Source organism: Haliotis cracherodii, unplaced genomic scaffold (genome assembly GCF_022045235.1).
Source record: "Haliotis cracherodii isolate W230 unplaced genomic scaffold, xgHalCrac1.p SCAF_2, whole genome shotgun sequence".
NCBI lineage: Eukaryota > Metazoa > Mollusca > Gastropoda > Lepetellida > Haliotidae > Haliotis > Haliotis cracherodii.
In genome coordinates, this window is record NW_027266275.1 from 10,966,690 (window position 1) to 11,099,662 (window position 132,973).

The 132,973-nt window shown below is 40.1% G+C and overlaps 3 protein-coding genes and 5 pseudogenes across 3 annotated transcripts; all 8 read left to right on the forward strand.

The window, feature by feature from the left end:
* Positions 1 to 15,989: 15,989 nt before the first annotated feature.
* Positions 15,990 to 21,049, forward strand: LOC139468678 (tripartite motif-containing protein 2-like). Its single transcript, XM_071250804.1, has 3 exons — positions 15,990 to 16,059; positions 16,834 to 17,131; positions 17,999 to 21,049. The coding sequence occupies exons 2-3, from the start codon at positions 16,834 to 16,836 to the stop codon at positions 19,624 to 19,626; spliced, it is 1,926 nt and encodes a 641-aa protein (XP_071106905.1). The 5' UTR covers positions 15,990 to 16,059; the 3' UTR covers positions 19,627 to 21,049.
* Positions 21,050 to 33,957: 12,908 nt separating this feature from the next.
* On the forward strand, positions 33,958 to 49,004 carry LOC139467430 (E3 ubiquitin-protein ligase TRIM45-like; annotated as a pseudogene).
* A 2,895-nt stretch (positions 49,005 to 51,899) lies between these two features.
* LOC139469765 (tripartite motif-containing protein 2-like) lies at positions 51,900 to 56,206 on the forward strand. Its single transcript, XM_071252047.1, has 3 exons — positions 51,900 to 52,041; positions 53,420 to 53,717; positions 54,485 to 56,206. The coding sequence occupies exons 2-3, from the start codon at positions 53,420 to 53,422 to the stop codon at positions 56,110 to 56,112; spliced, it is 1,926 nt and encodes a 641-aa protein (XP_071108148.1). The 5' UTR covers positions 51,900 to 52,041; the 3' UTR covers positions 56,113 to 56,206.
* A 15,729-nt stretch (positions 56,207 to 71,935) lies between these two features.
* On the forward strand, positions 71,936 to 77,300 carry LOC139469766 (E3 ubiquitin-protein ligase TRIM56-like). Its single transcript, XM_071252048.1, has 3 exons — positions 71,936 to 72,085; positions 73,110 to 73,407; positions 74,295 to 77,300. Exons 2-3 carry the CDS (start codon positions 73,110 to 73,112, stop codon positions 75,908 to 75,910), a joined length of 1,914 nt encoding a protein of 637 aa, XP_071108149.1. The 5' UTR covers positions 71,936 to 72,085; the 3' UTR covers positions 75,911 to 77,300.
* Positions 77,301 to 89,092: 11,792 nt separating this feature from the next.
* Positions 89,093 to 91,823, forward strand: LOC139468679 (uncharacterized; annotated as a pseudogene).
* A 7,042-nt stretch (positions 91,824 to 98,865) lies between these two features.
* On the forward strand, positions 98,866 to 102,810 carry LOC139468680 (uncharacterized; annotated as a pseudogene).
* Positions 102,811 to 115,727: 12,917 nt separating this feature from the next.
* LOC139467431 (uncharacterized) lies at positions 115,728 to 116,661 on the forward strand (annotated as a pseudogene).
* Positions 116,662 to 121,989: 5,328 nt separating this feature from the next.
* On the forward strand, positions 121,990 to 127,383 carry LOC139467432 (E3 ubiquitin-protein ligase TRIM56-like; annotated as a pseudogene).
* The last annotated feature ends 5,590 nt before the right edge of the window (positions 127,384 to 132,973 follow it).

Sequence of the window (132,973 nt, forward strand, 5' to 3'; positions counted from 1 at the left end):
AGTATTGTTGCCCTTTTAAAGTCAGAAAGTCCCATGCCTCAAGCTTCATTTATAACAAAGTAATGATCACTTCCAGGGTCTATAACATATCTTATAAGAGTGTGTTTGAGAAAGCAAATTGTGACAGTGTATTAATCCTGCACAAGAGACTCACTGTATATGTTGACGAAAACGAACTCATGATAATCAAGACGGGGTAAGGAATTGACAACTTGTAAAAATAAGAGCCAAAATAGTTCGAATGACTAATTTACGTGTTTACTATGTTTACAAACAAATTTGAAACCTCACATCATGGTCAACCTTCGACAGTCTTTGTCTATCAGGAAACAGGCCTTGCTGATGTTTCAGGATATAAACACATTTTCCCATGCTAAAGTAAACAGTGAAAATATCTATTGGAACTCCTCGTTCCTCATAATTTGCAAATTATGGTTGTTTCAGTCACAATTCCCGGATTGTTATTTCTCTTTCGTGGCGTGATTCTTGACACTTCGCGATACGCAGATTGCTGATGATTAGCATTGCAGGCACATCTCAGAGATGTCCATACTGATATTAAAGTGTAGCGAATGTAGTTGTGCTGTGCACGTGAACTTGGCAGCGTTGTGGACAAGGTCAAGGTTATTCAGTTAGGGATATAGCCCGTATGACAAGTATTTCTCTGTTTGCTTTGATATCTTTAAATATTATCTGAAACATTACTGAAATGGGATCAATTGAATTTTAATACGATCTTAATTCGACGAAGACCAGTAACATATCAGCGAAAGGTATCTCTGCATGAGACGCGAAGAAGCACAATGAAAGTGAACAGCATATATTCTGTCACCGCTCATGTACCTACCCAAGAAACCTACCCGACGCATTTGCGTTTTTAAATCTACGAAAGGACGTTTAACTTTACTGCAACATTTTATACAATTTGTCCTAAAAACCCATAAGTATTGATCCAATGTACCAGGTTAACGCTACCATAAAACTCAGTTGAAAGATATAGATCATGCAAGGAGGAGCATAAACACGTTGGGTTTACGATGGAAATTCGGCTCAGAAAGTTCACTACTTCTACCAAAAATGCTTCAGAGACACTCAAAGCTTCTTGAAAAGGAGTCTGCACTATTTGTTTGCTTTCTGGTTTTTTTCTAAAGTGAAGGCCTATCTCATAGATAACATTAGTACTCACTCACTACACAAGTAGATCACATGGTTTGGCGTATACTGATCTTGTGACTGGAAAGACGTCATATCAACACAGGACAAGGGACAACTGAGAGGTAGGTTTGGTGTTGGCACTGGACATAACACGGAATAACCCCATAATATACAAATCATTACCTGACACATTATTAATAAACATTGGTTAAAAATTAACATTGGTCGATGTTTCGGTGGCACCGCCAAAGTATATGTGTTTTGAGGTAAATGATATGAAGAGATAAGACATAAAATATATATTTTATGATTTAATTTATAGCCAACCGGAGATCAAGAAGTGTAAATCATTTTCTAACTGGCCAACCGGCAGCCCTCAGTGGAGACATATAGACCAATTATCACTATAGAGTGATATAGTCACTATCTCTCAAGATATAAACTGGTGACACAGGACACAGCTGGCAACCACATGCACAATACTGTTAAAGGACACAGCGTCACCATCTCTCCAGATATAAACTGCGGACACTAGACACAGTTGGCAGCCACATGCACAATACTGTTATAGGCCACTGTTTCTTCTGATGATCACAATAAGCCAACCTGTCTACACAGCCTCTGCCCACACTGGATAGTGTAACAATAGAAAACACGTGTGCATTTCAAATAATGACGACAATGTCACACATGTGTGAGTTTTATTGGCATTAATTAAGCCTCACCTCACATTGTCACAATAAGTCATGTATTTAGTATTAGTTCATCTCTACAAGGCAAATCCTTAATTGTGTGGAAACAACAACCTTGTTTTAACAGCAGAGCCAGTAAGTTATTAGATAATGAGTTCAACTATTGAGTGAGTGAGTGAGTGAGTATGGGTTTACGCCACTTTTAGCAAAATTCTAGCAATATCACACCACACCAGGGACACCAGAAATGGGCTTCACACATTATAGCCATGTCGGGAATCGAACCCGGGTCTTCGGCGTGACGAGCAAACGCTTTAACCACTAGGCTACCCGACCGCCCCTCAACTATTATGAGGGAAAGTTTAGTTAAAAGACAAGTATGAACAAATACTTAGACCCACTTTTCTAAAAAGCCTTCGTTTGGCGTGATATCAATATATGTAGAATAATGTATTCCTATAGCACTATGTATAGTCATTTTGGGAACACATTTTTATCAGTCTTTGGTTAAATCGTCCAGTTGATTTTAACAGAATATTAAAGTCTAATTAACTGAGAGACTACCCCACTTGTGGCTGAATATATATGGCAAGTCTTATCACAAGAGCGACTCAATTTGAACCGTTTGTTACAATGTGAGACCTGGCTGACTGTCTAATCGTACCCTGACGTCTTGACTGCATGCTCGTCACATCAGCAGCTGTGGGTTTGCCTGCTTTAAACAAAAACGACATCAAATTTGGAACAAGAATTCACAAGAGCGATAATTTAATATATGAACCGTTTGTTACAAAGTGAGACCTTGCTGACTGTGTCTCATCGTACCCTGGTGAGGTGATTCGATGCTCATGATTTCAGCAGTTGGTTTGCCTGGTCGACACTCAACATATAATACATGTTGTTTCGGAATAGAAACAACATTGACTTCTCAGAGACACATTACACGTTTGACATCATATAATAGACGTTTCAACATATTAAATGATGCACTCAACACGTGAATGAGTTTGGTGTTATCCCTCTTTGAACAGTATTTCAGTAATATCATGTCAGCTTGATGCGGAAGGTAAGTCCGAAGTGGCTCTTAACAACATATTTTCAGTATGTGCCAACCAAAATTGCCTCATTCCAGGGCCGGACGAAGTTATATTTTTTGAAAAATTGAAAAATGATTTATGTGACCTTAATTCTTGTTTTCCAGAGAGCGACATGCCGCTTAATGCAGTATTTCAGTTATATCATCGAGTGTCAGCTTGATATGGAAGGTAAGCCCGAAGTTGCACTCAAGAAATGTTATTGTCTCAAACAAAACACATGTAACCCATTACAAAGACGGAACAAATTCAGCTGAAATTATTTCTAAAAAAAGTGAACAGTTATTTATGTTTTACAGATGGCGACGTCACGAGCTGACAAAGTAATGGAATTCCTCACCTGTGGTATCTGCACAGACCTGTACACAGACCCCTGTACACTGAGGTGTGATCACACATTTTGCAGGAAATGTGTCACTGCATACATCCAAACCAGACCAGATGCTGTAGAGTCCAAGACGATCCCCTGTCCCTTCTGTCGACAAGATACCAAAGTCCCCCACCCCAGCCGGCCATTGGAGGAGTGGGCGGGGCAGATTAAACCCAGCATCATTATACAGGGGCTGATTGACACACAAGCTGGTGTTGTCAAAACGGGTATTGATAACATGTTCATTTAATGGATGGTATTTGATGTCTTTTTTGAATATATAGTATATTTACACTATTGCAGTAAGACACTGTTCCAAAGATAACAGTTGACGCAAATTAACACTCGAAAATACACATTTACCCATAAGACGAGTTTGTCAAAAGCATGCTTCCTACTATATCCAAAGCACTGGAAGAAAGGTGTACTATATATTTTAGCTATGATGCTACTTATTAACATGTTCATTATTAACACTGAATATGATGCGGACATGATGAAATTAATACTAGTATATGTACCAGTTATTGTGACCAAAATGATCCATAATCGATAATGCTCTTGCAAACAAAAGGGCTAAAAATGTCTACAAATTTCACTATATGTAAAGGTATTTGTAAGGGCGCAGTCATGTGATATTCTTAGGGGTTGGGTTTCGGCGACGATATTATCGAAAAAAATATCTCCTCCCAAAATATTCTACAAAAACATAAGTATACTTCAAATTGTTGGAACAAGAAATTGCCAGAACTTGCAAGGCTCAAAGACATATATTAAAAATCTTAAACTATTTTTAAAATATCTTGTACTGTAGCTGATGCTGAAACATATCTAATCTTGTTCTCTGTGTCAGACAATGCTAAATCTGTCATGGTTGAAAGAAAACAGTATCCATGAACCTTAGCATTGGCCCTCACAATCCACAAGTCTAAAGGTAGCACCTATGAGCAGATGATTGGGAACATGACAATTGCACAAGGAAGTAAATTTAAAGCCCAGCCTGGTCAAGTGTATACGATGCTCAGAGTCAAATCAAGGAAATGCCTAAAGCTTGTAGGTTTTGATGAACACAAAATTGTAGTAAACAGAAAAGCATTGGATGAGATGACTAGATTGCGGAATGAAAGACTGTTCATCTGGACACACCCTGTAGTTTCTATGATTACAGCGAAAGAGACCTGCCAGGATATAAAGTCTATCCAGGAGACACTACACATGGTATTGCTGTGTATGTTTCAACAAGTTTCAGGAACAGTGTTCAGCTATGTGATGTAATGTCATCTCGCAGTATTGAATACATTTCCTTTCTTGTTGGCAAGTTCTGCATTGCTTGTGTGTATGTTCCTCCAAAAGTGGTATGGACACGGTTGTTGCATTCACTTTCTCATTTCATGCAGAAACTTCAGGATCTCTCCAAGCAGCATGAATGTGAACATGTCCTGTCTCAAACATACACAATAGTAGATTCGTAATCTTAGTGCAAGAGTGTGAGTTGATGGTTTCAATTCAGAATCATACTTGCATAATGATCCGAAACAATTATTTGTTTTAAACATATTCTATTCACAATACATTGTAGTAAAATGGATATGGTACAGGTTGTCCAAATTAGAACATCATAATATTTACAAAATCCAATTACAATATGTACAGAAGGCAGAAAGAAGGAAGGAGAAGCAGAATAGAATATTGCGACGTATGTAAGTTATTACCGTTCTCGATATCTTCGGCTGCACGTCACTGTATATTCAGTCACGGGGCAACGGGAATATGTTGACTCCAGACCCATCGCAAACACACAAGGAACAATTCTTCACTTCACGTATACCCCGTAAATCGTCAACCTCAACTTGTGATGTGATCACATGACTGACAAACTTCCCCGCCTCCGTCAGTTGGATCCCCTTGTTTCGGCGCCTGTCTGCTAGCAGGATATCCCCTGTACTGGTAGTTGTGATGCCTGAAGGCCAGGACAGAGACCTGTCTCGTACAGGAACGTACTCCCACAGGATATTCCACTCTGACGTTACGCAGGTCAAAGACTTCTTCCAGTCTGACACTAGAATCCTGTCCTTGCCCTTCATACTAAGACAGAAAGGGAAAATGAAACAGGTCTTTCTTGCCATGTGTTGCAATTGATCTCAACACTTTTCCTGACATATTCAGGATATCAACCCATGTCCGACAGCCCGCTATCAGTTGTGATGGATCTCAAACGGCGAAGATGGAGTATCTTTCACTCTTTCGTTCTCAGCATCACCAGGTCAGGAGATACTTCTACTGTTACAATCTGCCGGGCGTCTGGAACCTCAGCCATCACCTGGTTCTCATTCAACAGTGTTATACACCTAGGTTCGTTGTTCAAGGGAGGTTTGCTGTGGCATGACTGGTTGTTACTTGTATAAAAAGACTTCAGGCACATGTAACGAAACGTTAATCCGTAACGGCTGTTTTTGGTATAGCATCTATGACAAAAACAATGACATCAGATAGACCAGCCTCCTTGACGTCAAAAAAATTCCTGAAAAATATGTAAAACTTTGTTATAATTCACGTAACATTAAAAACATAACCATCATAAATCTGTTAGTTCATGGAAGTATATGAATACGAAAGATATAACAGTGTAACGTCAGTCACGCATGACGTAGTCTTGATTAGGATACCCATATTACTATGTGTGTTGTGTTTAACACCTATACTCAGGTTCAAAGGGAGTGGGTAGACTAAATTAAATCATAAATAAACCTAACTCCGATTAATTGAATACAACTGATAAAACATGCGCAAAATAGTTTCACAATTTGAAGTCTTAGCCTCCAGAGTTCATATACTGAACATTTTCCAACAACACATGCCTTTATGAACTCACAAAGCCATTATTATCGTACACATGCGTGGTGTAGTGGTTGAGTGTCTCCCCGATATGTCCATTATGACGACTTCCAACATGTCTATTTAGTAATTTTTCCAACAACCGCGATAAATACGTGATAAATAATTGGCCCATCGTTAATTAAGTAACGAACACATCTAGTGTCAGTGCTGAGAAGTGATCAACAATGTTATGATCACCTTAACAAATACCACCTCAACAAAGTGATTTAAAAATATTATGAATAGCAAATTGGTCGCACAGCTATATAGGCTGTGCATATCAGAAGACCCTATCTCCGATCGTGTACTGACTTCAGGCACGTCATGTGTGCAGAACGTTCTGTCTGTTGAGGAGGGGCTTGGTGAGGATTATATCAAAATAACAGGTATAATAGACACGGATCTGACAATGTAGCTGAATACCGGAAATACTCTGACAACATTTCAACATCCAACATTGTCATTTTAGCCGTACTAGTGCACACACAGTAAAATATGTAGGTGTGCGCAAGACGAGTCAAAGCCGATGGCAAAGACCTATGACCTATAACATTGTTATCCATAAATTATATCCTTTTTTTCATCCGTCAATCTATCAAACAGTTGTGTGAATTGATTTCGCCTGGCAAAAAAGTGCCATATGCAAACATGGACGAACGTTTTCTATTCTAGAAACTGACTGACTGGATTAGTTTTTCAGAAAATTAGTCCATCTACTATCCCACCTCAAACAAAATTGATTGTTCCACACATGTATGTTCCCTCCATTGTCTGCCAATTACCACTAGACTGTCCCATCGACCTTTGCAACTGGGGCTATTAAAATTGTACATTATTTAAGAAATATTGTTTATCGTACAATAACATACTGCAGGGAGAATAAACCATGAGGGACGCAGTCGTTTATTTCTTAAATGAGATATTAATTGATGGAACCATTTCTCAAATGTCATTATATGTGTCTGAAATATTGGGTACACAATATTACAACATTAAAATTCAGAGCATGTATTTAAAGAGGCGTCTTTGTATTGATATATTTGCGCATAATAGGGCAGTACAAGGACGAACTGGACGTGATTGTATGCAGCGTTTAGTCAATGTAGCGTTGTAATTGGAATATATAGTGGAGGACGGATTGTAATCGATTCCGCATCAATTTTACTTCATGCTCAAACGTTCAGACAATAATGGCCAACAAACTTGGGTATCAGAGTTTAAGGATTTACTATTTGTATGATTGTATTTACCTTGGATATAGATTTCATGTTATATTGGTAACGAGAATGTTTGTGTGTGAAATTTAAAGCAAAGACAGGATGATATGTTCTCGCAGTCTTGTCATGATTCAAAGTCAACATCTTAATTTATTTCCAGGTATGCTTACTTAAATCACATTTACATCCATGAATGTACATATTACATTTGTAGGTTTAGAATGTCGTTGCACAATCTGAAAATACATGTATACTTGTTTAGAAGAGGCTCTGTTGTTCAATAAGCTGATCGTGTTGTGTGACAGCTGACAAGGAACACACTGTCATTGGTGAAATTGAGCAAAAGAACCATTTACTGTTTAGATCATGACAGGTGTAAACGGGATATTGTTATCAATTTACAGCCAAAGCAACTCTGCACGATTTTAAAAGATGAAAAGATATACATTTAACATTCACAAGAAGTTATTCTATGAATGCTTCATTCACTATTCACAAAGAATGTGTGGAGTGCTTGTCTCAATCCCTGACAACGCTGGACTGAGCTGACACGGAAGTGATTTATCTGTCACGTGATATTGTTTCCTGACCTACATAGATGCAGTAGAACAGGTATTACCTGTATGATATTTACGACACAAAGTGCACAATGACCCCGTCTCTGCACAATGTATGCTGATTGGATATAAATAAGCCTGGTGTCAAGGGTTATGAATGTGCAGTGGTATATAGCGTGGGAATAAATAGTGAATATTTGTATTTTCAAGTGACCTGACATAGTTGATATTTCAACAATGAGAAACACGTTATGACAATAAAAGACAAATGTGTTGTTTGTCATGTAATTTCTTAGTTATCTCAATGCTCCGACTCTGTAAAACACAATGTAAATGAGACAGATTGAAAATCGTTCAGCCATAGAGTGTAAATTCACTGGAGTGAGATATCAGTTTTATATTTTCAGAGAAATACGGAATTTCATCACTTAATACATACAAACCTCTATGTTAACACATTGGTCAGCGCACTTGTTATTATGTATACATAATGCATATCTACCGGTTGGTGTGTCTATTGTCCGCAGGCCTGTCGTCAACTTGATTAACATGCTACACGGATACACGGTAATGAGATACCGGTGATATGATGAGGTAAATGCTGCACTCATTAAACTGAAACCAACAACAAACGTCAGCTACAAACTTGAAGTATGACAGATCACAAAAGACGAAATACATTTAGCCCGTCAAAAGATCGACTCTTGACATGTCTGCCCTTTCGTACTCAAAGAGACGAGGCAATCTTAACTGTATGTGTGCAGTGCAATTGATTCTGTTATCCGATTTTGTTGGTACTTTGTTTGTTATTGACAGTTATTTTCATGCGTCTCGTACAAGGCTGAACCCAGTGATACAGCACACATGCTTGAGTAGACTCGCCTGGCCGGGTAACGCAACCAATATCAGGACGTTGGCGTGTGTATGAAGTATAATCTCCAGAGACACGACATTCAACCGAGACGGGATACACGAGCGCATTGAGAATGTGTTTTGAAAAGGAAATGCTGATATACATGTACCTGTGCCATTGATCGAGACGGGGTGATTGCTCTGTCTAAGTTATTCTTCCAGGTTGGTCAATGTATTTCTGGTATACATGGATCCTTGATACAACAGGATATTGATCATGTATGAAGACAGTGATGTGTAATTTATGTACAGTTTCATATTAACATGGCTTTAGTATGGATATTTTGTCTTAAGGATGACTGGTGATTCGGTTAGACAACGTCACCCTACTCATACTCTTCAATACCGCAAGACCATTTGCTATACACAATGATATATTTTTCACTTGACATGTGCAGTGTGATTGTAAAAGATGCGTTGTGAAAAAATGTGTCCTCAAGCTTTGGTATTTTGACACCATGATATTGAGATATTGTTGTATGTTTCAGATAAAATCTCTCTTTCGGTGTTGGTTTGGACTTGTTACACAGCGGGTGATGGTATGTTGGTTACTATTTCTTTACCTAACACATTGAGGCTGTAATGTGGCTAATAATTATCTTTTAAATATTTTCACTGATATCATAGATGTAAATAATAATGTCCAATGCACTTCCATAATTTGACTTGTCCCTTATGTTCTCGTGTATTTCAAGTGAACAGCTGACGTGCCTTTGCATGTGTTTGTACCGGGTGCCACCGATGGGGCAGGATACGCTCACCTTTCCGCGAGCACCTGGTGTCATCACACATGATCATCATATAGTCGGAATTGTACATGTTTACATGTTGATCTAAATGTGACATCTCATGGTTACAAAGTCATCTAAATGTGACATCTCATGGTTACATAGTCATCTAAATGTGACATCTCATGGTTACAGATTCATTTAAATGTGACATCTCATGGTTACATATTCATCTAAATGTGACATCTCATGGTTACATATTCATCTAAAGGTGACATCTCATGGTTACATATTCATCTAAAGGTGACATCTCATGGTTACATATTCATCTAAAGGTGACATCTCATGGTTACATATTCATCTAGAGGTGGGATCTCATGGTTACATATTCATCTAAATGTGACATCTCATTGTTTCAGATTCATCTAAATGTGACATCTCATGGTTACATAGTCATCTAAAAGTGACATCTCATGTTTACACGTTGATCTAAATGTGACATCTCATGGTTGCATATTGATCTAAATGTGACATCGCATGGTTACATATTCATCTGAAAGTGGGATCTGATTCTTATTCTAAAAGGGTGTTGGACTTTTGTGCAGTTACTGTCGAGGGATCGGGTGGTCAGGCTAGCTGCTTGATGCATATCATAGTATCCCAGTTGCGTGGGTCGACGCTCATGATGTCAATAACTGGATTGTCTAGTACAAACTCGATTGTTTACAGGCCGCCGTCATTTTGTTGGAATATTGCTGAATGCAGTGAATGCGGGATTAATGAAGACAAATGTTTGAATGCTTTTGCAATCCTTATTTAGTTGATATAAGAATTCATGTTGCCAACTTAAAGCCCCACCCTTAGTATAAATAGTCCGCACGGTGGCGGTGTTTCAGTTTCGAACAATGACTGACAATGTAAACACAACCGAGTGTTGGGAGAAGCTTTTTTAAAACCATACGGGAACAAGATCACCATTGACCGTCAAACTTCGTATCAACTGGAATGACAAACCATGGATACAACAAATGGCTCGATATCTAGATATAAGTCAATAAATTTTCTGTAGTTTTATCATAAAAAATCGAATCGATCGTGTTTGGCGTCTGCATCAATCACAGTGGGCAGAGCTTATTTACGGTTGCGCTATAAATAGCAAAGCACATGGTCATGTGTACATGTGACCTATTCAATGTATTTATGGTCAAAGTGCCTTGTGTTGTATATTTTTACGTCAGAACTTCAGCGGAACATCGGTTTCGGTTAATGTAACAGTAACGATACTTAAATACGAAACTGACGACACGATTCTTTCAGTTCAATCCAAAAATTACAGATATTTTTTTAGTTTTGGTCATTTGCCTTCAACAGTTAGATCTGCGCCACACAATAATCAGATTATATTTAGAAAACTTAAATTATTACAGAGATTTTTCAAATAGTGTTTAGGAAGGGGCCTTATTTGAAGCGCCAGAATTTGCGCCAATATTTCTCAGCTTGACTACTATAGATGAATATGTCACGTGTATCAACATAACAATGCACATAAGCAACTGGTAAATAAGTAAAGAAATATACTTGACGTTTTGACCTACATAAGGCGTATCCAGATAATATTGTAGATCTACTTACGATAAACGAAAACTCCAATACACATATTCCAAGACAACTTTAATTATGAATTTCCTTTTCCTTCACAGAATTTTCGCACACAAAATTGAATTTGAACATTAGATCCACACTTGTCCCATGTATTATTTGTTCGGGGTATTTGGGAAGTTTTGAAATACAATCTGGGTTTCATTTCCCCTTTTGTACATACCAATCCTTCATCTGCTGCAACGTATAATATCCGTTTCTTCAAGTCCAAGTATCTGCGATCACTCCAAATACTTCGTTTATCTAGCTCACTCCAGAAGCAATGTGTTCAAATCGACGAATTTCTGCAACATAGTGGCCACACCATTTCCTATCTGCGATTGCCTGTGCCATGTCATGCATGGTTGACAAAAGAAGTGTGAACTTACATATTCGGCTTCATCTGGTTCTACAATGAAATCTCGCTGTGACACTGATTCACTAGTCCCAAGAATCGGCACTGAATTTGTCAAAGTTTCTCTTGCACTTGCAAGGGCGGGAAGAGAGGCGCCATCTTGTCGATTCAAGTTGTGAATCGGAATGATGTCATCTTGAATTGGAACTTTCTCCACGATAAAGTCACCAATGTCATAATCGAAATAACCAAAGGCTCCCTGATTATCTCGAACAACTCTTCGCCAAATTAGGATTTACATGAAAATGTTTTGTTGCTCATATTGAAGACAAGCGAAATTGCAAAGTTTTTGTCAGTTGTAAGCAGCAACTCGATGCACTCATGGGGCGTGGTTGCTAGGAGATCGCGAGGTCAGAAAGGGGAAATCAAAAAGTACCATGTACAGGATATTTTTTAATAATAATATACACGAAAAAAAATCTTTTCTAAAAGTGCAAATTTATTTATTAATTTATCCCAAGGTCGTAACCCTGATCACGTGGTGGGTATTTGGAAGGAATCTTGTGATGAAGCCGTGAATGAGGCCGTGTGTATAACATTGTTGAATTCAACTGACCAGGAAGGTTGTTGAGGCACATTATGACAGATGCTCGTCATCGATGGAGAAAAAAATGTATCTGAGAGAAACATTGTTGCTTTGAGCTTCGCGACAAAAACATGTGTTCATGCCGAAGTAGTTTAGAAGAGAGGATGATCTGTGCAGCCAGCGACCTGAATAAGCTTGATGAAATAATGTTGAAATCAATTTTCTCGCACATGACAGAATAACATCACAAATATTTATTTGCACATCGTTTCGAAGTCTGTGAGGCTGTCCGTATTCTAATATTCTTATTTCAACTGCGGCGTGAAATAATATAATGTTTTCGTGTCTTAAATTTGCTGCCGCTGTTGAAAATTGCGCACCGATCTATTAAAAGAAATACTACTAGCTCAACTTTATAAAAGAACCAGATCAACTTTATCTTTGTTCCGTTGTTTATTAAAAATTCGCTTCCGAAGCAAAGCGAATCGATCTACATAATAAACAAATTCACAGACTAGATTCTAGTACCAAGTGTTGAAACTTTTTTTTTAAATGTCATAAAATAACTTACACAATTATTGAAAGACATTTTTTTATAAGTAATATATATTTTATCTCGTCCGCCCCCTCTCCGGTTAGTTTAGGCTTGAGGGGAGAAACACATACAAAAAATATGTATGGCCTTATGCAAATGACACTTGGCATGCCAATCAAGAGGGATCTGGGTCACTGGGACCCGCTAAGTTTCACGGATCGAATTACTTCGGCACGAAGAGCTTCATCGGACAAGTGTGATTTTGCCAAAATACATTGCTACTGGGAAATGAAAAAAATGTCACGGAAACGACAAAAAAACTACTTTGACCATTACCAGGTTTTTTTTACATGATCGTTGTCAAGATTCCAGATGAAGGCAAGACGAACACAACGAAGAAAAACACTGCTGAAATCACCGATTACCGTGTATATGTGAGAAATGCTATTTATAAACTGCAGATATACCGTACACCATAGGATAACGATTGGAGCCGTGACACATATTATGTTTTTTTTGCACAATTACACTGTTCATATTCATCACGACAAACGTTTTAATTCGTTGTCGTCGGAAGATCTAGCTATAGCTCAGAACAAGAACGTCTATAATTTCTGTGTTGGACTGCGTTGGATATATAGTGGACATTCCGCGGTATCATTTTATGAAGATGTGAAGACGACATGACAGGTAGGTTTTGAAACCAAAGGCCTACGTGTTTGTTGAAAAGTCTTGGAATCGTTTGATAGATATTTAGTACCATTAAAACTTACGTCCTTGTTGTCAAACGGTCCACGTGGGTGGGTGTTTACATGACGTCACCCGTTTACGCAATAACCAATGAAATGTGTGTGTTATCATGACGTCATATTGACCTGTCAGATCACTCGTATAAGCTCCTACCTCAGATGGGTCTTTAAACAAACACTTAATTTAAGCTAGCTTCTCAGCTGTTTCGTTTCATGTTTCTTCCAGTCCCACACATATATAAATGAGCGTTCAGTTGTTTTTCTGTATGGTCATAGGAGATATTGAAGTAGGATATCAGTATTCAATACATACGGCATAAATCCATAGTTATATTTATCAACACGTTTTGAAACACAGCTGTCCATCGAAGGGTGACCCTTCAGCATGATAATACAACTCAACATCTGTTTTGATCAATGAGATGTCAATAGTAACGTTCCCACTGGGTTACATTCTTCACACACAGACTCAAGTGTAAATTTGTATTTTTAAACGCAACCTACCGTGAGATAAATACTCATTCAGCCAGCATATACCTACTCATGGAGATGACACTATCTCAATAGATATATGGAAAGGAACACCGTCCTGTAGAAGTAAATAGGGATATTCCTTCATCGCACAGATCCAAACTCGATCAGGGCCATGTATCATTACATCAATAAATCATGAAGGAATAGTAAAACACGTAAATGCATACGTTAAATCTCGTGTATTGAAATCAGTAAATGCTATCATGCTATCAGAGGCTAAACATCAGTCACCATAACTACTGAGGGAAACTAGCTGCTTGTCCAAACGCTCCCTCACGCATGCAACCTTTTATTTCTTGTGCTGATATAAACGTCAAACGAGTGTGTAGGATATCTTAGGATATTACAAAAATAGTGTTTAGAGTGGGTACTGTCAGTTTATATTGACATTTGTCGATCTCTCAAGTTGTTATAGGAATCATCCTGGATTCGACCCAGGAACCTACGTTGTCATCAGTTTTGATCGCTTATGAACCACCACTAGTCGAGATTTCGCAGTTACCTCCCTTGTATGTCATGCGGAAGGGTACAGGTAGGCACAGGTGTGTACCTCGGCTGGATTTGGTTATTTCAAGGCATCAAGGACGTACAATTTAATCTCACACAGTTCATATGAAGAACTAGTATATCTGTTCATTCAGGACAGCTTCAACTTCTATAAGGTATGCGCTTCTTTAATTTAGTTTTGTAAACACAAGACACATCAAAGGAAGGGAAACAGAAAGTAGAAATTGTTGGCCCCAAGGTAATAAAAAAATGTAAAGCATATTGATGTAAATTTCTTTTATTGTTATGGGTTTTACAAATGTTTGACATTCAGGTAAACAAAGTCATTCGTCGACGTGTAAAAATGACACAATGAAGATATGTTGACTTGGTCCGGAATACTATCCTTCACAGTTACCTCCCATGTATTGTGACTGTCAGGGGGCGTGTCCATTATCAGTAGATCAAAGCTTGGTTGGTGTTGACGGAGGTGGATTACAGGTCATAAATACAGGACCCTATTGGTAGTTGTCTTAGAGTTAGCTTTCATTATATAAAAACAAATGCACATTTGAATCAATGGCGACAGTTTACTGCCTCATCTACATGAGAGAAGTTGACATCAAATGTCATCTCACACGATCACAATACATTCGTATATTCAGTTTCGGTTCATCTATTCAAGGTAAATCCTTTATTGTGTGGAAACAATTATCAAGCCTGTTCTTATGACAGAATTCATAAAAAACTGTGATGTAGGAACATGTTTTATTGAAACAATAGTATAAACAAATAAACAAAAACTGCAGATATACCGTACACCATAGGATAACGATTGGTGCCGTGACACATATTATGTTTTTTTTGCACAATTACACTGTTCATATTCATCACGACAAACGTTTTAATTCGTTGTCGTCGGAAGATCTAGCTATAGCTCAGAACAAGAACGTCTATAATTTCTGTGTTGGACTGCGTTGGATATATAGTGGACATTCCGCGGTATCATTTTATGAAGATGTGAAGACGACATGACAGGTAGGTTTTGAAACCAAAGGCCTACGTGTTTGTTGAAAAGTCTTGGAATCGTTTGATAGATATTTAGTACCATTAAAACTTACGTCCTTGTTGTCAAACGGTCCACGTGGGTGGGTGTTTACATGACGTCACCCGTTTACGCAATAACCAATGAAATGTGTGTGTTATCATGACGTCATATTGACCTGTCAGATCACTCGTATAAGCTCCTACCTCAGATGGGTCTTTAAACAAACACTTAATTTAAGCTAGCTTCTCAGCTGTTTCGTTTCATGTTTCTTCCAGTCCCACACATATATAAATGAGCGTTCAGTTGTTTTTCTGTATGGTCATAGGAGATATTGAAGTAGGATATCAGTATTCAATACATACGGCATAAATCCATAGTTATATTTATCAACACGTTTTGAAACACAGCTGTCCATCGAAGGGTGACCCTTCAGCATGATAATACAAGGACGTACAATTTAATCTCACACAGTTCACATGAAGAACTAGTATATCTGTTCATTCAGGACAGCTTCAACTTCTATAAGGTATGCGCTTCTTTAATTTAGTTTTGTAAACACAAGACACATCAAAGGAAGGGAAACAGAAAGTAGAAATTGTTGGCCCCAAGGTAATAAAAAAATGTAAAGCATATTGATGTAAATTTCTTTTATTGTTATGGGTTTTACAAATGTTTGACATTCAGGTAAACAAAGTCATTCGTCGACGTGTAAAAATGACACAATGAAGATATGTTGACTTGGTCCGGAATACTATCCTTCACAGTTACCTCCCATGTATTGTGACTGTCAGGGGGCGTGTCCATTATCAGTAAATCAAAGCTTGGTTGGTGTTGACAATTATCAAGCCTGTTCTTATGACAGAATTCATAAAAAACTGTGATGTAGGAACATGTTTTATTGAAACAATAGTATAAACAAATACATAGACACACGCTTCTGAAACACCTTGTTTGACATGAAGTCACGATATGTAAAATCTGTTATTCCTGTAGCACTATGGATTGGTCGATATGGACATTTTTGTGACAAGAAATGAGATGTTAACGATTCATTCGACATGGATTTACAGCATACTTAGTGGTACACACAAGTTACTGACGGGTTGAGTGTGTTTGGTGTTATGCCGCGTTATGCAGTATTTCAGTTATATCATCGTGTGTCAGCTTGATATGGAAGGTAAGCCCGAAGTCGCACTCAATAAATTTTATTGTCTCAAACAAAACATATGTAACGCTACAACGGAACAACTTCAGCTGAAATTATTTCTACGAAAAGTGAACACTTATTTATGTTTTACAGATGGCGACGTCACGAGCTGACAAATTAATGGAATTCCTCACATGTGTGATCTGCCAGGAACTGTACACAGACCCCTGTACACTGAGGTGTGATCACACATTCTGCAGGAAATGTGTCACTGCATACATCCAAACCAGACCAGATGCTGAACAGTCCAGGACGATCCCTTGCGCCTTCTGTCGACAAGATACCAAGGTCCCCAACCCAAGCAGGCCATTGGAGGAGTGGGCGGGGCAGATCAAACCCAGCATCATTATACAGGGGCTGATTGACACACAAGCTGACGTTGTCAAAACAGGTAATGGTTTATTACATTATGAATTACACATTCATTTCACAAACTGATATCTCGTAATAAGAATCATGTTTGAAATAAAAACATGTTAAAGGGTAATCATTATTTGTTTAAACATGCAGTATAATTACAGTACTGCTGTTCACAATTTCTTCAATGATACCAATTGACTCCACTAAACGACCCCAGAAAATATACATTTGTTACAAACATGACTTAACTGTAATAACGGCATAGGAATATTTACAAAAAAATTTGACGTGGGGACAATGTGCACTGGCAATGCCATTTGACCTGCTGATTATTATCGTTCTACATGATGCAAATATATTCAGATCATCCATAAAGCACTTGAAAATATTATTATCTGAAAACATCTACAAATGACAGTTTAAGAGAAAGGGGTATTTGTAACGACAGAATGTTTCAGGTTAATAATAGTGAGTGAGTGAGTGAGTGAGTATGTATTTTTGCCGCCTTCAGCAATACTCCAGCGATAGCACTTTAGAGGACACCAGAAATGGGCTTCAAACATTTTACTCATGTAGGGAATCAAACCTGGCTAACACTTAAACAACAAGGCTTCCCTACCGCCCGTGAAAATCGTGATCGAAACTGTACGCTTGTAAGAGTAATTTTACCTGTTAAAACTACAAGTACATAACTAGGTGAATGAGTTCAGTTTTACGCTACTGCCAATCATGCCAATATGGGGCTTCACACATCAAACCCATGGGCGTGACGAGCCAACACTTGAACTCCAAGTCTACACCCACAAACCAACCGTGATTTTACCTGGATTATCAATCTTCTAATTTATATAAATATTGTCCTGATATGTCAAATAACTATAGACATGTCCACTTACAGGTTCCGCTTCATGTTGCTCAGTGTGTGAGAAGTTAGGGGAGACAACTCCGGGAGCCTCATGGTGTTCTGAGTGTCAAGTGTCCCTCTGCGAGAGATGTGTCAAGATGCATGTTGCATCTCCAGCATCACATGACCATGAAATCTGTGACCTTTCAGGAGAGGTCAAGGTGAAGAGGAGACGCAAGGTCGTGTGCAGGGAGCACAAGGATGAGGTTATGAAGCTTGTATGTAAAGACTGCCACAAAGCTGTGTGTCAGACATGTTGTGTTATTTACCACAGGAAATGTGAGTCAGTCGTTACCATTCAGTCAGTGATGCCAACAATGAAATACCACTTGAGAAAAAACGCTGAACATTTGTCAAAGAAAATTCATAGAAAGCACACAATTGTTCAGAAAACAAACAAGAAGATTAGCGGAAGTGAGAAAAACAAAGTAGCAGTAGAAAGTCACATCAAATCTGCTGTTGAGAGAGCCATCGCTAACATCAAGCAGAAAGAAAAACAACTGATGAATGAAGTCAAGGATGTTACAGACAAACAAACTAAGCAACTTAAAGCAGATGTTAAACTTGAAGAAATTGAGATGCAGATGTACAGACAACATTGTGAGTTCATTGACCAGGCCTTGGTATCGGACTGTGAGATGGACCTGTATGACGCGTATCAGGCCTGGGAGTCGGGGGCTGACGAGTTGGGGGATGTCAGGGACACAGACACAGCAGACACACGGAGAATAGATGACATCAGGTTTACACCTGACACTGACAACGTCCAGCACATCCTAGATGACCTACAGTTGGGGAAGATTGACGTCACATACCAGGATGAGGGCACATGTCTGCCGTCTCCAGTGCTGGTTGACACGATAGACGGGAGGATGGCGGATGATGAAGATAAGCCTTATCTACGTGACATCACAGTCCTGATTGTAGATGGTATACAGACAGTTGTAGTCACTGACAGAAGGAACAAGTGTGTGAAATCCTTCTATACTAGAAACAATCAACTATGTCAAAGTAGACTTCCTCTGGATAACTCTCCACGTGGTGTAACACAGTCGAAGGAGAACCAGGTGATAGCTGCTGTCCCTGACTCCAGTCAGATTGTAACGGTGGAAGTGACCCCTGACCTGGTGCTGCTCTCAACCATCACAACAAGCAAGGTGTACTTCAGTCTAGCTGTTCTGAGACCTTCATCTCTAGCAGCAGGTGCTGTCGCCTGTGTTGATATCCTGGACATGGCGGGACACGTGCTGAGGTCAGTCACTACACACAACAATGAGACACTGTTTGCCTGCCCCGACTACATGTGTGTCAACAACAAGGGCAACATACTCGTGTCTGACAGGGGGGAGAAGTCTGTGACATGTGTGACATCAGAGGGAGATGTTGTGTGGAGATACGCCCCTACTGGAGACGGATCACTCGACCCTTTTGGTATTTCAACTTCTCCAACAGGAGACATCCTGCTTGCAGACATCAGTAAGGTTACAAGGCTGACAGAGACAGGGGATTATGTCACGGATCATAAGGACATTGGCTGTGATCCATGGGGATTGTATGTCGATAGACATGACACACTGTTTGTGTGTGATGAAGGTCAGATACACGAAGTAAACTTCATGTAGTCATATCAATAATAGCATGATTTCAGTCATCACTATCACTGGCGTTAAATTCACTATAACAACTCAAAATGGACTCTTCTGATTGTGGTGTGAATGATTATACAAAGGTGTATCCACAGACATTATTTCCACATCCTTACACATCACATTATGTGTTTAGCAGCCTGGTTCTCTTTATTAAATTTCCTCCGTGTTCTAGTAAGTACGGTGACGGCCGGGAAGGCGAAAAGCCCGTGGTTTGATCCCCATCTGCTCAAGAGATACCAATACTTCATTCTATTCTTAGTAGATATGATATGGTTTACTTGTTATTGAAGTGTTAACATGACTACTTGGACCTGTGGATGGTCACTTGATATATTGTTTAATGACACTTATGAGTTCCAATCTCTTGAGACCATCAGCGGGTTCCCGGGTCGTGTTGGTTACCCGGGCTGAAGATTTGGACTCTTCCCAGGTCCATTCAGTAGCATGTTAGTGTACGTGGTCCACAGCACCGTGGTCATATAATGTTTGTACTTTACTAGATAGAAGATAGGGTGTTCCATGTAGGATGTTTGTGATGTCATGAAGTTTGCTTTGTGGAACGTTATGGTGAGCCACTTAATAACAAATAGCTCCTGAATTATACTTGTACGGAGGAAACACTTCTTCAATTGTGTCCATATCTATAATGATTATAATAGTGTTGTAGGCATAGTACATTTCATTATTCAGTTGTCAAAAAATAAACTGTAAGTGATTCCATGTTATTGCTTGTTTAAAAATGAAATTATTTTTGTGCTTCTGCTCCATAATCAGAGACCATAAAATAGATTTAGTTTACTCTGCATAAACTGAACAAACACTAGGCCACGCACACCCTCGGATTTGTTTTATGACTGGCTGATAATAGAGTTGGCAGATCTTGTGTTGCACTATTGCGCTGTACAGTGTGATATTTTGAATCGTCTGCTCTTTGTTTGTGTTAATGACTTAATAGACAGCCTTTGAAGTTGTTTTTGTTGACTTGTAAAATGTATTTTTGTGCTTAGAGGGGTATGCACACTCTGCGTTTTATACACAGATTAACGCATGGTATGCGCACAAGTTTTTTAGGTTTATACCTCCAAACACAATAAATATTGTTAAGTTAATTCTTAAATAAATAAATTGCAAGTGAGTCCGTTGCAATAGATTGGTTAACCTGAAATAACATTAGCCCACGCCCACTAGCGAACTACTTGCGTGACGTCGTAGGAATTCGCGGTGGCTCGCCCGTGATATGCATAGCCCTCAGATTAAATAAAATCATTGAAATCATTGAAAGAAAACTTCAATCGATTTCTTTTACTTATTTGTACCGCACACATAATCATTGTATCGTTTTAAATAGCATTTACACTCAGCAAGAGCAGAATGTATTTTTCACAAATAAAAAACATGACCCTATACCATTGTCTGTCATGTACTTACACGTCCATACACGCAAAAACATATTGAAGAAAATTCTTTATCCATAACTGGATTCCACAGGAGGTACCGCTACATTAAAGTTGCGTCACAATGTTTTGCAGGCCGGTGTGACATCATCGGTTACCATGACGCCACGATCAACTGGCATACCTTTTCTCTCTGCCACTAAAGCTGGTCAGCTGTACTTTTTTACGCCGGAGACACTTGATATTACTCTTTACAGCTGAAAAGGTTGGAAATAGAATCTCACCTCGTACACTTATTTTGTTAGCCATTAGGGCTGGGTTAGGTGGGTCCTGGGTTGGATCTTGGCACCCACAAGATTACCCGGACCCGTAGTTAGTCACTTGATATAATGTTCAATAACACTAAAACTCCATTGCTACACCACAAATCACTTATGTTTCCCATTTCTTTCTGACGATCCACGTATTCCTTCTGAAATTTATATATCTGAGTAAAGGTGAAGCTTCAGTCAATTTCAGTGTATGCATGATCAGTTCGTATATACATGTATCGAAAGGGGTTTTGCAAGGGCTCCGGTAAAACATTTCTAATCAGGCATTTTCTACCTACTCGAATCCTAAAGCAGGTTCCCTGGTCGGGTCAGGTCAGGGTGTAGGGTACCTGGGTAGGGTCAGGTAATAGGGGGTCGGGTACCTGGGTAGGGTGAGGTAATAGGGAGTCGGGTACCTGGGTAGGGTGAGGTAATAGGGGGTCGGGTACCTGGGTAGGGTCAGGTAATAGGGAGTCGGGTACCTGGGTAGGGTCAGGTAATAGGGGGTCGGGTACCTAGGTAGGGTCAGGTAATAGGGAGTCTGGTACCTGGGTAGTAAATTTGGACTCATCTCAGCCCTAGTAGCCATCTACCTGTCTGTTCAGGTTCGAATTATGTTTTGAACCTGCTTAATGTAAAAGATTAGTATTATGAGCATGTCATGACAACTAAAACCAAAGTGTTATGTTTGCAAAATTGTTGAATATTCTAACAAAGCACACGGTCAAGGAATGTGGAACAATTATATGACGTCTATCAACACAATTAGATTTGTGCATGCAATTATAATAACTTTTGTTCACGGAAGGTTTTACTTGATCTTACGTAATTCTCCCTATAGCACATGAAATGTATCCCAATACTGCACGTCTGGGACAGGTTAAGTCACTGTGCCGTCACACACAACTACAACAAAACAACTAAACAGGTGTTTGCATTACTTGACAAAATGCAAGCAGACCCACCCCAACCTTATCTTAAATGTCCTGAACCCTTTTGCCATCAGCAACAATATATCCAGAACCATTTGGACTTCACAAAATTAGGTGACAGCTGACCTCACCAATATCTGTGTTCATCTTTCAGCCCTAACGTTGTCTAGTGCAGAACAACACTCCAATATTGAAAGTATTGAAAAGTGGATGGCTCTTTCTTCGCAGATTCAGAGTTTCCATATAATGGACTATAATCTTGACTTGTTTGACTTGCTTATTGGAATCTGCTGAGTAAGTGAGTTAAAAGTTTATGTCGCATCAGAAAGATGGAATATTGTTGCCCTTTTAAAGTCAGAAAGTCAACTGCCTCTAGTTTCATTTATAACAAGGTTATGATCACTTCCATGGTCTATAGGGGGGCACGGGTGGCCCAGTCGTCTAAGGCGCCGCGATTCGCTGTGCAGAGTTGCGTCCCTTGGGCACGCCAGAAACCTATGATTGTTGGTTCGAATTCCGGTTCGGCCCGATTATGTTTCTAGGTTTGTCAGCACCATACCTGTGCTCGTGGGTTTCACCGTGAAGTGGTAAAAGTCTGAGACCTGCATCACTTCGAGCTATCCTCCCACATTAAGCTGACACGCTGTGATATGACTGAAATACTGTTAAAAGCGGCGTTAAACCCAACTCACTCACTCACTCACTCCATGGTCTATAACATGTTTCATAAGAGTGTGTTTGAGAAAGCAAATTGGGACAGTGTATTAATCCTGCACAAGTGACTCACTGTATATGTTGATGAAAACGAACTCATGATAATCAAGACGGGTTAAGAAATTGACGACTTGTAAAAATAAGAGCCAAAATAGTTCGATTTACGTGTTTACTATGTTTAAAAATAAATTTTAAAGCTCACATCATGGTCAGCCTTTCTCTTTCGTGGCGTGATTCTTGAACGCAGACACTTCGCGATACGCCGATTGCTGATGATTAACATTGCAGGCACATCTCAGAGATGCCCATACTGAAATTAAAGTGTAGCGAATGTAGTTCGCTGTGCACGTAAACTTGGCAGCGCTGTGGACAAGGTCAAAGTCAGTTCGGGATATAGCCCGTATGACAAGTATTTCTCGGTTTGCTTAAATATCGTTAAATATTATGTGAAGATGACTGAAATAAGATCAATTGAAGTTTAATACGATTTTAATCCGACGAATGCCAGTTACATATCAGCTAAAGGTATCTCTGCATGAGACGCGAAGTAACACAGTGAAAGTGAACAGCATATATCCTTGTCTACCCTAGAAACGCACCCGACGCATTTTCGTCTGTAAATCTACAAAAGGACGTTTAACTTTACTGCAACATTTTATACAATTTGTCCTAAAAACCCATAAGTATCTCCCTCACCTACCCACAGTGATGATCCAACGTACCAGGTTAACGATACCATAAGACTCAGTTGAAAGATATATGTCGTGCAAGGAGGAGCATAAGGACGGTGAAATTCGGCTTGGGAAGATCACTACTTTCACCAAAATTGTTTCAGAGACATTCCACGTTTCTTGAAAAGGAGTCTGCACTATTTTTCTGCTTTCTGTTTATCTTCTAAAGTGAAGGCCTATCTCATAGATAACATTAGTAGTCTGAGTTACACAAGTAGATCACATGGTAGGGCGTACACTGATCTTGTGACTGGAAAGATATCATATCAACCCAGGATAGGTGACAACTGAGAGGTTGGTTTGGTGTTGGCACTGGACATAACACGGAATAATTCCGTAATATAAAAATCATTGCCTAACACATTATTAATAAACATTCGTTGATAATTAATATTGGTCGATGTTTCGCTAGAACCGCCAAAGTATATGTGTTTGGAGGTAAATGATTTAGGAAGAGACAAGACATCAAATATATATTTTATGATTTATAGCCAACCGGAGATCAAGAAGTGTAAGTCATTTTCTAACTGGTCGACCCGCAGCCCTCAGTAGAGACATATAGACAAACTGTTTCTATACTATGAAGGGATGACCGCTGCTGCTAGATAGTTGTAGAGAGTGAACTCTGGTCCTACTGTGTACACAGAGCTGGTGCTGTACTTTCGCTGTTGATAGGCTCTTGACGTAAAAGTACCTATAGAAAAACTGGCAAGGTGATTGCAAGTGTCTTCCGCAAACATTCGTTATCGTAGCTCTTGCCGTTGGAAACAACCATTTCACGACCAGACCCTGACACTCGTATCTTGTGTTGTCGTATTTCATATATGAACAGTTTTTATCAATATCGCATTAAGCTGCAGGAATGGTGCATTATCCTTTTTTCCACATCTATACACCAGTGTATGTACTGCCTTCATACAACAACCTGTCAGTTCAACGCAATCTATCATGCCAGCATTGGATGCTGTAACATTTATGCAAAATATTTTCACAATAATTACCTTGCATTAAATATCCCTGAATAAGAAGTTGAATTGTACCAGTATATAATGTATAGCTAACACATGCATACATGTGTTCCCCAGGAAGATCCGGTAAGAATGGGTCTTCGGCAATCAATGCTTGTCGTATTGTGTCATGTCATCGTGTCATAATTACCTAGATCGATGCTCCTGATGTCACAACCTTGTTTGGTCCAGACGCGATAATTTACAAATCGCCGTCATATAACTGGAATAGTTCTGAGTTCCCAGGAAGATCCGGTAAGAATGGGTCTTCGGCAATCAATGCTTGTCGTATTGTGTCATGTCATCGTGTCATAATTACCTAGATCGATGCTCCTGATGTCACAACCTTGTTTGGTCCAGACGCGATAATTTACAAATCGCCGTCATATAACTGGAATAGTTCTGAGTGTGGCGTTAAACAATAAACACAACAAAACACATGTAGAGAATAATACATGATTGTGTTTCCGTATCATAAATATCAAAATTTATAGAATAAAATTTGAATTGTTCGACCCTGTCACGAGCATACAACACACCGTGTATTCCTCATATTTGATATTTACGATTCGGAATCACATGAGGGTAATCTTCATTCTTCTAATAAGCTCGATCAGTGATGTTCAACCTGATCTCACTCAACTTCAGAAACCGCGTATGATTATAGTGTTTGAGTGAAGTGTCCCATTTATCATGTAGTGTTTTACAGCCATGTTTGTCGACATGATTATCCACATATCGGGAAGAAACTTTTTTTTAAACCTATATCGAACATTCGTCTATAGGTTACAGATGAAGCAAATATTGAATCGATTAATGGAGATTAAAAGTTGTACCTGCTCGCTGACCATTTGCACGTTAATGGGATCATGATACCAAATATATCGGTTTGGTTTATTGCATCGATAACACTAAGTATCCGTGTTATCAAAAATGCGTGTCGCGCAAGGCCGATCTTAATCTTTGTGACAGGTGGTGCATGCAGGGCAGAGCTGACAGCCACATGCACGATACTGTTATAGGCCACATCGTCACTATCTCTCCAGATATAAACTGGTGACACAGAGCAGAGCTGACAACCACATGCACGATACTGTTATAGGCCACAGCGTCACTATCTCTCCAGATATAAACTGGTGACACAGAGCAGAGCTGACAACCACATGCACGATACTGTTATAGGCCACAGCGTCACTATCTCTCCAGATATAAACTGGTGACACAGAGCAGAGCTGACAACCACATGCACGATACTGTTATAGGCCACAGCGTCACTATCTCTCAAGATATAAACTGGTGACACAGGACACAGTTGGCAGCCACATGCACAATACTGTTATAGGCCACAGCGTCACGATCTCTCAAGATATAAACTGATAAAAGTGATCTTAGTGTTACACCATAATATGTAATATGTCTCTTGGCATTTGCAAACATTGAATCAACAGACATTTTAATACACAGAGAATATTAGGAAAAAGACTCTTTGTTGATGTTTTGCTCAGCGGCTATGTGGCCTCCTCCGTGTTCTAGCGGTGGAGCGTCTGGGGTTCGATTCCCGGCCGCGTCATACCGAAAGACGTTAATAGATGATACGTGTTATTACCCTGTCCGGCGCTCTGCATTAAGAGGCTAACAGGGACTGGTCGGCTCGGAGTCAGTGTGCCTGCACTATAAATCGGCATCAGTCCGGACTAGTACAGTCTCACACACACACACACACACGCACGCACGCACGCACGCACGCACGCACGCACGCACGCACGCACGCACGCACACACACACACAGACACGTCGCGGCATGTGTGCAATAATCTTGGACGCGACGTCAAACCCCATGTCACCTCACCTCAGCGGCTATGAATCAAAGTTTAGATACAGAAGCCCATGTTTGGATAGTAAGTGGTTGCAAGTCTGTTGATCATTGCTGATCCCCTCCCTGCCCCCGCAGATGGTGACACCTGGATTAACGGGTTTCACTCTCGCTGTCTTACTCCAGTCCGCTTCAACCTGTCTCGTCCTTGTTATAATTGTTCATTGTAATATTTATCATTGAAACATTCTTTGTATTATCAGTCATTGACATAAAGTATTCATTGTTTTGAGGACTCTGAGGACGTTCTCAAATTGATACATTCATATCATGATATTGTTGACACAAGCTTTCTTCGACGTCATTTTCACATTGACCTTCAATCGTTACCATCCGCTTGCGAAAACATTTCTATTTATAGACTGATGAGGTGTTATGAACATGTCTCATCACCGTTCTGACAATACTTTCTGAATTTCAAGTTTACAAGTCACTCGGGAGTGAATGAAGCTGGCATTAATAATGTCTTAGTAAGCCTTTAACTGAAACTGATTGCAATGCTGAAGTTGTCTCAAGGGGCGAGGTAAGATAAAGGTTCTTGTTTGCCCATTACAAACATCAAATATTAATTACAAGTTGTCATTTTTCTTTCATGCATATTTCCAACTTCTAAAATCTAACTATGAGCAAGACAAAGTAGAACCCAATTCCCTCTTACAGAAAAGAACTCTAATTTGAATATAAATATTTATTTGGAAACTTACAGTAAGTTCAATGTACATCCTTCCAACACCGATATTACATATGTCGAGAAAGGGAGAAGACTTGTGTTCATAATTATAAATCCACAGGACAATCCAAATAGCAAAGTGATACACAAATTGATATGTGATGATCTATTCGAAATCCAATTACTTATTCGATATGAGGAAAATGCATACAGTTATATTTGTTGTTACATACGATTAAACCGTGCGCAAATAAGTCTAGTGTGATGGTTTTCGTGTGACCGATTTGTTTTCAAAAACAATACTTACAAAAATAAGAACTTTGTTTGACCAAGTATTTTTTTATGGTGAGAGGTTGATTGTTCCAAAGTGAAGCAAATGTGGAGGAACGGCGTCTGTGGTCGCATGTTGGTGGTATGGTGAGCATTGAGACGCTGGTCGATCTGGGGTATCTAGATGGTACATATTCTCTCACCAAACTTGATAGGTATGATGGAGCTGAGCCTTTAATACGTCGGTAGGCGATACTAAGGATCTTATGTTCGATCCTTACTGAGGCCGGTATCCAGTGGAGGCGAATCAAGACTTGTGAGATTTAGGAGTGTTTGTTGCTTCATGTGATAATTCAGGTTAAGTTGTACAGAACATTCTTTAGTGATAGTACAAGGACACCAACTAACCTCAACTTGAATCAACTCGATAATTCGAAAATGACGAATGCAGAATTAACTGAATATTCCCAACGTAAACGCTGTCGATTATCTTACAACCCTTCTCCCAGAAAAAAACACACATTCACAAGGCTTGGTGTTAACATAATTTATTCACTTATACTGACTGTTGGTAGATTTTCAAAGTTCAATAGGAAACACGTGTGCATTTCAACTAATGACGACAATGTCACACCTGTGTGAATTTTATTGGCATTAATTAAGCCTCATCTCACATTGTCACACTAGTTCATGTATTTAGTATTAGTTAATCTCTACAAGGTAAATCCTTAATTGTGTGGAAACAACAACCTTGTTTTTAACAGCAGAGCCAGTAAGTTATCAGATAATGAGTTCAATGAGCCTTGCTTGGCGTGATATCAATATATGTAGAATAATGTATTCCTATAGCACTATGTATAGTCATTTTGGGAGCACAGTTTTATCAGTTTTTGGTTAAATCGTCCAGTTGATTTTAAAAGAATATTAAAGTATGATTTACTGAGAGACTACCCCACTTGTGGCTGAATATATATGTCAAGTCTTATAACAAAAGCGACTTAATTTGAACCGTTTGTTACAATGTGAGACCTGGCTGACTGTCTAATCGTACCCTGACTTCTTGACTCCATGCTCGTCACATCAGCAGCTGTGGGTTTGCCCGTTTGACACAAAAACGGAACAAGAATTCACAAGAGCGACAATTTCATATTTGAACCGTTTGTTACAATGTGAGACCTGGCTGACTGTGTCTCATCATACCCTGGTGAGGTGATTCGATGCTCATGATGTCAGCAGTTGGTTTGCTTGGTCGACACTCTACATATAATACTGATCGCTATTGTTTAGTTGACATGTGATGTTGTTTCGGCATAGAAACAACATTGACTTCTCAGAGACAAACTACACGTTTGACATCGAATAATAGACGTTTGGTGCACTCAACACGTGAATGAGTTTGGTGTTTGGTACACAGACCCCTGTACACTGAGGTGTGATCACACATTCTGCAGGAAATGTGTCACTGCATACATCCAAACCAGACCAGATGCTAGTACAGTTCAAGACGATCCCTTGTGCCTTCTGTCGACAAGATACCAAGGTCCCCCACCCCAGACGGCCAGTGGAGGTTCGGGCGGGGCAGGTCAAACCCAGCATCATTATACAGGGGCTGATTGACACACAAGCTGGCGTTGTCAAAACAGGTATTCATAACATGTGCCTTTTAATGGTATTTGATGTCTTTTTTAAATACATAGTATATTTACACTATTGCAGTAAGACACTGTTCCAACGATAACAATTGACTCAAATTAACACTCGAAAATACACATTTATCCATAAGACGAGTTTGTCAAAAGCATGCCTTCTACTGTATCATCAGCACTGGAAGAAAGGTGTAATATGTATTTTAAGCTATGACGCTACTTATTAACATGTTCATTATTAACGTTGAATATGATGCGGACATAATGTATATTGATACTAGTATATGTAACAGTTATTGTGACCAGGTGATCGAAAATGCTCTTGCAAACAAAATGTCTAAAAATGTCTACAAATTTCACTATATGTAAAGGAATTTGTAAGGGCGCAGTCATGTGATATTGTTAGGGGCTGGGTTTAGGCGGGGATATTATCGAAAAAAATATCTTCTCCCCAAATATTCTACAAAAACATAATTATTCTTCAAATTGTTGAAAAAAGAAATTGCCAGAACTTGTTTCTTAAAACAAATTCAGGCTTAAAGATATATATGAAAAATCTTAAACTATTTTTAAAATATCTGGTACTGTAGCTGATGCTAAAACATATCTAATCTCGATACAAAATCCAATATAAATGGTCAGTTTCATTTTGATTAGAACTATGAGCCTATATAAAATTATTATCAGTGTAATCTTATGGCAGCCAAGCATAATAACTTTATACAAGCATCCTTTCATACATTTTTGTTTTGTTTTCGATCAAACCCTAGGCTCCTAAAATCCACCCCTATTCCCCACACACAAGAATATCAAATAACCCTGACAAGCCATAACAATACCGCAAGCCCTGTTAATAACTTAAAAATGGATAAAGGAATATATTTTCCTGAATTTTCTATATCGTAATTTATATAAATATAGTTATTATATCTCAAAAAAACACAGAAATGTCCATTTACAGATTCCGTTTCATATTGCTCAGTGTGTGAGAAGTTAGGGGAGACAACTCCGAGAGCTGGCGGGTGATGAAAAGAAGCCTGCTTTACGTGACGTCACAGTCCTGGTTGTAGATGGTATACAGGCAGTTGTAGTCACTGATTCGGAGAGCGAGTGTGTGACATCCTTCTACACCAGAAAGAACTGCACATGCCACAGTAAACTTCCTCTGGATGACCCTCCATGGGCTGTAACACAGTTGAAGGAGAATCAGGTCATGGTTGCTATCCCTGAATCAAAGCAGATTGTAACAGTAGAAGTGACCCCTGAGCTCGTGCTTCTGTCAACCATCACAACAAGCAAGGGCTACAGCAGTCTCGCTGTTCTGAGTCCTTCATCTCTAGCAGCAGGTACTGCCAGGGGTTGATATCATTGACATGGCGGGACACTTGCTGAGGTCACTCTCTACACACGACAATGAGACACTGTTTACGTACCCCGCCTACATATGTGTCAACAACAAGGGCAACATACTCGTGTCTGACTGGGGGAAGGAGTCTGTGACATGTGTGACGTCAGATGGGGATGTTGTGTGGAGATGTTCCACCCTACCGGAGACAGAGCACTCAGCTTCCCTTATGGTATCTCAACTGTCAGCACAGGTGACATCCTGCTTGCAGAGAGTGTCACCAACAATGTGGTACGGCTGTCAGAGACAGGGGACTTTATCACAGACCACCAGGACGTTGGTATTGCACGTGGAATGTATGTAAATAGACATGACACACTTTATGTGTGTGGTGGAGGTCAGATACAGGAAATCAACTTCATGTAGTCGTTTCAATAATTGCATACGTGGAAGCATCGGTAAAACATGTGTCAAATGCACAATAGGAACTCCGAATGGACTCTTTCGATTCGAAAACTGATCATTAAAACAATATTTACAGAAACACATCATTTCCAAATCATATCTTATGGTTCAAAAACCTCTTTCTCTCTATTAGATCGCCTCCGTGGTCTAGGGGCCGAGAGTCTACTCGGAGAGAGAAAGGTCAGTGGTTGAATGCCCTGGACGCGTCATACCAAAGATACGTTTAGAGATGGTACTCTGCCTGACGCTCGGCGTTATGGGTATAAGGCAAGGACTGGTCCACTTGGAGACTTATTAGTGGGGTATTCATGTTAAACTGCAGCACACACACAGAAAACACACGCACACGCGTACGCGTACGCGCAAACACACAACAAATCGATTTCTTTAAATACGACACTTCAAAGACGACAGGAACTTGGAATAATATCAAGACAGTAATTGGCTTCATCATAAAATACAGAAATATACCATTTCAAATTTATACATAATTAAAAATGAAATCTGGCCGAGAAAGGAGAAGCAGATTCTACTAGACAGTTAAACAAAATACTTACATTAAATTTTATCCACACAATTTATCTAATAAATGTAAAACTAGTTTAGTTCATGATCATGTCAGACTTTCTTGTCAATGCCGACCTGATGAAACGTGAAGATGACAGAACATTTCTTTTGGAAAGACATGTTTATTATGTCTATCAAATGATACTGCATAGTTAATATACTTAGGTATTTACTTGTGTGTATTTAAATTAAACAAGGAGAAGGTTATTATCTCCTTATTACATTTATCGACCATAATTTTCAAAATGACCACGTTATTTAAATGTAGAAACATATCTACTCGGCAAACTAATGTTAAATATTTACTTGACATTTATGGATTTGGTTATGTGTAGCACGAACAGAATATTGGTGATTTTAATTGATTCTTGCAGCTGTTTAGACAGCGTTTGTTGGATTGTAAAAAACAGAGCATACTTATGAAAATTTATGAACCTTGTAAATTAAGGTATTATTCACACGTCAAGATATTATTGGATATGGAATATTATGTTACAGCTTTCAGAAATAGAGACCATAGACGTATGCTGTGCCTTTTGAGATTAAGTGAATTGCCTTTACGGAGTAATCTGGGCAGAAGAGAGCACATTGTTTATTCACAACGCTTTTGTCGGCTATTTAACAATGGTTGTATTGAGGACGAAGCCAATTTTGTGTTTGTCTGCCCGTTGTACGCATCATAAAGACAAAAGTATATTCCTGTAAGATTCTTTAACAATCAATGTATTAATACTTTTAGCAATCTCTAAAATACCCAAAATGGCTGTACATTCAGAAATGTAGTTACGTATGTGAAGGAAGCTCTATTATTACGTACAAAGACCTAACATTGTATCCTTTGTATTATTCTCAATGTAATTTGCCTCAGTTGTGTGTTACTATATATAACTGAAATGTACATGAGCCTATGGTCTCCCATACATGAATAAACATATATATATATAATGTCTCATTTCTGTTGCCTGCTTCTTTGAACATTTAAAAACAATTTTTGTATATATTGCCGCCATGAAAACTACTCCTATGCTCTGTTCATAGCCTTGAGTGAATAAAGTTCTGTTCTGTTATGTTCTGTATCTGTAGAATACTGCAGAGAATCCACATCTGGTGTTAATGTTCAGGTGGGGGGGGGAGCGCTCTGTTCGCCAGTAGTTGGCCTGGAGGAGGGATGTAAACTATTCCAATCCACGATTATTCTCACAAACAATCAGTGATTATATAGGACAACGTAGATAGACTTTAATAACTCAATAACTCTGGAAGAAGTGAGACACGTCACGCACAAGTTGGATTTGGCCTGGATGTGATAATATATCATTTGATGTTTTAAACATAACGGTTGTATTGGATACCTTCACAGGTTATTCTGACTGGAGACTGGTGTGTACCCTCTAGTTGGTCCAACTCCTGTCCAGTTCTCACGACAGAGAAACGTTTTCTTACTGTGGGGTTAGTTTTGCAAGTGTGTATATAAACTCTACTGTGGTATTTTTAACAATAGACTATCTGTATATGATGACGAAAACTCATTCATGATAATCAATATGGGTTAAGAAAGTGACGACATGTTAAAACAAGAGCCAAAACAGTACGAATGACAAATGAACTGGTCTACAACTTTGAAACTCACGTCAAGGTCAACCTTCAACAGATTTCGTCGATCAGGAAACAAGCCTCGCCGATGTTACACTATATTACAACATATATTTTGTCCCGTGCTAAAGTAACAGTGATAATATACATGTAGCCATCGGAACCCCGAATTCAATTTCCAATTCACGCGTGTTCCAGTCACTATTCCAAGATGGTTGTTTGCCGCGTGATTGGTGAACGGAGAATCTTCGTGATGCACCGATTGTAGATGGTTAGTATTGCAAGCACATCTCAGAGATATCCATACTGATATTAAAGCGAATGTAGTGTGCACTTCACGTGAGCTTGGCAGTGTAGTGGACAAGGAGGCATGTTCGCTTTTTAATCTACGAAAGGACGATTAAGTTTGCTTCACGATTTTATACAATTTGTCCTCAAAATCCTTAAATATCACCCAACTATTCCACGGTGTTGATCCCACATACCAGGTTAACCCTACCAGAAGACTCAGTGGAAAGATTTGCATCGTGCATCGTGTATGGAGGAGCATAAACACGGTGTCTTTACTATGACAATTTGGCTCCAAACGTTCACTTCTTCCACCAAATATGCTTCAGAGACACACAACTCTTCTTACAAACGAGTCTGCACTGTCTATCTGATTTGTTTATCTTTTGAAGACCAGTGTCAAAGATAACATTACTAATCTGATATACACACGCAGATCACATGGTGTGGGCGTATACTGATCTTGTGACTAGAAAGATATCACACCAACACAGGACAGGGGACAACTCAGAGGTAGGTCTAGTGTTTGCACTGGACATAACATGGTATAAATATATACATATGTACACGATTACTTTACACTTTCAACATCAGTTAATATTACGAATATTACAAGATTACATTTTATGGTACGTCATTTGATATGGATAATATCTGAAATTGAATAGTTTTTGTCTCAAACAAATGTGTACACTTGCGTCCAGCTGCAATATTCCACTGTATTCAAGATCTGTCTATTATAAACCTTGTATTATTTATCAAGACGTAAGGATTCCAGGTGCAAAAACATAAACCGGTTGAGATTTCGTTGGGCCAGCCAAAGTATTTTTTGGGAGGTTAATGATTATGGAAGAGATTGGTATAGAGATTTTAAACATATTCTATGATCACAGCCAATCGAAGACGTATAAGTGCGCCGTAAGACATTTTCTCAATGGTCGATCCGCAGTCCTCAGTTGACAAACTGATTTTATGCTATGACTGGATGAGGCGATATGGTAGTTAGATAGTTGTAGAGAGTGAACTCTGGGCCTACTGTGTACCCTGTGCACATAACTGCAGTTGTACTTTTGTTTTTTTATGGGCTCTTGACCTAAAAATGCTTCACCCATAGTACAATTATGTCGAACTATCAAGGTAATTTCAAGCGTATATTTTAAACTTTCATTACCGAAGCTTTATATCGACGAAAGGTGTTGGCGTTATGTGAATATGAAACGTCCATTTCACAACCAGACCCTGATACTCAAGCCCTCTCTACCGTATTTCGCGTATTAACAAGTATTAACAATATTGTAGAGGCGACTAACAGGAGGCCCGCGGACTTGGTTGATGCATGTTATGGTATCCCAATCGCAAAGATCATAGATCAGTAGGTTATCTGCCAATATGACTTCATTATTTACAGACTGCCATCACATAGCTGTAAAATTGCTGAGTGTGGTGTTGCAGAACAACAAAACTAAAAGCCATCTCTTGATTATGCAAGCTGTACACTTGTGAAATAGAGAGTAATAACTGAGTGTGTTTCCGTGTCACAAATACCATATATATGAAATAAACATTGCATTGTGCGATATTCTGGCGAAAATACTACATACATGTATTATGCATTCGTCATATTTGATATTTATGATTCGGAATCACACGAAGGTAATCTCTTACCCTTATATTTCAATCTTACAATAATCGATGTTTCAGACCTAATTTCGATCAATGATGCTCAACTTTTCAAACTAACCTCGCTCAACTTTACAGTCCGCGTATAAATATGGTGTTTGAGTGAACTATCCCATTTATCATACTGATTTGCAACCATGTTTGTCAGCCATTGGTGGAGCGCTTCATTCAACCGTTCAAACTTGTTACCGATGTATGACGTCTTTTAGTCTGGTAACAGATGAAACTGGTGCAAAGACAAAGTAGCAAAACGAAATAGTTTCAGTAAATGTTGGGAGGAAGTATTTACTGGTCGAAAGAGGTGACGATATGGGACTAAAATCTCTCCCCCAAATGGCGTGCTGTGGTTGGACTCTGTGTTATCACTGTAGGCTTGCTGAAGGGCATGGATATGAAACGGGAGAACACATGCAGTGTTAAAGTGAGGAAACGAATCCAGTGCTTTGGCAAGGCAAACAAGTGCTTAAATCAGAGGGTTATCTGTCTTATAAAGCTATCCTACATATAGCAGTAATCACTATGCTAATATGTTACACTGCAATTGGATTCTACAAACATTACAATTCTTTAGGTTACTGCAGATGGCGACGTCGCAGGCTGAGAAAGTGACGGAGTTCCTCACCTGTGTGATCTGCCAGGAACTGTACACAGATCCCTGTACACTGAGGTGTGATCACAAATTCTGCAGGAAATGTGTCACTGCATACATCCAAACCAGACCAGAAGCTGTACAGTCCAAGACGATCCCCTGTGCCTTCTGTCGACAAGATACCAAGGTCCCCCACCCCAGCAGGCCAGTGGAGGAGTGGGCGGGGCAGATCAAACCCAGCATCATTATACAGGGGCTGATTGACACACAAGCTGACGTTGTCAAAACAGGTATCAGTTTGTTTTGCTTTTTGTTTGAATTTTGCAAACATACATCTTGTAATAAAAATACTTTTTGTGACATTGTAAGATTAAATGGTGCTTGTTGTTTTAGATATAGAATAATGATATCATGACAGTAACAGACTGTTACAAGGATAACAACTAAACAACACCAGAAAATATACATTTATCTATAAGACGAATTTGTCAAAAGCATGCATCTGTAAACTGTAAACAAGTCTTAGGAACAAAGATGCAATGTGTATTTTTTTAAGGTCATTGTGCACTGGCTAGGCAACTACTTATTGCCATGTTGATTATTGGCGGCGAACTTGACGCTATCATAATGTATATTAATATATATTAAGGTGACCCATAATTCACTGGAAAACAAATTGTCTAAAAAGGTCTACAAATGACGCTGTGTGTAAAGGGTAATTATAGAATGTTACAGATAGATAATATTGATCAGTACTTCACGCTTGTAAAGTGTAAATGTACCTGTTAGGTGAGTGAGTGAGTTGAGTATTACGCCACTGTTAGCATGCATCGTGGCAAGAATGGGGCTCCACACATTAAACACATGTGAGGAATCCAACCCGAGTCTTCAGCGTGATGGACCAGCACTTAATCTCCTACCCTAACCCACCTGCTTTAACTTACTTGAAAAAAGATAAGGGCATTTCGTTTCATTTTCATCTTTTGATTTATAAAACAACTATTATGATCTCTCAAATAACTACAGACATGTCCACTTACAGGTTCCGCTTCATGTTGCTCTGTGTGTGAGAAGTTAGGGGAGACAACTCCGGGAGCCTCATGGTGTTCCAATTGTAAAGTGTCTCTCTGCGAGAGATGTGTCAAGATGCATCGTGCAAATCCTGCATCACATGGCCATGAGATCTGTGACCTTTCAGGGAAGGTGAAGGTGAAGAGGAGGCGCACGATCATGTGCAGGGAACACAAGGATGAAGTTATAAAGCTTGTCTGTGAAGACTGTCACAAAGCCGTGTGTCAGACATGTTGTGTTATTTACCACAGGAAATGTGAGTCTGTCGTTACCTTAGAGTCAATGTTGCCAACCATGACCCACAATTTGAGAGAGAAGGCTAATGTATTGTCAAAGAATATACATAGGAAACAAACAATTGTTCAGAAAACAAACAAGAAGATTAGCGGAATTGAGAAAAACAAAGTAGCAGCAGAAAGTCACATCAAATCTGTTGTTGAGAGAGTCATCGCCAACATCAAGCAGAAAGAAAAACAGCTGATGAATAAAGTCAGGGATATTTCAGACAAACAAACTAAGCGACTTAAAGCAGTTGTTAAATCTGAAGAGATTGAGATGCAGATGTCCAAATAACATTGTGAGTTCATTGATCAGGCCTTGGTATCGGACTGTGAGATGGACCTGTATGACGCGTATCAGGCCTGGGAGTCGGGGGCTGTAGATTTGGGGGATGTCAGGGACACAGACACAGTAGACAAACAGGAAATAGATGGCATCAGGTTTATGCCTGACATACACACTATTCAGTACATCTTGAATGAGCTTCAGTTGGGGAAGATTGACGTCACACTCCAGGATCAAAGTACATGTCTGCGGTCTCCTCCTTGCAGACATGAACGCCAAGAAGATGATACAGCTGACAGATTCAGCAGAGTATGTCAGGGATGTTCCCATGTCACAGGCCGTACATTGTGTTCTTTGCGCGATACATGTAGATAGGCATGACACACTGTATGTGTGTGGTGAAAGTCAGATACGCAAAATCAAGTTCATGTAGTCACATCAATCATTGCATATATTCAAGCATCGGTATCGCTTGGTTAAAAGAAACCATTTCAATTTGGAAGACATGATATTTTTGTTGTTGTAGGATGATACAATACACAAGAAACCCGATCCTTCGAAATGTCATGTCTTAAGTCGATCATTTCATCATAAAATAACACTGTCAATAACAAACATAATGGGCAGTTAAGGTAGTGAGTTCAGAATGTTGCAATCAGTGTTATCAGTTCTTCAGACTTTATTGTGATGGAGTTCATCCTGCCCAACAGGTGCAATACTATACGTGAAAAATATGAGTGGAAAAAACACAGTTACACATTTGTGTAATTGTCTTGACATTTGGTTTGTACTTAGATACATTTATAAATAATGGCTATATTGTGTTTATGCCTAGTACATGTTTCATTGTATACAGGTACTATGTCACAATATGTGATTGCTTTTAAATAAGAAACTCTGTTTTTATTTAAAGGTGAGACTGCATAGGAAATGTGCCCAATATTCATATCTTAATACTGTTGTTTATCCAATGAATAAATTAGTTTGAAGTGTGGACTTGAATGTGTTGTGTATTTCTGGATATTTCGTTAGAATGTTTACCCTTGTTCACATTTTTTTATTACTTACCTACTTCTTGAATAGCATTTCATCGTTCTTTGCGCTGGATAAGAAATCGAATGTATTCTGCATCACAATATCGAGGATACTATTGTGATAAATATGTGCACCATCTTCTCTTTTCGAAATAACTAATAACATTTTCCACAATTGGATAAAATGTCAGTTCCATGACATGAAGAAATCAAGTCGTGTTCTGGGCCTTCATCAACACACCAGTTGTTTTGCGAACATCCTTACACATTTTCGGACTTTGAAGCTATTTTGAAAAAAAAGAATTTCCTATTTTACTTGCATATTATGAACAAATCTGATTCTGTTTGAATAGCTAGACATCATATCAATGTTTCCGGCTCCGTCAGATTGTCTGCTTTCAGAAAAAAACTATTCTTTGAAGATTTTCAAAAGTGTAATTGTGCTAGACATCCTCCCTAAGTTTCAGGTTCATCCCTTCAAAGGGTAAAGAAAAGACGTCAGGAGGCGAACAGATGACGACAACACTAAACCATAAACTCGACATTCCAAAAAGTTGAATATGAGGAATAAATATGTGTAATGTCATGTGATTATTCTTGATTAATTCTCCATGTAGCACACATCCAGTCTATGTCATGTATCCAAGTACAACAGTTACAAACACAAACAATATTCATATACATTTTACAAATACTTTTGCACTACGTATTCATTTTTCATCTATAATCCATTCAATTTGAAAGTTTTCCACAATGTAATTCCCAAATTAACGTCTGGCTATATTTTTTCAAATATTTTATCATCAAACTGATGAGGCGACATTCTTTCACTAAAAGCTATATCGATCACAGTTCTCCACCTTCCGCAGCTGACCTTGGCATGTCCACATTCTCTACAAACCTTCACCTCCATCACACAATGGACTATACTCTCACACTTTGACGTCTGTGCAGTCCTCACTTCTCAGGAACTGTCCACACTTGGAGTCTGCCGATGGTGTTACTTTTGCCTCAGCACAGCATATCCACCTAACTGTATGACGATCATGTATGGTCAGACCTTTGCTCTGGACGTACGGTGATCCTGTATGACCTGACCTTTGAACTGAACTGTATGATGATCCTGAATGACAATGCCTTATTTTCAGACAGTACGATAATCCTCTATGAAAAGATTTTTTTAATCAGACTGTACAGTGATCCTTTCTCAACTGGTCTCTGTATCAGACTGTGATGATGACACTGTCTCATCTGACCTTTGTATCGGACTGTACAACAATCTTGTATGACCTGACCTTTGTCCCGGACTGTATGATGATCCTGTATGACAATGCCGTATTATCGGACTATACAGCAATCTTGTATGAAAGGGTTTTTCAATGAAACTGTACAGTGATCCTATCTCAATTGTATCAGATTCTGTATCAGACTGTACAGTGATGCTGTCTCTACTGATCTCTGAATGAAAATATTTTACTAGCGGACTGTACGGTATGTGAATGTGCTGGTGATCCTGTCTCCACTGACCTTTGTATGTGACTGGCCTGGTGATCCTGTCTCAATTGACCTTTGTATGTGACTGTGCTGGTGATAGTGTCTCCATTGACCTTTGTATGTGACTGGTCTGGTGATCCTGTCTCCATTGACCTTTGTATGTGACTGGTCTGGTGATATTGTCTCCATTGACCTTTGTATGTGACTGGTCTGGTGATCCTGTTTCCATTGACCTTTGTATGTGACTGGTCTGGTGATCCTGTCTCCATTGACCTTTGTATGTGACTGGCCTGGTGATCCTGTCTCCATTGACCTTTGTATGTGACTGGCCTGGTGATCCTGTCTCCATTGACCTTTGTATGTGACTGGCCTGGTGATTCTGTCTCCATTGACCTTTGTATTTGACTGGCCTGGTGATCCTGTCTCCATTGACCTTTGTATGTGACTGTGCTCGTGATAGTGTCTCCATTGACCTTTGTATGTGACTGGCCTGGTGATCCTTTCTCCATTGACCTTTGTATGTGACTGGCCTGGTGATCCTGTCTCCATTGACCTCTGTATGTGACTGGCCTGGTGATCCTGTCTCCATTGACCTTTGTATGTGACTGGTCTGGTGATCCTGTCTCCATTGACCTTTGTATGTGACTGATCTGGTGATCCTGTCTCTATTGACCTTTGTATGTGACTGGTCTGGTGATAGTGTCTCCATTGACCTTTGTATGTGACTGGCCTGGTGATCCTGTCTCTATTGACCTTTGTATGTGACTGGCCCTGTGATCCTGTCTCTATTGACCTTTGTATGTGACTGGCCTGGTGATTCTGTCTCCATTGACCTTTGTATGTGACTGGCCTGATGATCTTGTTTCAACTGACCTTTGTATCAGATTTACGATGATCCCGTAGGACGCGAACGAGGCCTGGGGGTCTGGGATGTAACGTCCGATCCCATTATCAAAGTAACCAATCTGTGATTATGCATGGTTATACTACTGTCATTGCAGTCATGAATATTTTATGTCAAATAAGCATCTAAACAACGACGTATCCGTGTCACAGGTATTCGAGCCTGCCGCCTTTTCCTTGTAATGGCCTTGACCCATGAACATCAACGACCTAGCGGCACTGGACAAGGACAGTACAACGCTGGCATATATGTGACTGGCTGAGGCTGCTTTTACTGAGGAAGTTCTACTTCTTCTATAATGATGGTCGTGTTCTGGTTTATCGTCGCAAGGGGAAGTTCGTATGGATGTCGCACTGAAGGAACGAGTGGCAACAAATTCCCAATGACGTCATCAGGCGGCTGACGACATCGATGTTACGGCAAATCTGGACGTGCTTTGCTACTCGTGGTGATGATGTTCCGCTATTGAGAATGTCTAGTATCTGTTAACCAACTCAAACTGATCATGGCAATACCTGCTTCACTCTGAAATTGCGATCCATAGGTTCTTTGAGACGTCTTTTGTGCACGTCAACTGTTGTGAGGTACTCATTAAAGGGAAGCATGTAATATCGATTTTGATAACCGTATCAAAAACAACAAGATCGAATAACCGCTTCTTGTTTGTTTTATATTCAGCCACCATCAAACCATCGTCCAGCACAATGGGTCTCACGCAAGGCAATCTTAATCCTTTTGCATGCAGGACACAGCTGGCAGCCACATGCACAAAAAATATTATTAGGCCACAGCGTCACTGTTTAACCAGATATAAACTGGTGACACAGGATACAGCTGGTAGCAACATGCACAAAAATATTTTTAGGCCACAGCGTCACTATCTCTCCAGATATAAACTGGTGACACAGGGCACAGCTGGTAGCAACATGCACAATACTGTTATAGGCCACAGCGTCACTCTCTCACCAGATTTAAATTGTTGAGACAGGACACTGCTGGCAGCCACATGTACAATACTGTTATAGTCGACAGCCTCACTATCTCACCAGATATAAACTGGGGACACAGGACACAGCTGGTAGCCACATGCACAATACTGTTATAGGCCACAGCGTCACTATCTCGCCAGAGCTAAATTGCTGACACAGGACACAGCTGGTAGCCACATGCACAATACTGTTATGGGCAACATCGTCATTATCTCACCAGATATAAACTGTTGACACAGGGCACAACCCTCGACTTAGCAGCGGCAGACAACCTACATGTATAGCCGTAGTTGTTATGGTGATATGTTTCTCTGTGCTAGGATTTTAGCACGGTATGCTGGTCACTTGGCATTTGCAAACATTACATATATAGACATTACATTACACGGTGAATATCAAGAAAAAGACTCTTTGTTGATGTCATGCTCAGTGGCTATGTGACCGCCTCTGTGGTCTGGTGCTAGAGCGTCTGGGATTCGATCCCCGTGGGCGTCATACCAAATGACGGTAAAAGATGGTTCTTGTTGTTACCCTGTCTGGGGCTCGGCATTAAGGAGCTAAAACTAAGGATTGGTCGGCTCGGAGTCAGTATATTGTGTGAGTATTCATGTTAAACTGCGGCGTGGTATATCAGTGTGCCTGCACTTTAATTCGGGATCAGTCTGCACTGGTACAAAAAGTCACACACACAACACACACACAAAACACATAAAACACAACACAACACAGCACAACACAACACACACGCACACACACACACTCACGTCGCTGCCTGAGTGCAATTATCTTGGACGCGACGTCAAACACCATTTCACCTCACCTCAGTGGCTGTGATTCAAAATGTCCAGATGTCCATGTTTTGAAAATAAATGGTTACAATCGTGTAGATTTATTGCAAATCCCGTCCCCGCCGGCGCAGATAGTGACACCTGGATTAACGGGGTTTCACTCTCACTGTCTTACTACAGTCAACCTGCTTCTGAGAAAGACAAACTAAACCCAATTCACTCTTACAGAAAAGAACTAATTTGAATATAAATATTTATTTGGAAACTTACAGTAACTTCAACGTACATCCTTCCAACATCGATATTACATATGTCGAGAAAGGGAGAAGACTTGTTGTTCACAATCCAGAGAAAAATCCAAAAAGGAAATTAATACAGAAATTGATATGTGATGAGCTGTTCGGAATCCAATTACTAATTCGATATGAGGAAAATGCATACAGTGATATTTGTTGTTACATACGATTAAACTGTGAGCCAATAAGGCTATAATGGTGTTATGGTCAAAAACAATACTTACAAAAATAAGTAGTTTGATTGAACAAGTATTATTTGATAGTGAGAGGTTGATTGTTCCAATGAGAAGCAAATGTGGAGGAACAGCGTCTGTGGTCACATGTTGGTGGTATGGTGAGCATTGAGACGCTGGTCGATCTGGGGTATCTAGATGGTACATATTCCCTTACTAAGCTCAAAAGGTATGATGGAGCTGAGCCTTTCATAGATAGGTAGGCGATACTCAGGATCTTATGTTCGATCCTTGCTGAGGCCGGTATCCAGTAGAGGCGAATCAAGACTGGTGAGATTTAGGAGTGTTTGTTGCTTCATGTGATAATTCGGGTTAAGTTGTACAGAACATTCTTTAGTGATAGTACAAGGACACCAACTAACCTCAACATGCATCAACTCGATAATTCGAAAATGAGGAATGCAGATTTAACTGAATATTCCCAACGGAAACGCTGTCTATTACCTGATCTAATACTGACAACCCTTCTCACAGAAAAAGAAAAACATACATTCACAATGTTCCTCCAAATATGATACGATATGTAAGGCATGCTATACTGGTGTGGATGGGCATTTGTTTGCCTTTGGTCGTCACATTCCTTCAAAACTTGAAAGCGATGTATAGGAATAAGGAGAGAATTGTGACAATAAGGCTTCACTAACTACGTGTACAGTTTAATCCACTTCTTTCCAGCTTACACGCCATGATGAAACTGAAATTTAGCGTTGAAACAAACTCACTCACCCTACATTACCAGAGTGTTGGTACATGGCATGAGTTGAAAATGTAAATGGCTGTCTGTTGGAACGCGTTCCACATTGTTACTTACCACTGGGTGCATTGACGTCCATCAAGACACAAACTAATTCAAGTGAAACCAATTTATGTACTATTGTGAATTTTAAGATTTTGAGTCGAGATAAGTTTACACATGGATATCGAAAAGGTACATATAGAATAGTTAAATCAACAGCCAAATCGTAAATACATCATCATTCATATTTTGTCTGAGTCCTAACACACAACTTCACCTGGTTGTATAAAAAAATGACAGTAAACACCGCAATACAAACTGTGACAATAGGAAGTGGCACCGTTCTGAATCGGAGGTCGAGAGAAGTTGAAGCTGAACAGACCCAGAGATGTGATGACACTGGACCGTGGAAAACATTCATCACTTATGGCTTTCCTCCTTAAAGCACCCCGTGATTTACCAGAAATTACTGCTCAAAGTAGAGGCAGAAACATAAAATGTACTGTACGGATAATGTACAGATTATGTACGGATAATGAATGGATAATGTAAGGATGATGTACAGATAATGCACGGATAATGTACAGATAATGTATGGATGATAAATGGATAATGTATGGATAATGTACATACACTGTACGGATAATGAATGGATAATGTACGGATAATGTACAGATAATGTACGGATTATGTGCGGATAATGCACGGATAATGTACATATGCTGTACTAATAATTCACGGAAAGTGCACGAGTAATATACGGATAATGCACGGATACTGTACGGATAATGCACGGATATTGTACGGATAATGCACAGATAATATACGGGTAATGCATGGGTAATGCACGGATATAAGGCACTTATACTGTTCGGATAATGCCACGAAACGCAATAACCCCACAGCACAGGTGAATCTTAATGATAAAAGCCTTTACAGAATCATTTCAGAGGCTCATTTTAGAGCAAGGTATTCGCTGTGACCTCCACGCATGTCCGTGTCAACGAATCAGGATTCATCACGTACTACAAATGTCAGTATGCAAAAGAAATAAAATCATTTCCGTCTCCACGATACTGTTTCCACATCCCGCAGTACTTTTGATCGGTCGTCAGGGAACTCTTTTACTGTTGCTTTGATGACTTTGGCCTCACACAATCCCAGTCCCTTCTCTGTATTATACTGAACACTTTCTTGTGAATACATCTGACTGTGTACAAACAAGGCCAAAACAAGGACTGTGCGTTGAACTGTATTTTTTTATATGAATATTCGGTGTTGGTCTTTATTAGATTATTATTCTACAGTAGACATTCCATACAATGTTGCTTTACAAAGTCGATATGATGGGTTTCTAAGAAGAGCAGCACTGTGAAATCGGTACATGGTCACTTCTTGTACTGACACATGTATACATGTTCCAAACGGCGGTGCATAACATCTTGTGATATAACAATCAGCTTTGTTCGCTTTTGAGTGCCAACTTGTCAAGAGTTCACAGTTGCCTTGCTTGTAGGTCATGCGGAAGGGACAGGTTGGCGCAGGTGTGTGTAAAACTGACAAAATAAAGACATCTGATGTTGTTGTCTGGGTCTGGAATACTAACGTTCAGTTACCTCCCTTGTATTGTGAAAGAGGGGGCGTTTCTATTTACTGCAAAGAAAGGTGTGGTGTAACATAATGTATTCATTTATACTGACTGTTGGAAGTATTTACAAATTTAACAGGAAAAACGCGCGCATTTCAAATAAGGTCATACCTGCGAGTTGAACTGGTATTAATTAAACCTGACCCCAAATTGTCACAATAATTCATATATTCATTATTAGTTCATCTCTGCAAGGTAAATCCTTAATTGTGTGGAAACAACAAGCTTGTTCTGATAGCGGAGTCAGTAACTTAAGGCGAGAATGAGTTCAAGAATAATGAGAGAAAGGTTTAGTCTAAAATATAAGTATAAACAAAGAAATAGATCCAGACCCACGTTTCAAAAACGCCTTGTTTGTCGCACGCTTATCACAAGAGCGAATCAATGTGAACGGTTTGTTACAATGTGTGACGACCAGGCAGAATGTGTCTCGTCGTACCCTGGCGACGTGTTTCGATGCTCATAATGTCACCACGTTTCTCAAACGCCTTGTTTGTAAAGTAAGCAACGCTTATCACAAGAGCGACATGATTCGATGCTCATGATGTCAGCAATTGGTTTGCCTGGTCGGATAATATTAGAGATCACTGATATGTAGTTCACATGTGAAGTTGTTTCGGCATAGAAACAGAGACAGAGACAAACTACGCGTTTGACACCGAATAACAGATGTTTCAGTATATTAAATGGTGCACTCAACACGTGAATGGGTTTGGTATTATCCCTCTTTGAACAGTATTTCAGTAATACCATGTCAGCTTGATGCGGAAGGTAAGTCCGAAGTGGCTCTCAACAACATATTTTCAGTATGTGCCAACCACAATTGACCTATTACAGAGAGCAACGAACTAATGATTTATGTGACGTCTCACTTCTTGTTTTACAGATGGCGACATCCCAGATTGAGAAAGTGAGAAAATGCCTCACTTGTGTGATCTGCCAGGAACTGTACACAGACCCCTGTACACTGATGTGTGATCACACATTCTGCAGGAAATGTGTCACAAAGTACATCCTGACCAGACCAGATGCTGTAGAGTCCAAGACGATACCCTGCACCTTGTGTCGATGACACAATGAACTGAAAAACGCTGAACAGTTGTCAAATCAAGCATAAAGAAAAACAGCTGATGAATGAAGTCAAGGATATGACAGACAAACAAACTAAGGAACTTAAAGCAGATGTCAGGTTTGAAGAGATTGATATGCAGATGTACAGACAACATTGTGAGTTCATTGACCAGGCCTTGGTATCGAACTGTGAGATGGACATGTATGACGCGTATCAGGCCTGGGAGTCGGGGGCTGTAGAGTTGGGGGATGTCAGGGACACAGACACAGCAGACACACGGAGAATAGATGACAGCAGGTTCACACCTGACACTGACAACGTCCAGCACATCCTAGATGACCTACAGCTGGGGAAGATTGACGTCACATACCAGGATGAGGGACGAGGGATGTCCCTGCATCCTGTCAGATTGTAACAGTAGAAGTGACCCCTGACCTGGTGCTGCTCTCCCAACTATCACAACAAGCAAGGGGTACTACAGTCTCACTGTTCTGAGTCCTTCATCTGTAGCAGCAGGTACTACCGCCTGTGTTGATATCCTGGACATGATCAGTCACCTGCTGAGGTCAGTTGCTACACACAACAATGAGACACTGTTTCCCTACCGCTACTACATGTGTGTCAACAATAAGGGTAACATACTTGTTTTTGACCGGGGGAAGACGTCTGTGACGTCAGAGGGAAATGTTGTGGGGAGTTACGCTACTACTGGAGAAAGAGCACTCAGCCCTCATGGTATTTCAACTACTCCAACAGGAGACATCCTGCTTGCAGACAGCAACAAGGTGATACGGCTGACAGAGACAGGGGATTATGTCACAGATCATCAGGACATTGGCTGTGATCCATGTGTATTTGTATGTAGATAGACATGACACACTGTATGTGTGTGAAGAAAGTCAGATACACGAAATCATCTTCACATCTTCAATAATCAGTATTAACTGCATTATGTTTGTGGTGGAGGTCAGACACGCGAAATCAACTTCATGTAGTCACATCAACCACTGCATGATTTCAATCATCAGTATCACTGGTGTTAAATGCACTACAACAACTCAAAATGTGGTGTGAATTGTTCATACAAAGGTGTACCCACAGACATTATTTCCACATCATTACACATCACATTAAGCAAGACAAGACAAGACAAGACAAGACAAGACAAGACAAGACAAGACAAGTGACTCCCAGGAAAAATATGTAATAAGTACTGTGGTGTGCTAGCTTGTATAAAAACCACAAGGCAGAACATGGTGATTGAATGTGTGTATGAAGACACTTGATATTATTTGACTTGTTCTTAAGTAACTCAACCTATAGCCCAGATCCTTCCATGGAATGTCTCCAAATACTGCACGTCTGGGACAGGTGCCGTGATTTTGATGTCAAACACAACTGTAAGAACACAGTTCTTTTGCATCACATGTGAAAATGCAAGCAGAGGCATTTCAACCTTTTCTTGAAGGCCCCGATATTTTTCCTACCACCAACAATATATCTAGAGTGAGTGAGTGTGGTTTTACGCTGCTTTGAGCAATATTTCAGCAATATCACGATGGGGGACACCAGAAATGGGCTTCACACACTGTACTCATGTGGGGAATCGAAGATAGGTTTATAATGTGACAATCAAACACATTAACCACTAGGCTACCCCACCTCCCCCAATATATCTGGAGGATTTCACCAAATTAGGTTACAGCTGACTCAATAATCTCTACACTCATCTTTGACCCATAATGCTGTTCAGTGCGGTGCAACTTTAAAGAGCATATTGAAATATGGATTATTTTCTTCACAGATTCAAAATATACATATTGACTATAATCTCGACTGATTGAATTTTGCACTACATCTACATCTGTTGATTATACAGACGAATTAAACCAGCGCCTGGAAGACGACTAAGAGTTGGAGTGCTGTTTCCCTTTGAAACAGAAGTCCGATGCCTCTGGCTTCCTTTGGAATAACGTTATGATCTTTTCAGAGGTCTCAAAGTGTGCGCTTGATATTTTTGTTTGTTGTTTAACGTGGCATTCATCAATAGTCCAGCTATATGACGGTGGTCTGTAAACAATCGAGTCTGGACCAGACAATCCAGTGATTGATATCATGAGCATAGATCCTCGGAATTGGGATACGATGGCATGCATCAATCAAGTCAGCGAGCCTGGCCACCCGATCCAGTAAGTCGCCTCTTACAACAAGCATACGGCAAGCATGGGTTGCTGAAGACTTATCCTGGGTCGTGTGCTTGAGAAAAACAATAGTGACAGTGGCAGAGCTCCGGTTTGTGAAACCGTTGCACAAAATCCTCTGCACTAAATATTCAGTTTTCATCAATCCTCCTCTATTCCAAACGTCAGCCCATATTGAATTCATAAATCAGACAATGTAGCACTTCACTTTATTATCAGGGCTACAAACTGACAGAGGTGAAGTGACACAGGTCGATACATCTGATGACACACCACTTCCGCCTTGACTGAATCAACACCTCCTGCAGCTGTCCTTGGACTGTCGACATTCATCACAAGCATTCACCCCCACCACACACTGGAATTCACTCTCACACACGCTCTACACTGCTTATACACAGTGTTCTGTGGTCATGAACTGCCCACACATGGAGTCTGGCGATGTTGTTTCTTTAGGGAGTGTTGTTTCTTCTCCCTCAGCACAGCCTGCTTTGCCTTGGCCATTCTGAAACATGCACCAGTCAAAATGTCCAGTTAATTACTCACATAGGCTTGAGTGAATACTGAATTCCACAGCAGTTAGCAAAATTCCAGCTTTTTACAGCAGTTCGTAAATATTAGATGCAGACAGAATTGAAACCTTTATGTTCTTTCCATAGGTTCAATGCTTGGGCTATTCGTATTTGTTTGTACCCATGAAGATCCGGGGTAGAATAGGTCTTCAGCAACCCATGCTTGCTGTAAAAGGTGACTATGCTTGTCTTAAGAGGCGACTAACGGGATCGGGCGGTCAGGCTCACTGACTTGCATGATCGATGCTCAGGATGTCAATCACTGAATAGTCTGGTCCAGATTCAAATAATTACAGACATAGCTTGAATAATGTTGAGTGCAGCCCTCAACAACAATTTGTCAACAAGCAATCATATTTGCTTGAGTCCTACATATTTCATCATAAGTTGGGCAATTCAAATGACATTGTTGATCACAACAGGGATCCCAGGTTAGAATATGTCCTCAGTGACGTATGCTGGTTGTAAAAGGCAACCAAAGGGACCGGGTGGTCAGGCTCTGTGACTTGAGTTATTGTGTTTCATGTACCCTGTTGGAGTGGATCATTGCTCACAATATCAATCACTTAGTTACAAGTCCACATCAAATAGCTGGAATATTTCTGAGTGTGACATTAAACACAATAAAACACACATAAACATGATTGCATTTACCTGAGTATGTTTTTCCATCTATATCCTGAGAGCCTATTGATAAGCTAGACCAATGGTTGATATCGAGACAAATGTACCATTATGGTGACACAACACGTCAAACGATCTACTGCAGTCGCCTATTTCTAACAGGTTACTTGGGACCAATTCTAACCCACACACCTTATGGCTTCTTTGTTACATGATTAACCCTACACTCAGCAATATGTCCAGCTTTTTCACAGAGGCCTGTTGGTAACAGAGACTGGGTCACACAAACTAGTGATGGATATTATGAGCAACACACCATGTTTTCACAATGACACGCAATCAAGAATGTCAAAAAGCATGACCACACGATCCATGTAGTCTCTTTCACTGTGGCCTTCTGTTCTAACCCAGAATCAACATGGGAATTTATTTATATATTTATTTTCCAACATTTAATTTATATGATTTGCTGACTGAATAATTTATTAAACTCTTGAATAAGTAGAAACTAAACATCACACAAAGAAGCAAAGTTTATCCACAAACCCTTGCGCCATATCAGCTTCTATGCATCTGATAGATAGATAGCTAAGAAAATGGACCAAATGGTATTTTCAGTTTGTATACTGGTATCTTCTCCATGCGGTCAGCCTGGTTCAACATCTGCTTCCTCGTTGTGTCAAAGGTCACTACCAGATATCCTCCCTTGGTGATCCGCCCAGCCTCCTGTGAAATAAGGTCAACTCAGTTATCAAGTCAGCGAATCTCTCAACATGCACCTGGTGTCACTACACTCTCATTAAAAACAGATCTTGGTCCTCTCTATGAATCGGTAGCGAGCAAGAGGATTGTATTAGAATGAGACTGGTATCATTACAGGGTATGACTCTATATTATCGCGGGCTCTATATTATTGCGGTATCGATAAATCTGGTAATCCACACTCATGTCGACTGTTTACTTATGCAAATCTTAGCACGATATTTCATCACATGATCGAATACAGGACTCGTTGTGGTATGTCACGTATACACACTTTAACTTTTTCATGGTAGTTTCTTGAATGTATTTGAAGTGGAAATAGCCCTGCCTCCATTCTAATTGATCAGAAAAGAACCAATTTGTTTGGACGATGTCCCTTGACCCAACGTAGGTCGTATGCATACCGATTGTGCATAATACAAATGAGGAAGTGAAGCCACATGATCCACATGTATCACGCCACAACAAAGCCATACTTCGGTAATATAGAGCTCCCGCCCTTCATTCCCTAATGGCAGGTGCTTTGTTTACCGAACTGGGTAAAGAAAATCAGGATCGATCAATCCTAATTGATGTGTCATAAAAGTTGAACAAAGAACAAGCATTTTGAGTATGACATATTAAATAAGCGTGCGCCGTTACGAGCCATTATAATTTAACTATCGCGATAATATGGCATACAATGCTATAATTACACACTAAGCCCCGGAGATGACGAATATGGACCAATATCACTTTCAAGATTATTTCATTTTTGCAGTGACTTGCATTACATGACGGTGTGCCCGTTAACATTACTTAGTGATACTGGTATGATTTTGCTTTACGTTTCAGGAAAAGCTATTTTTTCTGTGGTATATATCCTGGTGGTTGTAACATCTATGACATGTCGATCACCACACCTGCCACATAACCGCTGGTCCAACCTCTTACTTCTTGTTCTGCTGCAAACTACATTACATGCAGGTTGGCACATAATTGTACAAATACGAATGCGTAAGACATCTTAGGATATTACAAAAATGTCCCGTCTGTGTATATTGTAATGTGCCGATCTCTTGCGTTGTTACAAGAATCATCCTTGATTCGATCCAGGAACCTACGTTGCCATCAGATGTGATCGCTTATGAATCACCACTAGTCGAGATTTCGCAGTTACCTCCCTTGTATGTCATGCGGAAGGGACAGGTAGGCACAGGTGTGAACCGAGGCGGGATTTGGTTATTTCAAGGTATCCAGGACGTACAATTAAATATCACACAGTGCACATGAAGAACTAGTATACCTGTTTATTCAGGACATCGACAGCATCAAACTTATAAAAGGTTTGTATTTCTTAAATTTAAACTTAAAAACACACGAAAAATTAAACGAAGAGAAACCGAAAGTAGGAATTGTTGGCCCCAAGAAAATAGAAAAATATAAAGTATATTGATTTAAAATTCTTTTATTGTTATGGGTTTTACAAATGTTTGACATTCAGGTAAACAAAGTCATTCGTCGACGTGTAAAAATGACGCAATAAAGATATGTTGATTTCGTCCTGAATACTAACGTTCACAGTTACCTCCCTTGTATTGTGACTGCGAAGGGCATTCGTGACCAACTCGTGTTATTCCGGGACAAGTCAAATAGCGACTCGTGCCCCTCTCGTGGCCATTTTTGTGACCGGGTTCCGTCTAAAACCTAAAATACCTAAAACAATTATCAACTCGTTGCGTAATGGTTCAGATATATTTCCCCATATATTATATATATTTCAGATGAAATTTAAAGCACACCGGGACATGCGGAATTATACAGTATGATTGAACACATTTAACTGGGTTTTAGGTATATTTTTAGATGCAAGACATATGTAAAATCAAAAATTATTTCCGAGGGATTCTTTGACGAAGAACTTGAAATCATACACGCATTCTGATTGGTTTGTCGTATTTTCGCACATAACATTCATCGATAAGGGGACGAGTCTTCTTGCAGGTTACGGAAAGGGGCGAGTGGTGACGAATGTTACGAAGGGGCGTGTCCATTATCAGTAAATTATCAGTGGATTACAGGTCATAAATACAGGACCCTATTGGTAGTTGTTTTAGAGTTAGCTTTTAATATTAAAACAAATGCGCATTTGAATCAATGACGACAGTTTACCGCCTCATCAACATGAGTGAAAGTGATCACAATACATTCATATATTCAGTTTCGGTTCATCTATTCAAGGTAAATCCTTTATTGTGTGGAAACAATGATCAAGCCTGTTCTTATGACAGAATTCATGAAAACAATAATGTAGGAACATATTTTATTGAAACAATAGTATAAACAATTACATAGACACGCGCTTCTGAAACACCTTGTTTGACATGAAGTCACGATATGTAGAATCTGTTATTCCTGTAGCACTATGGAAGGGTCGATGTGTTTATTTTTGTGACAAGAAATGATATGTAAACGACTCAATCAAGGATTTACAGAGGCGTTACAGGAAACTTAGTGGTGCACACAAGTTAATGATGGAGTGAGTTTGGTGTTATGTCGCGTTTTGCAGTATTTCAGTTATATCATCGTGTGTCAGCTTAATATGGAAGTCGCACTCAAGAAATAGAATTGTCTCAAACAAAACACATGTAACGCCATTACAAAACGGAACAACTTCAGCTGAAACTATTTCTGGAAAAGTCAACAGTCATTAATGTTTTACAGATGGCGACGTCACGAGCTGAGAAAGTGATGGAATTCCTCACCTGTGTGATCTGCCAGGAACTGTACACAGACCCCTGTACACTGAGGTGTGATCACACATTCTGCAGGAAATGTGTCACTGCATACATCCAAACCAGACCAGATGCTGCACAGTCCCAGACGATACCATGTGCCTTCTGTCGACAAGATACCAAGGTCCCCCAACCTAGCCGGCCAGTGGAGGAGTGGGCGGGGCAGATCAAACCCAGCATCATTATACAGGGGCTGATTGACACACAAGCTGACGTTGTCAAAACAGGTATTGGTTTATTACATTATGAATTGCACATTCATTTCACAAACTGATATCTAGTAATAAGAATCATGTTTGGAATGAAGGCACGTGAAAGGGTACTCGTTATTTGTTTAACCATGCAGTATAATTACAGTATTGCTGTTAACAGAATATTCAATGATACCAATTGACTCCACTAAGCGACTCCTGAAAATATACATTTGTTACAAACATGACTCTAACTGTAATCACGGCATAGAAATATTTACAATATATTTTGACGTCGGGACAATGTGCACTGGCAATGCTAATTGGCTTGCTGATTATTATCGGTTTACATGATGCTTATATAATCAGATTATCAATAAAGCACTACATCAATAAAACATCTACAAATGGCAGTTAATGAAAAGGGTATTTGTAAATGATAGATTGTTTCAGGTTGATGATAGTGAGTGAGTGAGTGAGTGAGCATGTATTTTGCCAACCGCCGATGATAATAGTGATCGAAACTGTACACTTATAAGAGCAATTGTACCTGTTGAACTACATGTACATAACTAGGTGAATGAGTTCAGTTTCACGCCACTGCCATCATGCCAATATTGGGCTTCACACATCAAACCCTTTGGCGTGACGAGCCAACACTATATCTCCAAGCCTACACCCACAGCCCTATTCGTGCATTGAAAATAGGTGAGAGGGGGTGATTTTACCTGGATTATCAATCTTCTAATTTATATTAATATTGTCCTGATATGTCAAATAACTATAGACAGGTCCACTTACAGGTTCCGCTTCATGTTGCTCAGTGTGTGAGAAGTTAGGGGAGACAACTCCGGGAGCCTCATGGTGTTCTGAGTGTCAAGTGTCCCTCTGTGAAAGATGTGTCAAGATGCATGTTGCAAATCCAGCATCACATGACCATGAGATCTGTGACCTTTCAGGAGAGGTCAAGGTGAAGAGGAAGCGCAAGGTCGTGTGCAGGGAACATAAGGATGATGTTATAAAGCTTGTATGTAAAGACTGCCACAAAGCTGTGTGTCAGACATGTTGTGTTGTTTACCATAGGCAATGTGAGTCTGTCGTTACCATTCAGTCAATGTTGCCAAACCTGAAATACCATTTAAGAAAGCATGCTAAACAGTTATCAAAGAAAATACATAGAAAAGAAACAATTGTTAAGAACACAGACGAGAATATAAGCGGAATTGCGAAAAACAAAATAGCAGTAGAAAATCACATTAATTCTGCTGTTGAGAGAGTCATAGCCAACATCAAGCAGAAAGGAAAACAACTGATGAATGAAGTCAAGGATATTACAGACAAACAAACTAAGCAACTTAAAGCAGATGTAAAGCTTGAAGAGATTGAGATACAGATGTGCAGACAACATTGTGAGTTCATTGACAAGGCCTTGGTATCAGACTGTGAGATGGACCTGTATGACGCGTATCAGGCCTGGGAGTCGGGGGCTGTAGAGTTGGGGGATGTCAGGGACACAGACACAGCAGACACACGGACAATAGATGACATCAAGTTTGCACCTGACACTGACAACGTCCAGCACATCCTAGATGACCTACAGCTGGGGAAGATGGACGTCGCATACCAGGAACAAGGCACATGTCTGCCGTCTCCAGTGCGAGTTGACGTGATAGATGGGAAGATGGCTGGTGATGAGGTGGAGCCTGCTCTATGTGACGTCACAGTACTGGTTGTAGATGGCATACAGACAGGTGTAGTCACTGACTGGGCGAACAAGTGTGTGAAATCCTTCTACACTAGAAACAATCAACCATGTCATAGTAGAGTTCCCCTGGATGACTCTCCATTTGGAGTAACACAGTTGAAGGAGAACCAGGTGATGGTTGTTGTCCCTGAATTCAGTCAGATTGTAACAGTAGAAGTGACCCCTGACCTGCTGCTGCTCTCAACCATCACAACAAGCAAGATGTACTTTAGTCTCGCTGTTCTGAGTCCTTCATCTCTAGCAGCAGGTGGTGTCGCCTGTGTTGATATCCTGGACATGGGGGGACACGTGCTGAGGTCAGTCACTTCACACAACAATGAGACACTGTTTATAAGGCCCTGGTACATGTGTGTCAACACCAAGGGCAACATACTGGTGTCTGACTTGGAGAAGAAGTCTGTGACATGTGTGACGTCAGAGGGGGATGTTGTGTGGAGATACGCCCTTCCCGGAGACACAGCACTCAACCCTTATGGTATTACAACTACTCCAACAGGAGACATCCTGGTTGCACACGGCACCAATGTGGTACGGCTGACAGGGACAGGGGATTATGTCACAGATCATCAGGACATTGGCTGTTATCCATGGGGATTGTATGTAGATAGACATGGCACACTGTATGTTTGTGGTGGAGGTCAGACACGCGAAATCAACTTCATGTAGTCACAACCAACCACTGCATGCTTTCAATCATCGGTATCGCTGGTGTTAAATGCACTATAAAAACTCAAAATGGATTCTTCTGATTGGGAAGTGAATGATCATACAAAGGTGTATCCACAGACATTATGTCCACATCCTTACACATCACATTATGTGTTTAGCAACCTGGTTCTCTTTATTAAATTGCCTCCGTGTTTATTTCAATATCATTACACATAACATAAGACAAGACAAGACAATGTATTCTGTATAGAGACAGACAGACGTATAAAGGTTTCACTTTCATAGCGCTACTTTACATCCATACTCACACACACACACACTCTCTCTCTCTTCCTCTCTCTCTCTCTATCTCTCTTCCTCTCTCTCTGTCTCTCTCTCTGTGTCTCTCTCTCTGTGTCTCTCTCTCTGTCTCTCTGTCTCTCTCTCTCTCCCTCTCTCTCTCTCCCTCTCTCTCTCCCCCTCTCTCTCTCCCTCTCTCTCTGTCTCTCTGTCTCTCTCTCTCTCTCTCTCTCTCTCTCTCTCCTCAGTATGGCTTTATGTCTCTCTCTGTGTCTCTCTCTCTCTGTCTCTCTCCCTCTCTCTGTCTCTCTCTCTCTCTCTCTCCCTCTCTCTCTCTCTCTCTCTCTCTCTCTCTCTCTCTCTCAGTATGGCTTTGGTGGGGAGCTCGGGTACTCGGGTCGAGTGGGTCCTGAGTAGGACGTGGATACCCACAGGACAACATGGGTCTTTGGTTAGTCATGGGATATATTGTTAAACGATGTTAAATGACAATAAAACTACAAATCTCTAATGTTAGCATTTCTTTCTGACTATGCACACATTCCTTCTGCCGTCTATTTGAGTAAAGATAAAGCCTCAGTCAACTTCAGTGTATGCATGACCAGATCGTTTTATACTATATCAGGCTTTTTGCTTGGACTCCAGTAAGACAATTCCCATACGGATGTTGTATGGTCTACAGTGGTTTGTGTTGATGACTAAATAAGCAGCCTATGCAGTTATTGTTGTTGACTCATTTATGGAGTGAGATATATTTTTGTGTTTTGGAGGTGCACACTTTATATGCAGACTGATGCAAAGTATGCACACCAGATATTTAAGTGTGTACGTCTATAAACACAATAAATATTGAAATAAATTCTTACATAAATAAATTGCAAGTGATTCTGTTGCATTTGATTGGTTAACCTAAAGAAATTAGCCCACGCCCACCAGCGAACTGCCTGCGAGACGTGCTTTGAATTCCCAGCGTCTAGCCCGTGATATGTCCTTGACTCCAGTTCAAATAAAATCGATGAATGAAAACTTCAATGAATTAGTTTTACTTTTTTTGTGTCACATACTTAATCATAGGTTCATTTAAAATATCATTTGCACACAGCACGAGCAAAATGTATTTGTTTCCACAAATAAAAAAAAAAATGATAACAGTTGTAATATTCTAAGGTTGTCGTATCAGCTGATAACTTCATAACGAACGCTAGGTTTGGTCAATCACTGTTTACTGATATACTAAGAGACGTCTGTACAGGCTGACGGCTAACTGGGACACTCGCCGCGCATGCGTATAGATGTACACTACTGATAGTCTAAGATGCTAGTATCCTGATGGATAATTATGGATCATATATTATTATAGGTATATTAATGTCAATCTGTTACATCCCTCTTCTTCACGATATCTTCACAGGGAGTAACAATTTTCAGCTTAATCACTTTGTAACTTTTAAGACTACTCTTACTTTTTCATTAACTTGTAAATTATCAACATCAACTTTAAACAGTCACTCTTGATCTTAGAGTATCAACACAGTCACAGATTTAATTTATCAGGTCTGCGAATAGCTCTGCGTGATCTGGTTTGATACTGATATCTATCACAATCACTGACACTGTCACTTAATGTTATTGGAACTCATCTCTCACATGGTCTTCTAAATTGTGGGGTTTTATCAGGAACTCTTTTGTTGTTCAGCTGGTTCTTGTTTCCTGTGTCAGCTATAACTTCTCTGTGTTCATTTGGTGTTATGACCGCCTCCATGGTCTTGTGGTAGAGCGTCCGCCCGGAGAGCGGAAGGTCCGGGGTTCGATCCCCAGCCGCGTCATACCAAAAGACGTTAAAAGATGGTACTTGTTATTTCCCTGTCTAGCGCTCGGCATTAAGGGGCTAAAAAAGGACTGGCCGGCTCGTGGGGTATTCATGTTAAACTGCGGCATGGTATCTCAGTGAGCTAGCACTATAAATCGGAATCAGTTCGGACTAGTACAAGCAGCCACACACACACGTGCATGCACGTCGCTATACAAAAGTGCAATAATCTTGGACGCGAAGTAAACCCAATTCACCTCACCTCACCAGCTCATTTGGTGTTATAGTCTCATTATGTCTCTCCGTTTCTTCTTCCCTAAAGGTTACCTTCTTTCTTGGAGAAATTAAGTCTAAGATGTGTCGTCGATTTCTGCTTAATACATGATCATTTGGAGTTTCAGTAAGGTATGACCTTGGCTCTGTGCACTTTTGCTTGACAGTACCTGGAGTCCACAGTCCTGTTGTTTGATCTTGAATACGGACTCTCTGTCCAGTTGCTAATGGTGGCAAGTCGTGGGCTTCCCTGTCATGATACATTCTCTGTGAGTCTTGGCGCAGTTTCAGGCTAGCTTGGATGTTGTCTCTGTAATGTTTGTTGTTGTGCATCTTGCATGGTTGGTTACTGAGTGAGTGAGTGAGTGAGTATGGTTTTACGTCTCTTTTAGCAATATTCCAGTAATATCACGGCGGGGGACACCAGAAATGGGCTTCACACATTGTACCCATGTCGGGAATCGAACCCGGGTCTTCGGCGTGACTAGCGAACGTTTTAACCACTAATTAAGCTACCCGACCGCCCCGGTTGGTTACTTTTCAATCTCCTACCGCTGAGTAATTCTCCTGGTGATGGCAAGTAATTATCTACAGGTGTGGTCCTTAGACACAGCAGCGCCATATCAGGATCCATATGGTCTTCTTTAGACTTTATTGGGGTACTCTTCACTGTCTTGATAGACCTTTCTATGAAGCCATTTGACTGGGGGTAATGTGGTGAACTGGTTGTGTGGTCGAAACACCACTCTTCAGCAAACTTTCTATACTTTTTGCTATCAAAGTGTCTGCCATCATCGCTAATTATTTTGTCTGGTACTCCATGTTCTGCAAATATACTCTTAGTAGCTGTGATTACAGCAATACTTGTGCAGGGCTTTGGTAACTTTCTTATTACCGGAAACTTTGTGTAGTAGTCTGCGACGATAAGAAACTCGTTGTTACCATGATGAAATAGGTCTGTACCTACTATCTGCCATGGTCTTGTTGGGATCTCACGAGGCATCAGGGTTTCTTTAGCTTGTGAGCCTTGATGGCTTTGGCATGTTGGGTATGATTTTACAGCTTGATCAATAGCTTTGTTTATTCCATCCCAGAATACACATGATCTGGCTCTCAACTTGCACTTAGTTGCACCTTGGTGACATGCATGTATCTTCTGTAGTACATCATGTTGCATTTCTTGGGGAATTATGACTCTCTCTCCTTTAAGGATGAGGCCATCTTCAACTGATAATTCGTCTCTGTGACATCAGTACGGGCGGATTGGTCCTGGTTTTTCTTTGAATGTGCTAGGCCATCCTTCAACAATCATGTCACGCAGTTCGCTGAGCGTTTGGTCTTGTGCATGACGTTGTTAGCTTGTCTGATGAAAACTGTGCTAGGCTAACCTTGATGTCCATGTGAATTTCTCTTGTATTCTTATTGTTTGGTAGTCTTGATAGCCCATCAGCCAGTGTCATTTCATTTCCTGGTCTGTATCCGATTTTGACATCATAGTTTTGGAGACGTAGAAACATTCTCTGTAATTTTGGTGGGGCTGCAGTCAAGTTCTTCAGCTTGATCATTTCTAAGGGTTTGTGGTCTGTCTATAATAAATAGCTTTCCATACACATATGTATGGAATCTTCTACATCTTTCACGTCTGTCGTCTGCATTCATGCCTTAATCAAAACATATTGAAGTCATTTTTTAATCCAAATCTTCGGGATGTCATCGTTTACTATGACTTCACGACCAACTGGCCTAATTAATGTCTCTGAGGCTGGTTATCTGCACTTTTTCCACACTTCTTATTACTGAAAAGTTTGGAAGTATTCTAAAAAGGCAGATGAAGAGCAACCTCCACGTGGTGAGTGCTGGCTAACGCTTATCGCTCTTCCCTCATGTGGACTCGGGGTAGAATGTGTCCACAGCACCTCATTGCTTGAGAGGCGACAACATTGGGCAACCTGTTTGCTGTGGATTGCGCCCCTATGTTGGTGGAGGAAGGGATTCTGGTGGTTGAGGGCTCTGGAGCCAGGAACAGTGTCCCTTTCCCCTTACACACCACTTTAACCTGACTTCACCTAGACGGGTGGTAGAATGGGCCCGGTAATATCAATCGGCTGGTCACCCCATGCCCTGTGTATTTAACACGTCCATGTTGAAATATTTCAATTAATGTGAATGTTTGGTGTATATGTTGTTAATGAACATTATAGGATATAAACTTGCCTAGAGTCCCAGGCCAGAAGGCGGTGGTTCATGGGCCAATCAGGTACTATTGACCTCTGAGTTCTGTCTGTCTCCAATTTTTTGTCATGGGCCGAACCAGCCTGGCATTATATTTGGTAGACAAATTCAGCTGTTCATGTTGCTGTTACTGGAGTATACCACCTCTGTATCCCTGATGTTGGCATGTTGGAGATCCGGTGCTATAAAACATCGCTCTTTGTGGCACAACATGGTGGGTGGAGAGCAGGGTGGTGAATTATTTTCTTTCATCATGTCTTACCAATACCCTGGTTCAAACCGTTCCAAACGTAGACATGTCGATCAAGATGACACTGGTCAAACCAGAAATCAATTTGCCATTCCCAAAGCTGTATCTGGAATTTGTGGAGAAAAGAATGTGTCTCGTCTTCGTAGTGGCTCGCTCCTTGTTGAGTGTTCACGAAGAAAGCAGTTTCTCAATCTGTTATCATTAACTGCATTTGCCAATATTGAGGTTGCTGTGCCTGTGCTCAAAACTTTGAATTCGTGACATTGTTCATGACAGAGCCCATTGCCTGTCCGACATGTCCGAACAAGAATTTATGGAAGAACTCAAACTCAAAGGAGTGACAACAGTCAAACACTTTACGAGGAAATCAAGAGACGACGACATCATCCCGTCAAGCACATATCTGTTTCCATTTGCACTTTCAGCAGTGCTAAAGTCAAAAGCTGGAGGTGTATGTCCCCAATCAAGTGCCAAAAATTCGGTCATAGCTCCAAATATTGTAACAACTCTGTGATCTGTCAGCGTTGCGGTTGTGAACATGAGAACACCGATTGTGATGCAGATATAAAATGTGCCAGTTGCAAAGGATAACATCTGGCTTCTTCAAGGCTATGTCCTGTGTGGCAAACCCAATCACAAATTCTGAAGGTCAAGCATGAAAATAACATTTCATTTCATGAGGCAAAGAAACTTGTTGAAAATATATCTCCTCCAACACCAATGAATAAAACATATTCTGCAGCTGTTGCTCGTTCTGCTACACAAAACACATCAAGCTCTATTCAGACTGAGTTGCCCTCGGTAAAGTCAGATCAGCCTGTCAGCATAACTTCTAATACATCTTCCACCCAAACTGTGAATCTCTCTGAACTAGACAATAAGGTGTCTGCTGCTGAAGTGCTTGTCACTAAAGAATCTGAGGCTGTAGAACCAGACATGCAACCTTTGACCAGAAAAGAAAGAAAAAAAGCTTAATAGAAATCAGACAACCAGGAACTCTTCATCTTCAGAGATAGTTGTCCATAACTCCTTTGATGTTCTGGACATGGACGTTACACCATCGTCACAGAGCAGTAGCAGAAGTCTTTCCTCCTCACGTGTACGTGAGCATTCACAGATTGAGCCACCATGACACAATCGTCCAACATACTTTAATGGAATTGTAGAGGATTTAGAAATAATTTTAATGATTTACAGCTTTTAATTCAAGATTTTAAACCATCAGATACAAGAAACATATCTTAAGAACACGGATAAATGTGATGTCAGGAAATATAATATGCATAATCTCTTCTCACCTCCAGGAGCAAAAGCCACTGGAGGTTCTTCAATCTTAGTGAGACAGGACATAATTCATAGAGCTATACCTCTTACCACCAATCTTCAAGCCGTTGCAGTTCGACGAACATTTCACATCGCCTTCACACTTTGCTCTTTGTAAATTCCACCATCTTCTTTTTTTTTACCAACTCCCTCAACCCTGTGTCATCATGGGTGACTTAAATGGACATAAACCTCTATGAGGAAGTGTTGGTACCAACGCTAAGGGGGTGTGAGTGAGTGAGTTTGGTTTAACGCCGCTTTTAACAGTATTCCAGTTATATCAAGGCGTGTCAGGTTAATGTGGGAGGAAAGCCCGAAGTGATGCAGGTCAAACCCACGAGCACGGGTATGGTGCTGACAAACCTAGAAAACATAATCGGGGCGAACCGGGATTCAAACCCACAATCATAGGTTTCTGGCGTGCCCAAGGGACGCAATTCTGCACAGCGAATCGCGGCGCCTTAGACGACTGGGCCACCCGTGCCCCAATGCTAAGGGAACAGGCCTTGAAGATTTTATTACAAACAATAATTTTAGTATATTCAATGAAGGGCCAAAAACGTATTTACATCCTGCAACAGGAACTTATTCAGCATTAGATCTGTCACTCACATATGCTAATTTACTAAATGAATTTGACTGGTCTGTCCATGATGGCCTATGTGGAAGTGACCATTTCCCCACAGTACTAAAATCTATTCTCCCAACTGATGAGCCACCTTCAACAAGGTGGAATTTTAATAGAGCAAACTGGCCCTTATTTCAAACTCGTTGTTTGGAAACACTGAAACCTGAAACTTTTTTAAAACATTCCAGACCCTATTCAAATGTTCTAAGAACAACTGAAACACATAGCTGATGAAACCATTTCTAAGTCCTCTGTGAACCCGCATATGCGCAAACCATGTCTTGAAAGCGTAGGAATAAGGCAGACAAGTTTTTTCCGCCGACACCCTACGGTCCATAATATAAATATTGTAAAAATATATAGTGCAAAGGCTAGACGAACATTCAAACAAAATAAACGTCAGTCTTGGAGAAATTATATATCCAGAATCAATTCACGCATACCTATATCAAAGGTGTGGAATATGATTCAAAGAATTAAAGGTAAGGATTCTAAATCCGGCATTAAACATCTCAAAGGTGGTTATGATATATCAACAGATAAATCTGACATAGCAAATCAAGTAGGTGAAACTTTAGCCAAGCATTCTTCATCATCTAACTATGATCCTAAATTTCAGAAATTTCAGCAACAACAGGAAAAGAAAAAGGTTAATTTTCATTCTGATAATGGTGAAGATTACAATGAAGTATTTTCACTACATGAGCTCAACACCGCCCTTGGGCAAGCTCATGATACTGCAACTGAGCTGTTAATATTCATTAACAGCTTCTTAAACACTTGCCCGAACCAAGTCTCCAGACATTTCTAACTGTATTTGATGATTAAAATTAACAGTCTCTCCAAGGTATTGAATGACTCAATTAATGGGTCACTCTTTGTAGATGACTTCAACATATCTTCTCGTAGCAACAACATGCACACAATAGAAAGGCAACTGCAGCTTTCCCTAAATTTAAAAAGTGGTCGCTTGAGAATGGTTTTAGATTTTCCAAAGCAAAGACAAATTGTATCCATTTCTGTTGACATTATAGACCGCATAAAGGCCCGGGGCAACTGTTAAACGGTGCCCCCATCAAGGTTGTTGAGGAGACCAAGTTCTAGGGTCTTTTTTTGTGATCGCCACTTAACGTTTTAACCTCATATAAAACATCTTAAAACTAAATGCTTGAAGGCTCCGGATCTACTTAAAGTTGTTGCAAATACTAAGCTTGGGTGGGGATCAGACAACCTTACTTCACCTGTATAGATCCCTTATTATTTCTAATCTAGATTATGGTTCGATTGTATATGCTGGAGCTGCTCAAAGTAATTTAGGGAAATTAGATAGCATACATCATCAAGGACCGAGACTCTGTCTTGGATCATTTAGAACCTCTCCTGTAGCTAGTTTGTATGTCGAAGCCGATGAGCCCTCGCTTGCACAGCGCCGCTTAAAATTATCCCTTCAGTAAATAACTAAATTACGTACAAACCCATCAAATCCAGCTTATAACTAGTCCTCTCAATGAGGAACTGTTTCACAAAAAGCCATAACTTGTACCGCCACTTGGCATTTGGATCAAGTCTCACATTGCAGATGCTAATATTGACTTAGATATAATATCTCCATGCCGTCTTGTGTCTACTCCTCCTTGGCAATTAGTCAGACCTGAAGTAGACCTTTCTCTCACTAATTTTAAAAAATCTGAAACAAATCAACTAATGTATCTGCAAGAATATAATCAATTACGATCCCCATACGATACCTACAAATCTATATTTACAGATGGATCCACGGATGGTGACGCTGTTGCCAGCGCCACTGTCATTGGATCCAGGACTATGTCAACCCGAATACCAGACAACTGTTCCATTTTACGGCCGAAGCAAAGGCCATATTCACAGCACGAGAATATATCAATAACCAATAAACAATTTATTATATTTTCAGACTCTCTTGGCTTCAAGCTATCAAAGATCAATCTGGTACACGTCCGATTTAAATCAAACTTATTGAATAGTTTAATGATCTTGCTACTGGCCAATACGACATCGTTTTTTGTTGGTTACCGAGCCATGCTGGAATCATTGGTAACACAATGGCTGATGCTGCTGCGAAAGCAGCACTCAACAAATCTGTGACACCACTTCTTATCCCATACAGTGATTATGAGATCTCATGCAGAAGAAGTGGGACACCCAAGTAGGTATCAATAAATTACATGAAATTAAACCAACTATCGGTTACACCTACTTAGGCTGTCAGACCAGATTTGAAGAGGTCATTATGCGACGATGTCATATTGGCCACTGCAGATATACCCACGAATATTTATTGAAAGGAGAGGTTCCTCCATTCTGCATCCCTTGTGATGAAAGAATCACGGTCAAGCATGTCCTGCTTGACTGCATTGATTTTTCCATCACAAGAGATAAGTATTTCAAAATTACATCCATAAAGGATCTCTTTAGTCAAATCTGTGCTTATGTAATCATCTGTTTTTAAAAAAAATAGAATTAATAGATATGTTTTTTATTATAACATGTATAGTATATAAAAAGTGATTTTATTTTGGTAGAATGAATTCATAACTGAGATTGTTAGTGGCTGTTTATTCACAGGGGGTTGAAGTATCGTAAAATAATTGTACCCCCTGAGAGGGTAGGCAAGTCTGGTATCATTTTTTTTTCATTTCTCTGTGATCTTAATCGTAGTATTTTGTGTAGGTTTTAACTGTTTAGCGAATCTTTCTGACCATCGCCAGTAGCCAGAGGGATGGTGTAAGTCCTGCCGGGGTACCATGTAGGTTGCAGAAGAATCTTAAGTCCCCATGGTCCCTGGTATGGTGGCCTAACTTTGATTGCTGGTGATCTATAACGCATTTTTATATTTTATTGTGCCATTTAGTGATAATTTTTATGGTTGTATGCTAGTTTTAACGATTACTCAGTGATATTCTAGTTATTTTACTGTCCATTGATGACGGGTTTATATTTATTGATAATATATTATAACTTCTCGTCACGATATGGCTGTAATATTGACGGTGACTCACACTCACTCTAAATAGAATTTCACCCTCATATATTATTGTCAGCCATTAGGGCTGGGTCGGGCCCTGAGATGGATCCATGTGTCCACAGGATTACCCGGATAGCTGGTTAATCACGTGATATATTGTTCAATGACAATAACAAGAAAACTCTATGGCTACACTGCAAATCGCATTTCTTTCTGACAATGCACATATTCCTTCTGAATTATATATGTCTGAGTAAAGATAGGTTTTAGTCACCTTCAGTGTATGCAGATCTTTTTATAGATGTATGTAAATATTTTTGTCAGGCAAAACAATTTACAATCAGACATTTTCTACCCAACTCGAAACCAACAGCAGGTTCCTGGGTAGGGTTAGGTAATAGGTGACCGGGTACCCTGACATGGTCAGGTAATAGGGGGTCGGGTATCTGGGTAGGGTGAGGTAATAGGGGGTCGGGTACTTGGGTAGTGTCAGGTGATAGGTGATCGGGTACCCAGGTAGGGTCAGAAATAGGGGGTTGAGTACCCGGGTAGGGTCAGGAAATAGGGGGTTGGGTACTTGGGTAGGGTCAGGTAATAGGGGGTCAGGTAATAGGGGTTCGTGTACATGGGTAGTAATTTTGGACTCATCTCATCCCTTTTAGCCATCTACCTGTCTGTTCACCTGTATTAATTTATTGTGTGGTTGTCCGTGGCTCCCATTAATAAACTTTGATTGGGGACTAAAATATTTCACATTTTGAAAGAAACTCATCTATATCAACATTATGACTTCCCTGGGGAGTGCAACTCCTTGCAGTGATATTGAAGGGCGGTGGGGTAGCAGCCTAGTGGTAGAAGCATTCGCTTGTCATGCCGAAGACCCAGCTTCAATTCCCCACATGGGTACAATGTGTGAAGCCCATTTCTGGTATCCCCCTCGTGATATTGCTGGGGTATTGCTAAAAGCCAGATAAAACCATTCTCACTGACTCACTCACTACAGCGACATTAAAGCCTATCCTGCCTCTGATGCTATCGTCTGTAATGCCACAAGTTTATGTATTTCTGGTCACATGCACATTTCTCAGTTTACTTTCACAACGGTGGCATGTTCAAATCATAAAAGAATATTTGACATGTTTTCAAAAGCTAATTCAAACTGTCCATCACAGAATGATGATATGAATTACTGCCAGCAGGTTTTAAAAGAGTTTATTAGATGCAGATGTTAATGGCAATAATGGAATCAGAGAATTCAACATTGGGATGCTAGATACCCGAGATTACTTCAACTGCTATGAATGTGTGTGTCTGGTAGAATAAATGGGAAAAGGCAGCAGCAGTATTGTTTCAGGATACTGCCTTAGTGAATTCCAGTTATTGTCTTTGGACAAGGGTCATTGTTCCATGATTTGTCTTCATTGTGGTAGGGGCCGTCGGATAGCCTAGTAGGTTCGATTCCCTACATGAGTACAATGCGTGAAGCCCATTTCTGGTGTCCCCCGAAGTGATATTGCTGGAATATTGCTAAAAGCGGCGTAAAACCACACTCACTCATTCACTCATTGTGGCAAGTTTTCAAAGTTTGTTGTTCAGACACATCAGAACAATTGGAATGTTTTCAATCTTGTCTTGTCTTGTTATTTAAGTACTCAAATAATAAATTCTTTGTAAGCCTAAATCAATGTGGCTCCTTAAATTTTAATGTGGCTCCTTAAAGAGCAAAATGGCACCAAGAAAAATATTGCTAGCAGCCAAGTGGCTCCCAGGAAATATATATCATAAGTACTGTGGTGTGCTAGCTTGTATAAAAACCACAAGGCAGAACATGGTGCATGAATGTGTGTATGAAGTCACATGGTATTATTTGACTTATTCTTATGTAACTCAACCTATAGCCCAGATCCTTCCATTGAATGTCTCCAAGTACTGCACGTCTGGGACAGGTCCTGAGATTCTGATGTCAAACACAACTGCAAGAACACAGGCGTTTGCATTACATGCAAAAATGCAAGCAGACACATCTCAACCTTTTCTTGAAAGCCCCGATTTACTTCCTACCACCACCAATATATCTGAAGTGAGTGAGTGAGTATGGTTTTAGCAAAACTTCAGCAATATAACGATGGGGTACAGCATAAATGGACTTCACACACAGTACCCATGTGGGGAATCGAACCTAGGTTTTTGGTGTGACAACCGAACACATTAACCACTAGATGGCCCCAACATATCCTTCCCCAATATATCTGGAACCATTTGGACTTCACCAAATTAGGTAACAGCTGACTCAACAATATATACACTCATCTTTGTCCCCTAATGCTATTCAGAGTTGTGCAACTTTAAAGAGCATATTGAAATATGGATGATTTTCTTCACAGATTTAAATTATGCATATGGACTATAATCTTGACTGATTGTGTGCTGCACTACATGTAATCTGTTGATTATACAGGCGAATTAAACCGGCGCCTGCAAGACGACTGAGAGTTGGAGTGTTGTTTCCCCTTGAAACAGAAGTCCCATGCCACTGGCTTCCTTTGTAATAAAGTTATGATCACTTCAGAGGTCTCTAACATCTATCAAAAGTGTGTGCTTGAGATTAATTGTTTGTTGTTTAACGTGGCACTCAGCAATATTCCAGCTATATGACAATAGTCTGTAAATAATCGAGTCTGGACTAGACAATCCAGTGATTGATATCATGAGCATCGATCCACACAATTGGGATCGATGACATGGATTAACCAAGTCAGCGAGCCTGTCCACCCGCTCCCGTTAGTCGCCTCTTACTACAAACATAGTCACCTTTTACAGCAAGCATGGGTTGCTGAAGACCTATTCTACCCCGGATCTTCACTGGTCGTGTGCTTGAGAAAAGCAATGGTGACAGTGGCAGAGCTCTGGTTTGTGAAACCGTTGCACAAAATCCTCTGCACTGAATATTCAGCTTTCATCAATCCTTCACTCTATTCCAAACGTCAGCCCATATTAAATTCATAAAGCAAACACTGTAGAACTTCACTTTCTTATCAGGGCTACAAACTGACTGAGGTGAAGTGACACAGGTCGACACATCTGATGACACACAACTTCCGCCTTGACTCAATCAACACCTCCTGCAGCTGTCCTTGGACTGCCGACATTCACCCTCACCACACCCTGGACTTCACTCTCACACACACTCTACACTGCTTATACACAGTCTTCTGTGGTCATGAACTGCCTACACATGGAGTCTGACGATGTTGTTTCTTTAGGGAGTGTTGTTTCTTCTCCCTCAGCACAGCCTGCTTTGCCTTGGCCATTCTGAAACATGCACCAGTCAAAATGTCCAGTTAATTACTCACAAAGGCTTGAGTGAATACTGAATTCCACAGCAGCATTCCAGCTTTTTACAGCAGTTCGTAAATATTAGATGCAGACAGGATTGAAACCTTTCTGTTCTTTCCACAGGTTCAATGCTTTGGCCATCCGTACTTGTTTGTACCCATGAAGATCCGGAGTACAATGGGTCTTCAGCAACCCATGCTTGTTGTAAAAGGTGGCTATGATTGTCTTAAGAGACGACTAACGGGATCGGGTGGTCAGGCTCACTTACTTGCATGGTCGATGCTCATGATGTCAATCACTGGATTGTCTGGCCCAGACTCAATTAATTACAGGCATAGCTGGAATAATGCTGAGTGCAGCCCTCAACAACAATTTGTCAACAAACAATCATATTTGCTTGAGTCCTACATATTTCATCATAAGTTGGGCAATTCAAATGACATTGTTGATCCCAACAGGGATCCCAGGTTAGAATATGTCCTCAGTAACGTATGCTGGTTGTAAAAGGCAACCAAAGATACCGGGTGGTCAGGCTCTGTGACTTGAGTTATTGTGTTTCATGTACCCTGTTGGAGTGGATCATTGCTCACAATATCAATCACTGGGTTGTCTGAGCCAGACTCTATTAGTTACAAGTCAACATCAAATAGCTGGAACATTTCTGAGTGTGACATTAAACACAATAAAACACACACAATCATGATTGCATTTACCTGAGTATGTTGTTCCATCAATATTCTGACAGCCTATTCATAAGCTAAAGCTTTTCTGGACAAGACAAACCAGTGGTTGATATTATGACAAATGCCCCATGATGTCCGGTGATGGTGACACAACACGTCAAACGACCCATTGCAGTCGCCTATTTCTAACAGGTTACTTGGGACCAATTCTAACCCACACACCCTATGGCTTGTTTGTTACATGATTAACCCTACACTCAGCAATATGTCCAGCTATTTCACAGAGGCCTGTTGGTAACAGAGACTGGGTCACACAAACTAGTGATGGATATTATGAGCAACAACCCATGCAGTCACAACGTCACAATCAAGAAGGTAAAAAAGCATGACCACACGATCCACGTAGTCTCTTTCACTGTGGCCTTCTGTTATAACCTGGAATCCACATGGGAATTTATTTGCATGTTTATTTTCCAATATTCAATTTATATGATTTGCTGACTGAATAATTTATGAAAGTCTTGAATAAGTAGAAACTAAACATCACACAAAGAAGCAAAATTTATTCCCAAACCCTTGCGCCATATCAGCTTCAACGCATCTGATAGATAGATAGCTAAGAAAATGGACCAAATGGTATTTTCAGTTTGCCTTGTACACTGGTATCTTCTCAAATGCAGTCAGCCTGGTTCAACATCTGCTTCCTTGTAGTGTCAGAGGTCACTACCAGATAGCTTCCCTTGGTGATCCGCCCAGCCTCCTGTGTAATAAGGTAAACTCAGATATCAAGTCAAGAATTCATGTGGCCGCGAATCTCTCAACATGCACCTGGTGTCACTACACTCTCATTAAAACCAGATATTTGTGCCCTCTATGAATCAGTAGCCAGCACGAGGATTGGATTTGAATGAGACTGGTATCATTACAGGGTATGACTCTATATTATCGCGGGCTCTATATTATTGCGGTATCGGTAAATCTCGTAATCCACACTCATGTCGACTGTTTACTTATGCAAATCTAAACACGATATTTCATTGCATGATCGAATACAGGACTCGTTGTGGTATGTCACGTATACACACTTTAACTTTTTCATGGTAGTTTCTTGAATGTATTTGAAGTGGATATACCCCTGCCTCCATACTTATTGATAAGAAAAGAACCCATTTGTTTAGACGAAATCCCTTGACCCAACTTAGGTTGTATGCATACTGATTGTGCATAATACAAATAAGGAAGTGAAGCCACATGATCCACATGTATCACGCCACAACATAGCCATAACTCTGTAATATAGAGCTGCCCGCCCTTCATTCGCTAATGGCAGGTGCTTTGTTTACCGAACTCGGTAAAGAAAATCAGTATCGATCAATCCTCATTGATGTGTCATAAAAGTTGAACCAAGAACAAGGAATATTTTGCATATGACATATTAAATAAGTTTGTATACGTACGCCGTTACGAGCCATTATAATTTAACTACCGCGGTAATATGGCATACAATGCTATAATTACACACTAAGCCCCGGAGATGAGATGAAATAGTTACCAATATCACTTTCAAGATTATTTCATTTTTGCAGTGACTTGCATTACATGACGGTGTTCTCGTTAACATTACTTAGTGATACTGGTATGATTTGGTTTTACGTTTCTGGAAAGCTATTTTATCTGTGGTATATTTCTTAGTTGTAACATTTATGACATGTCGATCACCACACCTGCCGCATAACCGCTGGTCCAACCTCTTACTTCTTGTTCTGCTGCAAACTACATTACATGCAGGTTGGCACATAATTGTACAAATACGAATGCGTAAGACATCTTAGGATATTACAAAAATGTCCCCTCTGTGTATATTGTAATGTGCCGATCTCTTGCGTTGTTACAAGAATCATCCTTGATTCGATCCAGGAACCTACGTTGCCATCAGATTTGATCGCTTATGAATCACCACTAGTCGAGATTTCGCAGTTACCTCCCTTGTATGTCATGCGGAAGGAAAGGGACACGTAGGCACAGGTGTGAACCGAGGCGCGATTTGGTTATTTCAAGGCACCAAGGACATACAATTAAATCTCACACAGTGCACATGAAGAACTAGTATACCTGTTTATTCAGGACATCGGCAGCATCAAACTTATATAAGGTATGCATTTCTTAAATTTAAACTTAAAAACACACGAAACATTAAACGAAGAGAAACCGAAAGTAGGAATTGTTGGCTCCAAGGTAATAAAAAAGTGTAAAGTATATTGATTTAAATTTCTTTTATTGTTAGGGGTTTTACAAATGTTTGACATTCAGGTTAACAAAGTAATTCGTCGACGTGTAAAAATGACACAATAAAGATATGTTGACTTGGTCCTGAATACTAACGTTCACAGTTGCCTCCCTTGTATTGTGACTGTGGGGGGGGGGGGGGGGGGGGGGGGGGGGGGGCGTGTCTACAACCAGTAAGGCTTGGTTGGTGTTGACGGAGGTGGATTACAGGTCATAAATACAGGACCCTGTTGTTTTAAAGTTAGCTTTTAACATTAAAACAAAAGTGCATTTGCATCAATGATGACAGTTTACTGCCACATCTACACGAGTGAAGTTGACATCAAATCTCATCTCACATGATCACAATACATTCACATATTCAGTTTCGGTTCATCTATTCAAGGTATATCTTTTATTGTGTGGAAACAACGATCGAGCTTGTTCTTATGACAGAACTCATAAAAAACTATAATGCAGGAACATATTTGATTGAAACAATATTATAAACAAATACATAGACACACGCTTCTGAAACACCTTGTTTGACATGAAGTCACGCTGTGTAGCATCTGTTATTTCTGTAGCACTATGGATTGGTCGATATGGTTACTTTTGTGACAAGAAATGATATTTAAATTACTCATTCGACATGGACTTACAGAGGCGTTTCAGCATACTTAGTGGTGCACACAAGTTACTGACGGGGTGAGTGCGTTTGGTGTTATGCCGCGTTATGCAGTATTTCAGTTATATAATCGCATGTCAGCTTGATATGGAAGGTAAGCCCGAAGTCACACTTAAGAGATGTTATTGCCTCAAACTAAACACATGTAACACCATTACAAAGACGAAACATCTTCAGCTGAAATTATTTCTTGGAAAAGTGAACAGTTATTTATGTTTTACAGATGGCGACGTCACGAGCTGAGAAAGTTACAGAATTCCTCACCTGTGTGATCTGCCAGGAACTGTACACAGACCCCTGTACACTGAAGTGTGATCACACATTCTGCAGGAAATGTGTCTCTGCATACATCCAAACCAGACCAGATGCTGTACAATCCAAGACGATCCCCTGTGCCTTCTGTCGACAGGTTACCAAGGTCCCCGACCCAAGCCGGCCAGTGGAGGAGTGGGCGGGGCAGATCAAACCCAGCATCATTATACAGGGGCTGATTGACACACAAGCTGACGTTGTCAAAACAGGTTAATAGTTTATTATATTATGAATTACACATTCATTTCACAATCTGAAATCTATTAATAAGAATCATGTTTGTAATGAAGGCATGTTAAAGGGTACTCATTATTTGTTTAAACATACAGTATAATTACAGTATTGCTGTTAATAATATGTTCAATGATACCAACTGACTCCACTAAACGACTCCAGAAAATATACATTTGTTACAAACATGACTCCAACTGTAATCACTGCATAGAAATATTTACAATATATTTTGACGTCGGGACAATGTGCCCTGGCAATGCTAATTGACCTGCTGATTGATTCGGTTTACATGATACAATATAATCAGATCATCCATAAAGCCCTTGAAAATATTATTATCTGAAAACATCTACAAATTACAGTTAATGAAAAGGGTATTTGTAATGAGAGAATGTTTCAGGTTGATAACAGTGAGTGAGTGAGTGAGTATGTATTTTTGCCGCCTTCAGCAATATTACAGCGATATCACTGCTGGGGACACCAGAAATGGGCTTCACAAATTTTGCTCATGTGGGGAATCAAACCTGGCTAACACTTAAACCACAAGGCTTCCCTACCACCCGTGAAAATCGTGATCAAAACTGTTCACTTGTAAGAGTAACTGTAGCTGTTGAAACTACATGTACATAGCTAGGTGAATGAGTTCAGTTGTACGCCACTGTTAATTATGCCAATGCAGGGATTCACACATCAAACCCATGGGCGTGACAAGCCAACACTTGAACTCCAAGCCTACACCCACCGCCCTATTCGTGCATTGAAAATAGGTGAGAGGGGGTGATTTTACCTGGATTCTCAATCTTCTAATTTATATAAATATTGTCCTGATATGTCAAATAACTATAGACATGTCCACTTACAGGTTCCGCTTCATGTTGCTCAGTGTGTGAGAAGTTAGGGGAGACAACTCCGGGAGCCTCATGGTGTTCTGAGTGTCAAGTGTCTCTCTGCGAGAGATGTGTTAAGATACACCGTGCAAGTCCATCATCACATGACCATGAGATCTGTGACCTTTCAGGAGAGGTCAAGGTGAAGAGGAGACGCAAGGTCATGTGCAGGGAACACAAGGATGAGGCTATAAAGCTTGTATGTAAAGACTGCCACAAAGCTGTGTGTCAGACATGTTGGGTTATTAACCACGGGAAATGTGAGTCTGTCGTTACCATAGTGTCAATGATACCAACAATGAAATACCACTTGAGAAAAAACGCTGAACAGTTATCAAAGAAAGTACATGAAAAACAAAAAATTGTTCAGAAAAGAAACAAGACAATTGGCAGAATTAAGAAAAAGAAAATAACAGTAGAAAATCACATTAAAACTGCTGTTGAGAGAGCCATAGCCAATATCAAGCAGAAAAGAAAACAACTGATGAATGAATTCAAGGATATTACAGACAAACAAACCAAGAAACTTAAAGCTGAAGAGATTGAGATGCAGATGTACAAACAACATTGTGAGTTCATTGACCAGGCCTTGGTATCGGACTGTGAGATGGACCTGTATGACGCGTATCAGGCCTGGGAGTCGGGGGCTGTAGAGTTGGGGGATGTCAGGGACACAGACACAGCAGACACACGGAGAATAGATGACATCAGGTTTACACCTGACACTGACAACGTCCAGCACATCCTAGATGACCTACAGCTGGGGAAGATTGAAGTCACATATCAGGAACAAGGCACATGTCTGCCGTCTCCAGTGCGAGTTGACGTGATAGATGGGAAGATGGCTGGTGATGAGGTGGAGCCTGATCTATGTGACATCACAGTCCTGGTTGTTGATGGTATACAGACAGTTGTAGTCACTGACATGAATAACTTGTGTGTGAAATCCTTCTACACCAGAAACAACTTGACATGCCACAGTAAACTTCCCCTGGATAACTCTCCCCATGGTATAACACAGCTGAAGGAGAACCAGGTGATGGTTGCTGTCCCTGCATCCAGTCAGATTGTAACAGTAGAAGTGACCCCTTACCTGGTGCTGCTCTCAACCATTACAACAATCAAGTGGTACTTCAGTCTCGCTGTTCTGAGTCCTTCATCTCTAGCAGCAGGTACTATGGAATGTGTTGATATCCTGGATATGGCGGGACACGTGCTGAGGTCAGTTACTACACACAACAATGAGACACTGTTTCCCTACCCCCACTACATGTGTGTCAACAACAAGGGCAACATACTCGTGTCTAACTGGGAGAAGAAGTCTGTGACATGTGTGACGTCAGAGGGGGATGTTGTGTGGAGATACGCCCCTACTGGAGACAGAGCACTCAACCCTTATGGTATCACAACTACTCCAACAGGAGACATCCTGGTTGCAGACAGCAACAATGTGGTACGGCTGACGGAGACAGGGGATTATGTCACAGATCATCAGGACATTGACTGGTATCCAAAAGGATTGTATGTCGATAGACATGACACACTCTATGTATGTGGTGGAGGTCAGACACGCGAAATCAACTTCATGTAGTCACATCAACCACTGCATGCTTTCAATCATCACTATCACTGGTGTTATATGCACTATAACAACTCAAAATGGACTCTTACGATTGGGGTGTGAATGATCATACAAAGGTGTATCCACTGACATTATGTCCACATCATTACACATCACATTATGTGTTTAGCAACCTGGTTCTCTTTATTAAATCGCCTCCGGGTTCTCGTGAGTACGGTGTCGGCCGGGAAGGCGAACAGCCCGTGGTTTGATCCCAATCTGCTCAAGAGATACCAATACGTCACTCTATTCTTAGTAGATATGCTATGGTTTACTTGTTATTGAAGTGCTCACATGACTACTTGGACCTGTGGATGGTCACTTGATATATTGTTTTAATGACACTAATGAGTTCCCAACTCTTGAGACCATCAGTGGGTTCCCGGGTCGCGTTGGTTACCCGAGCTGTAGATTTGGACTCGTCCCAGCTCCATTCAGTAGATGTGAGGTACGTGGTCCACTGCACCGTGGTCATAGAATGTTTTTACTTTACTAGATAGAAGATAGGGTGTTCCATGTAGGATGTTTGTGATGTCATGAAGTTTGTTTTGTGGAACGTTATGGTGAGCCACTTAATAACAAAGAGCTCCTGCATCCCACTTGTAGGGAGGAACACTTCTACAATTGTGTAATTGTCATCATATCTATAATGATTATAATAGTATTGTATGTATAGTTCATTTCATTGTTCAATTGTCAAAAAAAACTGTAAGTGATTCCATGTTAGTGTTTGGCTAAAAATGAAATTATTTTTTTGCGTCAGCTCCATTATAAGAGACCATGAAATAGATTTAGTTTACTCTGCATAAACTGAACAAATATTAGGCCACGCACACCCTCGGATTTGTTTCATGACTGGCTGATAATAGAGTTGGTAGATCTTGTGTTGCACTATTGCGCTGTACAGTGTCATATTTTGAATCGTCTACTCTTTGTTTATGTTAATGTCTTTATGAAGTTGTTATTGTTGACTTGTAAGATATATTTATGTGCTTCGAGGGGTATGCACACTTTGCGTTTTATACAAAGATTGTATATAACAAGTGAACGCATGGTATGCACACAAGTTCTTTTAGATTTATACCTCCATAAACACAATAAATATTTCAGTTAATTCTTAAATAAATAAATTGCAAGTGAGTCCGTTGCATTAGATTGGTTAACCTAAAATAACATTAGCAAGAGCCCATAAGCAAACTACTTGCGTGACGTCGTAGGAATTCGCGGTGGCTCACCCGTGATATGCATAACCCCCAGTTTAAATAAAATCATTGAAATTATTGAATAAAACTTCAATTGATTTCTTTTACCCTTGTGTACCGCACACATAATCATTGGATCGTTTTATATAGTATTTATACTCAGCAAGAGCAGAATGTATTGTTCACAAATAAAAAACATGACCCTATACCATTGTCTGTCATGTACTTACACGTCCATAAACGCAAAAACATATTGAAGTCAATTCTTAATCCATAACTTGATTCCACAGGAGGTATTGCTACATTAAAGTTGCGTCACAATGTTTTGCAGACCAGTGTGACATCATCGGTTACCATGACGCCACGATCAACTGACATACCTTTTCTCTCTGCCACTGAAGCTTGTCAGCTGTACTTTGTTACACTGGAGACATTTGATATTACTCTTTACAGTTGAATCAGAATCTCACCCCGTACACTTATTTTGTTAGCCATTAGGGTTGGGTTAGGTTGGTCCTGGGTTGGATCTGGGCACCCACAAGATTACCCGGACCCGTAGTTAGTCACGTGCTATATTGTTCAATAACTATAAAACTCCATGGCTACACCACAAATCGCTAATGTTTCAGATTTCTTTCTGACGATCCACATATTCCTTCTCACTTTTCTATATCTGAGTAAAGGTAAAGCTTCAGTCAACTTCAGTGTATGCATGATCAGTTCGTACATACATGTATCTCAAGGGGTTTTGCCAGGGGTCCGGTAAACTATTTCTAATCAGGCATTTTCTACCCTACTCGAATCCTACAGCAGGTTCCCTGGTCGGGTCAGGTCAGGGTGTAGAGTACCTGGGTAGGGTCAGGTAATAGGGGGTCGGGTACCTGGGTAGGGTCAGGTAATAGGGAATCGGGTACCTGGGTAGAAAATTTGGACTCATCTCAACCCTTGTAGTCATCTACCTGTCTGTTCAGGTTCGAATTATGTTTTGAACCTGCTTAATGTATTAGATTAGTATGATGAGCATATCATGACACTAAAACCAAAGTGTTAGGTTTGACAAAAAACATCTTAATGTTGAAAATCTTTAAGAATATTCTACCAAAGCACACGGTCAAGGAATCTGGAACAATTATATGATGTCTAACAACACAATTAGATTTGTGCATGCAGTTATAATAACTTCGGGTTTTTTTACTTGTTCTTACGTAACTCTCCCTATAGCACAGATCCGTCATGGAATGTATCCAAAACCTGCACGTCCGGGACAGGTTCTGTCACTGTGCCGTCATACACAACTACAACAAAAGAACTAAACAGGTGTTTGCATTACATGCCAAAATGCAAGCAGACCCACCCCAACCTTATCTTATATGCCCCGAACCCTTTTGCCACAAGCAACAATATATCCAGAACCATTTGGACTTCACCAAATTATGGGACAGCTGGCCTCACCAATATTTGTGTTCATCTTTCAGCCCTAATGTTGTCTTGGGCAGGACAACTTTAAAGGACAACAACACTCCAATATTGAAAGTATTGAAAAGTGGATGGCTTTTTCTTCCCAGATTCAGAGTTTCCATATAATGGACTATAATCTTGACTTGTTTGACTTGCTTATTGGAATCTGCTGAGTAAGTGAGTTAAAATTTAACGTTGCATCAGAAAATTGGAGTATTGTTGCCCTTTTAAAGTCAGAAAGTCCCATGCCTCAAGCTTCATTTATAACAAAGTTATGATCACTTCAAGGGTCTATAACATATGTTATAAGAGTGTGTTTGAGAAAACAAATTGTGACAGTGTATTAATCCTGCACAAGAGACTCACTGTATATGTTGACGAAAACGAACTCATGATAATCAAGACGGGGTAATGAATTGACAACTTGTAAAAATAAGAGCCAAAATAGTTCGAATGACTAATTTACGTGTTTACTATGTTTACAAACAAATTTGAAACCTCACATCATGGTCAACCTTCGACAGTCTTTGTCTATCAGGAAACAGGCCTTGCTGATGTTTCAGGATATAAACACATTTTCCCATGCTAAAGTAAACAGTGAAAATATCTATTGGAACTCCTCATTCCTCATAATTTGCAAATTATGGTTGTTTCAGTCACAATTCCCGGATTGTTATTTCTCTTTCGTGGCGTGATTCTTGACACTTCGCGATACGCCGATTGCTGATGATTAGCATTGCAGGCACATCTCAGAGATGTCCATACTGATATTAAAGTGTAGCGAATGTAGTTGTGCTGTGCACGTGAACTTGGCAGCGTTGTGGACAAGGTCAAGGTTATTCAGTTAGGGATATAGCCCGTATGACAAGTATTTCTCTGTTTGCTTTGATATCTTTAAATATTATCTGAAACATTACTGAAATGGGATCAATTGAATTTTAATACGATCTTAATTCGACGAAGACCAGTAACATATCAGCGAAAGGTATCTCTGCATGAGACGCGAAGAAACACAATGAAAGTGAACAGCATATATTCTTACACCGTTCATGTACCTACCCAAGAAACCTACCCGACGCATTTGCGTTTTTAAATCTACGAAAGGACGTTTAACTTTACTGCAACATTTTATACAATTTGTCCTAAAAACCCATAAGTATTGATCCAATGTACCAGGTTAACGCTACCATAAAACTCAGTTGAAAGATATACATCATGCAAGGAGGAGCATAAACACGTTGGGTTTACGATGGAAATTCGGCTCAGAAAGTTCACTACTTCTACCAAAAATGCTTCAGAGACACTCAAAGCTTCTTGAAAAGGAGTCTGCACTATTCGTTTGCTTTCTGTTTCTTTTCTAAAGTGAAGGCCTATCTCATAGATAACATTAGTACTCACTCACTACACAAGTAGATCACATGGTTTGGCGTATACTGATCTTGTGACTGGAAAGACGTCATATCAACACAGGACAAGGGACAACTGAGAGGCAGGTTTGGTGTTGGCACTGGACATAACACGGAATAACTCCATAATATACAAATCATTACCTGACACATTATTAATAAACATTGGTTAAAAATTAACATTGGTCGATGTTTCGGTGGCACCGCCAAAGTATATGTGTTTTGAGGTAAATGATATGAAGAGATAAGACATAAAATATATATTTTATGATTTATAGCCAACCGGAGATCAAGAAATGTAAATCATTTTCTAACTGGCCAACCGGCAGCCCTCAGTGGAGATATATAGACCAATTATCACTATAGAGTGATATAGTCACTATCTCTCAAGATATAAACTGGTGACACAGGACACAGCTGGCAACCACATGCACAATACTGTTAAAGGACACAGCGTCACCATCTCTCCAGATATAAACTGGGGACACTGGACACAGTTGGCAGCCACATGCACAATACTGTTATAGGCCACTGTTTCTTCTGATGATCACAATAAGCCAACCTGTCTACACAGCCTCTGCCCACACTGGATAGTGTAACAATAGAAAACACGTGTGCATTTCAAATAATGACGACAATGTCACACATGTGTGAGTTTTATTGGCATTAATTAAGCCTCACCTCACATTGTCACAATAAGTCATGTATTTAGTATTAGTTCATCTCTACAAGGCAAATCCTTAATTGTGTGGAAACAACAACCTTGTTTTAACAGCAGAGCCAGTAAGTTATTAGATAATGAGTTCAACTATTGAGTGAGTGAGTGAGTGAGTATGGGTTTACGCCACTTTTAGCAAAATTCTAGCAATATCACACCACACCAGGGACACCAGAAATGGGCTTCACACATTATAGCCATGTCGGGAATCGAACCCGGGTCTTCGGCGTGACGAGCGAACGCTTTAACCACTAGGCTACCCAACCGCCCCTCAACTATTATGAGGGAAAGTTTAGTTAAAAGACAAGTATGAACAAATACTTAGACCCACTTTTCTAAAATCCTTCGTTTGGCGTGATATCAATATATGTAGAATAATGTATTCCTATAGCACTATGTATAGTCATTTTGGGAACACATTTTTATCAGTTTTTGGTTAAATCGTCCAGTTGATTTTAACAGAATATTAAAGTCTAATTAACTGAGAGACTACCCCACTTGTGGCTGAATATATATGGCAAGTCTTATCACAAGAGCGACTCAATTTGAACCGTTTGTTACAATGTGAGACCTGGCTGACTGTCTAATCGTACCCTGACGTCTTGACTGCATGCTCGTCACATCAACAGCTGTGGGTTTGCCTGCTTTAAACAAAAACGACATCAAATTTGGAACAAGAATTCACAAGAGCGATAATTTAATATATGAACCGTTTGTTACAATGTGAGACCTTGCTGACTGTGTCTCATCGTACCCTGCTGAGGTGAGTCGATGCTCATGATTTCAGCAGTTGGTTTGCCTGGTCGACACTCAACATATAATACATGTTGTTTCGGAATAGAAACAACATTGACTTCTCAGAGACACATTGCACGTTTGACATCATATAATAGACGTTTCAACATATTAAATGATGCACTCAACACGTGAATGAGTTTGGTGTTATCCCTCTTTGAACAGTATTTCAGTAATATCATGTCAGCTTGATGCGGAAGGTAAGTCCGAAGTGGCTCTTAACAATATATTTTCAGTATGTGCCAACCAAAATTGCCCCATTCCAGGGCCGGGCGAAGTTATATTTTTTGAAAAATTGAAAAATGATTTATGTGACCTTAATTCTTGTTTTCCAGAGAGCGACATACCAGATTGGGGAAGTGAGAGAATTCCTCACCTGTGTGATCTGCCAGGAACTGTACACAGACCCCTGTACACTGAGGTGTGATCACACATTTTGCAGGAAATGTGTCACTGCATACATCCAAACCAGACCAGATGCTGTACGGTCCAAGACGATCCCCTGTCCCTTCTGTCGACAAGTTACCAAAGTCCCCCACCCCAGCCGGCCAGTGGAGGAGTGGGCGGGGCAGATTAAACCCAGCATCATTATACAGGGGCTGATTGACACACAAGCTGGTGTTGTCAAAACGGGTATTGATAACATGTGCATTTAATGGTATTTGATGTCTTTTTGAAATATATGGTATATTTACACTATTGCAGTAAGACACTGTTCCAAAGATAACAGTTGACTCAAATTAACACTCGAAAATACACATTTATCCATAAGACGAGTTTGTCAAAAGCATGCTTCCTACTTTATCCAAAACACTGGAAGAAAGGTGTACTATATATTTTAGCTATGATGCTACTTATTAACATGTTCATTATTAACACTGAATATGATGCGGACATGATGTATATTAATACTAGTATATGTACCAGTTATTGTGACCAAAATGATCCATAATCGATAATGCTCTTGCAAACAAAAGGGCTAAAAATGTCTACAAATTTCACTATATGTAAAGGTATTTGTAAGGGCGCAGTCATGTGATATTCTTAGGGGTTGGGTTTCGGCGAGGATATTATCGAAAAAAATATCTCCTCCCCAAATATTCTACAAAAACATAAGTATACTTCAAATTGTTGGAACAAGAAATTGCCAGGACTTGCCAGGCTCAAAGACAAATATGAAAAATCTTAAACTATTTTTAAAATATCTGGTACTGTAGCTGATGCTGAAACATATCTAATCTTGTTCTCTGTGTCAGACAATGCTAAATCTGTCATGGTTGAAAGAAAACAGTATCCATGAACCTTAGCATTGGCCCTCACAATCCACAAAGGATTGTCCAAATTAAAACATCATAATATTTACAAAATCCAATTACAATATGTACAGAAGGCAGAAAGAAGGAAGGAGAAGCAGTATAGAATATTGTGACGTATGTAAGTTATTACCGCTCCAGATATCTTCGGCTGCACGTCACTGTATATTCAGGCACGGGGCAACGGGAATATGTTGACTCCAGACCCATCGCAAACACACAAGGAACAATTCTTCACTTCACGTTTACCCCGTAAATCGTCAACCTCAACTTGTGATGTGATCACATGACTGACAAACTTCCCCGCCTCCGTCAGTTGGATCCCCTTGTTTCGGCGCCTGTCTGCTAGCAGGATATCCCCTGTACTGGTAGTTGTGATGCCTGAAGGCCAGGACAGAGACCTGTCTCGTACAGGAACGTACTCCAGCAGGATATTCCACTCTGACGCTACGCAGGTCAAAGACTTCTTCCAGTCTGACACTAGAATCCTGTCCTTGCCCTTCATACTAAGACAGAAAGGGAAAATGAAACAGGTCTTGCTTGCCATGTGTTGCGATTGATCTCAACACTTTTCCTGACATATTCAGGATATCAACCCATGTCCGACAGCCCGCTATCAGTTGTGATGGATCCCAAACGGCGAAGATGGAGTATCTTTCACTCTTTCGTTCTCAGCATCACCAGGTCAGGAGATACTTCTACTGTTACAATCTGCCGGGCGTCTGGAACCTCAGCCATCGCCGGGTTCTCATTCAACTGTGTTATACACCTAGATTCGTTGTTCAAGGGAGGTTTGCTGTGGCATGACTGGTTGTTCCTTGTATAAAAAGACTTCAGGAACATGTAACGAAACGTTAATCCGTAACGGCTGTTTTTGGTATAGCATCTATGACAAAAAAACAATGACATCAGATAGACCAGCCTCCTTGACGTCAAAAAAATTCCTGAAAGATATGTAAAACTTTGTTATAATTCACATAACATTAAAAACATAACCATAATAAATCTGTTAGTTCATGGAAGTATATGAATACGAAAGATATAACAGTGTTACGTCAGTCACGCATGACGTAGTCTTGATTAGGGTACCCATATTACTATGTGTGTTGTGTTTAACACATCGTATGTCATTGCTGAGAAGTGATCAACAATATTATGATCACCTTAACAAATACCACCTCAACAAAGTGATTTGAACATATCATGAATAGCAAATTGGTCGCACAGCTACAGAAGCTGTGTATATCAGAAGACACTATCTCCGATGGTGCACTGACTTCCGGCACGGCATGTGTACAGAACGATGTGTCTGTTGAGGAGGGGCTTGGTTAGGATTATATCAAAATAACAGGTATAATAGACACGGATCTGACAATGTAGGTGAATATCGGAAATACTCTGACAACATTCCAACATCCAACATTGTCATTTTAACTGTTCGAGTGCACACACAGTAAAATATGTAGGTGTGCGCAAGACGAGTCAAAGCCGATGGCAAAGACCTATGACCTATAACATTGTTATCCATAAATTATATCCTTTTTTTCATCCGTCAACTTGTTAAAAATGCCTATCAAACAGTTGTGTGAATTGATTTCGCCTGGCAAAAAAGTGCCATATGCCAATATGGACGAACGTTTTCTATTCTAGAAACTAACTGACTGGATTAGTTTTTCAGAAAAATAGTCCATCTACTATCCTACCTCAAACAAAATTGATTGTTTCACACATGTATGTTCCCTCCATTACCACTAGACTGTCCATCGACCTTTGCAACTGGGGCTATTAAAATTGTACATTATTTAAGAAATATTGTTTATCGTACAATAACATACTGCAGGGAGAATAAACCATGAGGGACGCAGTCGTTTATTTCTTAAATGAGATATTAATTGATGGAACCATTTCTCAAATGTCATTATATGTGTCTGAAATATTACAACATTAAAATTCAGAACATGTATTTAAAGAGGCGTCTTTGTATTGATATATTTGCCCCTAATAAGGCAGTACAAGGACGAACTGGACGTGATTGTGTGCAGCGTTTAGTCAATGTAGCGTTGTAATTGGAATATATAGTGGAGGACGGATTGTAATCGATTCCGCATCAATTTTACTTCATGCTCAAACGTTCAGACAATAATGGCAAACAAACCTGGGTATCAGAGTTTAAGGATTTACTATTTGTATGATTGTATTTACCTTGGATATAGATTTAGATTGTGTGTGTGTGAAATTTAAAGCAAAGACAGGATGATATGTTCACACAGTCTTGTCTTGATTCAAAGTCAACATCTTAATTTATTTCCAGGTATGCTTACTTAAATCACATTTATATCCATCAATGAACATATTACATTTGTAGGTTTAGAATGTCGTTGCACAATCTGAAAATACATGTATACTTGTTTAGAAGAGGCTCTGTTGTTCAATTATCTGATCGTGTTGTGTGATAGCTGACAAGGAACACACTGTCATTGGTGAAATTGAGCAAAAGAACCATTTACTGTTTAGATCATGACAGGTGTAAACGGGATATTGTTATCAATTTACAGCAAAAGCAACTCTGCACGATTTAAAAAGATGAAAAGATATACATTTAACATTCACAAGAAGTTATTCTATGAATGCTTCATTCACTATTCACAAAGAATGTGTAGACTGCTTGTCTCAATCCCTGACAACGCTGGACTGAGCTGACACGGAAGTGATTTATCTGTCACGCGATAGCGTTTCCTCACCTGTATAGATGCAGTAGAACAGGTATTACCTTTATGATATTTACGACACAAAGTGCACAATGACCCCGTCTCTGCACAATGTATGCTGATTGGATATAAATAAGCCTGGTGTCAAGGTTTATGAATGTGCAGTGGTATATAGCGTGGGAATAAAAAGTGAATATTTGTATTTTCAAGTGACCTGACATAGTTGATATTTCAAAGAGATGAGAAATTAGGCAGATGTAAAATCGTTCAGCCATAGAGTGTTAATTCACTGGAGTGAGGGGCGGTCGGGTAGCCTAGTAGTTAAAGCGTTTGCTCGTCACGCCGAAGACCCGGGTTCGATTCCCGACATGGGTACAATATGTGAAGTCCATTTCTCGTGTCACTCACTCACTCACTCACTCACTCACTCACTGGAGTGAGATATCGGTTTTATATTTTAAGAGAAATACGGTATTTCATCACTTAATACATACAAACACATTGATCAGCGCACTTGTTATTAGTATACATAATACATATCTGCCGGTTGGTGTGTCTATTGTCCGCAGGCCTGTCGTCAACTTGATTAACATGCTACACGGATACATGGTAATGAGATACCGGTGATATGATGAGGTAAATGCGGCACTCATTAATATTCCAACTACATATCATAGCGTTTAGGTGCCTCAATGTGTTTACATCTTACATATGTTATGGTTTCTTTAGAATCTAAACATTATAGAAATTGAAACCAAAAACAAACGCCTGACAGATCACAAAATACGAAATACATCAAACCCGTCAAAAGATCGACTCTTGACATATCTGCCCTTTCGTACTCAAACAGACGAGGCAATCTTACATGTAACTGTGCCATTGATCGAGACGGGGTGATTGCTCCAGGTTGGTCAAGTTATTTCTGGTATACATGGATCCTTGATACAACAGGATATTGATCATGTATGAAGACAGTTATGTGTAATTTATGTTTCATATTTGCATGGTTATCTCCTTTTTTTAATAGTGTTTGTATGTTTCAGATAAAATCTCTCTTTTGGTGTTGATGTGGACTTTTTACACAGCGGGTGATGGTACGTTGGTTACTATTTCTTTACCTAACACATTGCGGCTGTAATGTGGCTAATAATTATCTTTTAAATGTTTTCACTGATATAATAGATGTAAATAATAATGTCCAATGCACTTCCATCATTTGACTTATCCCATATGTTCTCGTGTATTTCAAGTGAACAGCTAACGTGCCTTTACATGTGTTTGTGACGGGTGACACCGGTGGGGCAGGATACGCTCACCTTTTTACGAACACCTGGTGTCATCACTATTTGATAGTGATTACTAAACACATGATCATCATATAGTCGGAATTGTAAATGACTAGATTTCTTATGAATATGGAAACGGTTTTCTCACTTTAGTAAAATTGATATGTTCTGTGAAGTTAGTAGGTCAAGAAAACATGAGACGAGGAAGGACGTCAGAACATTTACGAAAACAAGATAAAACATCTTTCGTTCATCAGTTGCGTTGTGTGTGTCATGTGTTCGTGTCAGCATGTTTCAGTCACCTAGAGTCATGGGATCTCCATACATATATGGAAATGAACACCGTCCAGTAAAAGTAAATAGGGATATTCCTTCATCGCACAGATCCAAACTCGATCAGGGCAATGTATCATTTTATCACTTAATCATGAAGGAATAGTAAAACACGTAAATATATACGTTAAATCTCGTGTATTGAAATCAGTAAATGTTTTCATGCTAATAGTATCAGTCACCATACGTACTGAGGGAAACTAGTAAGAGATTACATGTAGGGTATCGCACGTGCCACATATGCAGGTTTTGTGTTCAAGTAAAACGAAACAAGAGATTATTCAGCATGCAGTGAACATATCTGATACTAACATTACACTCCGTGACTTCGATTAGTAATCTGAAGCTTCTGACCACAACAGTATACATGGCTTTTTTAATTTATTTTTACAACACACGGAGGCCCCAGGAATCCTGCTGGTGTAAGAGTGGTATAACACCTACATGTTTCTCGTCGAGATTAAGATGTTTACATGACGGTGTTTTGATCTGTCAGTTAACATTACTTAGAAATACTGGTCAGATTTATATTTACGTTTCATGTTAGAAAGAGTTAACTTATCTGTGGCATATTTCATATCTAAAACATTTGTGGCATGTGAATCACCACAACTGGTATATAGCTGCTTGTCCAAAAGCTCCCTCGCGCATGCAACCTTTTATTTCTTGTGCTGACATAAACGTCAAACGAGTGTGTATAACATCTTAGGATATTACAAAAATACTGTTTAGAGTGTGTACTGTCAGTTTATATTGACATGTGCCGATCTCTCAAGTTGTTATAGGAATCATCCTGGATTCGACCCAGGAACCTACGTTGTCATCAGTTTTGATCTCTTATAAATCACCACTAGTCGAGATTTCGCAGGTGTCTCCCTTGTATGTCATGCGGAAGGGACAGGTTGGCACCGGTTAGCGGCGGGATTTGGTTATTTCAAGGCATCCAGGACATACAATTAAAACACAGTGCACATGAAGAACTAGTATACCTGTTTATTCCGGACAGCATCAACTTATATAAGGTATGCGTTTCTTTAATTTAGTTATGTAAACACAAGAAACATCAAAGGAAGAGAACCCGAAAGTAGAAATTGTTGACCCCAAGGTAATACAAAAATGTAAAGCATATTGATGTAAATTTCTTTTATTGTTATGGGTTTTACAAACGTTTGACATTCAGGTAAACAAAGTCATTCGTCGACGTGTAAAAATGATACAATGAAGATATGTTGACTTGGTCCGGGATACTATCGTTCATAGTTACCTCCCATGTATTGTGACTGTGAGGGGGCGTGTCCATTATCATTAAATCAAAAGGCTTGGTTGGTGTTGCCGCAGGTGGATTACAGGTCATAAATACAGGACCCTATTGGTAGCTTTCACCTTCTACCGAGTTTCTTCATGTTTCCAACTGTGTTGGACCGCAGGTGACAAACTTAGGGGAAATAATTCTCGAAAGTTACGGAAAAACATAAATTGCTATTCAGTAGCAGCTTAAATTAAAGCGAAAAATGATTCCACTTATTGTCAACAAATAGTATAAACAAATACATAGACACACGCTTCTGAAATACCTTGTTTGACATGAAGTCACGATATGTAGAATATGTTATTCCTGTAGCACTATGGATTGGTCGATATGGTCATTTCTGTTACAAGAAATGAGATGTTAACGACTCATTCGACATGGATTTACAGAGGCGTTTCAGCATACTTAGTGGTGCACACAAGTTACTGACGGGTTGAGTGTGCCGCGTTCTGCAGTATTTCAGTTATATCATCGTGTGTCAGCTAGATATGGAAGGTAAGCCGAAAGTCGCACTTAAGAAATGTTATTGTCTCAAACAAAACACATGTAACGCCATTACAAAGACGGACCAACTTCAGATGAAATTATTTCTTGGAAAAGTGAACAGTTATTTATGTTTTACAGATGGCGACGTCACGAGCTGAGAAAGTTACAGAATTCCTCACCTGTGTGATCTGCCAGGAACTGTACACAGACCCCTGTACACTGAGGTGTGACCACAAATTCTGCAGGAAATGTGTCACAGGATACATCCAAACCACACCAGATGCTGTACAGTCCAAGACGATCCCTTGTGCCTTCTGTCGACAAGATACAAAGGTCCCCCAAACCCAGCCGGCCAGTGGAGGAGTGGGCGGGGCAGATCAAACCCAGCATCATTATACAGGGGCTGATTGACACACAAGCTGACGTTGTCAAAACAGGTATTGGTTTATTACATTATGAATTACACATTCATTTCACAAACTGAAATCTAGTAATAAGAATCATGTTTGTAATGAAGGTATGTTGAAGGGTACTCGTTATTTGTTTAAACATGCAGTATAATTACAGTATTGCTGTTAACAATATGTTAAATGATACCAATTGACTCCACTAAACGACTCCAGAAAATATACATGTTACAAACATGACTCCAACTGTAATCACAGCATAGACATATTTATAATATATATTTTGACGTCGGATCACTGCGGGAGACACAAGAAATGGGGTTCACACATTTTACTCATGTGGGGAATTAAACCTGGCTAACACTTAAACCACAAGGCTTCCCCATCGCCCATAATAATAATGATCAGAACTGTGCACTAATAAGTGTAATTGTACCTGTTGAAACTACATGTACATAACTGGGTGAATGAGTTCAGTTTTACGCCACTGCCAATCATGCCAATACAGGGCTTCCACATCAAACCCATGGGCGTGACGAGCCAACACTTGAACTCCAAGCCTACATCCACCGCCCTATTCGTGCATTGAAAATAGGTGGGAGGGGGTGATTTTACCTGGATTCTCAAACTTCTAATTTATATAAATATTGTCCTGATATGTCAAATCACTATAGACATGTCCTCTAACAGGTTCCGCTTCATGTTGCTCAGTGTGTGAGAAGTTAGGGGAGACAACTCCGGGAGCCTCATGGTGTTCTGAGTGTCAAGTGTCCCTCTGCGAAAGATGTGTCAAGATACATCGTGCAAGTCCAGCATCACATGACCATGAGATCTGTGACCTTTCAGGGGAGGTCAAGGTGAAGAGGAGGCACAAGGTCATATGCAGGGAACATAAGGATGAGGTTATAAAGCTTGTATGTAAAGACTGCCACAAAGCTGTGTGTCAAACATGTTGTGTTGTTTACCATAGGAAATGTGAGTCTGTCCTTACCATTCAGTCAATGTTGCCAAACCTGAAATACCATTTAAGAAGGCATGCTAAACAGTTATCAAAGAAAATACATAGAAAAGAAACAATTGTTAAGAAAACAGACGAGAAAATTAGAAGAATTGAGAAAAACAAAATGGCAGTAGAAAATCACATTAAATCTGCTGTTGAGAGAGCCATCGACAACATCAAGCGGAAAGAAAAACAACTGATGAATGAATTCAAGGATATTACAGACAAACAAACTAAGGAACTTAAAGCAGATGTAAAACTTGAAGAGATTGAGATACAGATGTACAGACAACATTGTGAGTTCATTGACCAGGCCTTGGTATCGGACTGTGAGATGGACCTGAATGATGCGTATCAGGCCTGGGAGTCGGGGGCTGTAGAGTTGGGGGATGTCAGGGACACAGACACAGCAGACACACGAAGAATAGATGACATCAGGTTTACACCTGACACTGACGTCCAGCATATCCTGGATGACCTACAGCTGGGGAAGATTGACGTCACATACCAGGATGAGGGCACATGTCTGCCGTCTCCAGTGCGAGTTGACGTGATAGATGGGAAGATGGCGGATGATGAGATGGAGCCTGTACTTCGTGACATCACAGTTCTGGTTGTTGATGGTATACAGACAGTTGTAGTCACTGACTTCCAAAACGGGTGTGTGAAATCCTTCTACACCAGAAACAACTTCACATGCCACAGTAAACTTACCCTGGATGCCCCTCCATTGGGAGTAACGCAGTTGAAGGAGAACCAGGTGATGGTTGTTGTCCCTGCTTCCCGCCATTTTGTAAGTGTAGAAGTGGCCCCTGACCTATTGTTGCTATCAACCATCACAACAAGCAAGGGGTACTACAGTCTCTCTTTTCTGAGTCCTTCGTGGCGGGACACGTGCTGAGGTCAGTCACTACACACAACAATGAGACACTGTTTTACTGCCCCTTCTACATGTGTGTCAACATCAAGGGTAACATACTCGTGTCTGACTGTGGGAAGAAGTCTGTGACATGTGTGACGTCAGAGGGGGGTGTTGTGTGGAGATACGCTCCTATCGGAGACAGAGCACTCAGCGACCCTCATGGTATTACAACTTATCCAACAGGAGACATCTTGCTTGCAGACAGCAACAAGGTGATACGGCTGACAGAGACAGGGGATTATGTCACAGATCATCAGGACATTGGTTTTGTTTCACTGGGATTGTATGTCGATAGACATGACACACTGTATGTTTGTGGTAAAGGTCAGATACACGAAATCAACTTCACGTAGTCACATCAATAATTTCATGATTTCAATCACCACTATCACTGGTGTTAAATTCACTATAACAACTCAAAATGGACTCTTCCAAGTGGGGTGTGAATGATCATACAAAGGTGTATCCACAGACATTATTTCCACATCATTACAAATCACATTATGTGTTTAGCAACCTGTTTCTCTTTATTAAATCGCCTCCGTGTTCTAGTAAGTATGGTGTCGACCAGGAAGGCGAAAAGCCCGTGGCGTGATCCCAATCAGCTCAAGAGATACCAATACTGTATGTTTGTGGTAAAGGTCAGATACACGAAATCAACTTCACGTAGTCACATCAATAATTTCATGATTTCAATCACCACTATCACTGGTGTTAAATTCACTATAACAACTCAAAATGGACTCTTCCAAGTGGGGTGTGAATGATCATACAAAGGTGTATCCACAGACATTATTTCCACATCATTACACATCACATTATGTGTTTAGCAACCTGTTTCTCTTTATTAAATCGCCTCCGTGTTCTAGTAAGTATGGTGTCGACCAGGAAGGCGAAAAGCCCGTGGCGTGATCCCAATCAGCTCAAGAGATACCAATACGTCACTCTATAGTAGATATAATATGGTTTACTTGTTATTGAAGTGCTCACATGACTACTTGGGCATGTGGATGGTCACTTGATATATTGTTTTAATGACACTAATGAGTTCCCAACTCTTGAGATCATCAGCGGGTTCCCGGGTCGGGTTGGGTACCCGGGCTGTATATTCGGACTCGTCCCAGGTCCATTCAGTAGCATGTTAGGTACATGGTCCATTGCACCGTGATCATAGAATGTTTGTACTTTACTAGATAGGATGTTCCATGTAGGATGCTTGTGATGTCATGAAGTTTGTTTTGTGGAACGTTATGGTGAGCCACTTAATAACAAATAGCTCCTGCATCATACCTGTACGGAGGAACACTTCTACAATTGTGTAATTGTGTCTATATATATAATGATTATAATAGTGTTGTAGGCATAGTACATTTCATTATTCAATTGTCAAAAAATAAACTGTAAGTGATTCCATGTTATTGTTTGGCTAAATTAAAAAAAGATATTTTTGTGCGTCAGCTCTATAATCAGAGACCATAAAATAGATTTAGTTTACTCTGCATAATCTGAACAAACATTAGGCCACGCAAACCCTCGGATTTGTTTCATGACCGGCTGATAATTGTTTGTATTAATGACTTAATAGACAGCCTTTGAAGTTGTTATTGGTGTCTTGTAAAATGTATTTGCTTAGAGGGGTATGCACACTTTGCGTTTTATACGCAGATTAACGCATGGTATGCGCATAAGTTGTTTAGATTTATACCTCCAGAAACACAATAAATATAGTTCAGTCAATTCTTAAATAAGATTCCGTTGCATTTAATTGGTTAACCTAAAATAACATTAGCCCATGCCCACTAGCGAACTACTTGCGTGACGTCGTAGGAATTCGCGGTGGCTCGCCAGTGATATGCATAGCCCCCAGTTTAAATAAAATCATTGAAAGAAAACTTCAATCGATTTCTTTTACTTATTTGTACCGCACACATAATCATTGGATCGTTTTAGATAGCATTTACACTCAACAGGAGCAGAATGAATTTTTCACAAATAAAAAATATGACCCTATACCATTGTCTGTCATATACTTACACCTCCATAAACGCAAAAAAAATATTGAAGTCAATTCTTAATCCATATCTGGATTCCACAGGACGTACCGCTACATTAAAGTTGCTTCACAATGTTTTGCAGACCAGTGTGACATCATCGGTTACCATGACGCCACGATCAACTGACATACCTTTTCTCTCTGCCACTGAAGCTGGTAAGCTGTACATTTTACAAAGGAGACACTTGATATTACTCTTTACAGCTGAAGAGGTTGGAAGAATTCTAAACAGAATCCTACCTCGTACACATCTGTTGTAAGCCATTAGGGCTGGGTTGGGCGGGTCCTGGGTTGGATCTGGGCACCCACAAGATTACCCGGACCCGTGGTTAGTCAATAACACTAAAACTCCATGGCTACACCACAAATCACTAATGTTTCCTATTTCTTTCTGACGATCCACGTATTCCTTCTGGCATTTATATATCTGAGTAAAGGTAAAGCTTCAGTCAACCTCAGTGTATGCATAATCAGTTCGTACATACATGTATCGAAAGGGTTTTTGCCAGGCTCCGGTAAAACATTTCTAATCTGGTTGGATCGGGTCTGGATGTAGGGTACCTGGGTAGTACATTTGGGCTCATCTCAACCCTAGTAGCCATCTTCCTGTCTGTTCGAATTATGTTTTGAACCTGCTTTATCTATGAGATTAGTATTATGAGCATATCATGACACTAAAACCAAAGTGTTAGGTTTGTCAAAAAAACATCTTATTTGTTGAAAATCTTTGAGAATATTCTAATAAAGCACACGGTCAAGGAATCTGGAACAATTATATGACGTCTAACAACACAATTAGATTATGTGCATGCAATTATAATAACTTTTGTTCACGATATGTTTTTACTTGTTCTTACATAACTCTCCCTATAGCACAGATCCGTCATGGAATGTATCCCAATACTGCACTTCTAGGCTAGGTTATGTCATTGTGCCGTCACACACAACTACAACAAAACAACTAAACAGGTGTGTGCATTACTTGCCAAAATGTAAGCAAACCCACTCCAACCTTATCTTAAATGTCCCGAACCCTTTCGCCACCAGCAAAAATATATCCAGAACCATTTGGACTTCACCAAATTAGGTGACAGCTGACCTCACGAATATCTGTGTTCATGTTTCAGCCCTAACGTTGTCTTTTGCAGGACAACTTTAAAGGACATCAACACTCGAATGTTGAAAGTATTGAAAAGTGGATGGCTTTTTCTTCGCAGATTCAGAGTATATATATAATGGACTATAATCTTGTAAGTGAGTTAAAAGTTTACGTCGCATCAGAAATTTGGAGTGTTGATGGCCTTTTAAAGTCAGAAAGTCACATGCCTCTAGCTTCTTTTATAACAAAGTTATGATCACTTCCAGGGTCTATAACATGTTTCATAAGAGCGTGCTTGAGAAAACAAATTGTGACAGTGTATTAATCCTGCACAAGAGACTCACTGTATATGCTGACGAAAACGAACTCACGATAATCAAGACGGGTTAAGGAATTGACGACTTGTACAAATAAGAGCCAAGATAGTTCGAATGACTTATTTACGTGTTTACTATGTTAACAAACAAATTTGAAACCTCACATCATGGTCAGCCTCAGGAAACAGGCCTTGCTGATGTTTCAGGATATAAACACATACAATGTATTTTCTCATGCTAAAGTTAACAATGAAAATATATAACTTGGAACTCCTCATTCAATTTCCACTTCATGCTTGTTACAGTCACAATTCCCGGATTGTTATTTCTCGTGAACGTGATTCTTTAACGTAGACGTAGACACTTCGTGATGCACAGATTGTTGACGATTAGCATTGCAGGCACATCTCAGAGATGGCCATACTGATATTAAAGTGTAGCGAATGAAGTTCGCTGTGCACGTGAACTTGGCAGCGTTGTGGACAAGGTCAAAAACAGTTAGGGATATAGCCCGTATGACAAGTATTTCTCTGTTTGCTTAGATATCTTTAAATATTATGTGAAACATTACTGAAATAAGATCAACTGAATTTTAATACGATTTTAATTCGACAAAGGCCAGTAACATATCAGCTAAAGGTATCTCTGCATGAGACGCGAAGTAACACAGTGAAAGTGAACAGCATATATCCTTGCCTAACCCAGAAACGTACCCGAGGCATTTTCGTTTTTATATCTACGAAAGGACGTTTAACCTTACTGCAACATTTTATACAATTTGTCCAAAAAAACCATAAGTATATCCCTCACTTACCCACAGTGTTGATCCAACGTACCAGGTTAACCCTACCATAAGACTCAGTTGAAAGATATATGTCGTTCAAGGAGGAGCATAAACACGTTTATCTCATAGATAACATTAGTACTCTGAGTTACACAAGTAGATCACATGGTTGGGCGTATACTGATCTTGTGACTGGAAAGATATCATATCAACACAGGACAGGGGACAACTTAGAGGTAGGTTTGGTGTTGGCACGTGACATAACATGGAATAATTCCGTAATATATAAATCCTTCCCTTACACATTATTAATAGACATTTGTTAATATTTAAGATTGGTCGATGTTTCGCTAGGACCGCCAAAGTATATATTTTGGGGGGTAAATGATTTAGGAAGACATAAGACACTAAATATATATTTTATTATTTATAGCCAACCGGAGATCAAGAAGTGTAAGTAATTTTCTAACGGGTCGACCCGCAGCCCTCAGTAGAGACATATAGACCAACTGTTTCTATACTATGAAGGGATGGCGCGATACGGTAACCGCCGCTAGATAGTTGTAGAGAGTGAGCTCTGGTTCTACTGTGTACACAGAACTGCGACTGTACGTTCGCTGTTGATAGGCTCTTGACATTACAATACTCATAGGAGAACTGGCAAGGTAATTGCAAGTGTCTTTTGAAAACATTTGTTATCGTAGCTCTTGCCGTTGGAAACACCCATTTCATGACCAGACTCTGATACTCGTATCTTCCTTTCATATATGAACAGTTTTTATCAAAATCGCATAAAGCTGCAGGAATGGTGCATTATCCTTTTTTCTCACACACCAGTGTATGTACTGCCGCCATACAACAACCTGTCAGTTCAACGCAATCTGTCATGCCAGCATTGGATGCTGTAACATTAATGCAAAATATTTTCACAAAAATGACCTCGCATTAACAATTCCTGTATAAGAAGTTGATTTGTACCAGTATTTAATGACATGTATAGCTAACACATGCATATATGTGTTCCCCATGAAGATCCGGGTTAGAATGGGTCTTCGGCAATCAATGCTTGTCGTATTGTGTCATGTCACCGTGTCCTAATTACCTAGATCGATGCTCATGATGTCAGACACAACCTTGTTTGGTCCAGACGCGATAATGTACAGATCGCCGTCATATAACTGGAATAGTTCCGAGTGCGGCGTTCAACAACAAACACAACAAAACGCTTGTAGAGGATAATACATGAGTGTGTTTCCGTATCATACATATCAAAGTTTATAGAATAAAAGTTGAATTGTTCGACCCTGTAACGAGCATACAACACACCGTGTATTCCTCATATTTCATATTTACGATTCGGAACCACACGAGGGTAATCTTTTTACCCTGTCATGTCATTTTTACAATAATCTCGATCAATGATGTTCAATTTTTCAACCTGATCTCACTCAGCTTCAGAAACCGCGTATGAATACAGTGTTTGAGTGAAGTGTCCCATTTATCATATGGTGATTTACAGCCATGTTTGTCGATATGATTATCCACATATCAGGAAGAAACTTTCGTCTATAGGTTACAGATGAGGCAGATATTGAATCGATGTATGGAGATTAAAAGTTGTACCTGCTCGCTGACCATTCCCACGTTAATGGGATCATAATACCAAATATGACATGACACAGGACACAGCTGGCAACCACCTGCACAATACCGTTATAGGCTACAGCGCCACTATCTCTCAAGATATAAACTGTTGACACAGGACACAGCTGGCAACCACACGCACAACACTGTTATAGGCCACAGCGTCACTATCTCTCCAGATATAAACTGGTGACACAGTGCAGGCCTCGTAATCTCAGGTCAGGCTAGTTGCTTGATGTATATCATCGTATCCCAATAACGTGGGTCGATGCTCATTATGTCAATAACTGGATTGGCTGGTACAGACTCGATTGTTTACAGGCCGCCGTCATATAGTTGGAATATTGATGAATGCAGCGAATGCAGGGATAATTAAGACAAATGTTTGAATGCTTTTACAATCCTTATTTGGTTGATATAAGAATTCGTGTTGCCAACTAAAACAAACAATTAATTTTAGCTAGCTTCTCAGCTGTTTCGTTTCATGTTTCTTCCAGTCTCACACATATATAAATGAGCGTTCAGTTGTTTTTCTGTAGGGTCATAAGAGATATTGAAGTAGGATATCAGTATTCAACACATACAGCATAAATCCATAGTTATATTTATCAACACGTTTTAAAGCACAGTTGTCCATCGAAGGGTGACCCTTCAGCATGACAATTCAACTCAACATCTGTTTTGATCAGTGAGATGTCAATAGTAACGTCCCCATTGGGTTACATTCTTCACTCACAGACTCAAGTGTAAATTTGTATTTGTAAACGCAACCTATCGTGAGATAAATACTCATTCAGCCAGCATATACCTACTCATGGAGATGACACTATCTCAATAGATATATGGAAAGGAACACCGTCCTGTAGAAGTAAATAGGAATATTCCTTCATCGCACAGAACCTAACTCGATCAGGGCCATGTATCATTACATCAATAAATCATGAAGGAATAGTAAAACACGTAAATGCATGCGTTAAATCAGTAAATGCTATCATGCTATAATCAGAGGCTAAACATCAGTCACCATACGTACTGAGGGAACCAAGTAAGAGATTACATGTAGGGTATCGCACGTGTCACGTATGCAGGTTTTGTTTTCAAGTAAAACGAAACAAGAGATTATTTAGAATGCAGTGAACATATCTGATATTAACATTACACTCCGTGACTTCGATTAGTGATCTGATGCTTCTGACCACAACAGTATACATGACTTTTTTTATTTATTTTTTGTAACACACGGAGGCCCCAGGAATCCTGCTGGTGTAAGAGTGGTGTAACACCTACATGTTTCTCGGGCTTAAGATGTTCTGCCCGTTAACATTACTTAGAAACACTGGTCAGATTTATATTTACGTTTCATGTTAGAAAGAGTTAATTTATCTGTGGCATATTTCTTATCTAAAACATTTGTGGCATGTGAATCACCACAACTGGTATATAGCTCTTCGCCCAAACTCTCCCTCACGCATGCACTGATATAAACGTCAAACGAGTGTGTATGACATCTTAGGATATTACCAAAATACTGTTTAGTGTGTGTACTGTCAGTTTATATTGACATGTGCCGATCTCTCAAGTTGTTATAAGAATCATCCTGGATTCGACCCAGGAACCTACGTTGTCATCAGTTTTGATCGCTTATGAATCACCACTAGTCGAGATTTCGCAGTTACCTTCCTTGTATGTCAGGCGGAAGGGACAGGTTGGCACAGGTGTGTACCTCGGCGGGATTTCCTTATTTCAAGACAGACAATTTAATCTCATACAGTTCACATGAAGAACTAGTATACCTGTTTATCCAGGACAGCATCAACTTATTTAAGGTATGCGTTTCTTTAATTTAGTGTTATGGTAAACACAAGAAACATCAAAGGAAGAGAAACCAAAAGTAGGAATTGTTGGCCCCAGGGTAATAAAAAATGTCAAGCATATTGATGAATATTTCTTTTATTGTTATGGCTTTTACAAATGTTTGACATTCAGGTAAACAAAGTTATTCGTCGACGTGTAAAAATGAAATAAATAAAGATATGTTGACTTGGTCCTGAATACTAACGTTCACAGTTACCTCCCTTATATTGTGACTGTGAGGGGGGCGTGTCTAGAACCAGTAAATCAAGGTTTGGTTGGTGTTGACGGAGGTGGATAAATACAGGACCCTATTGGTAGTTGTTTTAGAGTTAACTTTCATTGTATAAAGACAAATGCGCCATTGAATCAATGACGACAGTTTACTGCCTCATCTACATGAGAGAAGTTGACATCAAATCTCATCTCACATGATCACAATACATTCATATATTCAGTTTCGGTTCATCTATGCTAGGGTAAATCCTCTTTTGTGTGGAAACAATGATCGAGCTTGTTCTCATGACAGAATTCATGAAAACTATAATCTAGGAACATATTTTATTGAAACAATAGTATAAACAAATACATAGACACACGCTTCTGAAACACCTATTTTGACATGAAGTCGCGATATGTAGAATCTGTTATTCCTGTAGCACTATGGATGGTCGATGTGGTTATTTTTGTGACAAGAAATTATATGTAAACGACTCATTCGACATGGATTTACAGAGGCGTTACAGTAAACTTAGTGGTGCACACAAGTTAATGATGGAGTGAGTTTGGTGTTATGCCGCGTTATGCAGTATTTCAGTTATATCATCGCGTGTCAGCTTGATATGGAAGGTTAGCCCGAAGTCGCACTTAAGAAAAGTTATTGTCTCAAACTAAACACATGTAACACCATTACAAAGACGAAACAACTTCAGCTGAAATTATTTCTTGTAAAAGTCAAAAGTTATTTATGTTTTACAGATGGCGACGTCACGAGCTGAGAAAGTTACAGAATTCCTCACCTGTGTGATCTGCCAGGAACCGTACACAGACCCCTGTACACTGAGGTGTGATCACACATTCTGCAGGAAATGTGTCACAGGATACATCCAAACCAGACCAGACGCTGTACAGTCCAAGACGATCCCTTGTGCCTCCTGTCGACAAGATACAAAGGTCCCCCCACCCCAGCAGGCCAGTGGAGGAGTGGGCGGGGCAGATCAAACCCAGCATCATTATACAGGGGCTGATTGACACACAAGCTGACGTTGTCAAAACAGGTAATGGTTTATTACATTATGAATTACACATTCATTTCACAAACGGAAATCTACTAATAAGAATCATGTTTGTAATGAAGGCATGTTAAAGGGTACTCATTATTTGTTTAAACATGCAGTATAATCACAGTATTGCTGTTAACAGTATGTTAAATGGTACCAATTGACTCCACTAAACGACTCCATTTCTTACAAACATGACTTAACTGTAACCACGGCAAAGAAATATTTACAATATATGTTGACGTCAGGACAATGTTCCAGCGATATCACTGCAGGGGACTGCTGATTATTATCGGTTTACATGATGCTAATATAATCAGATCATCCATAAAACACTTGAAAATATTATTATATGAAAACATCTACATATGGCAGTTTCAGGTTGATAATAGTGAGTGAGTGAGTGAGTATGTATTTTTGCCGCCTTCAGCAATGTTCAAGCGATATCACTGTGGTTTCACACATTATACACATGTGAGGAATCAAACCTGGCTAACACTTAAACCACCTAGGCTTCCCCACTGCCCCTGATAATAGTGATCAGAACTGTACACTTATAAGTGCAATTGTACCTGTTGAAACTACATGTACATAAATGGGTGAATGAGTTCAGTTTCACGCCACTGCCAATCATGCCAATGCAGGGCTTCCACATCAAACCCATGGGCGTGACGAGCCAACACTTTATCTCCAAGCCTACACCCGCCGCTCTATTCGTGCATTGAAAATAGGTGAGAGGGGGTGATTTTACCTGGATTTTCAATCTTCTAATTTATATTAATATTGTCCTGATATGTCAAATAACTACAGACATGTCCACTAACAGGTTCCGCTTCATGTTGCTCAGTGTGTGAGAAGTTAGGGGAGACAACTCCGGGAGCCTCATGGTGTTCTGAGTGTCAAGTGTCCCTCTGCGAGAGATGTGTCAAGATACATTGTGCAAGTCCAGCATCACATGACCATGAGATCTGTGACCTTTCAGGAGAGATCAAGGTGAAGAGGAGGCACAAGGTCGTGTGCAGGGAACACAAGGATGAGGTTATAAAGCTTGTATGTAAAGACTGCCACAAAGCTGTGTGTCAAACATGTTGTGTTGTTTACCATAGGAAATGTGAGTCTGTCCTTACCATTCAGTCAATGTTGCCAAACCTGAAGTACCATTTAAGAAGGCATGCTAAACAGTTATCGCAGAAAATACATAGAAAAGAAACAATTGTTAAGAAAACAGACGAGAAAATTAGCGGAATTGAAAAAAACAAAATAGCAGTAGAAAATCACATTAAATCTGCTGTTGAGAGAGCCATAGCCAACATCAAGCAGAAAGGAAAACGGTTGATGAATGAATTCAAGGATATTACCGACAAACAAACTAAGGAACTTAAAGCAGATGTTAAACTTGAAGAGATTGAGATGCAGATGTACAAACAACATTGTGAGTTCATTGACCAGGCCTTGGTATCGGACTGTGAGATGGACCTGTATGACGCGTATCAGGCCTGGGAGTCGGGGGCTGTAGAGTTGGGGGATGTCAGGGACACAGACACAGCAGACACACGGAGAATAGATGACATCAGGTTTACACCTGACACTGACAACGTCCAGCACATCCTAGATGACCTACAGCTGGGGAAGATTGACGTCACATACCAGGATGAGGGACCATGTCTGACGTCTCCAGTGCTGGTTGACGTGATAGATGGGAGAATGGCGGGTGGTGAGGTGGAGCCTTATCTACGTGACATCACAGTCCTGGTTGTAGATGGTATACAGACAGTTGTTGTCACTGACTTGAATAACAAGTGTGTGAAATCCTTCTACACTAGAAACAATTTGACATGCCAAAGGAAACTTCCCCTGGACGACTCTCCATGGGGAGTAACACAGTTGAAGGAGAACCAGGTGATGGTTGTTGTCCCTGACTCCAGTCAGATTGTAACAATAGAAGTGAGCCCTGACCTGGTGCTGATGTCAACCATCACAACACGCAAGTGGTACGTCAGTCTCGCTGTTCTGAGTCCTTCATCTCTAGCAGCAGGTAATTTGGACTGTGTTGATATCCTGGACATGGCGGGACACGTGCTGAGGTCAATCACTACACACAACAATGAGACACTGTTTACACACCCCTTCTACATGTGTGTCAACAACAAGGGCAACATACTCGTGTCTGACTCTGTGAAGAAGTCTGTGACATGTGTGACGTCAGAGGGGGATGTTGTGTGGAGATACGCCCCTACCGGAGACAGAGAACTCGACCCTTATGGTATTACAACTACTCCAAGAGGAGACATCCTGGTTGCAGGCACCAGTAAGGTTACAAGGCTGACAGAGACAGGGGATTATGTCACAGATCATCAGGACATTGGCTTCGATCCACTGGGATTGTATTTCGATAGACATGACACGCTGTATGTGTGTGAACAAATTCAGATACACGAAATCATCTGGAGGTCAGATACACGAAGTAAACTTCATGTAGTCACATCAACCACTGCATGATTTCAATCATCACTATCACTGGTGTTAAATTCACCATAACAACTCAAAATGGACTCTTCCGATTGGGGTGTGAATGATCATACAAAGATGTATCCACAGACATTATTTCCACATCCTTACACATCACATTATGTCTTTAGCAACCTGGTTCTCTTTATTAAATCGCCTCCGTGTTCTCGTACGGTGTCGGCCGGGAATGCGAAAAGCCCGTGGTTTGATCCCAATCTGCTTAAGAGATACCAATACTTCACTCTATTCTCAGTAGATATGATATGGTTTACTTGTTATTGAAGTGCTCACATGACTACTTGGACCTGTGGATGGTCACTTGATATATTGTTTAATGACACTAATGAGTTCGAAACTTTTGAGATCATCAGCGGGTTCCCGCGTAGGGTTGGGTACCCGGGCTGTAGATTTGGACTCGTCTCAGCTCCAATCAGAAGCATGTGAGGTACATGGTCCATTGCACCGTAGTCATAGAATGTTTTTACTTTACTAGATAGTAGATAGGGTGTTCCATGTAGGATGTTTGTGATGTCATGAAGTTTGTTTTGTGGAACGTTATAGTGAGCCACTTAATAACAAAGAGCTCCTGCATCATACTTGTAGGGAGGAACACTTCTGTAATTGTGTTCATATCTATAATGGTTATGATAGTGTTGTAGGCATAGTTTATTTCATTCTTCAATTGTCAAAAAATAAACTGTAAGTGATTCCATGATATTGTTCGGCTAAAAATGAAATTATTTTTGTGCGTCAGCTCCATAATCAGAGACCTGAATAGATTTAGTTTACTCTGAATAAACTGAACAAACATTAGGCCACGCACACCCTCGGATTTGTTTCATGACTGGCTGATAATAGAGTTGGCAGATCTTGTGTTGCGCTATTGCGCTGTACAGTGTCATATTTTGAATCGTCTACTCTTTGTTTGTGTTTATGACTTAATAGACAGCCTTTAAAGTTGTTATTGTTGTCTTGTAAAATGTATTTTTGTGCTTAGATGGGTATGCACACTTTGCGTTTTGTACGCAGATTAACGCATGGAATGCACACAAGTTGTTTTAGATTTATAATTTAAACACAATAAATATTGTTAAGTTAATTCTTAAATAAATAAATTGCATTCCGTTGCATCAGATGGTTAACCTTAAATAACATTAGCCCACGCCTACCAGCGAACTACTTGCGTGACGTCGTAGGAATTCGCGGTGGCTCGCCCGTGACATGCACATCCCCCAGTTTAAAAAAAATCATTGAAATCATTGAACGAAAACTTCAAATGACTTCTTTTACTTTTTTGTACCGCACACATAATCATTGGATCGTTTTTATAGCATATACACTCAGCAAGAGCAGAATGTATTTTTCACAAATAAAAAACATGACCCTACCATACCATTGTCTGTCATGTACTTACACCTCCATAAACGCAAACAATATTGAAGTAAATTCTTAATCCATAACTGGATTCCACAGGAGGTACCGCTACATTAATGTTGCGTCACAATGTTTTGCAGGCAAGTGTGACATCATCGGTTACCATGACGTCACGATCAACTGACATACCTTTTCCCTCTGCCAATGAAGCCGGTCAGCTGTACTTTTTACACAGGAGACCCTTGAAATTACTCTTTACAGCTGAAGAATCTTACCTCGTACACTTCTGTTGTTAGCCATTAGGGCTGGGTTGGGTGGGTCCTTGGTTGGATCTGGGCACCTACAAGATTACCCGGACCCGCGGTTAGTCACGTGATATATTGTTCAATAACAATAAAACTCCATGGCTACATCACAAATCACTAATGTTTCCTATTTCTTTCTGACGATCCACGTATTCCTCTGACTTTTATATATCTGAGTAAAGGTAAAGCTTCAGTCAACCTCAGTGTATGCATGATCAGTTCGTACATACATGTATCTCAAGGGGTTTTGCGAGGCTCCGGTAAAACATTTCTATTCTGGTCGGATCGGGTCTGGATGTAGGGTACCTGGGGAGGGTCAGGTAATAGGGGGTCGGGTACCTGGGGAGGGTCAGGTAATAGGGAGTCGGGTACCTGGGTTGTAAATTTGGACTCATCTCAGCCCTAGTAGCCATCTACTTGTCTGTTCAGGTTCGAATTGTGTTTTGATCCTGCTTAATGTATGAGATTAGTATGATGAGCATATCATGACACTAAAACCAAAGCGTTAGGCTGGAAAAAAAACATCTTAATTGTTGAAAATATTCAAGAATATTCTAACCAAGAACACGGTCAAGGAATCTGGAACAATTACATGACGTCTAACAACACAATTAGATTTGTGCATGCAGTGATACTAACTTTTGTTCACGGTATTTTTTACTTGTTCTTACGTAACTCTCCCTATAGCACAGAATGGAACGTATCACAATACCGCACGTCTGGGATAGGTTAAGTCACTGTGCCGTCACAAACAATAACAACAAAACAACTAAACAGGTGTTTGCATTACTTGCTAAAATGCAAGCAAACCCACGCCAACCTTATCTTAAATGTCCTGAACCCTTATTCCACCAGCAACAATATATCCAGAACCATTTTGACTCCACAAATTAGGTGACAGCTGACCTCACCAATATCTGTGTTCATCGTTTAGCCTTAACGTTGTCTTGTGCAGGACAACTTTAAAGGACAACAACACTCCAATGTTGAAAGTATTGACAGATTCAGAGTTTCCATATAATGGACTATAATCTTGACTTGTTTGACTTACTTATTGGAATCTGCTGAATAAGTGAGTTAAAATTTAACGTCGAATCAGAAATTTGGAGTGTGGATGGCCTTTTAAAATCAGATAGTCAAATGCCTCTAGCTTCATTTATAACAAGGTTATGATCACTTCCATGGTCTATAACATATGTTATAAGAGTGTGTTTGAGAAAGCAAATTGTGACAGTGTATTAACCCTGCACAAGAGACTCACTGTATATGTTGACGAAAACCAACTCATGATAATCAAGACGGGTTAAGGAATTGACAACTTGTAAAAATAAGAGCCAAAATAGTTCGAATGACTAATTTACGTGTTTACTATGTCTACAAACAAATTTGAAACCTCACATCATGGTCAACCTTCGACGGGCTTCGTCTATCAGGAAACAGGGCTTGCTGATGTTTCAGGATATAAACACATACAATGCATTTTCCCATGCTAAAGTAAACAGTGAAAATATCTATTGGAACTCCTCAGTCAATTTGCCAATTATGGTTGTTTCAGTCACCATTCCCGTATTGTTATTTCTCTTTCGTGGCGTGATTCCTGAACGCAGACACTTCATGATACGCCGATTGCGGATGATTAGCATTGCAGGCACATCTCAGAGATGTCCATACTGGTATTAAAATATAGCGAATGTAGTTCGCTGTGCAGGTGAACTTGGCAGCGTTGTGGACAAGGTCAAGGTTATTCAGTTAGAGATATAGCCCGTATGACAGGTATTTCTCTGTTTGCTTTGATATCTTTAAATATTATATTAAACATTACTGAAATAAGATCAATTGAATTTTAATACGATTGTAATTCGACGAAGTCCAGTAACATATCAGCTAAAGGTATCTCTCTATAAGACGCGAAGTAACACAGTGAAAGTGAACAGCATATATCCTTGCCTACCCCAGAAACGTACCCGACGCATTTCCGTTTTTAAATCTACGAAAGGACGTTTAACTTTACTGCAACATTTTATACAATTTGTCCAAGTCCAAGTATCTCCCTCACTTACCCAACGTACCAGGTTAACCCTACCATAAGACTCAGTTGAAAGATATACATCGTGCAAGGGGGAGCATAAACACGGTGGGTTTACGATGGAAATTCGGCTTAGAAAGTTCACTACTTCCACCAAAAATGTTTCAGAGACACTCCACGTTTCTTGAAAACGAGACTACACTGCCTGTCTGCTTTCTGTTTCTTTTCCTTCTTATCTCATAGATAACATTAGTACTCTGAGTTACCCAACTAGATCACATGGTTGGGCATATACTGATCTTGTGACTGGAAAGATATCATATCAACACAGGACAGGGGACAACTGAAAGGTAGGTTTGGTGTTGGCACTGGACATAACATGGAATAATTCCGTAATATATAAATCATTACTTTACACATTATTAATAAACATTTGTTCATACTCAAGGCTGGTCGATGTTTTGCTAGTACCGACAAAGTATATAGTTTGGGGGGTAAATGATTTAGGAAGACATAAGACATTAAATACATATTTTATTATTTATAGCCAACAGGAGATCAAGAAGTGTAAGTCATTTTCTAACCGGTCGACCCGCAGCCCTCAGTGGAGACATATAGACCAACTGTTTCTATACTGTGAAGGGATGAGGCGATACGGTAACTGCCTCTAGATAGTTGTAGAGAGTGAACTCTGGTCCTACTGTGTGCACAGAACTGCGGCTGTACTTTCGCTGTTGATAGGCTCTTGACATTACAATGCGCATAGGAGAACTGGCAAGGTAATTGCAAGTGTCTTTGGAAAACGTTTGTTATCGAAGCTCTTGCCGTTGGAAACAACCATTTCACGACCAGACTCTGACACTCGTATCTTCCTTTGTTGTATTTAATACATGAACAGGTTTTATCAATATTGCATAAAGCTGTAAGAATGGTGCATTATACTTGTTTCACACCAGTGTATGTACTGCCTTCATACATGTCATGTCAGCATTGGACGCTGTAACATTTATGCACAATATGTTCACAGAAATGACCTCGCATTAACAATTCCTGTATAAGAAGTTGATTTGTATCAGTATATACTGACATGTACAGCTAACACATGCATATATGTGTTCCCCATGAAGATCCGGGTTAGATGCGATAATTTACAGATCGCCGTTATATAACTGGAATAGTCCTGAGTGTGGCGTTCAACAACAAACACAACAAAACACATGTAGAGAATAATACATGTGTGTGTTCCCGTATTATAAATATCATAATTTATAGAATAAAAGTTGAATTGTTTGACCCTGTAACGAGCATACAACACACCGTGTATTTTTCATATTTCATATTTACGATTCGGATTCACACGAGGGTAATCTTTTTACCCTGTCATGTCATTCTTCTAATAATCTCGATCAATGATGTTCAACCTGATCTCCCTCAACTTCAGAAACCGCGTATGAATAAAATGTTTGAGTGAAGAGTCCCATTTATCATATGGTGATTTACAGCCATGTTTGTCGACATGATTATCCACATATCGGGAAGAAACTTTTTTTTAAACCTAGATCGAATATTCGTCTATAGGTTACAGATGAGGCAGATATTGAATCGATGTATGGAGATTAAAAGTTGTACCTGCTCGCTGACCATTTGCACGTTAATGGGATCATGATACCAAATATATCGGTTTGGTTTATTGCATCGATAACACTAAGTATCCATCTTGTGATAGTGATAAATGCGTGTCTTTGTGACAGGCGGAGCATGCAGGGCGTGGCTGGAAGCCACATGCACAATACTGTTATAGGCCACGGCGTCACTCTCTCTCTCCAGATATAAACTGGTGACACAGGACAGCTGGAAGCCACATGCACAATACTGTTATAGGCCACGGCGTCACTCTCTCTCTCTCCAGATATAAACTGGTGACACAGGACACAGCTCGCAGCCACATGCACAATACTGTTATAGGCCACAGCGTCACTATCTCTCCAGATATAAGCTGATCAAAGTGATCTTAACGTTACACCATAATATGTAATATGTCACTTGGCATTTGCAAACAGTGAATGAACAGACATTGTAATACACACCGAATATTAGGAAAAAGACTCTTTGTTGATGTCAGTGTGTCTGCACTATAAATTGGCCTCAGTCCGGACTCTCACTCTCTCACACACACACACACACACACACACACACACACACACACACGAACGCACGCACGCACGCACGCACGCACGCACGCACGCACGCACGCACGCACGCACGCACGCACGCACGCACGCACGCACGCACGCACGCACGCACGCACGCACACACACACACACACAAACACACACACACACGCACACACACACACACACACCTGCCTCGTGCTTGTGAATTGTAATTTTTATCATTGAAACATTCTCTGTATTACCATTGATAGATCTTGACCTTTAATCGTAACCACACGCTTGCGAAAACATTTTTAATTGTAGACTGATGAGGTGTTATGAACATGTCACATCACTGCACTGACAATACTTTCTGAGTTTCAAGTTTACGAGTCACTCGGGAGTGAATGACGCTGGCATTAATAGTCTCTAACAAAGACTTTAACTTAAGTTGATTGCAGATGGTGACACCTGGATTAACGGGGTTTCACTCTCAGTCTCTTACTACATTCGGTATTAACCTGTCTCGTCCTTATTGTAAGTGTTGATTGTAATATTTATCATTGAAACATTCTTTGTATTATCAACCATTGACATAAAGTATTCATTGTTTTGAGGGCGTTCTCAAATTAATACATCCATATCATGATATTGTGTACACAAGCTTTCTTGGACGTCGTCTTCACATTGATAGATGTTGACCTTCAATCGTTACCACACGCTTGCGAAAACATTGCTATTTATGGACTGATGAGGTGTTATGAACATGTCTCATCACTGCACTAAATTTCAAGTTTACAAGTCATTCAGGAGTGAATGAAGCTGGCATTAATAGCTTCTAAGTAAGACTTTAACTTAAACTGATTGCAAGGCTGAAGTTGACTCAAGGGGCGAGGTAAGATAAAGGTTGCCTGTTGCAAACATCAAATATTATTTACAAGTTGACATTTTTCTTTCGTGCATATTTCCAACTTCCAAAATCTAACTATGATCAAGACAAAGTAGAACCCAATTCCCTCTTACAGAAAAGAACTCTAATTTGAATTGAAATATTTATTTGGAAACTGACAGTAACTTCAACGTACATCCTTCCAACATGGATATTACATATGTAAGAGAGAAAGCTTGTGTTCATAATTATAAATCTACAGGGCAATCCAAAAAGGAAAGTGATAAACAAATTGATATGTGATGAGCTGTTCGAAATCCAAAGACTTATTCGATATGAGGAAAATGCATACAGTGATATTTGTTGTTACATACGATTAAACGGTGCGCAAATAAGTCTAGGGTGATGGTTTTCGTCTGACTGATTTTTTTTCAAAAACAATACTTACAAAAATAAATAGTCTGATTGAACAAGTATTGTTAGATGGTGAGAGGTTGATTGTTCCAATGAGAAGCAAATGTGGAGGAACGGCGTGGTCAGATGTTGGTGGTATGGTGAGCATTTACGCTGGTCGATCTGGGGTATCAAGATGGTACATATTCTCTCACTAAACATGATGGAGCTGAGCCTTTCATACGTCGGTAGGCGATACTCAGGATCTTATGTTCGATCCTTACTGAGGCCGGTATCCAGTGGAGGCGAATCAAGACTGGTGAGATTTAGGAGTGTTTGTTGCTTCATGTGATAATTCGGGTTAAGTTGTACAGAACAGTCTTTAGTGACAGTACAAGGACACCAACTAACCTCAACATGCATCAACTCGATAATTCGAAAACGAAGAATGCAGATTTAACTGAATATTCCCAACGGAAACGCTGTCTATTACCTGATCTAATACTGACAACCCTTCTCCCAGAAAAAGAAAAACATGCGTTCACAATGTTCCTCCAAATATGATACGATATGTAAGGCATGTTATACTGGTGTGGATGGGCATTTGTTTGCCTTTGGTCGTCACATTCCTTCAAAACTTTAAAGCGATGTATCGGAGTAAGGAGAGAATTGTGACAATAAGGCTTCACTAACTACGTGTACAGTTTAATCCACTTCTTTCCAGCTTACACGCCATGATGAAACTGAAATTCAGCGTTGAAACAAACTCACTCACCCTACATTACCAGAGTGTTGGTACATGGCATAAGTTGAAAATGTAAATGGCTGTCTGATGGAAAGCGTTCCACATTGTTACTTGCCACTGGGTGCATTGACCTCCATCAGAACACAAACTAATTCAACTGAAACCAATGTATGTACTTTTGTGAATTTTAAGATTTTGAGTCGAAATAAGTATACACATGGATGTCGAAAAGGTACATATAGAATAACTAAATCAACAGACAAATCATAAATACATCATAATTCATAATTTGTCTGAGTCCTAACGCAAAACTTCACCTGGATGTATAAAAAAACGAAAGTAAACACCGCAATACAGACTTGGACAATAGGAAGTTACACCATTCTGAACAGGCGAGGCGAGAGAAGTTGAAGGTAAAGAGACCCAGAGATGTGATGACACTAAACTGTGGAAAACATTCATCACTTTGGGCTTTCCTCCTTATAGCACCCCGTGATTTACCAGAAATACTGCTCAAAGTAGAGGCAGAAACAGTAAAATGAACGGATACTGTATGGATAATGTACATATACTGTACGGATAATGAATGGATAATGTACGGGTAATGTACAGATAATGTACGGATTATGTGCGGATAATGCATGGATAATGTACAGATAATGTATGGATGATAAATGGATAATGTACGGATAATGCATGGATAATGTACGGATTATGTGCGGATAATGCACGGATAATGTACAGATAATGTATGGATGATAAATGGATAATGTATGGATAATGTACGGATTATGTGCGGATAATGCACGGATAATGTACAGATAAGGTATGGATGATAAATGGATAATGTACGGATAATGTATGGATAATGTACATATACTGTACGGATAATGAATGGATAATGTACGGATAATGTACAGATAATGTACGGATTATGTGCAGATAATGCACGGATAATATACATATGCTGTAATAATAATTCACGGAAAGTGCACGAATAATATACAGATAATGCACGGATACTGTACGGATGATGCACGGATATAGTACGGATAATGCACAGATAATAAACGGGTAATGCATGGGTAATGCACGGATAAGGCACTTATACTGTACGGATAATGCCACGAAACCCAATAACCCAACAGCACAGGTGAATCTTAATGATGAAAACCTTTACAGAATCATTTTAGAGACTCATTTTAGAGCACGGTATTCGCTCTACGATTCATCACGTACTACAAATGTCAGTATGCAAAAGAAATAAAATCATTTCCGTCTCCACGATACTGTTTCCACATCCCGCTGTACTTTTGGTCGGTCGTCAGGGAACTCTTTTACTGTCGCTTTTTGATGACTTTGGCTTCACACAATCCCAGTCCCTTCTCTGTATTATACTGAACACTTTTTTGTGAATACATCTGACTGTGTACAAACAAGGCCAAAACATGGACTGTGGGTTGAACTGTATTTTGATATGTATATTCTGTGATGGAATTTATTAGAAGACTGACAATGTCATGCACGTTATCATCACTCAATACCATTACGGTAGACATTCCATACAATGTTGCTTTACAAAGTCAATATGATGGGTTTCTATGAAGGGCAGCACTCTGGAATATTGTTGTCACGAGTTGATTTGATAACCCAGTAATCGGAACGCACAGAACTAAACTGTGAAATCGGTACATGGCTACTTCTTGTACTGACACATGTATGCATGTTCAGACACGACGGTGCATAACATCTTGTGATATAACATTCAGCTTTGATCGCTTTTGAGTGCCAACTTGTCAAGAGAGTGCACAGTTGCCTTGCTTGTAGGTCACGCGGAAGGGACAGGTTGGCGCAGATGTGTGTAAAACTGACAAAATAAAGACATCTGATATGTTGTCGTCTGGGTCTCGAATACTAACGTTCAGTTACCTCCCTTGTATTGTGAAAGAGAGGGCGTTTCTATTTACTGTAAAGAAAGGCGTGGTGTTAACATAATGTATTCATTTATAGTGACTGTTGGAAGTATTTACAAATTTAACAGGAAAAACGTGCGCATTTCAAATAAGGTCATACCTGCGAGTTGAATTAATATTAATTAAACCTGACCTCAAATTGTCACAATAATTCATATATTCATTATTAGTTGATCTCTGCAAGGTAAATCCTTAACTGTGTGGAAACAACAAGCTTGTTCTGACAGTGAAGTCAGTAACTTAATGCGAGAATGAGTTCAAGAATAATGAGAGAAAGGTTTAGTCTAAAATATAAGTATAAACAAAGATATAGATCTAGACCCATGTTTCTAAAACGCCTTGTTTGACAAGTAAGCAACGCTTATCACAAGAGCGAATCAATGTGAACGGTTTGTTACAATGTGTGACGACCAGGCAGAATGTGTCTCATCGTACCCTGGCGACGTGATTCGATGCTCATAATGTCACCACGTTTCTCAAACGCCTTGTTTGTAAAGTAAGCAACGCTTATCACAAGAGCGACTATTTAAACCATAACGGTGCATTACAAGTGAGACCTGGCAGAATGTGTCTCATCGTACCCTGACGCCATGATTCGATGCTCATGATGCCAGCAGTTGGTTTGCCTGGTCGGATAATAATACAGATCACCAATATGTAGTTCACATGTGATGTTGTTTCGGCATAGAAACAGAGACAGAGACAAACTACGCGTTTGACATCGAATCACAGACGTTTCAACATATTATATGGTGCACTCAACACGTGCACGTGAATGAGTTTGGTATTATCCCTCTTTGAACAGTATTTCAGTAATACCATGTCAGCTTGATGCGGAAGGTAAGTCCGAAGTGGCTCTCAACAACATATTTTCAGTATGTGCCAACCAAAATTGCCCCATTACAGAGAGCGACGAACTAATTTCTTGAAAATTGGAAAAAGATTTATGTGACGTCTCATTTCTTGTTTTACAGATGGCGACATCCCAGATTGAGAAAGTGAGAAAATGCCTCACTTGTGTGATCTGCCAGGAACTGTACACAGACCCCTGTACACTGAGGTGTGATCACACATTCTGCAGGAAATATGTCACTGCATACATCCAAACCAGAACAGATGCTGTACAGTCCAAGACGATACCCTGTACCTTCTGTCGACAAGATACCAAGGTCCCCCACCCAGCCGGCCAGTGGAGGAGTGGGCGGGGCAGATCAAACCCAGCATCATTATACAGGGGCTGATTGACACACAAGCTGGTGTTGTCAAAACTGGTATTGATAACATGTGCCTTTTAATGGTATTTGATGTTTTTTTAAACACACGGTATAATTACACTATTGCAGTAAGACACTGTTCCAACGATAACAACTGACCCAAATAAACGCTAGAAAATACACATTTATCCATAAGACGAGTTTGTCAAAAAACATGCCTTCTACTGTATCATCAGCACTGGAAGAATGGTGTAATATGTATTTTAGCTATGACGCTACTTATTAACATGTTCATTATTAACATTTAATATGATGTGGACATAATGTATATTAATACTAGTATATGTACCAGTTATTGTGACCAGGTGATCGATAATGCTCTTGCAAACAAAATGGCTAAAATGTCTACAAATTTCACAATATGTAAATGTATTTGTAAGGGCGCAGTCATTTGATCTTCTTAGGGGTTGGGTTTAGGCGGGGATGTTATCGAAAGAAAATATCTTCTCCCTGAATATTCTACAAAAACATAATTAGGCTTCAGATTGCTGAAAAAAGAAATTGCCAGCACTTAGTTCTTAAAATAAATTAAGGCTCAAAAATATATATAAATTATTTTTAAAAAATATCAGGTTCTGTAGCTGGGGCTGAAAAATGGTTAATCTCGATACAATATCCCATATCAAATGGTCGGTTTCATTTTGATCAGAACTGTGAGTCTACATCAAAATATTAACAGTGTAATTTATTGGCAGCCAATGTCTGAAACAAAATTATTCTATTCAAGCATTTTCTCATTCAATTTTTTTAGTTTTCGATCAAATACAAGGCTCCAAAATCCAGATTTTTTCGTGCAAATCCTGCATCACATGGCCATGAAATCTGTGACCTTTCAGGGGAGGTCAAGGTGAGGACTGACTGACTGACTGAGTATGTTTTTACGCCGCTTTTAGCAATATTCCAGCAATATCACGGCGGGGGACACCAGAAATGGGCTTCACACATTATACCCATGTCGGGAATCGAACCCGGGTCATCGGCGTGACGAGCGAACGCTTTAACAAGGTCAAGGAGAAACAAGGTCATGTTTAAATATCTATTTGTACTGTCGCAATACTGTTTATCTTCCTCCAGCAGTCCTAGGGCGTGTGGCGGAGGGCGTGGTGGGCGGCACCCCCCTGGAGCCTGGGCAGTGGCCGTTCCTTGTGTCCCTCCACTTCAAGCCGGACCACCCGTTCACCAACAAGACCCGTCAGAGACACCTGTGTACAGGCACCCTCATCAGGCCGCAGTGGGTACTCACCGCGGGGCATTGCTTCGAGTAAGTGAAACATTACAAACACAATTCCTCATTGAGTGAGTGAGTGAGTTTGGTTTCACTCCGCTTTTAGCAATATCACGGCGGGGGACACCAGAAATGGGCTTCACACATTGTACCCATATCGGGAATCGAACCCGGGTCTTCGGCGTGACGAGCGAACGCTTTAACCACTATGCTACCCGACCGCCCCTCAAGGTGAGGAGGAGGCGCAAGGTCGTGTGCAGGGAATACAAGGATGAGGTCATAAAACTTGTTTGTAAAGACTGCCACAAAACTGTGTGTCAGACATGTTTTACCACAGGAAATGTGAGTCTGTCGTTATCACACAGTCAATGATGCCAACAATGAAATGAAAAACGCCGAACAGCTGTCAAATCAAGCATAAAGAAAAACAGCTGATGAATGAGTGAGTGAGTTGGGTTTAACGCTGCTTTTAACATTATTCCAGTTATATCGTGGCGTGATGAATGAAGTCAAGGATATTACAGGCAAACAAACTATGCAATTTAAAGCTGATGTTCATTGACCAAGCCTTGGTATCGAACTGTGAGATGGACCTGTATGACGCGTATCAGGCCTGGGAGTCAGGGGGCTGTAGAGTTGGGGTATATCAGGGACACAGACACAGCAGACACACGGAGAATAGATGACATCAGGTTTACACCTGACACTGACAACGTCCAGCACATCCTAGATGACCTACAGTTGGGGAAGATTGACGTCACATACCAGGATGAGTGACTATGGCTCCCGTCTCCAGTGAGAGTTGACACGATTGATGGGAAGACGGCGGGTGTTGGGGTGGAGCCTGCTGTACGTAACGTCACAGTCCTGGTTGTAAATGGTATACAGACAGTTGTAGTCACTGACTTAAATAACGGGTGTATGACATCTTTCTACACTAGAAACAATCAAGCATGTCAAAGTAGACTCACCCTGGATGACTCTCCATGGGGTGTTACACAGTTGAAGGAGAACCAGGTGATGGTTGCTGTCCCTGCATACCGTCAGATTGTAACTGTAGAAGTGACCCCTGACCTGGTACTGCTCTCTACCATCACAACAAGCAAGGGGTACTGCAGTCTCACTGTTCCTTCATCTCTAGCAGCAGGGACTACCGCCTGTGTTGATATCCTGAACATGGTCAGTCACCTGCTGAGGTCAGTCACTACACACAACAATGAGACACTGTTTCCCTACCCCTACTACATGTGTGTCAACAACAGGGGCAACATACTTTTGTTTGACCGGGGGAAGACGTCTGTGACGTCAAAGGGGGATGTTGTGTGGAGATACGCCCCTACTGGAGACAGAGCGCTCAGCCCTCATGGTATTTCATCTACTCCAACAGGAGACATCCTGCTTGCAGACAGCAACAAGGTGATACGGCTGACAGAGACAGGGGATTATGTCACAGATCATCAAGACATATTCAATAATCAGTATTAACTGCATTATGTTTGTGGTGGAGGTCGGACACGCGAAATCAACTTCATGTAGTCATACCAACCACTGCATGATTTCAATCATCGGTATCACTGGTGTTAAATGCACTACAACAACTCAAAATGGACTCTTCCGATTGTGGTGTGAATTGTTCATACAAAGGTGTACCCACAGACATTATTTCCACATCAGTACACATCACATTAAGCAAGGCAAGGCAAGGCAAGGCAAGGCAAGGCAAGGCAAGGCAAGGCAAGGCAAGGCAAGGCAAGGCAAGGCAAGGCAAGGCAAGACAAGACAAGACAAGACAAGACAAGACAAGACAAGACAAGACAAGACAAGACAAGACAAGACAAGACAAGACAAGACAAGACAAGACAAGACAAGACAAGACAAGACAAGACAAGACACGACACGACAGACATTATTTCCACATCAGTACACATCACATTAAGCAAGACAAGACAAGACAAGACAAGACAAGACAAGACAAGACAAGACAAGACAAGACAAGACAAGACAAGACAAGACAAGACAAGACAAGACAAGACATTCCATGGAATGTCTCCAAATACTGCACGTCTGGGACAGGTGCCGTGATTTTGATGTCAAACACAACTGTAAGAACACAGTATTTTGGACTTCACCAAATTAGGTTACAGCTGACTCAATAATCTCTACACTCATCTTTGACCCATAATGCTGTTCACTGCGGTGCAACTTTAAAGAGCATATTGAAATATGGATGACTTTCTTCACAGATTCAAAATATACATATTGACTATAATCTCGACTGATTGTATTTTGCACTACATCCACTACATCTATATTTTGATATTTTTGTTTGTTGTTTAACGTGGCCTTCATCAATATTCAAGCTATATGACGGTCGTCTGTAAACAATCGAGTCTGGACCAGACAATCCAGTGATTGATATCATGAGCATAGATCCTCGCAATTGGGATACGATGGCATGCATCAATCAAGTCAGCGAGCCTGGCCACCCGATCCTGTAAGTCGCCTCTTACAACAAGCATACGGCAAGCAATGGTTGCTGAAGGCCTATCCTCCCTGGATCTCCATGGGTCGTGTGCTTGAGGAAAACAATAGTGACAGTGGCAGAGCTCCAGTTTGTGAAACCATTGCACAAAATCCTCTGCACTAAATATTCAGCTTTCATCAATCCTCCACTCTATTCCAAACGTCAGCTCATATTAAATTCATAAATCAGACAATGTAGAACTTCACTTTATTATCAGGGCTACAAACTGACTGAGGTGAAGTGACACAGGTCGACACATCTAATGACACACAACTTCCGCCTTGACTGAATCAACACCTCCTGCAGCTATCCTTGGACTGTCGACATTCACCTCCACCAAACCCTGGACTTCACTCTCACACACACTCTACAATGCTTATACACAGTCTTCTGTGGTCATGAACTGCCCACATATGGAGTCTGGCGATGTTGTTTCTTGAGTGAGTGTTGTTTCTTCTCCCTCAGCACAGCCTGCTTTGCCTTGGCCATTCAGAAACATGCACCAGTCAAAATGTGCAGTTAATTACTCACATGGGCTTGAGTGAATACTGAATTCCACAGCAGTTAGCAAAATTCCAGCTTTTTACAGCAGTTCGTAAATATAAGATGCAGACAGGATTGAAACCTTTCCGTTCTTTAAATTGGTTCAATGCTTGGGCCATTCGTATTTGTTTGTACCCATGAAGATCAGGGGTAGAATAGGTCTTCAGCAACCCATGCTTGCTGTTAAAGGTAACTATGCTTGTCTTAAGAGGCGACTAACGGGATCGGGTGGTCAGACTCACTCACTTGCATGGTAGATGCTCATGATATCAATCCCTGGATTGTGTGGCCCAGACTCAATTAATTACAGACATAGCTGGAATAATGCAGCCCTCAACAACAATTTGTCAACAAACAATCATATTTGCTTGAGTCCTACATATTTCATCATTAGTTGGGCAATTCAAATGACATTGTTGATCCCAAAAGGGATCCCAGGTTAGAATATGTCCTCAGTGACGTATGCTGGTTGTAAAAGGCAACCAAAGGGACCGGGTGGTCAGGCTCTGTGACTTGATTTGTTGTGTTTCATGTACCCTGTTGGAGTGGATCATTGCTCACAATCTCAATCACTTAGTTACAAGTCCACATCAAATAGCTGGAATATTTCTGAGTGTGACATTAAACACAATAAAACACACATAATCAAGATTGCATTTACTTGAGTATGTTTTTCCATCTATATCCTGAGAGCCTATTGATAAGCTAGTCTGGATAAGACAGACCAATGGTTGATATTGGGACAAATGTCTCATGATGTCCGGTTATGGTGACACAACACGTCAAACGATCTATTGCAGTCGCCTATTTCTAACAGGTTAATTGGAACCAATTCTAACCCACACACCCTATGGCTTCTTTGTTACATGATTGACCCTGCCCTCAGCAAAATGTCCAGCTATTTCACAGAGGCCTGTTGGTAACAGCGACTGGGTCACACAAACTAGTGATGGATATTATGGGCAACACCCCATGCTGTCACAATGACCCGCAATCAAGAATGTCAAAAAGCATGGCCACACGATCCATGTAGTCTCTTTCACTGTGGCCTTCTGTTCTAACCCAGAATCAACATGGGAATTTATTTATATATTTATTTTCCAACATTTAATTTATATGATTTGCTGACTGAATAATTTATTAAACCCTTGAATAAGTAGAAACTAAACATCACACAAAGAAGCAAAATGTATCCACAAACCCTTGCGCCATATCAGCCTCAACGCATCTGATAGATAGATAGATAGCTGAGAAAATGGACCAATTGGTATTTTCAGTTTGGTTTGTACACTGGTATCTTCTCCATGCAGTCAGCCTGGTTCAACATCTGCTTCCTCATTGTGTCCGAGGTCACTACCAGATAGTCTTCCTTGGTGATGAGCCCAGCCTCCTGTGTAATAAGGTCAACTCAGATATCAAGCCAGGACGTCATGTGTCTGTGAATCTCTCAACATACACCTGGTGTCACTACACTCTCATTAAAACCAGATCTTTGTGCTCTCTATGAACCCGTAGCGAACACGAGGGTTGGATTTGAATGAGACTGGTATCATTACAGGGTATGACTCTATATTATCGCGGGCCCTATATTATTGCGGTATCGGTAAATCTCGTAATCCACACTCATGTCGACTGTTTACTTTTGCAAATCTAAACACGATATTTCATCGCATGATCGAATACAGGACTCGTTGTGGTATGTCACGTATACACACTTTAACTTTTTCATGGTAGTTTCTTGAATGTATTTGAAGTTGAAATACCCCTGCCTCCATTCTAATTGATCAGAAAAGAACCAATTTGTTTGGACGATGTCCCCTGATGCAACGTAGGTCGTATGCATACCGATTGTGCATAATACAAATCAGGAAGTGAAGCCACATGATTCATATGTATCACGCCACAACATACCCATACCTCGGTAATACAGAGCTGCCCGCCCTTCATTCGCTAATGACAGGTGCTTTGTTTACCGAACTCGGTAAAGAAAATCAGGATCGATCAATCCTAATTGATGTGTCATAAAAGTTGAACAAAGAACAAGCATTTTGCGTATGACATATTAAATAAGTTTGTAAGCGTGCGCCGTTACGAGCCATTACAATTTAACTACCGCGATAATATGGCATACAATGCTATAATTACACACTAAGCCCCGGAGATGAGGTGAAATAGGGACCAATATCACTTTCAAGATTATTTCATTTTTGAAGTGACTTGCATTACATGACGGTGTTCTCGTTAACATTACTTAGTGATACTGGTATGATTTTGCTTTACGTTTCAGGAAAAACTATTTTATCTGTGGTATATTACTTAGTTGTAACATTTATGACATGTCGATCACCACACCTGCCACATAACCGCTGGTCCAACCTTTTACTTCTTGTTCTGCTGCACACTACATTACATGCAGGTTGGCACATAATTGTACAAATACGAATGCGTAGGACATCTTAGGATATTACAAAAATGCTGTTTACAGTGTGTCCCGTGTGTGTACATTGAAATGTGCCGATCTCTTGCGTTGTTACAAGAATCATCCTTGATTCGATCCAGGAACCTACGTTGCCATCAGATTTGATCGCTTATGAATCACCACTAGTCGAGATTTCGCAGTTACCTCCCTTGTGTGTCATGCGGAAGGGAGAGGCACAGGTGTGAACCGAGGCGGGATTTGGTTATTTCAAGGCATCAAGGACATACAATTAAATCTCACACAGTTCACACGAAGAACTAGTATACATGTATATTCAGGACATCGACAGCATCAAACTTATATAAGGTTAGTATTTCTTAAATTTAAACTTAAAAACACACGAAACATTAAACGAAGAGAAAACGAAAGTAGGAATTGTTGGCCCCAAGAAAATAGAAAAATGTAAAGTATATTGATTTAAATTTCTTTTATTGTTATGGGTTTTACAAATGTTTGACATTCAGGTAAACAAAGTCATTCGTCGACGTGTAAAAATGACACAATAAAGATATGTTGACTTGGTCCTGCATACTAACGTTCACAGTTACCTTCCTTGTATTGTGACTGCGAAGGGGCGTGTCCATTATCAGTAAATTATCAGTGGATTACAGGTCATAAATACAGGACCCTATTGGTAGTTGTTTTAGAGTTAGCTTTAAATATTAAAACAAATGCGCATTTGAATCAATGACGACAGTTTACCGCCTCATCTACATGAGTGAAAGTGATCACAATACATTCATATATTCAGTTTCGGTTCATCTATTCAAGGTAAATCCTTTATTGTGTGGAAACAATGATCAAGCCTGTTCTTATGACAGAATGCATGAAAACTATAATGTACGAACATATTTTATTGAAACAATAGTATAAACAATTACATAGACACACGCTTCTGAAACACCTTGTTTGACATGAAGTCAAGATATGTAGAATCTATTATTCCCGTAGCACTATGGAAGGGTCGATGTGGTTATTTTTGTGACAAGAAATGATATGTAAACGACTCAATCATGGATTTACAGAGGCGTTACAGCAAACTTAGTGGTGCACACAAGTTCATGATGGAGTGAGTTTGGTGTAATGCCGCTTAATGCAGTATTTTATTTATATCATCACGTGTCAGCTTGATATGGAAGGTTAGCCCGAAGTCGCACTCAAGAAATATTATTATCTCAAACAAAACACATGTAACGCCATAACAAAACGGAACAACTTCAGCTGAAACTATTTCTTGGAATAGTCAACAGTTATTTATGTTTGATAGATGGCGACGTCACGAGCTGAGAAAGTTACAGAATTCCTCACCTGTGTGATCTGCCAGGAACTGTACACAGACCCCTGTACACTGAGGTGTGATCACACATTCTGCAGGAAATGTGTCACAGGATACATCCAAACCAGACCAGATGCTCTACAGTCCAAGACGATCCCCTGTGCCTTCTGTCGACAAGATACCAAGGTCCCCCAACCTAGCCGGCCAGTGGAGGAGTGGGCGGGGCAGATCAAACCCAGCATCATTATACAGGGGCTGATTGACACACAAGCTGACGTTGTCGAAACAGGTATTGGTTTATTACATTATGAATTGCACATTCATTTCACAAACTGATATCTAGTAATAAGAATCATGTTTGGAATGAAGGCATGTTAAAGGGTACTCATTATTTGTTTAAACATGCAGTATAATTACAGTACTGCTGTTAACAGAATATTCAATGATACCAATTGACTCCACTAAACGACTCCAGAAAATATACATTTGTTACAAACATGACTCTAACTGTAATCATGGCATAGAAATATTCACAATATATTTTGACGTTGGGGACAATGTGCACTGGCAATGTTGATTGGCCTGCTGATTATTATCGGTTTACATGATGCAAATATAATCAGATCATCCATAAAGCACCTGAAAATATTATTATTTTAAAACATCTACAAATGGCAGTTTATGAAAAGGGTATTTGTAAATGATAGAATGTTTCAGGTTGATAATAGTGACTGAGTGAGTGAGCATGTATTTTTGCGACCCTCAGCAATGTTCCAGAGATATCACTGCTGGGGACACAAGAAATGGGCTTCACACATTTTACTCATGAGGGGAATCAAACCTGGCTAACACTTAAACCACAAGGCTTCCCAACCGCCCATGATAATAGTGATCGAAACTGTGCACTTATAAGAGCAATTGTACCTGTTGAAACTACATGTACATAACTGGGTGAATGAGTTCAGTTTCACGCCACTGTTAATTATGCCAATATGGGGCTTCACACATCAAACCCTTGGGCGTGACAAGCCAACACTTGAACTCCAAGCCTACACCCACCGCCCTATTCATGCATTGAAAATAGGTGAGAGGGGGTGATTTTACCTGGATTCTCAATCTTCTAATTTATATAAATATTGTCCTGATATGTCAAATAACTATAGACATGTCTACTTACAGGTTCCGCTTCATGTTGCTCAGTGTGTGAGAAGTTAGGGGAGACAACTCCGGGAGCCTCATGGTGTTCTGAGTGTCAAGTGTCCCTCTGCGAAAGATGTGTCAAGATACATCGTGCAAGTCCAGCATCACATGACCATGAAATCTGTGACCTTTCAGGAGAGGTCAAGGTGAAGAGGAGGCGCAAGGTCGTGTGCAGGGAACACAAGGATGAGGTTATAAAGCTTGTATGTAAAGACTACCACAAAGCTGTGTGTCAGACGTGTTGTGTTGTTTACCATAGGAAATGCGAGTCTGTCCTTACCATTCAGTCAATGTTGCCAAACCTGAAATACCATTTAAGAAAGCACGCTAAACAGTTATCAAAGAAAATACATAGAAAAGAAACAATTGTTAAGAAAACAGATGAGAAAATAAGCGGAATTGAGAAAAACAAAATAGCAGTAGAAAATCACATTAATTCTGCTGTTGAGAGAGTCATAGCCAACATCAAGCAGAAAGGAAAACAGCTGATGAATGAAGTCAAGGATGTTACAGACAAACAAACTAAGCAACTTAAAGCAGATGTAAAGCTTGAAGAGATTGAGATACAGATGTACAGACAACATTGTGAGTTCATTGACCAGGCCTTGGTATCGGACTGTGAGATGGACCTGTATGACGCGTATCAGGCCTGGGAGTCGGGGGCTGTAGAGTTGGGGGATGTCAGGGACACAGACACAGCAGACACACGGAGAATAGATGACATCAGGTTCACACCTGACACTGACAACGTCCAGCACATCCTGGATGACCTACAGCTGGGGAAGATTGACGTCACATAACAGGATCGGGGCACATGTCTGGCGTCTCCAGTGCTGGTTGACGTGACAGATGGGAGGATAGTGGGTGATAAGAAGGAGCCCGGGCTACGTGACGTCACAGTCCTGGTTGTTGATGGTATACAGACAGTTGTAGTCACTGACACGGAGAACAAGTGTGTGAAATCCTTCTACACCAGAAACAACTTGACATGCCACAGTAAACTTCCCCTTGATAACTCTCCCCATGGTGTAACACAGTTGAAGGAGAACCAGGTGATGGTTCCTGTCCCTGCATCCCGTCAGATTGTAACAGTAGAAGTGACCCCTGACCTAGTGCTGCTCTCAACCATCACAACAAGCAAGAAGTACTACAGTCTCGCTGTTCTGAGTCCTTCATCACTGGCAGCAGGTAGTGTCGCCTGTGTTGATATCCTGGACATGGCGGGACACGTGCTAAGGTCAGTCACTACACACAACCCTTCTACATGTGTGTCAACTCCAAGGGCAACATACTCGTGTCTGACTGGGGGCAGAAGTCTGTGACATGTGTGACGTCAGAGGGGCATGTTGTGTGGAGATACGCCCCTATTGGAGACAGAGAACTCAACCCTTTTGATATCTCAACTACTCTAACAGGAGACATCCTGGTTGCTAAGATAAAAAATGTTGTACAGCTGACAGAGACAGGGGATTATGTCACGGATCATAAGGACATTGGCTGTTATCAACTCGGATTGTATGTAGATAGACATGACACACTGTATATTTGTGGTAGACGTCAGATACAATTGCATGATTTCAATCATCACTATCACTGGTGTTAAATTCACTATAACAACTCAAAATGGACTCTTCCGATTGGGGTGTGAATGATCATACAAAGGTGTATCCACTGACATTATTTCCACATCAATTCAGATAACATTAGACAAGACAAGACAATTTATTCAGTATAGAGGCCAGTGGCCCCAAATACAGACATATAAAGGTTTCATTTGTTAGCGCTACTCTATATCCATACACACACACGCAAAACAAAATACACATACACACATGTATGTAGAAGTACGTAGATGTGCAATTAGCAGTTTTCTTTGTACCAAGTTCGCATCGCATCGCATCTCTCTCTCTCTCTCTCTCTCTCTCTCTCTCTCTCTCTCTCTCTCTCCCCCCTCCCCCCTCTCTCTCTCTCTCTCTCTCTCTCTCTCTCTCTCTCTTTCTCTCTCTCTCTCTCCATTAGACCGCCTCCGTGTTCCAGTAGGTACGGTGTCTGTCGGGAAAGCGGAATCCCCGTGGGTTCATCCCAATCTGCTCAAGAGATACCAATAGTTCACTCTACCCTTAGGAGATATGGTTTACACACATTGAAGTGCTTCAGTAGGGCTTGGGTGGGTCCTGAGTAGGACCTGGGTACCCATAGGACAACATGGGCCTTTGGTTAGTCGCGGGATAATTGTTAAAAAGACAATGACAATAAAACTCAATGGTTAAAAACCTACAAATCTCTCATGTTCGCATTTCTTTCTGACTATGCACACATTCCGTCTGACGTCTATATGTTTGAGTGAAGATAAAGCCTCAGTCAACGTCTGTGTATGCATGATCAGATCGTTTTTTTGCTTGGGCTCCAGTAAAACAATTCCCAATCGGATGTTGTATGGTCTACAGTGGTTTGTGTTAATGACTAAATAGGCAGCGTATGAAGTTATTGTTGTTGACTCATTTATGGAGTGAGATATATTTTTGTGTTTTGGAGGTGCACACTTTATATGTAGACTGATGCAAAGTATGCACACCAGGTTTTTAAGTGTGTACGTCAATAAACACAATAAATATTGAAATCAATTCTTAATTAAATAAATTGCAAGTGATTCTGTTGTATTTGATTGGAATTCCCAGCGTCTAGCCCGTGATATGTCCTTGACTCCAGTTCAAATAAAATCGATGAATGAAAACTTCAATGAATTATTTTTACTTTTTTGATTGTCATACACTTAATCATAGGTTCATTTAAAATATCATTTACACACAGCACGAGCAAAATGTATTTTTTTCCACAAATAAAAAAAACCATTATAACAGTGTTTGTCGTCTGTCTACATGCCATAAACAAAAAACTTTTAATCCAGGCCATTGTGATGTCATCGTTTACTATGACGTCACGACCAAATTACCTACTTATGTCTCTGAAGCTGGTTATCTGCACTTATTCCATAATTCTTTCTACTGTTTACAAGCTGAAAAGGTTGGAAGAATTCTAAATAGGCAGTCATGAAGAGCAACCTCAACGTGGTGAGTGCTGGGTAACGTTAATCGCTCTTCCCCCGTGTGGACTCGAGGTAGAGTGTGTCCACAGCACCCCACTGCTTGAGAGGCGACAACATTGGGCAACCTGTTTGCCGTGGGGATTCTGGTGGTTGAGGGCTCTGGAGCCAGGAACAGTGTTCCTTTGCCCAACACACCACTTTGACCCTGACTTCACCTAGGCGGGTGGAAGAATGGGCCCGGTTCTATCAATCGGCTGGTCACGCAATGCCTTGTGTATTTAACACGTCCATATTGAAATATTTCAATTAATGTGAAAGTTGGGTATATATGTTGTTAATGAACATTATGGGATATAAACATGCCTAGAGTTCCAGGCCAGAAGGCGGTGGTTCATTGGCCAATCAGGTACTATTGACCTCTGAGTTCTGTCTGTCTCCAATTTTTTGTCATGGGCCGAACCAGCCTGGCATTATGTTTGGTAGACAAATTCAGCTGTTCATGTTGCTGTTACTGGAGTATACCACCTCTGTATCCCTGATGTTGGCATGTTGGAGATCCGGTGCTATAAAACATCGCTCTTTGTGGCACAACATGGTAGGTGGAGAGCAGGGTGGTGAATTATTTTCTTTCATCATGTCTTACCAATACCTTGGTTCAAACCGTTCCAAACGTAGACATGTAGATCAAGATGACACTGGTCAAACCAGAAATCAATTTGCCATTCCCAAAGCTGTATCTCGAATTTGTGGAGAAAAGAATGTGTCGCGTCTTCGTAGTGGCTCGCTCCTTGTTGAGTGTTCATGGAGAAAGCAGTTTCTCAACCTGTTATCATTAACTACATTTGCCAATAATGAGGTTGCTGTGTCTGTGCTCAAAACTTTGAATTCGTGACATTGTTCATGACAGAGCCCATTGCCTGTCCGACATGTCCGAACAAGAATTTATGGAAGAACTCAAACTCCAAGCAGTGACAGCAGTCAAACGCTTTACGAGGAAATCAAGAGACGACGACATCATCCCGTCAAGCACATATCTGTTTCCATTTGCACTTTCAGCAGTTCTAAAGTCAAAAGCTTGGTATATCAACATACGAGTGGAGGTGTATGTCCCCAATCAAGTGCCAAAAATTCGGTCATAGCTCCAAATATTGTAACAACTCTGTGATCTGTCAGCGTTGCGGTTGTGAACATGAGAACACCGATTGTGATGCAGAAATAAAATGTGCCAGTTGCAAAGGACAACATCTGGCTTCTTCAAGGCTATGTCCTGTGTGGCAAACCCAATCACAAATTATGAAGGTCAAGCATGAAAATAACATTTCATTTCATGAGGCAAAGAAACTTGTTGAAAATATATCTCCTCCAACACCAATAAATAAAACATATTCTGCAGCTGTTGCTCGTTCTTCTACACAAAACACATCAAGCTCTATTCAGACTGAGTTGCCCTCGGTAAAGTCAGATCAGCCTGTCAGCATAACTTCTAATACATCTTCCACCCAAACTGTGAATCTCTCTGAACTAGACAATAAGGTGTCTGCTGCTGAAGTGCTTGTCACTAAAGAATCTGAGGCTGTAGAACCAGACATGCAACCTTTGACCAGAAAAGCTTAATAGAAATCAGACAACCAGGAACTCTTCATCTTCAGAGATAGTTGTCTATAACTCCTTTGATGTTCTGGACATGGACGTTACACCATCGTCACAGAGCAGTAGCAGAAGTCCTTCCTCCTCACGTGTACGTGAGCATTCACAGATTGAGCCACCATGACACAATCGTCCAACATACTTTAATGGAATTGTAGAGGATTTAGAAATAATTTTAATGATTTACAGCTTTTAATTCAAGATTTTAAACCATGAGATACAAGAAACATATCTTAAGAACACAGATAAATGTGATGTCAGGAAATATAATATGCATAATCTCTTCTCACCTCCAGGAGCAAAAGCCACTGGAAGTTCTTCAATCTTAGTGAGACAGGACATAATTCATAGAGCTATACCTCTTACCACCAATCTTCAAGCCGTTGCAGTTCGACGAACATTTCACATCGCCTTCACACTTTGCTCTTTGTAAATTCCACCATCTTCTTTTTTTTTACCAACTCTCTCAACCCTGTGTCATCATGGGTGACTTAAATGGACATAAACCTCTATGAGGAAGTGTTGGTACCAACGCTAAGGGGGTGTGAGTGAGTGAGTTTGGTTTAACGCCGCTTTTAACAGTATTCCAGTTATATCACGGCGTGTCAGGTTAATGTGGGAGGAAAGCCCGAAGTGATGCAGGTCAAACCCACGAGCACGGGTATGGTGCTGACAAACCTAGAAACATAATCGGGGCGAACCGGGATTCGAACCCACAATCATAGGTTTCTGGCGTGCCCAAGGGACGCAACTCTGCACAGCGAATGGCGGCGCCTTAGACGACTGGGCCACCCGTGCCCCAATGCTAAGGGAACAGGCCTTGAAGATTTTATTACAAACAATAATTTTAGTATATTCAATGAAGGGCCAAACACGTATTTACATCCTGCAACAGGAACTTATTCAGCATTAGATCTGTCACTCACAGATGCTAATTTACTAAATGAATTTGACTGGTCTGTCCATGATGGCCTATATGGAAGTGACCATTTCCCCACAGTACTAAAATCTATTCTCCCAACTGATGAGCCACCTTCAACAAGGTGGAATTTTAATAGAGCAAACTGGCCCTTATTTCAAACTCGTTGTTTGGAAACACTGAAACCTGAAACTTTTTTAAAACATTCCAGACCCTATTCAAATGTTCTCAGAACAACTGAAACACATAGCTGATGAAACCATTTCTAAGTCCTCTGTGAACCCGCATATGCGCAAACCATGTCTTGAAAGCGTAGGAATAAGGCAGAAAAGTTTTTCCGCCGACACCCTACGGTCCATAATATAAATATTGTAAAAATATATAGTGCAAAGGCTAGACAAACATTCAAACAAAATAAACGTCAGTCTTGGAGAAATTATGTATCCAGAATCAATTCACGCACACCTATATCAAAGGTGTGGAATATGATTCATAGAATTAAAGGTAAGGATTCTAAATCCGGCATTAAACATCTCAAAGGTGGTAATGATATATCAACAGATAAATCTGACATAGCAAATCAAGTAGGTGAAACTTTAGCCAAGCATTCTTCATCATCTAACTATGATCCTAAATTTCAGAAATTTCAGCAACAACAGGAAAAGAAAAAGGTTAATTTTCATTCTGATAATGGTGAAGATTACAATGAAGTATTTTCACTACATGAGCTCAACACCGCCCTTGGGCAAGCTCATGATACTGCAACTGAGCTGTTAATATTCATTATCAGCTTCTTAAACACTTGCCCGAACCAAGTCTCCAGACACTTCTAACTGTATTTGATGATTAAAATTAACAGTCTCTCCAAGGTATTGAATGACTCAATTAATGGGTCACTCTTTGTAGATGACTTATCTTCTCGTAGCAACAACATGCACACAATAGAAAGGCAACTGCAGCTTTCCCTAAATTTAAAAAGTGGTCGCTTGAGAATGGTTTTAGATTTTCCAAAGCAAAGACAAATTGTATCCATTTCTGTTGACATTATAGACCGCATAAAGGCCCGGGGCAACTGTTAAACGGTGCCCCCATCAAGGTTGTTGAGGAGACCAAGTTCTTGGGTCTTTTTTTGTGATCGCCACTTAACGTTTTAACCTCATATAAAACATCTCAAAACTAAATGCTTGAAGGCTCCGGATCTACTTAAAGTTGTTGAAAATACTAAGCTTGGGTGGGGATCAGACAACCTTACTTCACCTGTATAGATCCCTTATTAGTTCTAAGCTAGATTATGGTTCAATTGTATATGCTGGAGCTGCTCAAAGTAATTTAGGGAAATTAGATAGCATACATCATCAAGGACCGAGACTCTGTCTTGGATCATTTAGAACCTCTCCTGTGACTAGTTTGTATGTGGAAGCCGATGAGCCCTCGCTTGCACAGCGCCGCTTAAAAGTATCCCTTCAGTAAATAACTAAATTACGTACAAACCCATCAAATCCAGCTTATAACTAGTCCTCTCAATGAGGAACTGTTTCACAAAAAGCCAAAGCTTGTACCGCCACTTGGCATTTGGATCAAGTCTCACATTGCAGATGCTAATATTGACTTAGATATAATATCTCCATGCCGGCTTGTGTCTACTCCTCCTTGGCAATTAGTCAGACCTGAAGTAGACCTTTCTCTCACTAATTTTAAAAAATCTGAAACAAATCAACTAATGTATCTGCAAGAACATAATTAATTACGATCCTCATAAAATATCTACAAATCTATATTTACAGATGGATCCACGGATGGTTACGCTGTTGCCAGCGCCACTGTCATTGGATCCAGGACTATGTCAACCCGAATACCAGACAACTGTTCCATTTTACGGCCGAAGCAAAGGCCATATTCACAGCACGAGAATATATCAATAACCAATAAACAATTTATTATATGTTCAGACTCTCTTGCCTTCAAGCTATCAAAGATCAATCTTGTACACGTCCGTTTTAAATCAAACTTATTGAATAGTTTAATGCTCTTGCTACTGGCCAATACGACATCGTTTTTTGTTGGTTACCGAGCCATGTTGGAATCATTGGTGACACAATGGCTGATGCTGCTGCGAAAGCAGCACTCAACAAATCTGTGACACCACTTCTTATCCCATACAGTGATTATGGGATGTTACATCAGGGATCTCATGCAGAAGAAGTGGGACACCCAAGTAGGTATCAATAAATTACATGAAATTAAACCAACTATTGGTTACACCTACTTAGGCTGTCAGACCAGATTTGAAGAGGTCATTATGCGACGATGTCGCATTGGCCACAGCAGATATACCCACGAATAATATTGAAAGGAGAGGTTCCTCCATTCTGCATCCCTTGTGATGAAAGAATCACGGTCAAGCATGTCCTGCTTGACTGCATTGATTTTTCCATCACAAGAGATAAGTATTTCAAAATTACATCCATAAAGGATCTTTTTAGTCAAATCAGTGCTTATGTAATCATCGGTTTTTAAAAAAGAATAGAATTAATAGATATGTTTTTTATTATAAGATGTATAGTATATAGAAAGTGATTTTATTTTGGTAGAATGAATTCATAACTGAGATTGTTAGTGGCTGTTTATTCACAGGGGGTTGAAGTATCGTAAAATAATTGTACCCCCTGAGAGGGTACGCAAGTCCGGTATCATTTTTTTTCCATTTCTCTGTGATCTTAATCGTAGTATTTTGTGTAGGTTTTAACTGTTTAGCGAATCTTTCTGACCATCGCCAGTAGCCAGTAGGGATGGTGTAAGTCCTGCCGGGGTACCATGTAGGTTGCAAAAGAATCTTAAGTCCCCATGGTCCCTGGTATGGTGGCCTAACTTTGATTGCTCGTGATCTGTAACGCATTTTTATATTGTATTGTGCTATTTAGTGATAATTTTTTATGGTTGTATGCTAGTTTTGACGATTACTCTGTGCTATTCTAGTTATTTTACTGTCCATCGATGACGGGTTTATATTTATTGATAATATATCATAACTTCTCGTCACGATATGGCTGTAATATTGACGGTGACTCACACTCACTCTAAATAGAATTTCACCCTCATATATTATTGTCAGCCATTAGGGCTGGGTCGGGCCCTGAGATGGATCCATGTGTCCACAGGATTACCCGGATAGCTGGTTAATCACGTGATATATTGTTCAATGACAATAACAAGAAAACTATATGGCTACACTGCAAATCGCATTTCTTTCTGACAATGCACATATTCCTTCTGAATTATATATGTCTGAGTAAAGATAGGTTTTAGTCAACTTCAGTGTATGCAGATCTTTTTATACATGTATGTAAATATTTTTGTCAGGTAAAACAATTTACAATCAGACATTTTCTACCCAACTCGAAACCAACAGCAGGTTCCTGGGTAGGGTTAGGTAATAGGTGACCGGGTACCCTGACAGGGTCAGGTAATAGGGGGATCGGGTATCTGGGTAGGGTGAGGTAATAGGGGGTCGAGTACTTGGGTAGTGTCAGGTGATAGGTGATCGGGTACCCAGGTAGGGTCAGAAATAGGGGGTTGAGTACCCGGGGAGGGTCAGGAAAAAGGGGGTTGGGTACTTGGGTAGGGTCAGGTAATAAGGGGTCAGGTAATAGGGGGTCGGGTACACGGGTAGTAATTCTGGACTAATCTCATCCCTATTAGCCATCTACCTGTCCGTTCACCTGTATTAATTTATTGTGTGGTTGTCAGTGGCTCCCATTAATAAAACTTGCTTGGTGACTAAAATATTTCACATTTTGAAAGAAACTCATCTATATCAACATTATGACTTCCCTGGGGAGTGCAACTCCTTGCAGTGATATTGAGGGGCGGTGGGGTAGCAGCCTAGCGGTAGAAGCGTTTGCTTGTCACGCGGAAGACCCAGGCTCAATTCTCCAGATGGGTACAATGTGTGAAGCCCATTTCTGGTATCCCCCTCGTGATATTGCTGGGGTATAGCTAAAAGCCAGATAAAACCATTCTCACTGACTCACTCACTACAGCGACATTAAAGCCTATCCTGCCTCTGATGCTATCGTCTGTAATGCCACACGTTTATGTATTTCGTGTCACATGCACATTTCTCAGTTTACTTTCACAATCGTGGCATGTTCAAATCATAAAAG

Excerpts from the sequence above, each read along its gene's own strand:
- LOC139468678 (XM_071250804.1), top strand. The coding sequence starts at position 16,834 with ATGGCGACGTCACGAGCTGACAAATTAATGGAATTCCTCACATGTGTG. Across the intron at positions 17,132-17,998 it reads AGCTGACGTTGTCAAAACAG|GTTCCGCTTCATGTTGCTCA; the intron begins GTAATGGTTTAT and ends GTCCACTTACAG.
- LOC139469765 (XM_071252047.1), top strand. The coding sequence starts at position 53,420 with ATGGCGACGTCACGAGCTGAGAAAGTGATGGAATTCCTCACCTGTGTG. Across the intron at positions 53,718-54,484 it reads AGCTGACGTTGTCAAAACAG|GTTCCGCTTCATGTTGCTCA; the intron begins GTATTGGTTTAT and ends GTCCACTTACAG.
- LOC139469766 (XM_071252048.1), top strand. The coding sequence starts at position 73,110 with ATGGCGACGTCACGAGCTGAGAAAGTTACAGAATTCCTCACCTGTGTG. Across the intron at positions 73,408-74,294 it reads AGCTGACGTTGTCAAAACAG|GTTCCGCTTCATGTTGCTCA; the intron begins GTTAATAGTTTA and ends GTCCACTTACAG.